At 45.7% G+C, this 122,461-nt stretch overlaps 6 protein-coding genes and 1 pseudogene across 20 annotated transcripts; 4 read left to right on the top strand and 3 right to left on the bottom strand.

The window, feature by feature from the left end:
• Positions 1–1,539: 1,539 nt before the first annotated feature.
• On the top strand, positions 1,540–5,244 carry LOC118929413 (tudor domain-containing protein 3-like; annotated as a pseudogene).
• A 4,079-nt stretch (positions 5,245–9,323) lies between these two features.
• On the top strand, positions 9,324–15,780 carry TLCD3B (TLC domain containing 3B). 2 transcript variants are annotated; one of them, XM_036919490.2, is made up of 6 exons: positions 9,986–10,100; positions 10,680–10,791; positions 10,999–11,082; positions 13,704–13,938; positions 14,356–14,451; positions 14,736–15,780. In XM_036919490.2, exons 2-6 carry the CDS (start codon positions 10,787–10,789, stop codon positions 15,021–15,023), a joined length of 708 nt encoding a protein of 235 aa, XP_036775385.2. In that variant the 5' UTR covers positions 9,986–10,100; positions 10,680–10,786; the 3' UTR covers positions 15,024–15,780. The 2 variants fall into 2 exon arrangements, with proteins under 2 accessions (XP_036775384.2, XP_036775385.2); XM_036919489.2 differs by lacking the exon at positions 10,680–10,791 and having other exon boundaries at positions 9,324–10,100.
• Positions 15,781–21,802: 6,022 nt separating this feature from the next.
• On the top strand, positions 21,803–33,791 carry DOC2A (double C2 domain alpha). 3 transcript variants are annotated; one of them, XM_036919464.2, is made up of 12 exons: positions 21,806–22,059; positions 22,364–22,475; positions 23,151–23,428; positions 23,765–23,844; positions 24,065–24,139; positions 24,263–24,372; positions 25,902–26,028; positions 26,110–26,169; positions 26,246–26,409; positions 26,537–26,618; positions 26,700–26,796; positions 26,891–27,474. In XM_036919464.2, exons 1-12 carry the CDS (start codon positions 22,044–22,046, stop codon positions 27,034–27,036), a joined length of 1,347 nt encoding a protein of 448 aa, XP_036775359.2. In that variant the 5' UTR covers positions 21,806–22,043; the 3' UTR covers positions 27,037–27,474. The 3 variants fall into 3 exon arrangements, with proteins under 3 accessions (XP_036775362.2, XP_057343108.1, XP_036775359.2); XM_036919467.2 differs by lacking the exons at positions 26,700–26,796; positions 26,891–27,474 and adding an exon at positions 33,244–33,791 and having other exon boundaries at positions 21,803–22,059; XM_057487125.1 differs by having other exon boundaries at positions 21,805–22,059; positions 26,537–26,796.
• INO80E (INO80 complex subunit E) lies at positions 27,424–35,412 on the bottom strand. 3 transcript variants are annotated; one of them, XM_036919474.2, is made up of 8 exons: positions 35,116–35,412; positions 34,893–34,963; positions 34,629–34,681; positions 32,091–32,169; positions 31,854–31,965; positions 31,358–31,474; positions 28,575–28,667; positions 27,820–28,005 (listed from the first exon to the last, which is right to left on the bottom strand). In XM_036919474.2, the coding sequence occupies exons 1-7, from the start codon at positions 35,194–35,196 to the stop codon at positions 28,596–28,598; spliced, it is 585 nt and encodes a 194-aa protein (XP_036775369.2). In that variant the 5' UTR covers positions 35,197–35,412; the 3' UTR covers positions 27,820–28,005; positions 28,575–28,595. The 3 variants fall into 3 exon arrangements, with proteins under 3 accessions (XP_036775367.2, XP_036775368.1, XP_036775369.2); XM_036919472.2 differs by lacking the exon at positions 28,575–28,667 and having other exon boundaries at positions 27,424–28,005; XM_036919473.2 differs by lacking the exons at positions 28,575–28,667; positions 31,358–31,474 and having other exon boundaries at positions 27,424–28,005.
• Positions 35,413–35,799: 387 nt separating this feature from the next.
• Positions 35,800–39,006, top strand: HIRIP3 (HIRA interacting protein 3). Of its 3 annotated transcripts, none has more exons than XM_036919460.2 (7): positions 35,800–35,974; positions 36,052–36,172; positions 36,279–36,393; positions 36,631–37,643; positions 37,717–37,912; positions 37,979–38,077; positions 38,153–39,002. In XM_036919460.2, the coding sequence occupies exons 1-7, from the start codon at positions 35,910–35,912 to the stop codon at positions 38,314–38,316; spliced, it is 1,773 nt and encodes a 590-aa protein (XP_036775355.2). In that variant the 5' UTR covers positions 35,800–35,909; the 3' UTR covers positions 38,317–39,002. The 3 variants fall into 3 exon arrangements, with proteins under 3 accessions (XP_036775355.2, XP_036775356.2, XP_036775358.2); XM_036919461.2 differs by having other exon boundaries at positions 37,744–37,912; positions 38,153–38,999; XM_036919463.2 differs by lacking the exon at positions 36,279–36,393 and having other exon boundaries at positions 36,549–37,643; positions 38,153–39,006.
• Positions 39,007–39,272: 266 nt separating this feature from the next.
• On the bottom strand, positions 39,273–53,556 carry TAOK2 (TAO kinase 2). 5 transcript variants are annotated; one of them, XM_057487124.1, is made up of 18 exons: positions 53,400–53,556; positions 53,149–53,220; positions 52,955–53,056; positions 52,416–52,461; positions 52,186–52,282; positions 51,923–52,036; positions 51,725–51,816; positions 49,638–49,731; positions 49,458–49,539; positions 48,515–48,682; positions 48,070–48,339; positions 47,736–47,894; positions 45,883–46,248; positions 45,593–45,796; positions 45,026–45,265; positions 41,700–41,912; positions 40,582–40,764; positions 39,273–40,504 (listed from the first exon to the last, which is right to left on the bottom strand). In XM_057487124.1, exons 1-18 carry the CDS (start codon positions 53,529–53,531, stop codon positions 39,986–39,988), a joined length of 3,153 nt encoding a protein of 1,050 aa, XP_057343107.1. In that variant the 5' UTR covers positions 53,532–53,556; the 3' UTR covers positions 39,273–39,985. The 5 variants fall into 5 exon arrangements, with proteins under 5 accessions (XP_057343107.1, XP_057343106.1, XP_036775354.2 ...); XM_057487123.1 differs by having other exon boundaries at positions 48,070–48,357; XM_036919459.2 differs by having other exon boundaries at positions 48,070–48,360.
• Positions 53,430–66,703, bottom strand: TMEM219 (transmembrane protein 219). 4 transcript variants are annotated; one of them, XM_036919470.2, is made up of 6 exons: positions 66,539–66,702; positions 65,317–65,518; positions 65,041–65,230; positions 60,966–61,195; positions 59,398–59,567; positions 58,033–58,372 (listed from the first exon to the last, which is right to left on the bottom strand). In XM_036919470.2, exons 2-5 carry the CDS (start codon positions 65,479–65,481, stop codon positions 59,430–59,432), a joined length of 723 nt encoding a protein of 240 aa, XP_036775365.1. In that variant the 5' UTR covers positions 65,482–65,518; positions 66,539–66,702; the 3' UTR covers positions 58,033–58,372; positions 59,398–59,429. The 4 variants fall into 4 exon arrangements, with proteins under 4 accessions (XP_036775363.1, XP_036775365.1, XP_036775364.1 ...); XM_036919469.2 differs by having other exon boundaries at positions 65,317–65,515; positions 66,539–66,700; XM_036919468.2 differs by lacking the exons at positions 58,033–58,372; positions 66,539–66,702 and adding an exon at positions 53,430–53,566 and having other exon boundaries at positions 65,317–65,533.
• Positions 66,704–122,461: the final 55,758 nt, after the last annotated feature.

The raw sequence follows: 122,461 nt of genomic DNA on the forward strand, positions 1-122,461 counted from the left end.
TCTGCTCTAAACAGAAAGAACTAGATAAGGAAAGAAAGAAATGTAGGACAGAGTCCAGATTCCAATGAAACTAGTGCCTGACCTTTATCAGCTTAAGGTCCAGATTCTTCCCTTCCCCTTCTATATTCCCAGGTAAGCCACAGGGACAGAGGAAAGTGACTGTCCCTCAGCACCAGAGGGGAGAATGCCTCCCACTTTGCTGCCTCTGTCATTCCTTCCTCTGCCTCCCCCTTTCCTCCTCTCCCCTCTTCTCCTAGCTTGGAAGGCAGAGTCATGTTGACCCAAGTCTAAGTCCTAGCTCTACCATTTACTCTGCAACCCTGGGGCAAGTCATTTAACTTCTCCAGCCTAGTTTTCTCAGCTGGAGAACTGGGGAGGTTATTCATAAGGTTGTAGTGAAGCTTAAATGAGAGAATGTATAGAAAGTGTGTTAGTGTTTCGGCATCGGTGTGTTGTGGATGCTCATAATAAGCCAACAGGTCGTGAACCCTGTGCACAGTAGTTTCTATACCTTATCTCTTTTTAATCCTCGAAATAAGTTTACACAGTAGCTGGGAAAGTAACAGGGAGAATCTAGGCAGGCTGCTTGCTTTCAAACTTTAGTCTGGTATCTTTTCATATGCTTAAGAGCCATCCATATTTCTTTCTTGGGACTACACTGTCTCCTTTTAAGAAAGGGGTTCCTTGTAACCACACAGAATGATTTCTTCTTATGTTATATAGCTGGACCTCTAACTGCAAGAGAGGCCAGGAAATACATTTTTTCAGAAGGCACATTTCAGTCCCCAACAAAACAAGGAAGATGGGGGGGAATGGCTGCTGGTTAGGTAGCCAAAGGTCCCATCTTCAACAAAATTCTTATCTTGCTGTTGGTTGAAACTTTAATTTTCAGAGGCCTATCCAGAGGGGAAAAAATAAGGTAGCTAAAAAAGCAAGACCTATTAATAGAGATAAGCTCTGATAATGTGACTGGTGTGTCTAAATTGCATGCAATTATGCTTTGTTTCTTTTTCTAATCTTTTAGTTCCTTTAGGAAAACGAGTTTATGAGTCTTCTATATTGGCTTAACATTGAGAACAATATATTTAGATAATAATATTGAAAAAAATCCTACCTCATTCACTTCCTGACTGTGTAATCTTGGACAAGGTACCAAAGCTTTCCATGCCTCTGTTTTCTCATCTGTAAAATGGGTTCAATAATAATTCCTACCACAAAGCTGTTTTGAGGAAATAACTAGATGTTTTTTAAACACTCAGATCTTACAATGTCTGGTACATAGTAAATGCTGTCTAAATAGCATTTAATGAGCTGGCATTACTGTTATCCCAACTTCACAGATGAAGACTCGAGGCCTACAGAGATTGGCCCACCATCATTTAGGGAATGAAAAAGCCTAAAAGTGTTTAGCATTTAAAAAATTTCAGCTTAGTTTTTTTACTTTTCTTTTCTTTCTGTTTTTTTTTATTTGGTCTCAAGTAGGAGGCCTCCCCGTCCCCCTATCCCAGCCCCCCACTACCCCCAGCCTAAGCAGCTACTATGGCCAAAGTCTCCAGTACAGTGTTGTCCCAGGTGGGTTGGTATCTCTCAGATGAAGGCATTGAAGCTTGCACAAGTTCTCCTGACAAACTCAATATAAATGACATCATCCTGATTGCTCTCAATACAGACTTGAGAACAACTGGCAAAAAATTCCTCCCCAGTGACATCAATGGTGGAAAAGTAGAAAAGCTTGAAGGTCCCTGTGTTTTGCAAATTCAAAAATTCCACAATGTTTCTGCACCAAAGGATAATGAAGAATCTCAGGCTGCACCAAGAATGCTGTGTTTGCAAATGATTGATGATCACATAAGTTTCACAGCAGTAGAACATAATCATATATCAAAAATAAGTCTGAACATACCACCTGGAACTAAAGTTAAGCTCTCAGGCATTGTAGACATAAATAATGGATTCCTGCTCTTGAATGACACTAACACCACAGTTCTTGGCAGTGAAGTGGAACACCTTATTGAGAAATGGGAGTTACAAAGAAGCTTGTCAAAACACAATAGAAGCAATATTGGAACTGAAGGTGGACCACCTCCTTCTGTGCCTTTTGGACAGAAGTGTATATCTTATGTCCAAGTGGATAGCAGAGATCTTGATCGACGAAAGACACTGCAAGTTACAATGCCTGTCAAACCTACAAGTGATAATGATGACTTTGAAAAGCAAAGGACTGCTGCTATTGCAGAAGTTGCAAAGAGGGAAGAAACCAAGACATTTGGAGGAGGTGGTGGTGGTGCTAGAAGTAATCTCATCATGAGTGCTACTGGTAACTGAAATAGGGAAATTTTACAGAAAGAAAAGTCAGCCAAATTAGAGAGAAAATATGAAGGTGTCTATAGAGAACTGGTTGATGAGAAGGCCCTGAAGCACATAACAGAAATGGGCTCCAGTAAGGAAGCATCGAGGCAAGCTCTTGTGGATATTGGCAACAATTTAGAAGCAGCACTGAATGTACTTCTTAATAGCAATAAATAGAAACCTGTTACAGGTCCACCTCTGAGAGGTAAAGGAAAAGGCAGGGGGTGAATAAGATCTGAAGATGAAGAGGAACTGGGAAATGCAAGGCCGTCAGCACCAAGCACATTATTTGATTTCTTGGAGTCTAAAACAGGGACTTTGAGTGTGAAAGAACCTAAGTCCCAGCTGCAGCAGCTTCATCAGGGACAGCATAGATTGTCAAACACTGAGCAAAATAGAGTGAAATATAATAATCAGCCAAGATATCTTCCTCGAAATGATACCAGACAGCCAAGAAATGAAAAACCTCCTCGTTTTCAAAGAGACACTCAAAATTCAAAGTGAATTTTAGAAGGCAGTGGATTACCTAGAAACAGAGGTTCTGAAAAACCAAGTACTTCTTCAGGATCTGAAGTGTGGGCTGAAGAGAGAATCAAGTGTGATAGACCATGTTCTAGATATGATAAAACTAAAGATACTTCATACTCTTTAAGTTCTCAGTACAATGACGGTGCTTTTAAAAAAAGGGATAACTCTATGCAAAGCAGATCAGGAAAAGGTCCATCCTATGGAGAGGCAAAAGAAAATCCACTTCCTCAAGAATCTGTAGATTATAATAACCAAAAACATGGAAAAAGAGAAAACCAAACAGCAAGTCCTGATCATTTTTATGACAGGAAACTACGAACAATAAATAATGAAGCTTTGTAAAAATGGAAGAACATTTCCATATAAATACTGATTACCAGAACGCTGTCCGAACTAATAGTTTCATTGGTGTTCCAAATGGGGTGACAGAAATGCCACTGAAGGAAAGGTGAGTAGGACCTATTAAGCCAGAAGGACCCATCACAGCTACACTCTATGATAAAGTATTTTACAATAGTGGGCCCAAAAGAAGAAGATCTGGAGGGAAACAAAACCAAAAATGAACAAGTGGAACTATATCAAGCTGAAAAGCTTCTGTACAGCAAAGGACACCATCAATAGAACAAAAAGGCATCCTACCGTATGGGAGAATATATTCATAAGTGACAGATCCGATAAAGGGTTGTCATCCAAAATATATAAAGAGCTCATGCACCTCAACAAAAAGCGAGCAATCCAATTAAAAAATGGGCAGAGGAGCTGAACAGACATTTCTCCAAAGAAGAAATTCAGATGGCCAACAGATACATGAAAAGATGTTCCACATCGCTAGTCATCAGAGAAATGCAAATTAAAACCACAATGAGATATCACCTCAAACCAGTAAGGATCGCCACCATCCGAAAGACAAACAACAACAAATGTTGGCGAGGTTGTGGAGAAAGGGGAACCCTCCTGCACTGCTGGTGGGAATGTAAATTAGTTCAACCATTGTGGAAAGCAGTATGGAGGCTCCTCAAAAAGCTCAAAATAGAAATACCATTTGATCCAGGAATCCCACTTCTAGGAATTTACCCTAAGAATGCAGCAGCCCAATTTGAAAAAGACAGATGCACCCCTATGTTTATCGCAGGACTATTTACAACAGTCAAGAAATGGAAGCAACCTAAGTGTCCATCAGTAGACGAATGGATAAAGAAGAGGTGGTATATACACACAATGGAATATTATTCAGCCATAAGAAGAAAACAAATCCTACCATTTGCAACAACATGGGTGGAGCTAGAGGGTATTATGCTCAGTGAAATAAGCCAGGCAGAGAAAGACAAGTACCAAATGATTTAACTCTTATGTGGAATATAAGAACAAAGGAAAAACTGAAGGAACAAAACAGCAGTAGAATCACAGAACCCATGAAAGGACTAAGAGTTACCAAAGGGAAAGGGACTGGGGAGGACGCGTGGGAAGGGAGGGAGAAGCAGGGGAAGAAGAAAGGGGGCCTTATGATTAGCATGTATAATGTGGGTGGGGCACAGGGAGGGCTGTGCAACACAGAGAAGACAAGTAGTGATTTTACAGCATCTTACTACGCTGATGGACAGTGACTAGTGGGGTATGTGGGAGGGACTTGGTGAAGGGGGGATTCTAGTAAACATAATATTCCTCATGTAATTGTAGATTAATGATACCAAAATAAAATAAATAAAATAAATAAAAAATAAAAAATGGAAAAAATAAACAAAATAAAAGCACTGAAAAGTTAAAAAAAAAAAGATCTGGGCCAATTAAACCAGAAAAAGTACTAGACTCTATTCCTATGGAGTACTCAAAACTGTGGAAAACTGGAGATGAATGCTTTGCACTTTATTGGGAAGACAACAAGTTTTACCAAGCAGAAGCTGAAGCTCTCCATTCTTCATGTATGACAGCAGTTGTTAAATTCATTGATTATGGAAACTATGAAGAGGTGCTTCTAAGCAACATCAGGCCCATTCAAACAGAGGCATGGGAGGATGAAGACACCTATGACCAAACCCTGGAGTTCCGCAGAGGTGATGGCCAGCCAAGAAGCTCCACTCGGCCAACCTGGCAGTTCTACCAACCTCCCCACACTCAGTACTAATGCCAGAAGAGTCTTTGTGAAGAAAAGAGCCCTTGACTGCAACATCCTGGTCAAAACCTGTTGATAGACCTCCTACTTCCCCTTCAAAATAAGACACAACCATGGTGGATATTATTTGGAGAACAAAAAAGCAGATTTTAGGGTGAAAAAGAATTCAGCCCACACAAAGAATGGGAAAAAGTACTGAGTTAACTAAAGCAAATACCTTTTACATGTGAAAGAATTTTTTCTTCTGCCATCAATAAAATTAGTGCTCTATTACATATATACATATATATATATATAAAATCCAGCTTAAATAAAATGCACAATTTTAAGAATATGCCTTGACAACGTGTACTTATGGTTACACCTGCGAGCAAATAAGGGCATTCCCAACACCTTAGAATGCTCCCTGGGGTATTCACTTAGTTGATTCTCTCCCCGCAAATTAAATGCTGTTATGATTTTTCGCCAAAGATATTTTGTCTGCGTGGAATTTCATCCAAATGGAGCCATACTACATGTCTATTTTGTTATCTGTGCAGTCTGAATTTGAAGCCCAGATGGTCCCACCATTGACTGCCATCTTAACCATTACCCTATCCTGACTTTTAAAGCAGCCACTGTTCAGGCTTTTCTTGTTTTCCCAGCACTCCTCTTCCTTTCCTCTCTTTCAACCCCACCCCTGAAATGTAACTGTCCGTCAAGCCATCGACGAATTCTAATTGGTCAGTTCTGCAGTAGACACCTCTCCACATACTCTCCACCCTGGGGCAGGACCGCCAGGAAGCACGTGTCAAGAGGTGGGCCACTGGAAGGATGGCATATTCCAAACCGTCCACCCGTCCACCAATGGGAGAATGATGTTCCTAACTGCCTCAGCAGAGCTCCCTCAGCGTCACGCCATTGCAGTTTGACACCTTCCTTGTGTTCTGAGAAGGTCCCTTCAAAGCTGCTTAAGAGATGCACGATGGCAAACCCCAACTCCCTACATCCCTCCTGCGCCTTCCTCACTCCTCCCGTCCCTGGAGTGGACGGGAGAGGAGGCTTTTCCAGACAAAAATAACATATATGTAAATACATGTTTTCAGGGGTTCTCCTATTCTTTTTTTTTTTTAATAGCTTAATACTTTGTTTTTCCTTTTTAAAGAAATATTATTTTAAAATTTCAAATCTCGTTACAGTTTGAACACACACACACCCACCCACTCACCCCTTCTTTTTTCTGTGTTCTGGATGCTAATGAGAATTACCAGCCTCCCTCCCTAGCCTCCACCTTGCCCCTCAGAGGTAAGGACTAGGAGCAGGGAGAGATAACATGAGGAGCTTGAGGCACAGAGGATGGGATGGGAGGAGCTAAGAAAGAGCGGGCACATCACTAAGGTTGAAGGAGAAAGAGAAGGAATTTTAAGGTGTGAGATGGATGGGGAGGTATAGACCAGCTTCAGGGATTACAGGAAAAATGAATGAAATTGTTGGAATCGTATTGATAACAAAAAAATTAGGATGTTCAATTGCTGGATGAGGGATATTTAAAAGGCAATAGGATCCTAAAGAGATTAGGGAAGAGCTATGCCTGGTGGCTTTTGATGGCCACAGATTAATGGACCACTGAGTTACTGGCTGAAGGCAGTCTCTGTACCTGAAAGGACACTGTGCTGAGACATTCTCATGGCCATCTTTTCTTACTTTCTGTACTCCAGACAGGCATGCCCTTGCTGTTTGTACTGGGCTGCATTTTCTTCCCATTGAGCTTTGCTTTCCTCTGCTGGGGCCTGCAGAACCACCCCAACCTGCGGATGGAGAGACCAGAGGCTGTTTTGGTGGCATCCAAGTAAGAGGATGGGATGAGGGCATACCTCCTGGGGTCAGGGCTGAAGGAAGAGTTAGTGGTGAGAGAAGAAGCAGAGTATGTGTGTATGTGTAGGGAGGGATTAAGAGCCAAAGACACTGGCTCTTTTTAAGTGTCTTTTGTAAAGTCATTTAAACCCTCAGAATTTGAGAGTCCTCATTTATAAATAGGTGTAATAAGAATACCCACTTCCCATTCTTCATGGAAATGTTGTGTGCGGGTCAGGTGAATTCATGCCTATAAAGTTAAGGGCTTACAAACTCCTGCAGGTAACATGAGGGATGGAGGCTTTGTGGGCACGCTGTGAGCTGGAGGACTCAATGTTCATCCCATCTCATGGGGGCAGCATCTGCTCAGCTCCAGCCAAACATTATGGAGTTAGGATGTGGGCCCAATGTTTCCTGATCTTTTGATTCTTTCTTAAAAGATGTTGAGCTTTTATGCAAAATCTCCTAATCTTTAAACATTGACACATAACTTGGAATTTAAGGAAATACTATACTGGCAGCACCATACGGTCCAAACAAACTTGTTTATGGGCTGGATTGCGCCCTTGTGCTGCAGATTTGTAACCTATTTGACAAAGCTTAACCTACATATGAGCTATCATTAAACCTTGGGTAGGAGAGGGAGCAGGCAGAAGACAGAATCTACTTGGGTGTCTAAGTGAGTTCCTGGAACACAAAAACCTGTCTCTGCCTGCTTTACTCCACAGCATCCAAAGGAAAACCATATCTCCATGGCCAGGCGTGCACGCCTCAATCCCATAGTCGTGGTGACCTGCCATTGCCCACCTTTCCCCCAACTCAGCAGCTTTTTGTAACTTTGCTCACCGTTGGCTTTAGAGTTATGCAGACATGGGTTTGAAATCCAGCTTTTCCAAATTCTCCTAGCTCTGTTATCTTGGGCAAGATTTTTGTCTTTTTTTTTTTTTTTTTTTAATCTCTAGGTCTGTTTCTTGTCTATAAAACAAAGATACTGGGAAGTTTAAATAAGAATGAACACAAATCACCTCCCCCCGTGCCCAGCATGTAGTAAACACTCAGGAAGTAGAGTTCCTTTTCCCTTTAAGTGAAGCCCTAATGCAGGAAGCTCGTCCACTAGTGTCTCTGAAATTGTCCCAAACTCTTGCCTAAGACGAGACCTCGCAGAACCTGTTCCAGCAGACGCCACTAGGAGGCAGCACGAAACGGCAAATCCCAGCCCTTTGCTTCTCTTTTGGGGAGATTGCAAAGGCAAATTATAGGGTTGCTTACTGAGGTGGATTTTACCGCAGGCCTGGAAGCTCAAACACAGTTTGGGTAGCAGAACCCACAGCATGCGGAAGGCCATAGCACAGGTGGGTTCAGGACGGGAAGGCTCAGTTCCAGGGAGGCAACATGAAAAGGTGAGATGCAGCTCCAAGGCCAGTCTGGTTCTAGCAGTCTTCTGACCTGCAGTGGAACCCTGGCCAAGTCACTGGGCTTGGTTTTCTTGTGGGTTGAATGAGGGGCTTGAATCAGCCAATCCCTCAGGTCCTTTCCCACTTGGGAAGGCTGTTCTGTGAAATCGCAGACAGGGAGCCATGAGCACAATAAACCCGGAGAAAAGGAGAGCGAACGGTGCTTAGCTGAGGCCAGGAGAGGCCAGGCTGCCTGAAGGACAAGGGCAGGGGCATCCTCTACTCGAGGTGGGTTTTCAGAGAGACACCATTTCCCCACCCCTTTCAAACCCTGCAGCCCCTCTGACACCCAGTAGGAGAGGGTTCCTGCCTCTTCTTAACAATGTGACCTTGGGGAGGGTCACTGAAGGCCTGGGAACCCTTCTTGACCTGTAAAAAGAGGACAAGTGCTGTTACCTCAGTGCTGTTACAATAGTTAGACGAGATCACGGACAGTCATGCAGCAAAGCTGAGACCTAGAGGCACATTACATATACCTTCAGCTTCCCTTCATCCCATTGGTGTGAAGAACATTGTGTGTGGGGTGTTTCTGAGCCTGAAGGACTCTGTGTTGAGGTGTTTTAATTCCCATCCATTCCTTAAAGTCATCCTTCACAGACAGCAAGATGCACCACTTTCTCCCATGCTCTCCTCCAGGGACTTCTGTCTCTTTGCTGGAATGGGTGCCCCTAAGCTGGGACCCCCGCGGGCCTCTGAGGGACACATGTCGGGCGGTGCTGGCAGAGGAAGAAATGGCAGGCATTTGCAGAGTGCTGGTGGAAAACGGGCTCAGACCCATCAGAAGGCTCAGAGCTGCGTCCCAGCTGGCCAAGAGGTGCCTGGTCACCTTCCTCCCCAGGAGGAGAGCCTCCCCTCCCAGAGCCCTTGTCCCCAGCAGTCCCCTGTGGCGCAGCTTCTGTCTCTTTAAGGGCCTACCCCTCCCTCTGTCTCTGCTCCCCCAATCTCTGTCGCAGCCGCTGCTGTGGCTCAGAGCTGCATGGAGAGACGCTGCTGCAGGTCTAGTTTTTTGGTGTCTGGTTGGTGCCATCACCTCCCCACCCCTCCCCCCCGCCCTCCCCAAGCTGCTGACTTCCCCTCCCCCTCCCCCTCTACACCGAGGGGGTAGGGGGCTGGGCACAGACGATCTACAATGCCCTGTGCAGCTTCTGTGCTGGGCAGCAAGGACTGTGGCGGCAGCAAGAGGTGGGAGAGCAGTGCTGACTGCTGACCACTTGCCTGGCTGCTTCGCCGGCTTCCTCCCTCCCTCCTTCCTGCCTCTCCAGGGCAGGCACCACAGTCCCACCCCCCACCCCGCCTTCTTGGCCCTCCCAGCTTCTCCACGTAAGCCCCCTCCCCACCTGCCTTTTCTCGCCCTCCCCTCCCCCAGCCGCATCCTCCTCCTCCCTCCCGTACTCTCTTTCTCTGTCCTCTCATCAAGTCCACCCCTCTGCCTCTCTCCCATCCCTCTGGCTGCCTTTCTCCAGCTTCCTTTCCCAGATCCTCCCTCTCCCCAGTCTCTCCCCATTTCCCCAGCCTCATCCAACTCCTTTCTCCCTTCCTCTGGTCTGACTCTCCTGCCCCATCCCATCCCCGCCCTGTCCCTTTGTGCCCCTTCCTCTTTTTCTCCGTCTCTGCCTTGGCGTCCCTCCTCTACCTCCCACTCCCTTCAGCTCGGCGTCCCATTCCCTCTACGTCGCCTCCCTGCCCGAGGCCTGAGCCACCATGCTGACCCCAATGGTGGCTGGGGGGGTGGTGTTCCCCGGACTCTTCCTCCTCTCCAAGAACGCGCTGCAGCGGCTGCCCCAGCTGCGCTGGGAGGAGGCCGACGCGGTCACTGTCTCAGCCAGGTAAACTGCGTCCCTTCCCCTCAGCCCCTTCCCGCTTCTCAGGCTTTACAGGGGGTGGACTGGACCCTAGCCCTTTCCCGGACCCTTGGTCCAGTGGGGACCGGGAGCCTCCGTAGGGCTCGGCGGGCTTTCCTGCTGAGCTCTCTTCCCTCCTCACTGCCTCACTCACTGTCCCAGGAGGCCGCGTCCAGACCCAGACGTCCGGTCTACTTGTGTTCAGACTGCTTTTCTTTTTTTCCCCATTCACCCTCCCACCCTCCAAAACAGGGCCAGCATGTGAATAAAACATTTCTATTAGATATTAAAGAACAAGGCAAGGGGCAGAGAGCCATGTATTATCCAGGGCATGTGTTTGGGAGGATGAGGGAGAGAGGCATGAACACAGAACTCTGTACAACCCTGGAATAAGGGCCAGAGTTGGAGAGGGAAGCATGGTGGCAGTCAAGGAGTGAGGGGGAATTTGGGGTCACTGAGGGGCTAGCTGATGACCAATATGATGGCAGGGTGGCTGAGTGTGCAATAACAGGTTCAGGGGTTCCCCTTGCCATTCCGTGCTGTCCCCTCTATGCCCCTCCCCAGGAAGGGGCCTTGTTACCAGCTACACATTCTCAGCATTGCCCCACCTCATGACAACCTCCCTGGTGTCCTCCTGAGAGGAAGGCGACTCAGTGTCCCAGCAGTGAGGAATGAGGTGAACTGAGGAGGGGCAGCTGGGCAAGTCTGGGAGCCTGAGGTGGTGGTGGTGGGGCCAACCCTGGGCAAGCCGGGCTTGGCAAAAGGTGAGCAGGGAGTGGCAAGAGAGGTGACTGAGTCTGAAGCACAGTAACTAGACAGCAAAGAGGAGAAACCAAAGGTGGTGTGTCTTCACCCTCTACCACTGCTCCTTCTTCCTCCCTAGGCTAGTGTCTTCTGTCCAAGCTGTCATGGCCTCCACAGCTGGCTACATCGTCTCCACCTCCTGCAAACACATCATTGATGACCAGTAAGTGCCATGAGACCACCTTTGCCTATTTCAGCAGCCTGTGTGTATGTGTGATCCTTGAGCATCCCAGATATTCTAGGGGAGCTCTCTTAGTGGTCCCCAAGCCCTTCACTTGGGCCTGAGCAAGTTAACTGCAATGCAACTCAACACCCAGGGATAAATTTATCCACGTCCTGTCCTTAAAGGGCAGAACCAGGAGGAGGAGTGGGAATCAAAAAAGATTCTCAAAGCAGCTCCTAGGCTTCCTGGTCTCTTGTATCCTAATAAGTTCTGAGTGTCATTTCCTTCCTTACCTCCTCCCACCCTTACACCCCCTCAGACCCCATTTCCAACCATTACCCAATGGGGTGAGCCATGCCAGGCTCACCCCTCACCTCCCAGAACCCAGGTGTACAGCCCCAGCTCCATGCACAAGAGGAAGACAAGGGGAAAGAGATGATACAAACGAGGCCACTAACAGGCAGTGGGGGGAGTTGAAGGGGAGGGTGAAGAGGCCAAAATTTGGCACTGGCAGCTGCTGCAGTGCCTGCTGTGTGCCAGAAAAGCCCAAGCTGAAGAGGTGGCGTCAGAGGAGGAAGGAAAGGGGCCCTGTCCATGGTGCTGCCAGGCCAAGCTCTAGGTGACCCTTGGGCTGCTGCAGAGTTGCCTGAGAGGGTGCTGAGGATGCCCCATGCTTAACTTCCAGCCCTGCTCCCTTTCGTTGGTGGCCACGGAGCTTTAGGGAAATTGTCTGGATGACCCTGACCTAGAGGCACCCCCTCTTTCCATGCACATTGAGTTCACTCATTTGTGGAGTGAGGTCCATCCCTTCCTGGAAGGGCCACCGTGGGGAGGACTGTTATCAAATGCCTCACACACAGTAGATGCCAAACTCTTTCTTCAGATCCTGCCTGGTGACTTGGCCGCCTCCTGCCCCTCTCCCTCTGCCCCACCTCTGGGTCCAAGATGAGCCTGGATCTCCCATGTGCTTGTTGCTCTCATCTTCTTGCACAGAGGTCACCTTTCTGCTCTTTCGTTTCCTTCCCTCACCTCCCCACCAGGTTTGTTCTTGTCCCTTTCCCCTTAATCCTCAGGTTGGGTGGGGAGGATCAGGTTAATCCAGGGGCAACAGCTGTTGCTACTTCTCAGCACCTGATTGCTGAGCGGGTGGAGATGGGTTTAACCATCCATGTTGCAGCTCAGGGCCTGGTGGGTGGTCCTGGGCCTCCCCAAACCAGTGGGCCCACCACGTCAGCTGGGGCTGGCTCTCAGGCCACTCTTGCCCTAACTTTCCTTGGGCCATTGGACCACCTTTCTGCTCTGGCTCCCCACACTTTCTTGCCTGCATAACTGACCTGGGCTGCTGCTCCCACTCCTCTTTCTCTCCCTCCTGGTCACACACTCCAGCATGGGTCTCAGGGTCTCTTCCTAAAGTCGGCCCTGCTAGGTGGGCTGTGGCTCCCTTCCAGGCCAGCCTTCAGGGCTTGGGTTCTGTTTCTATCTCGCCTGTGCCTCAGCTGGCCTCGCATGGGTCTCACTCCCTTCAGAAGCTCCTCATACTTGGTCTCAGCTCTTTCTCTGTGTTACTTCTGGCTGCCTTTGTTTCCATCCCTCCACTTAGCTGGGTGATTTCCCTGGGCCTACCCCTGTGCCTCCCCTTCCCCACTTCAGACCTGTCACAGGACCACAGAATTGAAGAGAAAGTGCTCACTGTACTGACTCAAGAAGGAAGATGCAATGCTGCATATTCATGCACTTTTCTATTTTGTTTACTCTCAAAGTACATGGAACTTTCTCTGTTCTTGGCTCCTTTTGCTCAGCGTTTTCTCCTTAATGCCTGGCTGTACCTGCAAAAACAAGATTGGACCACATTCAAGGGGCACAAGGAGCACTGCAGTGCCACTAGTCCCCAGCAGGTCCTGTATGCGACACCTGTTTCAGATTTCCTAAGGACAGTGGGGCTGCAGTAAGGGCTGTGGAGCCAGATTTCTCATGCTTGTTCTCTGGCCAGGTTACCTAGCCTCAGCTTCCTCATCTGTAAAACGGGGTGATAACCATATACATTTTATAGGGTTTTTGTGGGATGTGAATAGTTTATGCCTATGAAAGATTTAGCATATTAGAATAGTGCCTGCCTGTAGCAATAGCCAACTGATGCCAGCCGACATGGTCTTTCCCATCACTGTTCTGTCTCCGGGCTGTTATCTGTCCCGGCCTCAACTGTATCTCACATCTCAGATGAACTTGTTTTTTCACTTCATTTATGGTCTGTGGCTATCTTTTGGTCTCTCTTCCTTTTTCTCTCACTATGTTACAGAGAGGGATTGAGAGAGAATACAAATGAATGGATGAAGGAATGAATGAATATGAAAAATGGGTGGGTTCTAAAGTCAGAGGGTCTGGGTTTGAATCCCAGCACACTTACCAGTCATGTGACAGCGTGACCTTGAGCAGGTTTCTTGCCCTCTACCCTTGGGTTCCATCAGGTAACTCAAGAGTCCACTTCTTAGGGTTGTTGTGAATGTCTCTTGAGATCTGACTCGGGGGCACGTCCAGTACCAACTCCGGTGCCCAACAGCTGCTCTGTCATCCCCTTTCCACCTTGATCCCTCCTCCTCTCTCTCTCTCTCTCTGCCCGACAGACATTGGCTTTCCTCTGCCTACACTCAATTTGCAGTGCCCTACTTCATCTATGACATCTACGCCATGTTCCTCTGTCACTGGCACAAGCACCAGGTCAAGGGACATGGAGGGGACGAAGGGGGGGCCAGAGCCCCAGGCAACACCTGGGCTGTGGCTCGTGGCTACCTGCACAAGGAGTTCCTCATGGTGCTCCACCACGCTGTCATGGTACTCGTGTGCTTCCCGCTGTCAGTGGTGAGTTGGGTTGCAGAAAACCGGGCCCCTGTACCACTCATGCCAGCATCACAGGAGCCTGGGATGCCCAGGGTCCGGGTCCCAGCAGCAGGACAGGCCCAGGATGGAGGGTCCCCATAGAGGGTTTACTGGGCACCAGACCAGCCCCAGACAACAAGGGGGCCTGGCTGAGCCTGGCTTATCTGCAGTGTGGTGCTCTGGAGCTGCCACTGCATGTGAGCCTCAGCTTTATCATCTCTAACATAAGGCATACAGTCTTTCCGATGGCACTGCTGGAGGGACACAGTAAGATAATGCTCCAGCTTTGCTCCTGGACATGTGTGTTCAGACTTCCAGAGTGAAGCATCTCCAAAAGTTACTGAGAGGAGCGGGGGACCACCAGGGTGAGGCCAGGCTGCTTCCTTTCTCTCCTTACAGGTGTGGCGTCAGGGCAAGGGAGATTTCTTTCTAGGCTCCTTGCTGATGGCGGAGGTCAGCACCCCCTTCGTCTGCCTTGGCAAGATTCTCATCCAGGTGAGAGGGTACCTGAGGGTATATGAGCCTGACGGGCATATGGGCAGGCACTTTCAGAGACCTCCAGGGATGGTTTAAGGTCAGGCAAAGGGTCAGGTCTGGGGAGGGTTGTAGCCTCGGGTAGTGAGCAGGGAGTGAGGGGAGGCCTTGAAGCAGCCCCATCTGGGGAGGAGAAGGCAGGAAGATGGGTGGAGGCGGGGTGTCTCTGGCTGAGCAGGGGTGAGGGCAGTGGGCCGAGGCAGTCCCTCTGCCCCTCACCCCGCCCCCACCTGGTCTGCCTTCAGTACAAGCAGCAGCACACGCTGCTGCACAAGGTGAATGGGGCGCTGATGCTGCTCACCTTCCTCTGCTGCCGGGTGCTGCTCTTCCCCTACCTGTACTGGGCCTATGGGCGGCATGCTGGCCTGCCCCTTCTTGCTGTGCCCCTCTCCATCCCAGCCCACATCAACCTGGGCGCCGCCCTGCTGCTCGCCCCCCAGCTCTACTGGTTCTTCCTCATCTGCCGCGGGGCTTGCCGCCTCTTCTGGCCCCGGGGCTCCCCACAGCCCTCTCCTTGTCAGACCCAGGACTGAAGCTGGGGCCCCGGGGGACCCTCCCCACCCTGCGAGGATGGGGCTCTGGGGCTGCTGTATGGGGCTGGGGAGCCAAGGGGCTTCTGATTGATAGCCCCAGGACTGGAAGATGGACTCCCAAGGGGTGGGGAATCTGCCCTCAGGGGCTGAAGGGCAGGGACAGGGTGAGACGGCTGGAAGGGAGAGGGGACCACTTCTCCCCACAGTGCCTGAGCTGAGGGGAGTCAGCCCCTTCCTGCACAACCTCTTCTTTGATCACATCTCTGGGACCCTGGAGAAGCAAAGGATGGAGGAAGGGCTGCCACTTCCCAGAGACTCAAGGGGACCAGGACTCTGAGAATGTAGGGGAGGCCCTGCTGCCAAGGCCATCCCAGCCCCCCTGCTGCAAACTCTTCTCAGCTCCCTGTCATCTGGGAGGGAGGGGACACCCAAACTAATGCCCATGAGCCTCCTCTTCAAGGGAGGCTAGCCAGCCTGAGAAATCTTATTTATTTTATTTATTTGCCCAAATTCAAACTAGTTTGTTGGGGGTTGGGGCAGGGAGGTTGCTGCTGCCCCCAGCCTTCCCAGTGCTGAGCAACCCCAGGGATAAGTGAGGGGGCACCTGGCCTCTTCCCCATTAGGCTGCACATCTTGCCCTCGGGCCCCAGCATGTCCCTGGTGCTACAGACCTCTCAAGGCTTCCTCCAGTCTGGGGTCAGGGGACCCTGGGAGGTGCTTTACAGACCGCAAATAAAGACGATCTGCGTGAACGCCATCAAGGCACTCTTCACCCAGTTCTTTGGGGCTTTGAAGGGTGGGGAGGCCTGAGGATAGAAAGCATGGATGACCCAGGACAGGGCAGGGCCCCCTGGTTGGTCAGTGAGCAGTCAGGGGACTGAAAAGCAAGGCCTTTTATTCATCAGCAGAAGAGGAGGTGGGTTTGAGCATGCAGGAGAGTCCAAGGCCCTGGTCCAGGTCCTTAGGATTCTTTCCGACAGCTTCTAGGGGTGTGGAGAGCAGAGGTTGGGGATCACATGCTGCCTCCCTAGGCTTTTGGGCTCTTCAGCTTCTCCCAAGGAAGGCTGAGGCAGGTAGACCTGGGGCTGGGGGAGCCTTACGTGTGTGTGCAGAACTGGAAAAGGAGGAAGAAGGCAGCCACAGCCAGAGCACCCACCAGGATGTGATGGAATAACCTGGAGTTGGGACCTGCTAGACAAAGAGGGGAGATGGGGCCCTTGGACTCACCACCAACTGATGGGACAAGGGCAGCTCTCCTCAAGGCCCTGGCAAGGAGGGAGGCCCCTTCTTGAGCTGGTTCATACCTGAGTCAACAAAAATGACAGGTGTCTCTCCAATAAACTGGGCCAGGGCCAGGAGCCTGGCTTGGTCTGAATCTGGGTAATCAAAGAAGTCAGGTCTGTCTATGAAGACTGGAGATTCTGCCTCCAGGTCCGAGGTCTTAGCACTTTCCAGGTTGGGCGCTGGGGTCCCAGAGCAAAGTCTATGACAAGATTCAAGCAGACCCCTGCCCCCCACCCAAAGAGGCTGAGGCCAACCTAGGGTCCTGCCAGGCCACACAGCCTTAGTGGCTATGGAGGAGCTTGCTTTTGTCCCAGGAACTTCTCAAGGATCAACTGAGCTCTCCACAAGAAGGCCCATGCTGGATGGGAAGATGGGAGAAAATTGTGGAGGGCAAAGAGAAAGCCCCGAAGCCCCAGTTGACCGTTTCCTCCCAAGCAATCTTCCTTGCTGCTGCTCCCCGAGACAGCTTCCTACCTGTTTCTATGGCCTCCAGCCCGACCAGCCACACCCACACCTGCTCCCACTGCCACAGCCTCATGGCTCTTCCACTGCTGGGAAGCGGTGGGGTGGGGGCTCTGTGATGTCACAGCCTGGAGTCTTTCTGATGTGAGAGGACAGGGAAAGTGCTGGGAGCTGGGACCCTTCCCCCAAATCCCTCAGAAGAGGACAGTTGGGACACACAGCACCTTCATGCCTTGGGATGAGACTGGTAATAAAACAGTAACAGTGGCAGCCCCAGAATTTATAAACAGGGGGAACTTAGGGAGTTTTGCTGAAGGCTGGGACTAGGAAAAGCTGCATTTGTATGGCAGGCTCAGTTTTACTGGGGAGGGCCTGGCCTAACACCCTCAGTTAACCCCCTGGCCAACCACAGGTAGCACTTACTGAGCTCTTATTACTATGCCAACTACTTTACCACCTAGACTGACTCACTGAACTATCACAACACCCATCACACAGAAGATGGAACCAAGGCACAGAGGAGCAAAGTAATGTGGGCGATACACACTTCCCGGGGGTGTGCATTTTCCTCCCTGAGACACTAACTTGCCTTGTATCCCCAAATTCGGGGGCACAAGGGAGTCCCCCGCCCCACAAACCAGGTCTCAGTGCTCCGCAGAGGACCACCCTGGTTGAGGAACCAAGAGAAGTAACAGACTTTTCCCACTAGGTGGCGGCAGTGCCCACAACTGCTTACTTGCCTGCCTGCCTGGTCCTGGCTTCCCATATCGGGGAAGGCAGAGCTCCAGGCAACCAGACCCTCCTGCCTCTTCCCACGGGTTGCACCAGGTGTTTCAGGGAAAGGTATTGCTGAGGAGTGGCAGGCATGGTTGTCAGAGGAAGTCCTCTGATCCATCCGGAGTCAGGTCTCTGATCATTCACAGGCTCCTCTCTCTCAGTAGGCTCCCCGAGGGGCTATCCCATTTTCCCTTTAGTCACTGCCTTTTTGGGTTTGTCACTTCCCAACAGCTTCTTTCACTACTGCAGGCCCTCAGCTTCCAACAGTTAGTTCCCCTCTGATTAGCAGGTAGGCCTGTCTGTCACAGATGTGTCCTGCCCCACCCAAGCCCAAGAACACTTCAGGGTCTCCATGGTTTGACTATGCAGATATGTGTTCAGTAGCCTGTGACAGTCCCTGTTCCATGACTTCCCCCAAGCCAGGCATGTGTCTGTGGCATGTGTAGGGTCCTTTGCCCTCGGGTGGAGTCTCCCTTCTCCACAGGATCCCCCCCATCTTTCCTGCCCTTAGATACCACCCACCCATTCTCCTCACAGCAGCCCTGGGAGGTACTTGCCCTGGTCAGCTTCAATTTCCTAAAACAAAGAGCCCAGAGAGAAAAAAAATGCAGAGGAAAGGAGGCAGAGTAGCATCTATGGGGTCTCTTGAGGACTGGGTCATGTGACTCTTTCCCCTACTCTTATCTTTCTGAGAAAGAGGTAGAGAAAGTCACAGGCTTGGGCAGGACAATGAGACTCAAAACAGCCTGTTTCCTGGCTCTGCGCCAGGGCTTCTGCTTCACACCTGCATACAGTTGCTCTTTGGGTTTAGCTGGGAAAAAACGTTTGGAGACTTTAGCCTTTGGAGTGGATTTTGCAGTGTCCTAAGTTGCCTCAAAAGAATACAGCTGCCCTCTCCACTAGAAAAGACCCTTCTGACACCAGCAGTGAATTATCCATTCATTTATTCATCCAGCCATTAAATACATATATCAGGCTCCTTGTATGTGCTGGGCTCCATTTATGGCTTGGATAGCAATCACCAGGACATGGTCTCTGCCCTCGAGGATCACAGGGAGAGAACTCCTGGATCCACATTATTAGCATCTAGACGGGCAACCCCAAAGGGTTGTCTACACTTGCTGTCTCTGCACAAAACTTCACTGCATTTTTCAACCGCTGTGGACCTGACTTCTTCCCCACTACTCTGCTGAAGCCACTTTTGCCAAGTGCATCAGTGACCTCTTAACTTGCCAAACCCAGCGGGTACTGCTCTGTTTGTTCTGTCTCTGAGCAGAGTGCACACATTCTTGCCTCCAGGCTCGGGAGCCAGCTCACCAGTTTTCAGGACTTCTCTAAACAGTTCAGCCTTGGACCTTCTCTTTTCTGTCTGTACTCTTTCTCCCAAGGTGATCTCATCCATTTTCATGGCTTTAAATACTATATATATGCTGATGACTCACAAATGTATATTTCCAACCCAGCCCTCTCCTCCAAGCTCTAGACTTCTCTACCCAACTTCCTGCTTCATGTCTCTGTATGTACAAAAACATCTCAAACTCAATAATCCCAAATGGAGCTCTTGATTCTCCTATCCTGAACCTATCAATCCAGCAAATGGTCTTACACTCCTCTAGATGTTCTGATCAACACAAAAACTAAGGAATCATCTGAAATCCCTCCTGATCTCTCTCCTGACAAGCCCATATTCAAGCCATGTTGGCTCAATTTCTAACATATATCTGAAATCCATCCACTTCCCTCCCTCTTCAGTGCTGCCCCCTCATTCAAGCCAACCTCATGTCTTAACTGGCTTATTGCAACAGCCTGTGGGCCTGATGATCTCTATTTGCACTTCCCTCAGTGAGAACAAACCAGAACACTCAGATCCACTACTTAAAACCCTCCAATGGTTTCTCATGGCTCCTGTATGAATTCTGAACTTCTTACCCTGAACTACAAGACTCTTACCCAGCCCTGTCCACCTACCCACCTCCGCCCGGCCCACACTCTCCCTCAGCACACTCCAGCCTTTTACACACTTCTGCCCAGGACACTCTTGTGCCCACACTTGAACTGGCTAACTCCTCCTCAGCTTCCAGTTCTCAACTGAGGCAACACTTGCTGTGGGAAGCAAACCTGAACTCCCGTGGCCTTCTGTCCATCCCCTGTCACCGCAGCAATCTCACTGCATTGGAACTTTCTACTTGTCTATCCTACAGGGCTGTCAAGCTGGAGATGTTGATCCTGGTCATAGTTACAGCACCATGGTATATAGTAGGTATTCAGTGACTTAGTAGGTGGATGAAAAGCCTTTCCAGCTCTGGCCAAGCCAAGCTCAGCACTGTCTGCCATTTCCCCTGCCACTGGCTCAAGCTCCAGCTTCATCCTCGCCTTCCTGCAACAAATCTTTCTAGAGGTGCTGCTGGGCCTGAGCTAAGCATCGTGAGAACAACAGTGGAGGAGGCAGGAAGAAGGCTTCTGGCCCACCCTGCCCCTCTCTGAGGGCCCAGCTCTGCCCTTGGCCAAACCCACCAGCTCTGGTCCTAGATGTGCCTCCATTGGTATTGCCTCCTCCTCATCCTGGAGAACCCCAATGAAATCTAATGGTTGCCTTTACTTGAAAAATATATTATTTTAATGTATTATTTTCAATAGGTAACATAAGCACATGGTACAAAATTCAAAAAGTTCAAAAGGATGGAAAATAAGTCCTTCCAGTTCCTGCCCTACCCTGTCTCATAGCAACCTGATTAGAGGTCACCAGAGGTCACTTTCTTGTGCAGCCTTCCAGAAATAATTCACACAAATATGAACAAACATAAAAACTCTTTTTTTCCCCCCACTTAAATGGCAGATTCCATACATGCCACTCTGCACCTTACTTTTCTAAGATGACCTGAGACTGTGAAGATGATTCTGTTCAGGTACATGCAGGGCCTCTTTCATGGCTGCATACTATTTCATTGTTAAAATTGTGTCATAACTGGTTGAACTGGTTTCCTACTCTGGGACATTTAGGTTGTTTGTCACTGCAAACATGCTCCACTTGAGCTTTTATTTTGCTCATGGGCCAGGATATTTATAGGATTAAATCCTAGAAGTGGAATTTCTGGGTAAAGAGTCTGTATTTGTCATCTTGGTATCCTCTGGCCTCAACAGAGGTGGTGTACATCTACCCAAAACCTTGCCAACACTGTGTGTTAACAAATACTTTGAATTTTACCATTTGATAGGTGACAAGAGCTATCTTAGTATAGTTGGATTTTGCATTTACTTTTTTAAAAATTGTTAAATATTTTAAAAATACACATAACAATATTTGTATCTCCACCATTTTCAAGCATACAGTTCAGTAGTGTTAAGTCTGTTAACATTGTTGTACAATCACATTTCTTTCACTTAAAATTCCAATATTTAGTTATGCCACTTAGTGCCAGGCCCAGCTTGGGACAGCCTCTGCCTGCCATGGCACTCCTTGGTGGTGGGGGAGACAGAAACATAAACAGGCATGACAAACCAACCCAATGTCACCAGAACAACCTGTAATAGCACTGTTGGGGGTGGGAGAACTGCTCCAGAAAGGCTCCTAATAAGAGGTGGCCCAGGGTGACCCCTGAAGGAAGGGAAGGCCTTCCAGGAAGAGAAGCTTGTATGAACAAAGGTCCAGAGACCTGAGACACCCAGGTGCATCCTAGGAACTGCAGATACCCATTCCTGCAAGGCAGCCAGGGAAGTGAGGGTGATGAGATCAGAGAAATCAGCATCTAGGGCTGAAGGGCCTTGAAGGCCACTGTGAGGACTGTCTTTGGAAGATGGCAAGTTTGGAGCAAAAGAGGGCAACGATCAAAGGCTGGAGTTTGATGGGCAGGTGCCAGAGCCTTCAGGGGAGAATGGCAGACTGATGAAGAACCAGATGTCCCTCCACACCTGAAGGACAGGGGGTGGGGTGAGGGAGGGTGGATTCCCAAAGGAGACGCTATCTCTTTGGGGACACAGGCCCATGGAGGCTGGGTTGCGTCCAAGGAGAGCCGCCTTAGCAGCCCAAAGGAGGAGGCCTGCGGGAAGCCACAGCGTCGGTCTTCTGTCTCCTCCCTCAGACTGTGAGCTTCCACACCCGGTGCGGGGACCCCCAAGTTCCCACGCCAGCGAGCACAGGCGGATCAGACCCTCTTTCCCTACTCAATGAGGCTCTCTAAGCCCCGCCCCTCAGGTCCTGCCCCCACGGATTTGGGGAGGGCGGGCTAGAAGCCCTCCTTCGAGCTCTCTGCGGGGGAGGGGCGTGAGGATACACTGGGCGGGGAGGCGGGGGGAGGTAGGTAAGCGGTCGTCGCCATGGCAACGAGGCCGGCGGTCGGGCCCTGGAGACCCACGAGCCAAGGAAGGAGCCCGCGAGGGAGGAGGCACCGTGAGCTCGGCGCGGGGGCCCGAGGCCCCGAGAGGAGCTAGAGAACATGGGGCAGTTGTCACTGTTGGTTCCGGGTGGCGCAGGGACCCCCTGTGTTTGCCAGTGTGTGTATGCGAAGTTCTCCGGGTGAGTGTGCCCGCGCGTGTCTGGTTGGTGCATGTGTGCGAGTGTGCACACGTGGGCACAGGCGTGTGCGCGGGAGTGCCCGTGAGAGGTGCGTGTACCAGACCGCGTGCCCGCGACTGCGTGTGTGCCTCGGGTGTGCCCCTAAGTGTGCCCTGCTGCGCGGCGGGAGAGTCCCGCCCCTCCCCAGCCACCGGCCGGCCCACCCCGCCCCCGCCTCCTGCGCCGGCTGCGTCCTCGCCTCCACCTCGCTCACCCCCTCCCTCCCGCCCTTTCTCCGGTTCTCCCTCCCTATCGCCTTACACAGCCGGACTCCCAGCTCTTCTCGTCGGCCGCCCTGGGAATCACCGGCCGCCACCGCCCAGCCTGCACCCGGCGGACCCCCAGTGCTTGGGCACCTGTTGGAGGCACAGAGACAGGTGCAGGGGGCTGGGCCGCCGGGGCGTGAGGGTGAGGGTGAGTGTGTGTGTTAGCCTGTGTGTGCCTATGGGGGTGTTTAGCTCTCCGGAGGCTGCCGTTTCTGGCTCCTCCGGAAGGCCATTCTCAGTGGGAGGCATGTGAAGCAGGCGTCCCCCACCTTGGGCGGCTGGGTAGTGGAGGACCAGTCAGGCAGGTGGGCAGATCCTGGACCCGAATGAAGACTGGGCAGTGAAAGTCTAAAGGGGTGGGTGACACAGGACCAGACAAGTGCCTGGTGCAGAAGAATGGAGGTAGCCTCAGAGAGACAGAGGAGGGGGACTTTCGGGGTAGGCAGGGCCCAAAGCAGACAGAAGCCCAGAATGAGGAGCAGGAGCTGGGACGATGACAAAGGGACAATCCAGAGGTAAGTGGGAAATCTGAGGTGGAGCCAGGACCTATTTGGAGGGAGTGGGCCAGCAGCCCAGCCCCTACAGAGCAAAGCCTGGGGTCTGGAATGCCCAGGCCTCCTGCCTGCCCATCAGCTGGCACAGTCTGCCTTCTCCCTTGACACCTAGGAAGGGAGGCCAGTGAGGGCCCCACAGACCGAGGAACTTGCCGCCTGGCCCTCAGCCAGCAGATGGTAGGTATGAGGAGTCAGCCTTGGGCTCGTACTCACTCGCAGCTCCCTCCCCCAGATCAGGGTGCTGCATGAGGGGCCGCAGGGGTGACCGCATGACCATCAACATCCAGGAGCACATGGCCATCAACGTGTGCCCTGGGCCCATCAGGCCCATCCGCCAGATCTCGGACTACTTCCCCCGCCGGGGACCAGGACCTGAAGGGAGTGGTGGGAGCTTCGGGGAGGCCCCTGCTCGTCTGGCCCCGCTGGCCCTGGCCCCTCCGGCAGCTCTCCTTGGGGTCACCACACCTGAGGATGGAGCTGAGATGGACAGCTATGACTCAGATGATACCAGTGAGTCTGGGGGCTGGAGGGGCCCAGGGCAAGAATGGAGGCCTCCAGACTTGTGGGAAGTGAGTGTGTGGGGGGAAGGCAGCAGGCAGTGCTGCCATAGCTGCAGTCGGTGTGGAGATTACAGCTCTAGCAAGGCTCAATATTCAATATTTCTGCTAAGACACTCAACCACCCACACAGCCCCAGTGGCAGCCCTGCCAGGGACGCAGACACATGCACACTCACAGGCTGACAGACCAGACACATGCACACACCTTCACAGCTGACACAGCCAGCCTGCCTAATGGTTTCTCACACACACCTGTCTACTCACGCTGCCTCTTCCCTCTTCTCCAGCTGCTCTGGGCACACTGGAGTTTGACCTTCTCTACGACCAGGCCTCCTGCACTCTGCACTGTAGTATCCTCAAGGCTAAGGTGGGCACTCATTGCCTCCCAATCCCTGGCCCTGTTCGTCTCCTACCTGGAAGGGGTGGGTTCCCATTTTCCCTCCCCTTCCCCAGGCTGGACCCCTGCTTCTCCTCTCTCACCTCCTACCCCCACTTAGCACCCTTCTTGGCTCTGTGCACCCCAAGGATCCACTCTGCAGAGGGTGGGTGGATGGGAGCTCAGCCCTCTTCTCCCCACTCTTCTCCAGGGCCTCAAGCCCATGGGCTTCAATGGCCTGGCTGACCCCTACGTCAAGCTGCACCTGCTGCCGGGAGCCTGCAAGGTAATGGCCTCCTTGGCCACCCAAGGTGTCCCAGCCTGTGGGTCCATCCCTAACCTTCCTTTGCCTTCAGCTTCTCTGGGTCTGGAGGACTTGAATTGAGAACACTTCATCCCCACACCTCAGGCCAATAAGCTAAAAACCAAGACTCAGAGGAACACATTGAATCCCGTGTGGAATGAGGACCTGACGTACAGTGGAATCACGGATGATGACATCACCCACAAGGTGCTCAGGTGAGGGCTCCCTCCCTTTTAGTAGGGATTCCAGCTTAGCCCTTCCTCTGGGACAGCTGTCATTGGCACCTTCTTTGGTTGATCTGTTTCCCATTAAGCCCCTCTCAGATGTTCAAGCAATCAGTGGCTCCCCAGCAGCCCCTTTAGCAGCTGGCCAAAATATTTCCCAGGCATTCCTGCCTCCACCCCAGTATCTCCTACTGCTTCTCCAACAGAGGGCTGCCCCCTTCAGATCAGTCAGATTCATTACTCCTGATCTTTGCCTGTTGTCTCTTCTGTGGGGAAGGTGCTCCTCTCTGCCAACATAAATCCCACTTGCTATTTGAGACTCTGCCTCCTGGAAGTTTCCCTGGTTACTGAGACCCTTTCTCAGAGCCCCCAACCTAAGTCAGACATCTGTCTGTTCTGTTGCCTATGTCCCCCTAACATCTCTAAGTAAGGAGTGAAGTCTTCAGGGACAGGTAACTTGCTCCGTCATCCCAGGAGTTGGAGCTGTGGGGAGAGTAGTCCCTGGTGGGGAATGAAGGGCAGCAGAACCCAGGCTTGTGAGACCTTTTCCTTTGTTCTTGGCAATAGGGAGTCATGGAAGGGTTTGCACTGGGATAGGGGCACCATCAGGGTGTTTTAGGATCACTTTGGTATTGGGTAGACTGGAAAGGACCAGAGGCAGAGAAAGCAGGAAGGCTGGAACCAATTTTCAGAAGAGAAATGAGGCCTAAGTTAATGAGGGCTTACTAGTGCCCAACCCTGGGCTACTGATTCTTAATTTTATTTCACTTGATCCTATTAGCTTTAGGAGGTGGGAACTCATTATCTCCCTTTTATAGATGGGAATTGAGGCTTAGGAAGGTTAAGGCTTGCCCAAGGTCACACAGGCAGCTGGTAAGTGGCAGATCTTGAATCTGAACACCTCTACATGACCCATCTGCTCCAGAGTGTCACAGCAGAAGGAAGCACGGGGGCAACAGTAGGGTCTGGACAGAAATAAAGGCAATCGTTTCTTAATTGCTGGGCTCACGTGTTTCTCCCAGGCTGGTTCCCTGTTCCACGCAGGAGGAGGTGTGGGATCCTCATCTGATTGTCCAAGGCTCCTCAGGCCCTTCTAGCTCTTACATCCTGAATCTGTGACCCACCCCACCAATGCATGCCCCACCCCACCAATGCATGCCCTGTGCACGTTTAGTTGGGTCCCATCCCCAGGCAGAGTGGAGGCAGTAGAGGGGGTGGTCCTCAAGATTTGGGAAGGCTCCCTGAAGCAGATGAGGTCTCAAGGGGCCAGGAACAGCCTGGACAGCTGGAAGAGGAGGGGCAGAGGAACCGAGCAAATCAAAGCATTCTTCTCAAGCTCCTGGCCTAGTGCTCACCACAAAGCCCATGAAACAGCCTGTTTTACTGGTGAGGTGCAGGGTATTTAGGGCAGAGCTGAGATTGGCCTCTGGTGCTCTGCATTCGGTTGGAGGACCTTTCTCCCATGTTTTGAGTGGGGCTCAGGTACCCCAGGGGGCCTTGACCCTGCAGTTCCCCACCAGGATCTCTGTCTGTGATGAGGACAAGCTGAGCCACAATGAGTTCATCGGGGAGATCCGAGTACCCCTCCGCCGCCTCAAGCCTTCACAGAAGAAGCACTTTAACATCTGCCTTGAGCGCCAAGTCCCGGTCTGTGAGGGGCTGTGGGATGCCAGGGGGAGGGGTTCCTGAGGAGGCCAGGTTTCCAGAACTTTCTCTTTGTCCCCTCAGCTGGCTTCACCCTCTTCCATGTCTGCGGCACTGAGGGGCATCTCCTGTTACCTGAAGGAGGTGAGGTGCCCCACAGGGACCATGTCTGGGTGAGAGGTGGTGAAGATGCAGGCTGACCCCTGCATCTGCCCCACAGCTGGAACAGGCAGAACAGGGGCCTGGGCTGCTGGAAGAGCGTGGACGCATCCTGCTGGGCCTCAGCTACAGCTCTCAGCGCCAGGGACTACTGGTGGGCATTGTGCGCTGTGCCCACTTGGCTGCCATGGATGTCAATGGCTACTCTGACCCCTACGTCAAGACGTGAGCCCTTGCCCTCCCTGAGGCCCACCCTCCCCTCCCCAGGGAGCCTAACCCTGCCCCATCCTCTCAGGGCCTGGCCTGTTGCTGACCACCCTCCTCCCCTAACCCTGCCCACCATCCATGGCAGGTACCTGAGGCCCGACGTGGACAAGAAATCCAAGCATAAAACATGTGTGAAGAAGAAGACTCTCAACCCAGAATTTAATGAGGTAAACAGGGAAGGGACTAACCAGAAATCGAGGGGGCCTGAGGGCAGTGCCTCAGGAAGGTGTGGCTTTGCATTGTCCCAGGAGTTTTTCTATGAGATGGAGCTCTCCACTCTGGCCACCAAGACTCTAGAAGTCACAGTCTGGGACTATGACATTGGCAAATCCAATGACTTCATAGGTAAGGGAGGAACCTGCTGGGTGGTGCTGATGGATGGAGGGCATCCTGGCAGTGAGCTGGGTCCTGACTTTGCCTGCATCTACCTGCTCCCCAGGTGGTGTGTCCCTGGGGCCAGGTGCCCGAGGAGAGGCCCAGAGGCACTGGAGCGACTGTCTGCAACAGCCAGACATAGTCCTGGAGCGCTGGCACACCTTGACCAGCGAGTTGCCCCCAGCGGCTGGGGCTCTGCCCTCAGCCTGAGTGGGACAACAGCTGCCCAGCAGAAGCCCCTTGGGCCAAGTCCAGTACCCAACCTCCGCACGAGTGTTTTGCACATTTACACGGGGTGGATGCCCTGCCCCCCACTACCTGTCTTATTTCCTGAGAGTCTCCGTGACTGTGGAGATCTGTATTCACATATGCAAACTTCCTTCTGCCTGATTTGCCACACATGCAAATATGCAAACCACCCATCCTGTGCACACTGCAGGGGGAGTCCTGTTAATGCCCCTTGCTGAGGCCCTGCTGCTCCTCTCTCCTCTGTCCTACCTCTCCAGGCTGCCCGGTCCCCCTCTACCCACAGGGAGGAGGTCGGATTAGGGGGGGTTTGGAGGAGGAGAATGTTCCCAACAAAGAAAAGGACGAAAAGGCAAAAAAGAGCCACTACTTTAATACAGAATCATTAAAAAATGAAAACACCTAGCCCTGTACAGCTGCCCTTTTAAATGAGGGGTCCACTGCAGGATCTCTGCTTCTCTGAGAGGTGGCAGATTCTCCCGGCCACTCATTTAAATAAGTCTCCTGGATGGGGCCAGGATGTAAGGGCAGAACCTCTGCCCTCTCTGATAAGGCCCACTTCCAGGGGACATTTGTGCATGTTTACGCCTTTTCTGATTGTGTCAGTAGCCGCAGCATGGCAACTGGATGTCAATAAACGTATCCATGGAAGCTGGGGGCTTATGTGTGCTGGCACAGAGGGCCCTGGGTAAGGGCTCACCCAGAGGGGGGTCACTCCGGGATGTCGATCACCAGGTCATCATCCCCGTCCAGAGCATCATCCCCGCTGCCTGCGTCGCTGAACATCTGCCGAGGGACGGCGCTCAGGATGGTGGGGGTGGGCATCTTGGGAGGGGGCAGTGGGGCCAGTGCTGCCCCTACCCCAGCCCCAGAACCCTGGCCTGGGAAGGTCAGCGGCCCTCCCACAGCACAGTCGGGGGGGCCCACCGCCATCTGCAGCAGGAAGGAAGAAACAGGAAGGCTGTGTCAGGGAGGTACTGGGACCTTCAGGAGGCTCTCACTGCCCCTTAAGGTAGCTCTGGGGGATGGGGAAGGGGACAAAGGCTCACTCAAGAGGCAGTGGACATAGCCGGGCCAGCCAATGCTGCAAGCAGGGTGCCTGCCCCACCTCAGCCCCTTAAAGTCTCAAACCAGCCAAATGCTGGGCATAACAGGTGGTGATGGAGGTGGTGATGGGGGGGAGGGAGGGATCTTACAGGAAACCAGGAGGGAAAGGGCAGGCCCTGCCCTCACCAGGGAAACACCGCGGCTGCCCCTGTGATAGCAGTTAGAGACAGAGTCAGCCTGGAGTGACTGCCTGCTTGCCCACCTCCAGCACTTCAGATACCACTTTCTACCACTGGCTGCCTCTCCCTCCTACCATGGGACTCACTGGTTTGATGGAGGGTGTCTAGGTCTTTGCCCCCCCACTAGGTGAGGTTTCTACCTCTTCTATCTTGGATGGGCCCTTCCTTAGCATCCCCACAGCCAATGGCCTAGGCCAGGCCTTCCTTTCAGCTCACCTGGGCTATGGTACCAGCCTCCTAACTGGACTCCCTGCCTTCAGCCTCTCCCAGATCCAGCTCCTCCTCCACACTGCAGCCAGAGTTAGCTCTCTAAAACATAAACCTGAGCACATCATTTCTCCACTTGAGGGCCTCAGGCTCCTCACTCCCCTTGGCACAGGCAGTGTGGTGGGCCTGAGAACAGGCCAGTCCCTGCACCTGGAGTGTCCTTTTCTATTTATCAAAAGCCCTGGTTGGTCCTCTGAGGCTGGGAAGGAGCTTCTGTCCTGCCCAATCCTCCAGCCCCACCCCTGCTAGGTCCTTACAAATCCTCCCCAGAGAGCTCTGTGGGCCTCATGCTTTGCCTGTTGGCACAAATTGAACACCTACTGTGTGCCAGGTGATTTCTGTTGACATTGCTGACCCATTCCAACCACCGTGGAAGGGAGGAGAGGTCATCAGCCAGAGGAGGAAACAGAAATGGAGGTTTTGTGGAATAAGCCTGCCCATTGGGCAGCGTCCAAACTAACCCTACCCTCTGCTTCTCAGAGAGTTAAATAACAGCCCAAAGGTCACTGAGTATGTGGAGGAGCTGGGATTCAAACCAGCCAAGTCTGGTTGATGCCCAGGCTCTTAACTGACCTCATTCACTCTTCACAGACTTCCCTCCTCTCTTCAGACTACTTCCTGAATGCTCACACTAAGCCACCAAGAAATTTTGCTGACTGCCGCACCCCCTTTGCAGAACATCTGAGTCTCGGTGTCCAAGCCTTTGTGATGCCGCCCCAACCTTTCTTTCCCATGTCGTTTTCTCCTCTTACATCTGCTCCAGCCCAAGCAATGCTTTTGCTGTGTCTCTATCTTCCTTCCACTCTTGCCTCAGCCTGGAATATCCAAATCTCGCCCTGGGCTCAAATGCTACCTCTTGGAGACCTTCCCGCCCCCCCAGCCCACATAGCAATTGATTTGGGCCCCTCTCTCAACCAATATTTTCTCTCCTGTATGTTCAGAACTTAGCTCCCCATCACTCTTCTACTTTATGACCCAGCACTTCAGAAAGTTCACACCACGCCTCTACCCATGCTCCAGGATTCACTGACCCTTGCCTACTCTACCATCCTGCCCTACACAACATAAGCACACCCTGCTAAGTTAGGCAAAAGGACAGCATGTATTGTCCATCATCTACCCATTTTTTCAGGCTCATGGGCCAAGGTCACATAGTAAGGTGGGCCAAGGTCACATAGTAAGTGGCAGAGCTGGGATCTGAACTCCAGAACCCACATTCCTAACCACAAGCATTACCTCTCAAATGGCTCCATGCTCCACAGCCTGTAGTCCACCATCCACCCAACTTGAGAGCTGCCTAGCCTGGATCCTATTCCACTTTGATTTAGAGCTGGAGGGCACTGTGCCTTCTGTGTCCTCATTTCTCCTGGGGCTCAGTGCCCAGGCCTCTTCTCCACTCACCTCAATGCTAAAGACTTCCAAATCTGCCCCATGGGCCTCAGGCTCACGTTATCCAGTTGTTTCGTTGGCATTTCCAGGCAGTATCTCAACCTGTCCAAAACCAACCTCCACATCTTCCCTCCCCAACCTGCTCCACCAAGCCCTCCCCATCTCAGAAAGAGGCTGCTCCACTTCTTCAGCTGCTTAGGCCCCACACTGGACCATCCTTGGCTCCTCTAGCTCATAGCCCTCATTGGTCTTCGTGGGGTTCATGCTTTGAAATAGATACATGATCCACTCTCCACCTTCTCTACTTGGTTTGCTGCAGGAGCCTCCTCATAGCTCCCTGCTTCCTTCCTGACATAACTCCTCCCCAGTCCATTCTCCACATGGTGGCAGCATGCAAATCAGATGCGATTCTCCTTCTGTGCAACCTGCTGCAATGGCTTCCCATTTCATTCCCAGTTCAAGGCCACACTCTTTACAACACTTGTAAGGCCCTCCATAGCCTTGCTCCTCAGCGACTTTTCTGGCCTGCTCACTTTCCTCTGACCACACTGGCCTTGTTCCTGGTCCTTGAACAAACCAAACACATACCCTGCTCAGGGCCTTTGCATTGGTTGTTCTCTCTGAAAGACAATCTCCCAGGGAGCCACATGGCATGTTCTCATTTCCTTAAGTCTCTGACCAAGGAACATCCCAGATGACCCAACTGTAAGTATTAGCCCCTATCTACTCTGGTGCTTTCCATGCTCTCTACGTGACCCCATTTTCCTGCATTAGTATCAATTTATGTTATTTTCTGCCTATCTTGCTAGAATGTGAGCTCCATGAAGGCAGAGATTTCTGTCTGTTTTGTTCACTACTACATCTGTAGCACGTAGAACAGTGCCTGGTACATAGTAGGCACTCCATCAACACTTTTTCCTTACACCTAGTCTCACCACAGCTTTTCAGATGCAGAATCTGAGTCCTAGAGTGTCAAAGAGATCTGCTCAAGGTCACATGGTTTTTAACTGGGGAGCCTTGACTTGATTCTAGATCCTACAACTGCACCCCTCCATTGGGGTTGCCTGGATTGGCCAGGCCCACACTGCAGCAGTCCAAGGGCAGGGCCTTAGGTGTCTGCACTCCAAGTACCCCAAGGCTGGTTCCACCCCATTTGTCTCCACAATAGCCTGTGGGCCTGGACTTCTCTGACCTACCCCTCAGTGCCTAGCCCTGGGCTTGGCCCCCCAGTTTCCAAATGAAACCTTCAAAGTTCTTCAGTCCAAAGCCCTTGTCTCGAGCCTCCCTCAGATGGCTGTCCTTCTGCCGTCTGGCCCCTCCCTATCATCCCCAAGTCAGGGTACCTTGAGTTTCCGGGGCAGGCGGGGCCGTTTCTCCCGCTTGGACCTCAGGGGGCTGGGCTCGGGCAGCTGCAGGGCCAGGTAGTCAGAAGGGAATGGGGGGTAGGGAGGGGAAGCCAGCTGCAGGTGTGAGTGGGGGATGGAGATGGGAAATGGAGTGAATGGGGTAGGGGGTAAAGGGAAGAAATGCAAACAGGAGGAAGAATGGAAAAACAAGAGATGGTGATGAGTGTGGCTCCTGAGAACAGAAGGGGAGGGACAGCAGCAGGACTTTGTCCTGGGGTCTGCTCTCCTTATCATGTCTGTTCCCCATTCCTGCACCAGAGACAAGTAGGCAGTTCCAACTCACACCCCTCCAAGGGACACTTGCTGGCCACACCCACACAGATGTCTCCAGAGCTGGGTTGTCTTCACCACAGGCTGCCCCCTCTGCCCAAACGACGCCCACCTTATTCCCAGGCATTTCAGTTACCTCTTCCCACCCCTGAGCCCAACTCACCGAGCTCAGGTATGGAGAGGGGGTCCCAGAGGCCTGAAGGGGAAACCCTGTTGAAGGAGGCAGGGAGAGGCTGGAGGGAGAGGGAGCACCCCCCAGTGGAGGGCTTCTCTTCCTGGAGAAAGTACAGGGGAAGGGGAAAGGGTCAGAGGCAGCCAGAAGCCTCCTCACCCATCACCCAGGAGCCTCCTCCCAGGTGCCTCCTCACCCCACCCCCAGAGAATAATGGCTTCTTCTCACCTCTTGGGGGCTGGTGTGTCTGACAACTTGGGCGTCCCTTCTGTCTCACTGTTATCTGAAGATGCAGTGGCATCTGAGTCTGTGAGGCAGAGTGCTGGTCAGTGGGAGTGGGATGTAAGGCCCTCAGTCTACTTCAGAGGGTTCAACTCTATGAAAGGGCTCAGGGGAATCTGACTCCCCAGTTGGCGCACATATGCTATTTTGGGGAGGCCCACAGCTTGTCCAGCTTTTTACAATGTCCTTTACAGCTGACTTCCTGCCCAGGCTCCTCCATGACAACACATTTGTCTAGTACTCAGGACATGCCAGGCTCTGAACAGGCACTATACATTCACCACCAATCTTCGTCTTCATAGGTGAGAGCAATATACCTCCACTTTCCAGATGAGGTCACTGAGGCTCAGAGAGTATGCTGTGGGGCTGGGACTTGAACACAGGCCTCTTGACTCCTTGACCATTTGATCCCACTCTATTCATCTCTTAAGCTGCCTTCAGCTCCTATCTCTGTCCCACTGCCCACATCCATGGTCCTGTTAATTGAATCTCTCCTATTTTTATCTACTCCCCATTACAATTGCCACAAGGCCAGGCCACCACCATGTAGGTGAAAATCACCTGCTAAGCAATCTCCTGCCATCCACTTCCATTCAACTCTAGAATGACCTGAAATGTAAACCTGATCACATCCTTCCCGATAATGTCCCCTACTGAGAGCATTCAAAGTGCTTCTTAATCTGGCCACAACCTACCTTTCTAGTCTTCCAAACAAACTGTACTCTTCACAACACACCCATCTAGTTCATCAAAAAAGAAATGTTTCCCACTTCTGTGTCTCTACCTAGAAGGGGTCCATCATTCATTTAACAACCAACCAATATTCTTTCCAATTTCTCTGCTTAAATAGATCAGTTAAGAAGTAGATTAAATGTCACCTCTCTGAGAAGTCTTCCAGAATCCCTTAGGCCCAGTTAATTACTGGCTCTCCCAGAACTCTGCTCTCATGTCATGGCCCTCCTCACACTGTGCTAACGTGTCATGTGTGGATTTCTCCCTGACCACACTGTGGGCTTCTCCAGGATGAGTAGTGGCTTATGTCTCTGGCTTTCCCTGCTCAGATTTATCCCTCTGACCATGAACATGCTATTTTTCTCAGGCCTCCTATTCTGAAATCCCCCTCGAACAGCAAGTTAATGGAAAGATCCCAGGGAAGGAACAGCTGGCAATGAGAAGCTAGAATAAAAGCCAAACATTTAGCCATGACCTGGCTCCTACCTACTTCTCTAATCTCATCTATTACCTACTGTCCTCTTACAAAACGGTAACAAATGGGTGTTTTGTGTTCCAATAAAACATTATTTACAAAAACACGCAGGCTGGATGGCTGTTTGCTGACCCCCTGCTCCAGACCAGTGTTTGAAAGCATGATGAGAAGTGATTGTATGTGACGTGGCTTATGAGGACCCCGCTCTGGCATAGGACCACAAATGCCCACTTCACTGCTTTTTCAAACTGGGAGTCTCAACCCAATAGGGTCATGAAGTGAATTTATTGATTTGCAACCAGCATTAAATGGAAAAGAAAAAAAAAGAAAACCAGTCTAAGAAGTATCAGAATAAATTGTACATAGCAGTCTTAACACTGTTTCATTACATTTTGTGTTATAAGTAAGAATGTATGTGGGGATTTGCTCCTGATGTAAGAGACATTATTGATTATAAATAGTACTAAAAAAAAGTTTGAAAATACTGCTTTATATTGCTTTGCTCTTCTGCTGCTCTTCAGACAACTTGGTCCATTCTTACATCAGGGCATCTTCATCTGTTATTCTCTCTGCTTGGAAATCTCTCACTCCTAGTTTCACAAGATTGGTTTCTTCTTATCTAGGTTTCACTCAAACACTTCATCATGAAAAAGGCCTTTTCTTGAGTACTGTATTGAGATTGCCTGCCACCTAGTTTTATACGGTCTGTAAACTAAAACTGGTTTTTTAAATGGAAGAAAAAAATTAAAAGAAAAATAGTATTTCATGACATGAAAATTATATGAAATCCAATTATCAGTGTCCATAAATAAAGTTTTATTGAAACACAGCCATGTTCATTTATTTTCACATATAGCTACTTTTGCACTACAAGGCAGAGCTGAGTAGCTGCAACAAAGACTGCATGCTCTGCAAAGCCTAAAATATTCATTATCTGGCAATTTACAGAAAAAAAATGTTTAACCCCTGCTCTATTCCAATCACTACCACATAAACCTGATTTGATTCCTTTCAAATCTAAAATTCTAGGTTTTTTGCTTACTTATTACCCCCAACTAGATTACCACTGTATCCCCTGTGCAAAGCACAGTGCCTGAAACACAGTAAATAGTAAATATTTGAGTGAAGGAATGAAAGGTAGAGGTGGAGGGCAAACAACTAGTCTTAAGAACTACTGGAGGCTCCACCAGCCGCCAAAGCCTAAAAAGAGGGGCCCAGGAAGCTTGTTGAAGTGCCAGGAGCCATGTCCTCCACCAATTTTTCATGACCTTGCTCACCAGAAGAGTCTTCATCCACGTTTTCGTACTGCAGAAGTCTATCTAGGAGAAAACTGAGGGAAGAGGCAGGGAGAACAAATGTTTATTTCCATCTCAGCAATGTTCCTGGGGCCCTTGTCCCTTCTAGCTGGCCTGCTGGATCCTCACAACAGCCTCAAGGCAGGCACCATGCATTGTGGCCGCACTCCATGATGGGGTCCGAAGGTAGATCCACAGGAGCCACAACTCCCGCTGGCCTCCCCCTTTCTCCACAACGTGTCTCACCTCTTGTCTCGGGACACCTTCAGCAATTTCCTCTGCGCCTTCCTCAGTTCCTCCTGGAAGCACTCGTGTTCCTATATCACAGGCAAGGTGGACGCTGGGCCAACAGCCGTGGTTCGAAAACTGGCAACAGCTCACCCAACTCCCTTTGCACATGGGTAAACTTACTGAGGTCCTACCAGAGCCAGGCCTTACCCCGCCACAACCACAATATCCCAGCACTCACATAAATGAGGAACTTGAGCTTCCGCTTCAGATTCCGGTATTTCTTCTTGTAGTCCACTTCGCCGTCCGCCGGCCCGTTCATGACCGGCCCCGAGAGCACGGTCCTAACACTAGCCGGAGTTCCGCTACTCCGAGCCAGTTCGGCTCGGCCTCCCACGCCTCCACTTCCGGAGATTTAGGAAAGTTGTCTACCTGGACTACAATTCCCGGCGTACCCCGCGCCCAGGAGTCATGACCTCATGGCTGTCCTCTTAGGGAATACCGGGAAAGGAACGTTCTTTCCCGGACTACGCTAAAGATGGCGTCGCAGCAACGCAATGATGTCACAAAAATGGTGGACGCTGGAGTGTTTCCTCAGTGGTTCTAAATGTGCTTAGCGATTGGAGGCCACAAGACTTTCCACAGGGAGTCCTAGTCGCCAAGGCGGGGAAGTACTTTTCCTTCTGTCTTCCGAAATCACAGCGGTCTAGCTGGTGCCCATGACCACCGACAGAGGCAGCGTTGCGGGGTTGATTACGTTACCCGCACAACTTGCCAGCGCCGAATAGGTTTCTAACGAGAACTTTAAAAAGATTGGTTTTAAGAAAAGGAAGAAGCCGTGAGACCCTCCAACTGCCCGGGGAAAGCAAGTTTTGTCTGGCAAAGTTCTCGGTCCAAACCGCCCGGGCCAGACACCCAAACAGTCCTAACCCCTCTCGGCGCCACGACACTGCGCGTGCGTAAACTCCTGTCAAACGAGAAGACGGAGGCCGAAAAGAAAAAAAGGCGGGAGTCACCAATCCCAGGTGGGGCAAAATGGCGTGGGAGGACAAGATGCAAGAGTTCACCCGCAGCTTATTCCGAGGCCGCCCGGACCTCAGGTGCGCAGGAGGCTAGGGTTGGCGTTGGGAAGGGCAGGGAAGGGCCGGGGACTCTGTCTTGACGCATGTCTCCGCAGCACGCTTACGCACTCCATCGTGCGGCGGAGATTCTTGGCACACGTGGGCCGAGACCACTTGGAAACGGAGGAGAAGCAGGCTCTGAAACGGCTAGTGGAGGAGGAGCTGCTAAAGATGCAGGTCTGTGTGCGAGCCTGGGCCACGGGAGGCGGGGAGGCAGCGCCTGACAGGGGGTGTAGGAGAAGACAATCTTGGCACATATTTTGCCGTCTTGATGCACACGCAGGTGGATGAAGCAGGTGCCAGAAAAGAGAGGCTAGATCTTGCCAAGAGAGCGAAGAGGCCTTCCACCCCCGGCAGTGACCCAAAGAGAAAAAGGTTCCGTTTTAATTCAGAGTCAGGTTAGTGCCTTCTGCACAGGTGGTTTATTTCTTTTAAGTATTGTGAATGTATATCCTGAGGCATTAGACGAGGGCTCTAGGCTAGTGAGTCAGGAACCAGGAACAGGGTGGACTGAACTGTGTTTCCTACTGTCCTTCCCTCCTCCCTGTGACAGAGTAGGGTCCGAAACAACCTATTCGAAGTGGAGAAAGAAGGGACAAAGGAACCTGTCCTTACCTCTTCTCTCCACATCCCAGAGCCAAGTTCTGCAGCCTCCAGTCCAGACTGCTTTGGCCCGCAAGCAAAGAATGGGATGGCAGCAGACATCAGTCCAGCTGAAGAGAAGAGTTCAAAGCAAGCCTCAGAGAAAGCAACTGAGGAGAGCAGTGATGCAGAACAGCAGCAGCAGGACCTGACTGCAAAGACTGGATTGGAAAAGGAGGTGGTGAAGGAGAGCAGTGAGGAGGAGGAAGAGGGTTCTGCCAGAAGAAGTAAGGTCTGGAAGGAAGAGAGCAGTGAGGAGGAAGTTGAGAAAAAGTTAGAGTTGGAAAAGGAATCCAAAAGCAGGACTGGGAAGAAACCTGTGACAACGAGCAAGCAGGCATTAGAGAGGACCTCAGCCCATAGGAAGCAGGCCAGGGAGGAGAGTGAGGACAGTGAGGTGGAATCTGCCCAGAGGACAGGAAAGAAGGCAGAGGGAATGAAAGGAGCTAAGGTCCACCAGGAAAACGAAAAGGAGAGTGAGGAGGAGACCCAAGCTAAAAAGAAACAGAACAGAGAGGAAGAGGAGGATTGGAAACCCAAAGGCCATAGCAATGGAGGGAAAAAGTCAGCTTGGGAGGAGAGGAGCTGTAAGCAGAAAAGCAGGGCAGTGAGACTGCTGGGAGACTGGAGGTATGAAGAGGAAGAGAAGGAAAGAGCAGCAGCAAGCAGTAGGGATAACAGTGAAGGAGATGAAGAGCTGCCAGTGCAGAGGAAGAGCAAGGACAGGACCCAGTGGATGAGTGGGAAAAGGCAAGTTGGAAGCAGCAAGGAGGGAGAAGACAGCAGGAGGGGGGTGAAACTAACTACTAAAGGCACTGGAAAGACAGCCAAAGAGGGCCGTACCAATAGTGAGGCCACTGACTCAGAGAGGGAGGTGAGCAACAGAGAGGCAGGGGGTAGACCCAAGAGGGAGAACCGCTCTTCCAGGAAGAGCTCCAAGAAAGGCAGGATACGAAGTTCCTCCTCCTCTTCCACAGATGGCAGTCCAAAACCCAAAGGCAGGAAGGTGAGGGTGAGGATGGAGTGGGCAGCCACCGTTATGGGTGAGGGAGACCCTGACTCAAGCCCAGAAGGTTTAGCATTTAGCTGCTGTCCTTTCTTGCCAGGACGGCTCTGGTCGCTGTGATGAAGACCACCCAGCTGTGATGAGGCTAAAGCGTTACATTCGGGCCTGTGGTGCTCATCGCAACTACAAGAAACTCCTGGGCTCCTGCCGCTCACACAAGGAGCGCCTGAGTGTCCTCCGGGCAGAGCTGGAAGCCCTGGGCTTGAAAGGTGAGGGATGCAGGAGGGGCCTTTGACTGCTAGGGAGGAGAGGATCACTAGCCTCTTCTGCTCCAGGTAACCCTTCTTTAGAGAAGTGTCGAGCCCTGAAGGAGCAGCGAGAGGAGGCAGCTGAGGTGGCCTCCTTGGACATTACCAACATCATCAGTGGTTCAGGTGAGGGGTTTTGCCCCACTCCACCGCAGATGGGGCTTGGACTTTCTCAGACTAATCTGCTCCTCCTTCCTCCAGGCCGGCTACGCAGACGCACAGCCTGGGACCCTTCAGGAGAAGCAGCTCTCTCTGGGGAGCAGTACCGCCGGACCCTGGATTCAGAGGAAGAGAAGCCCCATCCCCAGCCTCCAGACTGGTCACATATGCGTGGCATCATCAGCAGTGATGGCGAGAGTACCTGAGCTCCCCCAGGAGGGACTCTGCACTTGTAGAAAGCTGATGTAGCACATCCCCCTTCTACTCTCAATTCTGGGCCTGCACAAGCAGCAGCAGTTTTCTTTAGACTTGTAGCCCCCAGGGACACAAGTTGTTGGGATCCTACTTCTCAGCTTCATGTTCTGTTTAAGGTGTTTACAGGGATTTATTTTTTATAACTCAATAAAGGAATGTTTGAAGTACCTCATCAAAACTGGTCCCCCACTCTCACCCCCTGTACTTGGGCCAAAAAGTTGAATAGCAGCCAGTCCCTTGTATCTGGTTCCTTCATTTTCTCCAGGTTCTCCAAAGAAACCCCAGTCTCCAGACCCTGCCATCCAGTCTGCCACTAGGCTCTGTCAGAATGGTGGTTCCTATCCTCATTCTTCCACCTGACCAGCAGGCCCATGATCACACAGCTTTTGGCTGTGCCTGATAACCTAATGCCTAGTTGGAAGGAGCATCTGAATAACTGGCCTTAAGAATGTGAAGCACAAAATGAAATGACTTGGGGACACCTGGTGTTTATGCCTTCCTTCCCCCTTCCTGAACAAGCCACCTAGTCACAGGCTGGCTTTTCAGCTCTAAAGGGGTGGGTATAGCAGGACCTAGACCTGATAAATCAGTGCACCCTCAGACCTCTGGCTACAGATCAAGCCAATGAAGTTGCTTCAGGACTTTGATGGAATTTTTGCTGTTGAGATTGCTGGTCCGATGTAAACTTGGAGCTGCCCGGGGTCTGTGCATGATGCAAGTCTTCTGAAAAAATCTTTGAAGCCAGAGAGACTGGTGGACCCTCTTTGAGGGTCTGGATCCAGTCATTAAAATCATTGAAATTTTTAGTTAACAGCCCAGTAAATTATCTTACTTCAAAATAGAATTAACACTACTACTTGCCATTTACAGTCCTTAATACACACCTTAGACAGAGACAGTCCTAGGGTCTGTTAGAATAACCAACAGTTTATTAAAAGCTTGCTGTGGGGCTCTGTGCCAGCCCCGTAGCTGGTAGGGGCTCCATGACTGCTCCCAAGCCCGGGAGCAGCCCCTTCCAAGGTCCTTCCCTTGTTCCCTGCCCTAGCTCTGATCTCAATTAAAAAAAAAAAAAAGATAAAGGACAAGATGGCACAGGACGTCAAGACAGCAATGGGGGAATGGAGAGACCAGGCATCCTGACCCCAAGACCCTGTCCTGATCCTTCTCTCCTAGAAGTCCTTTTCCTTCCATTCTCTCCACCCCAGGCCTTAGACCTGTTCTGCCATATCCCAGGTTTGGGGGACCTGGCATCTCCAATCCATGGCCCCATTGCAGGGGGTAGTATAGTTCTCTTTAATATATTGTCTAGACCCACCCTTCCGCTCCCCAAGGGGACTAGATGAATATTTGACACGCACATTTCCCTCCTTTCCCAAGGCTGCAATGGAGGGAGACCCTGGCACCATGGTGGGGAGGCAGGGGTACCTGCCAGGCTTGAGGCACCTATGCCCAAGCTGGCCCTGGGTCACTGGTCAGCCCAAGAATCTCATGAGATGAGGTCTGAGGGGAGCTGGAGCCAACATCCTGTCGCCCACCCTCAGGTGGGCCTTAAGCTCACAGCCTTCCAGGATCAGGCTCCACCCACCCCTGCCCCATTCATCTGCTCATCCACCTTGCACTTCAGGAATAGAAGTGAGAAGAACCATTGAGTATGTGGGAAGCAACACTGGTGCTGCGGCTCAGAGGCCCAGGCACTGCAGCAGCAGGTGGGCCCACATCACTGCCACTTCCCCCAGAGGCTGCCCGCCGCAGGGGCTGGGGGCTGTTTCTTAGTAGCAGCAAGGCTCCCCCACGAGGTGTCCCACTCTGTGCTGGGGGCCCCAGCCAGTTTGGGGGACCTGGGGGAACCAGCAGAGAGGGTTGACGCCAGGCTGGGGGTGGCATGCCTGGAGGAGGAGGGCCATGGCTCCAGTGTGCTCCTGAACGGGGAACAGGACGGGAGGGCCAGGCAGGGGCAGGGGGTGGAGCAGGGTAGCCCTGGGCGGCAGCCTCAGCTGGGATACCCCCCAGAGCCATACTGGAGAAGCCCAGCCTCATACTCTCTGCATCGAAAGCCTCAATCTCACGGGCCTGCCGCTCAAGCAAACTCCGGATTCGCTCAGAGCACCCCGTTTGCAGGGCCAGCAACTCTTCTTCCACCTGGGGCACCCAAAACAGAGGTTAGAGAATTGGGGGGCTACCCTCCCCACCCTGTGCTGGAGGCCAAGCCCTCTTACCCGCTGCTCCAGCAGTGCCCGCCTCAGAGCCACTCTCTGCTCCAGCTCCCGGAGCTCCCTCTCGTGTTGACTCTCTGTGCGGATCTTGATCTTGCTCTGGTAAGCATTGAGCAACTCCAGCTCCTGTTGCAGCTGCTGCCGAAGGGCCTGGAACTCTGCTTCCTGGGTCTCATCAAGCCGCAGCTGGAGAACAGAACTAGTTTTAAGGGGCCTCCTCCCTACCGCATGATCCTCCCCTGCCCCAGCTAGTCCTGGGCCCTAAGGTTCAAGCAGCAGCCAGTCTCAACATCTATTGAAATGAAAGATTGTCATACCCTGTGACAGCAATTACACTTCCAGGAATTTATCCCCAGGTATACTTGCCCATGTGCTTGAAGGTGTTCACCGAAGCGTTGTAATAGCAAAATAATGGAAACGTAAATGTCCAGCAATAAGGGATGGGTTAAATAAATAATGGTATGTCCATACCATGGAAAATTCTATACTGTTTAAAAAATGAATTATGCGTGCTGACATGGAAAGATGTCCAAGGAATATCAGGTGAAAAAAGAAGTTAGAGAACATCAGGTAATATATTCCATTTTTTGTTAAAAATTTTTATATAATTTTCCAAATATGTTTAGGAAAAAAATCTAAAATACAATTAATGATTAGTCAGTTAGCTCTCAGAGATGGGACTGGTTGGGTGAAAGGATGACAGTGAATAGGTGCACTTTTACTTTTTATACCATGTGTATATTTTAAGTGGCCCATTCCAGTGTCACATGTGATCACTTTTAGAACAGCAACCTTCACAATCCTCCAGAAGTTTGAGTAAATTGGACTGAGGGCCACAACAATTTTTATCTCCCTGTTCACACATTAAATAAATCAGGCCCAGGAAAAAATTATAGCCACTCTTCCCTTGGTGATTCTTGATAGAATAGGCAGGCTGGCTTTGTCAAGACCTTAAGAAAATACTAGAGAGGTAGTAAGACTATTGCAAAGAACATTACTGGGAGTTACCTGAATTTCCCAAGAACAAAAGCCCCATTTCTGTCCACACCCACTGCCCCTAACTAAGCAAGAAATACAGAGGCCAACCTCCACCACACTCCCTCCCCGGACCCAGGCCTCACCGCCTGTGAGCTGAGCATCTCTGAGATGGACTGGTCATACTGCTCAGCTAGAATTGCCAGCTTGCGGGTCTGTTCTTCCTTGAGCCGCTTAAGGAGGCTCTTGTGTTGAGCTTTGGGCGTGGTCTCCAACAAGTGTGCCCGAAGAGCCTTGTACTGCCGAGTCTGGATCTTACAGGTCTCCTGGAACTGCTTCTTGATCTGCAGCTCCTTAGACTATGCAGTGGATGGACCAAGGGGAGATGGGGGCAGGGAAGAGGAAGAAGAGGAGGAGGAGGAGGAGAAACAACCAGGGGAGAAGAGAGAGAGGAGAGGAGGAGACAGAAGCAGAGACAGGGAGAGGGAGAGAAACAGAAAACATGTTAGACAGAGGGGGCGGGGAGAGCTGTATACAGACACGGAGAGATGGGATTGTGTTGAGAGAGATCAGGAATTCTCAATGGGCAAGAGATGCAAAGAAAACAAGACAGGTTCCAAGAGCATGTTCACAGAGTTGGGAAGGAAACTCACAAGAAACAGCAGGAAAGTTCATGGACAGAAGACTGGGAATCTTTAGAATACTGAATGCACACAAGAAGCTCTGACCATGCAAACAGGGAGAAAAGAGGACCTAGACTAGATTAGAAGCATGTGAGCAGATACAGAATGTGCATAAAAATAAGTGAGAAAACCAAGTCACACAACACCCATGGAAGAGAGCAGCACAGCTAAGGAAAGACAGAGGGAGCCCCAGGTTCAGCACCTCAGGATGGGAAGAAGAGACGGAGGATAAGCACCGAGCTGAGAAATGGGTAAGAAGGGGTGGCCCCATCTCAGGCCACAGAGGGAAAAGGGGCAAAGGAGATGGCCAGAAAGGGCCCGACAAGTTCAATGGGCCAGCAGCTGCCACCCTGACCAGAACTACACATTTCAGCCCAGCCCCTTAACACACTTAGCTCCCACTGCAAGCCCACAACCAATCCCATTTCCACAATGCCCACACTCTCTGCCTGGCCCCCCAAACTCACCACTCCCTACCATGGAGGGTTTTGCAGTCCCATCCCCCAGCCTTATAGGGTAATGTCTGATACCAGTAAAGAAATTTGGCTCCCACACAGAAGGGAACCACATAGGGAATGGGTTGGGAAAAACGGCAAGGGATGAAGACAAAAGGACCCAGAATCAAAGGACTCTCTGGAAAGCATCCACAAATGGGAACTGTGGGACCCAGAAGTTCTGTGGAAGCTCAAAAGGGGCCTAGACCCCTGAGCTGGTGATGGTCATGGTATAACAAAGCTATGAAGGCAAAGAGGATGAGGTTGAGGAGTGAAAGGGGGTAAGATAATGTAGATGGGGGTGAAGAGGTTATGAATTGGGGGCCACGGGTCCAGACAGTGGGCATACCGGGGAGGCTAGGCGGCAGGACAAAGCAGACAGAGGCAGCCTGGGCCAAAAGTACAGTTCCGCTCAGATATTTTATTTATGTTTATCTTTTTCTTTTTTTTGGTGGGGGAAAGGGGACAGGTTGGAAGGGAGACAGAAAAACAAAATCAAAGAGAGAAAAAAAAACATGACTCTTCCCACCCACCACCACCCCTGGCCCCAGGCCTGAGTCGATGAGGGTGAGGATGAACACACACACAGCAGGAGAACAGCAATAACTTAGGGTGGGGGAAGAGCGTCAGGAGAACACAAAGTGTGACTTCCAGACTCTGTGGTAGGGGAGACTGCCTGTTTAGAGGTCTTAAGGGCTGGGGTGAGGTGGGGATGCATACTGAGGAAGGAGGGGTGAAAGGGAGGAAAGGACTGGGACTGGATAAACTTCACTGAGTAGTGGAAGATAAAGTGCTCAATGTTCTAGATTCTGGATGGGGAAGAGCTAGAGTTGGTCACCTCCAGGGAGGCAGGGCCCGGGACTGGCGAGTTTGGGATCGCCGCCCAGCCAGAGTCCCTGTTGGTGGTTGGCGGGAGGCAGGGAGCCCTAGCTGGCGCTGGCTGCGTGGTAGCAGCCGAGGGATCCGGCTGGGCCGTTCACCATGAAACAGGCCCCAGCTGGCCAATGTATGAATGGCCCAGGGAGGCAAGCAGGAGGCTAACCCTTGGCCGGCCCGTGCCAGACGCCAGTTCCAGCCCTTGCACAGGGCCCAAAACTTTGCCAACAAGGCTAGTGGGTGTCGGGCAGTGTGGGGATTACTACGCCGGGGCCCAGGGACAGGCAGACGGCTGCGGAAGCCATCTTTATTGGTCTTGGGGTAGAGTGCAAACAGGCCCCGGTCCCCCATGGCCCCACAGCCCTGTAGGGCCCAGAAGGCCATGGGTGATAGGCGCAGCAGAGCCCGCAACCAGAGTCGAGAAATGCCTCGGCGCATCCGGGGGCCCTGCTGCCGCACCCATTTGCCCCCAGCTGCCATAGCTGCCAGAGGTAGAGCCAGGGCTGGCCAGGCTAGGAGCCAGGCAGCCCCAAGGCCCAGAGGGACACCCATAAGACCTCGACGCCAGCTCAGACCCAGGACAGCCCCCAGTGCAGTGCCCTGGGCCAGGAGTAGGAACAGACTGGGTGGCAGGTGCAGAGCTGTACAAAGGAGTAGGTAGGAGGCCCCCAGGCCCACCAGCCCCACCTCAAGGGCCAGCAATGCTGCCTGCAGGCCACCCCCACCCTGGGCTGCGAGCAGTGGGAGCAGCAACAGAAGTAGGAGGGGCAAGAGGCCAGAGGAGGATCCCACTGCAAAGGACAGGCTAGCCAGCAGGCCATGGGACAGGAGTCCAGAGAGCTGGCTAGCAGGGCCAGGCCTCAGATGTGTCGGAGGGGGCTCAGGGGGGATGTCTGGTGAAGGACAGCCATCTCCAGGATCCCTCAGGGTCCTAATTGAAGCCCCCTCCTCATCTTCCTCCTCCTCCTCAGGAACTGGGGTCAATGCCTGGCCCTGGACCCAGCCAAGCTCAAACTCCTCATCCAGGACACCCCCATTCTCCTTCTCCCACAACCTCCATGCCTCGGTGGTCTCCTGGCCCACAATGCTCCTCTCCTGAGGTGCCAAGGCTGGGACTATAAGCTCCTTTATCTCATCAGGTAGACCCCAAAATTCCTCATCAACCAAACTCCTATGTTTTGGTGGACTAGAACTAGGGGTTCCTGATTCTTCCCCCAATATCCTCTGATCTTCTGGTTCTAAAGCGGCCCCTTCCTTTCCCAGAATCCTTCTCTCTGGAACTGCTTCCTCCTCCTCTCCCAGAATTCTTTGGTCCAGGACTGCCTCCTGGCCAGATGAGCAGGGCTGCTCTTCTCTAGGGGTGCCTGTGCTGGGTGGTCTCAGAGCCCCAGGAATGGGGGGCGGGAAGCCTGCACGTACTTTGAGGCTCTTGGGCTGCTGGCGAACCTGGGCTGCGTGCTTCTGCCGCAACTCTTGCTCACGCCGCTTGTTGTACTCCAGCTGGTTGCCCAGCTCCGTCTGGTGCTGCAGGCGGGTGAGCTCAGCCCGTGTGCGCTGTACAGCCTGGAGCTGCCGTAGCTCCAGCTCCCGTGTGGCCTCATGCTGCCGCAGCAGCAACGCACACTCCAAGTCCTTCTGAGTCTGCTTCTTATTCAAGTCCTGAGGCAGAAAGGAGGCAAGGCCCAGAGCCCAGTCAGTGGGCCTTGTTGGTGTCAAGGAAGTGAGAGAGCCCCAGGACCCCATGGCAGAGGAAGCTGAGGGTGCAGATGAGAGGTATAAAGGAACCAAGCTCCTGGCTGGCCTGGGAATAGAAGCCTTAGGGAACTCTAGCAGGGTCTGATGGGCATGAGAAGCAAAAGCGGTGTTGAAGAGAAGCTGAGCCATAACATGAATGAGGGCAGAAGGAGAAGATGACCACAAGTGAGGTAAACGGAAAAGAGGAAATGCTGGGGATGCAGGAAGGGAATGAGGGATGGGGTAACCTACCTCTCGCAGCAGGTCCTGGTCCAGGCTGTGACGAGCTAACAGCATCTTACGCTTGTACTGGCGACACTGCAGCTCAAAGTACTGGCGCTGCCGCCGCAGCAGCCCTGCCTCCTCCTCTGCCTGGCACTGCTGTAGCTGCTCCTTCTGTCGCAATAGCCACTCAGCCTTCTCTCGCTTGGGTGTGCTGGGGTTCTCCTGGAGCTCCTGGGTAAGGGCAGTGGGGAGCAGGGAGGTCAGGGCCTGCCTCAGCCCCCAATGGCTTGGCCCACTGCTGCAGCCCTACTGCACACCTCCTTCAGTTGCTCCTTCCGAAGTTTGTAGGTTCGCTTCTGTGCCTCCAGCAGGGCAGCCAGCTCCTTCTTCTGCTGCCCAAGGATATGCTGCTGGAACTTACGCTCCTCGGCTTGGGCAGCTCGTGCCTCTTTCTCACCGATGGCCTGGTGCCGCCGTGAGAGCTTTTCTGCCTCAGCCCCAAAGCCAGCCCGCTGAGCCTCAAGTTCTCGTTGTAGCCGTGCACTATGCTCCTCACGCTCCCCCCTAAGCCTGGACTCCAAGGCAAGCAGCTGTTTCTGGTGCTGTCGTCGCATCCGCTTATAGCCACTCAGCTGCTCCCGCAGGGCTGAGTCCTGCTCATGCTCCTGGATCTGACGGCTGACCTGGGATAGGAGAAAGGAAGAGAAGTGGGTCTCAGCCCTGACCCCCATTTTATCAATACACGCAGTCTTTGTGCTCTACTGTGGAAGAACATGGGTTTTAGACTCATGCGTTTAATTTTCATTTGGTACCTTCCTCACACTTAAACTCTCTGAGCCCGCCACCTCAACTCGATGATGGAGACATAACCTACTTCACAGATCAGTGTGATTGAACGAGATGATAAAAGGTGCCAAGCACAAGGCCTGGCATAAAAGTAGAAACAATTCAAGTTAGTTAAAAAGAATAAAGAAATGAAACAGACCTGGGCCCAAATCCTAGCTCTGCCACTTACTAACCACATGACCTCAAGCAAGTTAATGTTGCTAAGCTCAGTTCCCACATCTGTTATGTGGGGTGGGGCAATAATACCTCCTTGTAGAGGGCTATGGAGATTAGGTTTGATATATACATAGTAGTGTTTAGAACATTCTGAACCAATAAATGTTGGTTTCCTTCTCCTTCAGCAGACATTGAGGACCCATTATAGCCCAGGAATTGCAGCTGGGATCTGGGCCATGAGATGTTGGAATAACAAGAACATTGGGACACGATGCTCCTGTCTGAGGTTTGAACTCAGGTCCCACTGTAAAGGGGTTATGTTAGTGGGCCCAAACTAGTCCAGGTGGCCAAGGCCCTGGAAGTCACAGACCTTTCTGCACAGCACTTCAAAGCACCAAGATCCCAGGATCTGTGGAACTGTCCCAGCAGAACAGTCACAGGCAGAGGTCACAGAACACACTGGACTGGCCAGTGGCCTCTGCGGGTTTTGTTGGTGCTTGTACCTATGCAGGAAGATAATCTAATAAAGACTTATTAGAAGTTGAACAGAACTGTTTTATGAAAAGTCTACCTGTTTTTTGAACTGAGAAAAACATTCTCATGACTTGATTTTAGAAGAGGACCAAAGTCCTGCTTACAGAATTTGAGAGCTCCCATTGGTGCTTGGGCAAGTAGCACGCTTGAGTCACAGCTGTCTCATCTCTCAAATGGGATCATATAGTCTCTCCAGAGAAGCTAGAAGAATTTAAATACAGGCACATGTGTGAGCCTGAGAGCCAGTCACTTGTAGGCAGAACCCTGAACACCATCCCTGCCTTCCAGGGGCACAGCATCCAGCAAACCTGTCAAAATGGTGTTAGGAGCCCCATCACACTGGGTATGAAGTACCTGGCTGGCCAGGAGCCTGGGAAGGCATCCTAGGAGATGCTATTTAAGCCCAGACATGAAAATGCAGAAATGAGTTTGCTAAGCTAAGAACACCTAGTGTGCCCAGAACAGTCACTAGGGAGGAAAGGGAAGAGGGGAGGGTCCAGGTAAGGAGAAGGCAAGAGATGGCAACAAAAAGTGAGGGTGGCATCTGGATTTATTATGAGACACTGACAAATTCATTTCTGGACTTAAAAAGACAGTTTGGGGTACCCAGGCCAAAGGATGGTGTTGCACTTACCAGGGAGGCAGTACGGATAGTAGCAAAGTGGTCCCGGTTGCGGCAGTAGGCCCGGCGGCGGGCAGAGGTGGTAGAGGGCGGAGCCGGGGCTGCAGGTGGCTGGAGGGGGCTTGGGGTCATCTCTGGCTGGTAAGGGTCATCATACAGATTGTCAGAGCCCTAGAGGAAGGAAAGGTGAAAGGGATGACAAAGGTTCAGAGGCCACTGGGCCCAAAGGGAGACCTGGTCAGACTTAGAGGAGAAGTCATGCTTGAGAGGGAGAGCAGGGACCCCAGGTGACTCCTGAGCATGAAAGCTGTGGCTTGGCCTTGCTACTGTCATGCCTACTGCATACCGGCAGCCGGTGGATGATGGAGCTATGGGAGGTGACTGTGTGCTCCCCCTCCTGCATCATGGCCATCTCTCTGGTTTCAGGGCCTTCCTCTTCCTCTTCCTCCTCTTCCTCCTCTTCCTCCTCCTCCTCCTCCTCTTCATTGTCCGAGGCATCTGCTAGGCTGTTGACTGAGCTGCTCTGGCTGGAGGCGCTGATGGACATGCTTGGCACTGAGTGGCTGCTCTCTAAACTGGTCAGCGTCCCGGCCCGATGCATGTAGGGCTCTGCCTCCTGTGGATAGGGCGGAGGCTGCTGGGCATGGAAGGGGAAGGACAAGGGTGTGGACATGGGGGTAGCACAAAGAGACAGAAGGTATGCAGAGGAGTGGGGAAGTAGGGGGGGCCAAGCATCTGCTTGGACGCAAGCACAACATGGTGGTAAAGGGTGGAAGGGCAAAGTGGGTCACCTCCTCCTCCTCTGGGGCCTCAGCACCAGGGCCATTGGGTGCCTCTTGGAATAGTATTTTTTTCATCTTGCGGTACTGCAGGTTGTCCAACTCCCGCACGGCATCCTTGGTCCTCTGAATTAGGTCCATGATGACTGTGGGTGGCCGTTCCCGGAGCACAAAGCGGTGCTGGGGGAAGAGAACACTAAGGCCTGCTGCCAAGCCCTCCCCTGCCCCCTGACATCCCATGGGTCTTGGTATTCCTTCTGGCCTGAGGGACTACCCCTAGGGCCCTTGTCCACTATGGGTTTATGCTGGCCTTGTCCCAACCCCTCCTCCCACATTAATTTTCATCACCTAATCTCTTTTTTTCCTCCAGGTATGGCTGACAGGCAAGAACACCCAAGATACTGAATTCTAGTCCAGGTCCTCTATCAAAGTGCTGTGTGGCCCTGGACATGTCATGAGGCCTCTCTGGGTCTCATAAGGTATCCCACAATTATAAAACAAGTAGGTCAAATTAGATTATCTACATCAGTTCCCAACTAGGACTCCTTAGGCCACCATGGATCTGTGAAGGGAATGGGGGTCCCTCTACTTTTAGTAACTCAAAAAACATCTAAGGGAAATCATACATTTACCCATGACAAGGCTACACAGGCTTTTGGCTTGAATTACATCAGATCAGTGTGGTAACCCTGGTTATCGCATGCTGACCAGAAGGTCTGGCTGGCAATTACATACATCTTTGATTAATAAAAGATGGGAAAACAAATTATTACTTAATAAATAAAGGCAGTCTGGTAGATAAAATCTTATGAAACAGAGTCCACTGGCACTGGAGATGGGGGTGGGAATTCATAAATGAAGTTCTTGGTGAAGGAAGAATTGGGAATCACCAATTTCATAGAGGGGTTTCTGCGGCTCTAACAAACAGGAGAATGCTAGGCCAGTGAGTTCTCACCTTCAGCAGAACTTCTGAGGTTGGTCTGTCTTGAGGGATTTTCTGAAGGCAGGAGTCGACAAAATTCCGGAAGTATTCAGACCTAGAGTTATAGGAGAGTGAGGCAGGGATGGGAAGAGCACGAGCCAGGCAGTCTCACCCTACTGCCTCACCCCTGGGCCCAGGAATCCCAGCCCTCACCAGTGTCCTGACTGGAGCACGGGGGACTCGTTCTGTGCAATGTGGTATAAGGCACTCATCGCATTCATGTTAAACAATGGTGGTTTCCGTTCCGCTACAGAGAGAGATCAAGGGAGAAAAGGTGAGAGTTGGCAAGTGGGCAGAGGAGACTGGAATGGAAATCAGAAGACTTGGTTCATACCCCAGCTCCCTGACTTTTTTTGCTGCATGACCCTGAACAATTCCCATAATCTTAATTAATTCCCTCTATAAAATGCAATACCCATCCTCTCCCCTGAGCACAGTGGAACAGGGATCAAAGAAAATAATATTTGCAAAAGCACCAAAAAAGACAGAAGGAAGCACATTATTGGCTCAACTAATATTTATTAGGTGCCAAATAAAAGCAATAAGTTTGCTAAATGTTATGGGGAAGATAAAGAAAAACAAGACAGGCCCTGTCCTTGAGGAACTTCCAGTCTAACAAGGAAGATTAAATAGGACTGAACAAGTGACATCAAGTTCAAAATGTCAATTGGCACAAGAGGTAAATGACTGGGAAGGTGAGTATGTGGTGGACCTTCAAGCTGGTACACCTGCAGAGGATTCAGGATTCTAAGGACTATATTGGCACTACACCTTAGGTTAGAAGTTGCAAGCCAGGAGTTCCTTGTGGCCGAGACAGATGTTTTGTGTTGTTTCTGGCCTGAACAGTGGTTTTTAAATTCCAACAAACAAATATTAGATCTGTGCAGTGTGGTACAATACCATAAAAAATTAGATCTGGCGAAACAGAGCCTACATTCCTGCATAACAATGGGCTGGAGCTGAGCAACAGTAATCTCCGGTTTGCTTCACCACACTGCTTCTCTGGTACTGTCAGTTGCCATTCATAATCAGGATTGATGAATTCTTTTCAACAAAAGAGAAATATTTCTCTGTATCCAGTTTTTACCAAAAACTAGGAATATACTGGGCAACTCTAGATTTTTCTTATACCTGGCCTGCTTCACATATCTGTATCACCCATCTGGCCTTAGCCTCAAATGGGAAATGTAGACATGTGAAGACAGACAGAAAGGGCATGTCAAGTATCTGACCTCGGGCAAAGGACACAATACAAACCAAGGCAAGAAAGTGAAAAGGTTAATGGCACACTCCGGGGTAGAGGTCATGAAGGGGAGAGCTAGCCTTAGGAAGGAGAACCTTTAGCTTGGTGTATGGAAGGATAAGGATGGCTTCAGTCCTGAAAGCCATGGGGAGCCACCGATGTCTCTGAAACAACAGCACTGAGCTTGGGCAGCTCTCCCTGACATGAGAGACTGGAAGGAAAAAGAGCCCGGTGGTAGGAAAGATCACTGCAGGTTGTTGGTACCAGTAGCTAACAGCGTCTCTTTCTTGGTCAACTTTTCTGTGCCTGGCACTGTGTTGGACTTACAAACCGCTTCAATAGTGTAGACTGGCAGAGATGAGAACCTTGACATGGCTTCAAGGTCTCATGAACTCACTTAAGCCTAACTCTCAGGCCTTACTTCTCACTGCTCTTTGCACTACATTACATGCAATATGACAAACAAATGAAGCTAGTTTCAGCTCTCTATGCCTGCTCTTACTGTCTGGAATGCTCGTCCCTACAGTCCTCAAACAGCTGTATTTGTCTTAAGGTTCTGTTTAGACATCTCTGGTACAAGGAGACCTTTCTCAGGCCCTGAATTAGGTCAAGTCCCTTTTTTGGCGATTGTATTACACCTGTAACTTTTCCATTCAGCTTTTATCACATTGAGAGAAAATATGCTTGTTTCTTCAACTTGAATGTTAAGTTCCATGAGGACAGGAACCTCATTCACTGCTGTATTCCCAGAACCTACTAGTATAGCACAAGACACTTAGCGGGCACTCAAAAAAGATTTACAACTAGAGTAGTGGACAGAAGAGATAAATGTTACAAAATCTTTAGGTCTAAAAACTTGCAAGATTTGACAGCAGCCTTAATTGGATGAAGGGTAGAATCAAAATGGAAAGGAGCTTGGAGGCCTTGGAGGATGGATGAGATGGGGATAGTAAGTGAAACAGAAAAGAGTGGAGAGAAAAGAGGATGATGCCCTTACCCAATTCGATGCAGGTTATCCCCAAGGACCAGACATCCACCTTGCCATCATACTGCCCTTCATCCATCGCCAGGATCACTTCTGGAGCCATCCTTGGAGAATGGTCAAGAGAAAAAGGTTAATCACCTGCCCAGACCCTGCCAACTCCTGCTCCTGATATCCTGGGAGCTCTCTCCACTCACCACCACTCCCACTCACCAGTACGGGGTGCCCACGAAGGAGTTGGCGGGTGCCATGATAGATGCAGAGCCGAAGTCCCCCAGCTTCACCAAGCCTGGCTCTGAAAGCAGGATGTTTCCAGCCTTCACATCCCTGCCAGACACAAAGCAAAGGGATAAGACAAGAGTCACAGGAAGGCTGGGCAGGGGCTTTAGCACAAAGTTGCCAAGAAGGCTGTAGCCCAGATGAATGAGGAGTGGGGTAGAAAGCACCCTCCCAGCCCTCGTCAGTGCTGCTTGTACCTATGGATCATGTTGTGGGAGTGCAGATAAGCCAGGCCCTGAAGGGCCCCATGTGTCACAGCTGCAATCTCCACCTCCTGAAGGGGCTTCTTGTGCACTGAGGAGTGATGGAAAAACACTAAACTGACGGAGAGACCAATGGTGGGATGGGAAAAAGCTCCCTTGAACCCTTCCTCTAGGCTTCTCTGCTCTTCTCCCTTCTCTCAGTTACTGGCCAAAGAGTCACTTACCTTCTAGAAGGTCAGAAGCTGAGCCCAGGCAATACTCCATCACCAGCTAAGGAAAGGTCAAGGGTCAGAGATCAGCAGATCTGGCCACCCCTGGCCCATTTTCCTTGGGCAGAGATACAAAGCAGAGAGCTTTCTTGCTTCAGGAAATGCCCCAGGGGTAATGGTAGGGAGGAAGGGCAACTGAGTAAACCAGGTGGACGGTGGGAGAATCCCGAGATTCAGGACCTACCCTAGAAAGAGTCCAAGACTCCACCACTCCCATCTGAATCCCTTCATAGCCCAATTCAATCTCCATCTCCTCCAACCCCTATGTTCCTTTCCAACTGCTAACAATCTATGTACGACTCCTAACCAGCCTCTGCTTCTGGACAGATGCTACTGCTCATGAGTTTGAGGACTAAAAAGGTTAGGAAAGACCTTCTCCTTCCCAAGATCCCCAAAACAGCACCCTGAACAGGGCCCACCCAAGAGACTAGACCAGGATAAGGATGGGCCTGAGTGGGGACAAAGATCAGGCCAGAGTCAGGGGGCCAGCTCACCCAAGCTGTGTGCTCCCTCAGGTAACAGCCCCGGTACTGAATGGTATTGGGATGTCGGAGTTTCTGTAGGAACCGCACCTCCTTGATGATGTCCTGCCACTTCTGGGAGGTCAGGGGAGGAGAGAGGCTTACTCAACTTGCATCTTGAGACTGTAGTCCCCTGCCCCCACCTGGTCTTGTCAAGCCTGACCCACCTCATTTGACTGCTTCCCACTGTACGACATCTTCTTGATGGCCACCACCTCACTATTCCGGACATCCCGGGCCTAGAGGACCAGAAGGTGGTAAAGGTCTCCGGTAAGAAATGGGCAGTGGAAAGACTTACTGGCCCAGTAGGAAACAGCAGGAAAGGCTGGTGTGGCAAGAGTAGTTTAGAGGGCTGTTTGTGGAGGTCCATGGGGGGAAGAATACAGTCTCCATCCCACCCTCCCAATCCCCAACTCACAAAGTACACGGCTCCAAAGCTGCCATGGCCAATTTCCCGGAGGTCAGAGAAGAGCTTTTCAGGGTCATCCTTAAAGAAGAGCTCAGCCACATCAGGGTCCTTCAGGCTCCCAGCCCGGCCCCCAGCTGGCATGGTGGCCCCTGGGGGCCCTGAGAGTGGGGCCTGACCTGGAGAATGAAGATGAAACCCTTAGAGCAAGGATGGGGCTCTCAGAGAAAGGAAGAGGCTCCTCAAGTATCTACTTTCTCCTCCCCTAGTTACCTGATGAGGGGAGGCACTGCTGAGGAAGGGCCAGGGGAGATTAAGAACAACATCAAAGCTCCAAAAAAATGAAGTTACCCTGGTAACCAGAGCACAGGGGCCAGGTCCCTGAAGTCCCTAAAACTGCTAGGAAGCTTGAGAGCTAAGCATCCATCCTCACCATCCCCCTCAGCCCTCAAGAAGTTCCATTTCCCTACAACATTTACTTCTTTTCCAGGAATAAAAGAATCTACCTTTCAGCCAGAACCCAGATCCCCAACAGTCCTGTCCCACAAGTCCCATACCCCAAATATAACCAGGCACCTTCCTGTTCCCCTTGGCGTCGAGGCCCCCTCCTCCCTCAACCTCTCACACCCTGTAAGAGAGCAGGAAATGGCCAGGCGAGGCAGTGGAAATCCGGCCATTGTTAGAAGTGGGTACTGGCCCAGAGGGGCCAGAAGACTTGCTCTCAAATAGGGCTTGGGATACAGTGGAAGGGAGGAGACCTAGAAGGGGAAGGACAGGAATAGAAATGGTATCTGGCTTTGGAGGCCTCTCCGTGACCTAGGCTGTCTTACTTGTCCAGTCCAATTGCATACGTGGCATGCGTAGGTACAGGACATTTGTGACATACAAATATCATTTACTGAGTATATATAGAAAGCACCTCATATGCATTCTCTCTCATTAAATGCTCACCACAAACTTAGGAAGTTACTATTACTCTTATTTTGCAGATGAAGAAATAGGCTCAGAAAAGTTAAGTGACTTGCCCAAAGCTGGTCCTCTACTACTATGCTTTCAAATCAGCCCAATGAAATAAGCAGGGCAGGATCATGATCACCAATTTACAGATGAAGTCACTGAGGCACAGAAGGGAAGCTCCAATCAGGCCTCTGTGTTCATTACTCTCTCAGCAACTCACCCCAAGCTCAAATCCCTCCTGCAGAAAGCCTCTCCTGATTACACCAGCACTTGGGAAGAGCTCCTAGAGCACCAGCCAAACACCCAGAGAAAGCTCCCGCAGTACATCTGAGCCAAGAACCCAAGGGGATTCCAGGCCAGGCTAAGCACTTGTTGGAATTTAGCACAAAGGAACCTTCAACCAAGCTGGACTCCCAAGGCAGAGTTCTAGCTCCTTAAAAGCACCTAACAATTTAGCATGTAATTACATTCTGTTATGCACTGTTTCCTGTTGTGTTGTTAGTTTTGTCTCCTCAGTCCAACTGGAAACTGAAGGGCAAGGAGCAGGCCTGATTCTCCAGTGGGCCCGAAGAGTGCAGAGGGCTCAGAATAGCCTGGGAGAGTGATTGATTGCCATCAGCAGCTCCCAGGCTCTCAAAGCAGGCCCTTTTCTTCATTCTGCTGCCAGCAACTCTGCCAAGCACCCCTCACCTCTACCACATACCCACACACAAGGGCAGGTGCTCACAACTTGCCAAAGGAATCCTCTTGACCTCTTTAGCAGCACAAAGCAAGAATGCCAACCAAGAACAGGAGGCCACATATAAAACAGCGAACATCTGAGCAATTACCAAGGTCTGTGCTAAATAATAACCATCTTCTAAAACGGACATGTTATTTCCATTCTGCAGATAAGGAAACCCAAGTTTATCTGTCCCTAAGCTGCATTACCAGCACAGTTCATCTGCAATGGTCAGTAACAGGGCTTTGAGTTCTTTATACTTGGTCTTCTCTTTGGTACAGTGGGTTATAGCATAGGGCTGTTATGAGATTTTAATGAGATCTCATACTTAGGAACACTATGCAGACACTCAGCATACGGAGTTTTCCTTCTCTGCCTCCAGGGTCGCCACAGCAAGGATTTAATACTTTGAGCATCATCCCACCCCAGCAACTTTGCTTTAACTGTTAAGGGACACCACCACTATGGCTATCATCTGTCAGAAGTTAGAGCCCCTCTTTAGGAACCCAGGCTAAAGACTGGGATCAGGGTAAAGATGAAGGTCACAGTAAAGAGAAAAATCCATGAAGCAGAAGGCAACAGTCAGAGCCTCCCATCAGGAAAAGCTTCTGAGTATAGCCCTCCTAAAAAGGAAGCTCTTCTCCCTTCCATTCTTAAATCTCACCCCAACTCATTCTCCTCTGGACCCCTGGCCAAACCCAGGTACAGAATGAGATAGCAAGAGCCTATGGCCATACCACCCTGAATGCACCCTATCTCATCTGATCTTGGAAGCTAAGCAGGGTCAGGCCTCATTAGTACTTGGATGGGAGAATGAGATGGCAAGAAACATGTGTAGTGCAGAGGCAAAACTTGATCCAGGGCCTGGGTTCAAATCCTGATTCTGCCACTGTGTGACCTTGGTCAACCTCTCTGGGCCTCAATACTCTCAACTGTAAAATGGGAAGACAACAGTAAAAGAGCCCCCCACAGGGTGAATGGGGTGAGGAAAGGAGAGGTCTCATGAGAGAATGGATATAAAGTACTTTGTAATACAATAACAGATCACTTGACAAATGTATGAAATTATTTATACCATTGCTCCAAGAGATTAGAAGGTAACTATGTAGCTGGGTGAAAATACTGCCAGACAGCCCCAGACACAGATGCATACACACAACACACACATACCCATTTCCTTGAAAGGACAGAAAAACCTAACCAGACCATGCCTAAAAAAACAGAAAAGCAGACCCACGAAGGGCAGAAGAAGAGGTATGGAAATCACTTCAAAGCCATCAGGAGAAAGGTGTATAATCATAGAGATGAGATAGCTGTGTAGTGCAAAGTTAACAGGGGAGAAGACCAGAAGGGTGCAAACTCATCTGATTAGTTCAAGCACCCTAGGATGTGACCCCTGGTGATATCAACGACACTATCATCTGAGGTCCCCCATCAAACAAACATAATGAAGGGAAAAGAAAGGGGAAGAGGGTGGCAGCAGAAGGCAAGGCTAGCCGGGCGGACCACTGGCCCAGCTGGGCTTCCCCATCCTAAGGAGGCCTAAACAGGACGTTTCTCAGAAAGGCGCACCCATTCTTTTAATTGCTGGACACAGGGACCCGCGCCTCTGCACCCCGTGTCTCACCTGGTAGGGCTCACTACGGTGCCCCAGCGCCTCCGCCTCCTCCTGGGGTCCTCCAGCGACTCTGCCAAGCAGGGAGAGGGGCAAGGAGACCTTTCCCCTTGCCACCTCTTCCTCGGCTTTTGCCCTTCCTGAGGGGCGGGCCCGGGAAGCCTCCCCTGGAGGGGAGTGGGTGACAACCTGATCTGACTTCGCGGTCCAGTCCTCCTCCTCCTCGAGGGCGACAGTTGCTGAATCCCGGATTTCTGATTGTGGGGTGTGAACCCCAGATATTTGGACGGGGGGAGGCTGAACTTGATATTTGAACGCGTGGGGTATGAACCCCGGATATCTGAAATCCTATGAAACAGAGCCCCAGGTCTAAAGAGGTTGGGACCCACGTCCTGTATATCTGGATTCTGAATGGCCGATATCCGGGTATTTGAGAAGCGAGGGGTCAAGCCCGGAAATTTGGGACCGAAGGGCCTGAGCTCCAGGTGTTTGGGCACCGATAGGGGGCCCACCCGGAGGACGTCCGGCCGCACGGCCCCTCTCACGCCGGGTCCGAGAATGACAGCCCCCACTCCCGCCCCGGCCTCCTCCTTTGCCCCTTTTCTCTCCTAACGGTAGCTGAAAGACTGTAGCTAACGGAGGTCCCCACGCTCGCTCTCCCTCTTTTTCTCAGCCTGTCTCTCTCCGCACGACAGCGCGCGTCTCGTCCCGATCTCCCTCTCCCTCTTCCTCCCAATTCCAAGATGGAGACCGGGTTGGGGAGGGAGCGCAAGCGCGGTAGGGACGCCAGGCCAAGAGGGCGGAGCCCCAAAATGAAGTAGCCCCGCCCCCCTCTCCTTACTGCCGGGGCCAGGGAGGTGGGAAGCCAACGAGCCAGAGTGCGCGCGCGCCGCTCCGCGCCACGCGGACCCTTGGTGGGAGGCGGCAGGGAGAAGGGCTAGGCTTGGAGTGGGAGGAGTCCGGCGCTCAGTCCGACAACTGGCGGTGGACAGGGCTGCGGCGCATGCGCTCTCCCCGCCTTAGCGCTGAGCCCGAGCTTGTTGCTAGGGGAAGCTTTCGTGGGGCGCGAGTGGAAGGAAAGCAGCAGCCGCGATTTGCGCCTGCGTGAATGATAGAGGTTGGGAGGGGTAAGGGAAAGCTGCTGCTGGGCGCGGAAAAGGCGGGAAAATGGACTGCCCTAGTTAGTAACCATACCGTGTGGATGGCGACTATCACGTTTGACGAATCTGCTGGGAAAAATCAATCTGTCAAATCCCTTCAGGGAACTGGGGCCTTTGGCTAGTTTGACCTGCCCAAGGTCACACTGCATTTACCTTAAAGCATTCCCATGACCATTGCCACCTGACTCTCAATTAGTTGTAATTAATCGATTTTATTTCATAGAAGAAAACAAAGTGGCACAGGTGGGATCAAAACCAGGTGTTTTCCAAAGCCAAGTCACAAGTGTGGGAAGGGTTGGCAGTAACCCATGCCCCATGCCAACCTGTGTACCAAACTAAAGAGTTAAGAAGGAAACGTTCCCCAAACCTCCTGAGCCTGTCTACTCTAAAATTCCCAGCTCAATCCAATCCTCAGTAAACGCCCTGGGCAACACTGGGCAGAAAGCCTTTTATTTTCCCCCACATTCCAGCTCTCCACTTTTTGCAACATCTTGTCCAACTCAGAACCAAGGCCCCAGGAGTTGATTCACACCTGGAAAGAAAGAAAATTAGAAAACAGGGCAGGTCAGAGGGCCCTTGTGGTTAGCTCTGGGATGGCTGCAGAAATTGAGGAAGGAGCAGAGGAAGTGAAACTAGAGATAAGTATGGGCGTTTGTCCCCATTAGTATGGCTTCAGTACTCCAAGATCTGCCAGGGGCCAGAAGGCCTTCCTTTCCCAGTCCACTCAGATCTAAGAAAGGCTGAGAGCATTCCACCATTTTCTGTCCCAAGTAGGTGGTTGGAGCAGTCAGACCTAGCTTTAACCAAAATAAGCAAAGTTGATCTTGAGCATGTAGTTCTCTGGTCAGTGCCCTTCCCTGTGCCTGGGCTGTTTCCACTGCTCCCACAGTTATTTCCAAGGACACAGCAGCCAGCTGAAGCTGAGAACTGTTTAAAAGCTGGAGCGCAATATATGGCTCTCAAATTATATGAGACCCACCTGGTAGGGTGAGAATTTTTTACAGAAATATTTTTTCCCCTTAACAAGCTGCCCCACAAACTAAATAGGTCCTCTACCAACTGCTGTGTGAGGCTGTTCCTCCAAAGATCCTGTTTACAGAATCAACTTTTTCTAAATGCAATGATGGCTAATGGAAAAGGGAAGGTGCGTGTAAAGTGCATGGGTACATAGTACATGCCCAGTAAACAGGCATCACCAATCAATTCTTCTGAGCTGTTCAAGGTGAGTTTTACAAAATTTGCATCATAAAACTGGGTATCAGAATTTCAGGACAAAAGCAAGACAACCATGATTCATATCAAAGCCACATCATCATATTTGAATCCTCTTAACTCACCACTGTTGCCAAAAAGCTTGGATGTGAACTACAGCTATGGATGAACCTTAGAATGTTAAGGTAAAGAAGTCAGTCACAAAAGAATATGTATGATTCTATCTATACAAAGTTCAAAGTAACTAAAACCAAACCATATTGTTTAGGAATGACTCCATCTCAGTTACAATTGTCATCCCCACTCCATCCCCTAGTCTGACAGGACTGGGGCAAATAACCTTACCTGAGAACATGACAGGAACTAGGCCAGTGCTCTCAGAGCCGGGTTCTAGACCAGTGGGATTCCCGGCGTGGGTGAAAGCACACAGCAGTGAGACAGCAGAGAAGGCCACAGAAGAGAAGCAGGAAGGAGCCCAAAATCAGAAGCCTGGAGCCACACAGAGCCAGCTCCTCCTAGGAGTGGGAACAGGGAGGGAAGGAGGAAGCAATGAGAGAGGAAGGGTGGAGAATCTTCCTTTGGGAAAAAGACAGCTTACCACAGCCCAAGAGCCTCCATGGGGGAGAGAGCTCTCCACATCCAGGGAGCAACTAAAGGGAAAATGTTATTTTTTAACAAGCTAATTGTCTCAATGGTCTACAAACCACTTTCCTGTCCCAAAATCAAACTGAACCCCCATTATGACTCCATGAGATAGGAGAGTTCACTAATCTTCACATTTTAGAGATGTGCAAGCAGAGTCAGATCTGGAAACCAGTATTTTCTCTGATTTCAAGCTCCAAGGTGATGCTCCTCACCAGGGTCTTTGCAAATGTGAGGAAAGAATATGCAGCAGTCTCCTAAATAGTCTCTCTCCTCCACTAGACCAATCTCTTCCACCTGGCCTACAGTGTCAAGTTGTAGCATCTTAGCCTGACATCATGGTGCCTCACAATCAGGCCCTGTATCTCTCCTGATTTCCTCCTAAGTAATTACTAAGCTCCTCACTGTGGAGTGCCCCTGAATACTGAACACTTTTCAATCTTTAAGCCTATGCTCATGCTGTTTCTTTGGCCTCTCTGAAGCCTCTCCTGAACCTGCTGTACTGCACTCTCTGCCCAAATTTCTCTCACTCTTCACGGATCATCCTGATAGGGCAGAACAAGCCTGGGACATAGAATCAGAAGGCAGAAGGCACAGGTTGCAATCCTAAGTCTGCCACTTAACCAGTTGTGTGGCCATGGGTAATTTACTCCCTCTCTCTAAGCCTGTTTCCTCATCTGTAAAATGGGATACTAACAGCTACCTCAAAAGGTTATTTTAAGATCAAATGAGATAATGAACCTGAAAGCACTTTGTACATTATAAAGTATTGTACACAAGTCCCTTTCTTAAATTCTCTGTGAAGCACTCTCCATAAATGTTCAAGTTAGGTTTAACTACTCCTTATTCTAATAATGTTTGAGTAACACTTTGCTCACATCTCTACGATAGCAATGAACTCATTTTGTCTCTTATTATAGCTTCTGAATTCCTTTGTGGTGGAGATCATGTTTTATTATATTTAAAGACAATAGTTCATAGTAATAGCTGTCATTTACCCAATTTCCAGTAAGTACCAGGCATTGTACCGGACACTTCACATTCACTCTCATTTATCTTTTTTGTTGGAATTAAGAGATAGTATGTTTCCCATTTTACAGATGAGGAGGCTGAGGCTCAGAAAGGCTGGTATTTGTTCAAGGTCTCACACAGCCTCTGAAGTCGAATTACAAAGCCTGTGTTTTTTCTACTAGGTAAATGGCCTTCAGGAGCCTCAAGACACCCCATTTAGTATAGCATTCTATGAAACCCCAACAACCGGAGGCTCTTACCGAGGTGAGCAGCTTGGTAAGCACAAGGCCTTCGTGGCTCCAGACTCTGATACATTCCTCAGCCATCCTAGGGCTCAAGGTGGCATTTCCTGCTCCCTCCTCTGAGCAGGATATGGGTGGTTGGCTTGACGGCAGGATTCCTAGAACAGAACTAAAATATAGACAGGTTCCTGGGGTCTTTTCTGTGGTCACCCTGGCTGTAATAAGGACCAGCTCTCCTGCAGGAGATCCTATGAGAGGAATAGGAGAGTGATGGAAGAAAATTAAGGGTGGGTTGGGAGCCATTCATCTTTAGACTTCTATTCATTTCTAAGGCTTCCTACAGTACCAAGTGTTTTGGCATTGATTCTACTTAATAAAGTACTCTACACACAATCATTTACATCACTGAGAAATGAAAATAACTGTTTACTGCTATAAACACAAATTAATTTAAGTTAGCTTACAATCAATAACAATTACACCATACTTGCAAGGCTGGAGTGAAACTGGAGCAGATACACATTGCCAATATCAGTTTGTATAAACTAGTTTGTCCTTTTAAGAAAGCAGTTTTCCACAAGGTACCAAAATCCATTAAAAGGTTCACACCCCATTTCAAATTAGTGGGGAAAGGATGGCCTGCCTATTCAGTCAATGACCTTGGGACAATTTCCATTTGGAAAAAAAAAGTTAGATTCTTATCTCACACCATAAAATAAAGCCCAGATATATTAAACACCTACATGAAAAAACAAAACCAAACAAAAACCAAACAAAGGAAATACAGAAGAATATTTTCTAATTTTAAAATGGGGAAGGCCTTCCTAAAAAAGATACAAAACCTAAAAGCCTGAGTAAAAAGGACAACAGCAATAAAGTTAACCTCAGGAAAATTAAAGGATGAAATGTCACAATGAAAGATAAGTCAAAAAGAAAGTAACAGATTAGTTGAAAATACCTGTAATATATTTAATTGACAACAAGGTGTCCACAATGTATAAAAATCTAAAAATAAAGAAGATAAAAGCAAATAACTTAAAAGAAAAATGAGCACAGGGTATGAATAGGAAATTTGCAAGAGGCATGAAAATGGCCAATAAGATGTTCAACCTCACTAGAAATCAGGTTTAAGTAAATTAAGACAGTCAAGTAATTCCCTTACAATTAAATTGATAAAAATTTAGAAGATTGATAATAATAAGAGTTGTTGAAGATGTAGGGAAATAGGCACTCTTAATTGGTGACACCTTTTAGAAGACAATTTGGCTGTATCTGTAGCAATTTTAAATAGGAACAGAGAAGGATAAGAGGATGCCCATCAAACTGTGCACTCTTCAGGGGAGGTAAAGAGGACTTTTACATTTGTTTTGTATATTTCTATGTGGTCTGAATGTACAACAAAGTGAATCTGTCTATTAAAAAAATCCACACCCTTGGACTCAGTATACCACTTGTAGAAACTAATCCTAAGGAAAAGCTTCAAAAGAAAAAATCAAGGATATCATTAAAAATACCAAATATTGGAAACAATATAGACGTTTAACAATAGGGAAAGCATTAACAAATGATGGCCTAGCAATGCATTGCCTTATATCCATTAAGATAATAACTTCAGACCATGTAGTAATACAAAAAACATGACGTTATAAGTGAAAAAAGAGAAATACAAATAATTTGTAAGTATTAAATAATTAAAACTGAGGAACATACATATAAAACTGTAAGAGAACTCCCCTCACTTCTAAGTTCCCCAGATCACATCAGTCACCAAGTCCTGTCAACCCACACTTCCAACATCTCAATCAGTCTCCTTCTATTCAAGCATTGTCTTAACTCATTTTTCCTCATTTTTTTATTGCAACCACCTCCTAACTGGTCTTCCTGCAACTGGATGTATTTCTTTCAGGAAGTCAGCCAACAGAGTGTGATCTTTTTAAAAGAACAACAACAAAATACTACTCTCTTCCTAATTAAAATATTTGAGTTTGCCTAATGTACTGGCTAAAGTACAACTACCTTGGCTTGGCACATGAGACCTCCATGCAATTCTGCCTGCTTCCTCAGGTCCATCTCCTGCCACTCACTCAACACTCCTTCCTGTACACCAGTCAAACCGACCCCCTTGATGTTCCAAAACATGCCATTATGGTCCCAAGCTGCATACCTTTGCATATGCTTTTCCCTCTAGCTAGAAGGGCACAATCCTAAACCTCCCTCAAGGCACAACATCCTTAGAAAAGTCTATCTTGTCTTTGCCATCCCTGCTTGACAGACTTCTGAGTACTCCCACTGTACCTTGTGTTCTATTTTACACATTAAAAGGTATTTAATTCTGTTCACATCTGTATCCTTGCTAGACTGTGAGCAACATGAGGTGAGGCCATGTTTTACAGATCTCTATTTACCATGCTTGGTACATAGTAGATGCTCAATAATTATCACTTAAATAACGCAGTCATACACGATTATTTTCTATTTTGTTTCTAACCATTATAAAAAGAACAGAGCTTACTTGCAGAAGCAGAAATCAACAAGCTAAAAATATGATCCTAAAGATAATGGAAATTCAAGGGATCAAACAATCTTAAAAAAGAACAAAAGTGAAGAATTCACATTTTCTGATTTCAAAACTTAACAAAGCTACAGCAATAAAAACAATGTTGTACTAGCATAAAGAGATCAACGGACTAGAACTGAGAGTCCAGACATAAACCTAAATATCCATGGTCAACTGATTTTCAATTAGGATGCCAAGACTATTCTATTAGGAAAGAATAATCTTTTCTATAAAATGTGCTGGGACAACCTGCAAACTAAGGAAGTTGGACCCCTCACATTATATTAAAATATTAACAAAAATGGATCATAGACCTAAATGTATGAGCTAAAACTATAAAATTCTTAGAAGAAAGTAGAGGAGTAATCTTGACGACCATGGGTTTGGTAGAGTCTTCTTAGTTATGACATTAAAAGCACAGGCAATAATAGAAAAAAATAGATAAATTTGACTTCATCAAAATTAAACACTTGTGTTATGAACAATACCATCAATAAAGTGAAGGGACAACCAGTGAATGGGAGAAAGTATCTGCAAATCATACATCAGATAAGTGATTTTTACCTAGAAAATAAAAGAACTCTTACAATTCATAATTAAAAGACAAGTTACCCCATTTAAAAAATGTGCAGATGCTAAATATACATTTCTCCAAAGAAGACACTACAAATGGACAATAAACACATGAAAAAATGTTCAATATCATTAGCTACCTGGAAAATACAAATCAGAACCTCAATGAGATACTACTTCACACTCACTAGAATGGCTATAATGAAAAGCACAGATAATAACAAATGGTGAGCATGTGGAGAAATTGGAACCTTTACACACTGATCATGGGAATATAAACTCATACAACCACTTTGGAGAACAGTGGCAGTTCCTCAAAAGATTAAACATACAGTTATAGTACAATCCTGATATTCCACTCCTAAGTATATACCTAAGACAAATGAAAACATCTGATCACACAAAAACTTGTACATGAGTGTTCAAAGCAGTATCATTCATAATAGCCAAAAAGTAGAAACAATCCAAATGTCCATCAACTGACAAATGGATAAATAAAATGTGGGATATTCATATAATGAATGTTATTCAGCAATAAAAAAGGAATGAAGTATTGATACATGCCACAACATGGATGAATCTTGCTAAGCAGCTAGCAGGCACTCAAGACAACTTACTTAGAACATGCTTCTCTGATATCCCTGAGGAAAAAAATAAGGTGCCTCAAAGAAGAAAAGGCTGTAGGGATAAAGAGGCATGAAAGAGAATAGTAGGTCAAATCTAGCCCATCTCATCACACCTCTAAGGATAGAATCAAAGAAACTCAAGAGTTGGAAGGGGAGACAGAAAACATTTATAGAGAACCTACACAATGACTGTCCTGTTTGCAGACAAAAACTCGTCCTTTTAACAGCAGGGTATAAGGCTCAGGGATATGCCCAAGGTCACCAAGTTGGTGAGGTCAGAGGCAGAGCCCACCCTTACTGCTCTGATGTCTAAGCCCACAGTCCTCCTTGAGCTCACCTTTCAATCCCATCTGACTACCCAGGACCATGGCTTGGAATGTCTGGGTCTTATTCCTGTCTGGACCATCTCCGAAGTTCAAGGTGGTCAGTAAGCCCACGACGTGAGACCCATGCCACTTCCCTGTGACTGTCCCATTCACGGGGCAGAGGGTCAGCTGGCCAAAAGATCTCAAGAAGGAGACCCAATCCTGTGTACAAAGAAGGTAGGAAAGAGGTGAGAGGAGATTAGTAGCACAAGCAAGCCTGCATGGGAAGGATGAGGAGAGTAGTTTACCTGGGGGATGTCAGGGCTGCGCAGGCCAGTCCTGTGGGTGAGGAGGAAGCCACCAAGGCCCAGGCCAGAAAAGCCAAGCAGCAGCAGGATCAAAGTGGCACAGACCAGAGGTGGGTGGTGGGCCAGACAGAGATGCAGGTTGTGCCCTGCCTGGCCGCTGCCCATGGAGAGCAGCAGGATCTGGGCCTCCACGGAGAGTCTGCTGGAGGACAGGGAGGAGGAAATGGACAAGAGCCTGTGGGTCAAAAGGCACTTACCCATTTTATTCAAAAGGAAGCTAAAGTACCAAGAAGACAAGGGACTTGACCAAGGATACACAGCTAGTTAGTGGCAGAAGACAAGAATCCAAAGCTCTTGGCTCTGAGTGTTCACCTCCCTGTACCACTCAATGTTTCAAACATTTCATTTCTAAAGTAATCAAGGCAGAAGAGCATGCTGTGCTGAAAAAAGGAACCCGAGAAGAACTCTCAAGGAGAAATTCAGAAAGCCGCTGTTTTGGGGCTAGGGTTTGGCTGAACAGTTCCAGCCACTAACGTAGACTAAGGAAGTGTCTGACGAGAATCCCACTTTAGAGATAAACTCTTCAGTTTGAATCCTCTTCTGCCACTCACTGATTATACGAGAAAAATCAGTTAACTTTTGGGAGGTTAAGAATCTGTGAAATGAGAGTTGTAAAAACACCAAGTAATGAGGAAATAAAGGTGGCAGGCAGATAAATCCCATAGTAGCTGGATTTGCAGGAACTCAGCAAATGTCCATTTGTTTTCTATTTCTCTGTGTCATACTTATCTTCAAAACCAGGTGAGGCAAAGGAAAAATGCTGTGGGGGTAATTAAGGCTCAGGGACTTTAACAGAGATGTGGTAGGGCCAAGGTCTGAAACCCGCCTCCTGCTTCCAAGTAGAGGGCTCTTTTCCCTCGCGAGAAGGGATAACCTGATGAAAAGTAACATCTGTAAGGCGAGATAAACGCATGGGGTAGGGGGAGAAGGAGGGCTCCAGGGAAATGCAAGGGTCACAGATGCTCAGCCCCTGCCCTGTCTTCCGTCCCCGCACATTTGGAAAGAGAAAAAGCAGGAAGAGGGAGCGCAGAGCCTGACGGTTAGCGGCTGGCTGGGGCCCTTTGCCTCCCCTCCCCTCCGAAGCCCCTCCTGCAGGAACTCAGCACCCGCAATATCCCTTCCCACTGTTGCAGCGCCGAGTCCGCCCGCCGCTCGCTCTCACCGTTCAGAGCCGGGCGGAGGCCAGCGCCTCCCGCGACGTCACGCGTGGGGCCGAAAAGGGGCGGGGTCCGTTCTCCCCCCACTCAAACCCTCCCCCAAGCGCCCTTGACGACGGGGATTCGCGTGCGCAATGGCCACGCGGGCGGCCGCCTTGCCGCTCATGTCAGGGTGGGGGCGTACCAAGAAGAAGCCAATGAAGGGGCAAAGAGGAGAAATAATTATGCGGGAGGTGAATAAAAGTGAGAGAGGCAACTGAGCTAATTCTAGAGATGTTAGAACTGTAAACTCTCCTTCCGGCGACCACGTGGGGGCATTTCAATAAGAATAGCGTCGCAGGCATTTTTCTGTTGCTCGTCCCCACCCGCACCAATCGCACAGCCCAGCCGCGCCCAGGTTCCGGGTGAGGCTCTGGGGTACGCCCAGGGGCGGTGCTCCAGCCCTCGGACTCTGGCCACCTGGCCTGGGGTTCGTACCAGCGGTCATTGTTCTCTATAAGGCTAATGTTTTTCACTTCACGCTTAGCCCCCCCGCTTTTAGCTATCTCTTGATGCATAGGGACCTACAGCTACAAGGCTGCTCAATAGCGACCATCTCATTTCACTTCTCACATTTAAAAAAAATCAATTTATTTTTATTAAGGTATCATTGATATACAATCTTATGAAGGCTTCACAAGAAAAACAATGTGATTACTACATTCACCCTTGATTATTGAGTCCCCCCACCATGCTCACATTTTCGAGGTAGGAAAACTGAGGTCCATCTTACCTGAAATAGCAGGGCAGGACACATGGAGCCAGGGAACTTGGGTTTGAATATGAACTGCCCCTGCAATTGCATAAACCGTAACTGTGTTCTTCTGGGAGACTTTGAGTTTGCTCTTCTGTTAAAAGGAATCATCCTACCTATCTCACTGGATGGGAAGCTTAAGGGGCAAAGTATGGGAAAACATGAGCCCAGTGCCCACTGAGCACACAACTAGCAATGGACAAATGCTGTTTGAGACAGAATCTGGAATATTCAATTCTGAGGCTTCCCTAGTAGGGCAGAGCCCATATCATTTCTGTACTACACCAACCCCAGATTTTATAGAATAAAACCCTCTCATATATGACCAAATGATATTCAACAAGGGTGCCAAGACCATTCAATAAGGAAAAGCTAGTCTGTTCAACAAACTGTGCTGGCAAAACTGGATATCCAATTTTAAAATCAAGTAATTTTCCTTATTGGGCACCATTCAATAAGGAAAAGCTAGTCTGTTCAACAAACTGTGCTGGGAAAACTGGATATCCGCATGCTAAAAGTTAATTCAAAATGCAGCAAAGAACTAAATGTAAGAGCGGATGTTCTAAAAATCTTAGAAGAAAACATCGAGGAAAAGCTCCATGACATTGCTTTTGGCAATGATTTCTTGGATGGCATCAAAAGCATAAGCAACAAAAGAAAAAAAAATAGGAAAGTTAGACTATATCAAAGTTTAAAACTTACCTATATCAAAGAATACAATCAACAGAGTGAAAAGACAATCCATGGAATGGGAGGTAGTATCTGCAAATCATGTATCTGCTAAGGAGTTAATAGCTAGAATATATAAAGAATTATAACTCAGCAACAACAAAAAACCAACCTGATTAAAAAATGAGAAAAAAATTTCTCCAAAGAAGATATACAAATGATCAACAACACAAGAAAAACTTCTCAATATCACTAATCGTTAGGGAAATACAAACCAAAACCACAATTAGATACTACCTCACACCTGTTAGGATGTCTACTATTTAAAAAAAGATGGGGGATAATAAATGTTGGCAAGGCTGTGGAGAAATTGGAACCCTTTTGCACTGTGGTAGGAATGTCAAATGGTATAGCCACTGTGGAAAACAGAATGGTGGCTCTTGGAAAAATTTTAAAAAGAAATACCATATGACCCAGCAATTGCATTTTGAGTATATACCCCCAGAGAATTGAAAGCAAGATCTCTAAGATAATTTGTTTACCCGTGTTCACAGTATTATTCACAAGAGCTAAAGGGTGGAAGCAGCCCAAGTCTCCATTGACAGATGAATGAATAAACAAAATACAGTATATACATACAGTGGAATATGATTCGGCATTTAAAAGGAAGAAAATCCTGACATACATGGCAATGTAGATGAACCTTGAGAACAGCTTGTACTTATTGGTGATAAATCTGGAGGTATTTAAATTTAAATTGGTTGTTGGGCTTCTGAGCAAAAGTTGTGTCATTTATGATGCCAGCTGAGGTTAGAGACAAATTTTAGATCCCCCACTTCCAGCAGTGTTCTCTCTCTCCAGGAAGTGGAGCTCATATAGAATGCATGATAAAGGCGTCCTTGCAGAAATCAGTCATACAAGTTTATCTAGGATCTGAAGTCATTTCAAATGCATGAGGCACTTAACTCAAAAGGAGCTAACTTGTGTGTCCTGGAGGGAACTGGTCTTATTCTATCACGGGAAATGGCAAACCTCTGGGTTTCTGAAAGTTTTGATAAAAATGAAATTTCGAATTCATTTAGTTCTTTTTATTTTTCCTGAAGATAGTGGATGACATGGTGTATTTTATGAGTAAAATGAATCTTAAAAAATAATGGTACCAATGAAATATGTATCTACATTATTAGAGAGATAAGTTGAGACACCCCTACCCACCAACATTTGGAATTTTAAAATCAAGTAATTTTTCTCCACCAGTATGTTCATACTTCTCCAGCAAGAAAAGCCTCGATCCATCCTGAGAATAAACAGAAATAACCAGAACATACTCATAGTTTTTCAAGATATTCACAAAGCCTGGAAACCCTTGCTCCTGTCCATGTCCTACTTTTATAGTCTTTCCAGAACATGTCATTGGCAGATAGGGCATGCATTGGCAACATCTTTAAAATCACCCCTGCCAGTTGGTTCAATAATGTTAATTTATCTCTGCTACAGAGGGCAATCTCAAGAAACATTCTTGCTAAACTCCATTTTGACTATGGCTACCTCCTTAGATAGAGCAAAGCTTCTAAATGTTTTAAATTTGCTGTTTATTTTATAGGGAGATGCCAGGGAATCTGATTTTTTTTCATCATTAATCTACAATTACATGAAGAACATTATGTTTACTAGGCTCCCCCCTTCACCAAGTCCCCCCAACAAACCCCATTACAGTCACTGTCCATCAGCATAGTAAGATGCTATAGAATCACTACTCATCTTCTCTGTGCTGTACAGCCCTCCCCGTGCCCCCCCCACTACACATGCTAATCGTAATGCCCCCTTTCTTCTTCCCCGCCCTTATCCCTCCCTTCCTACCCATCCTCCTCAGTCCCTTTCCCTTTGGTAACTCTTAGTTCATTCTTGGGTTCTGTGATTGTGCTGCTATTTTGTTCCTTCAGTTTTTCTTTGCTCTTATACACCATGTATGAGTGAAATCATTTGATACTTGTCTTTCTCCACCTGGCTTATTTCACTGAGCATAAAACCCTCTAGCTCCATCCATGTTGTTGCAAATGGTAGGATTTGTTTACTTCTTATGGCTGAATAATATTCCACTGTGTATATGTACCACATCTTCTTTATCCATTCATCTACTGATGGACACTTAGGTTGCTTCCATTTCTTGGCTATTGTAAATAGTGCTGCAATAAACATAGGGGTGCATCTGTCTTTTTCAAACTGGGCTGCTGCATTCTTAGGGTAAATTCCTCGAAGTGGAATTCTTGGGTCAAATGGTATTTCTATTTTGAGCATTTTGAAGAATCTCCATACTGCTTTCCACAATGGTTGAAGTAATTTACATTCCCACCAGCAGTGTACGAGGGTTCCCCTTTCTCCACATCCTTGCCAACATTTGTTGTTGTTTGTCTTTTGGATGGTGCCGATCCTTACTGGTGTGAAGTGATATCTCATTGCGGTTTTAATTTGCATTTTTCTGATGACAAGTGATGTGGAGCATCTTTTCATGTGTCTGTTGACCATCTGGATTTCTTCTTTGGAGAACTGTCTATTCAGCTCCTCTGCCCATTTTTTAATTGGATTATTTGCTTTTTTGTTTGTTGAGGTATGTGAGCTCTTTATATATTTTGGATGTCAGCCCTTTATTGGATCTGTCATTTATGAATATATTCTCCCATACTGTAGGGTACCTTTTTGTTCTATTGATGGTGTCCTTTACTGTACAGAAGCTTTTCAGCTTGATATAGTCCCAGTTGTTCATTTTTGCTTTTGGTTCCCTTGCCTGGGGAGATATGTTCATGAAGAAATCGCTCATGTTTATGTCAAAGAGATTTTTGCCTGTGTTTTTTTCTAAGAGTTTTATGGTTTCATGACTTACATTCAAGTCTTTGACCCATTTTGAATTTACTTTTGTGTATGGGGTTAGACAGTGATCCAGTTTCATTCTCTTACATGTAGCTGTCCAGTTTTGCCACCACCATCTGTTGAAGAGACTGTCATTTCCCCATTGTTTGTCCATGGCTCCTTTATCGAATATTAATTCACCATATGTTTGGGTTAATGTCTGGAGTCTCTATTCTGTTTCACTGGTCTGTGGCTCTGTTCTTGTGCCAGTACCAAATTGTCTTGATTACTGTGGCTTTGTAGTAGAGCTTGAAGTTGGGGAGCGAGATCTCCACACTTTATTCTTCCTTCTCAGGATTTCTTTGGCTCTTTGGGGTCTTTTGTGGTTCCATATGAATTTTAAAACTATTTGTTCCAGTTCGTTGAAGAATGCTGTTGGTAATTTGATAGGGATTGCATCGAATCTGTATATTGCTTTAGGCAGGATGGCTATTTTGATTATACTAATTCTTACTAGCCAAGAGCATGGGATGAGTTTCCATTTGATAGTGGCCTCTTTAATTTCTCTTAAAACTGTCTTATGGTTTTCAGTGCATAGGTCGTTCACTTCTGTGGATAGGTTTATTCCTAGGTATTTTATTCTTTCTGATGCTATTGTGAATGGAATTGTTTTCCTGATTTCTCTTTCTGTTAGTTCATTGTTAGTGTATAGGAAAGCCACAGATTTCTGTGTATTAATTTTGTATCCTGCAACTTTGCTGAATTCCGATACTAGTTCTACTAGTTTTGGTGTGGACTCTTTAGGGTTTTTTATGTACAATATTATGTCATCTGCAAATAGTGACAGTTTATCTTCTTCTTTACCAATATGAATGCCTTGTATTTCTTTGTTTTGTCTAATTGCCATGGCTAGGACCTCCAGTACTATGTTGAATAACAGTGGGGAGAGTGGGCATCCCTGTCTTGTTCCCTATCACAGAGGAAAAGCTTTCAGTTTCTTGCTGTTCAGTGTGATGTTGGCTGTGGGTTTTTCATATATGGCCTTTATTATGTTGAGGTACTTGTCCTCTATACCCATTTTGTTGAGAATTTTTGTCACGAATGGATGTTGAATTTTGTCGAATGCTTTTTCAGTGTCTATGGAGATGATTATGTGGGTTTTGTCCTTCTTTTTGTTTATATGGTGGATGATGTTGATGGATTGTTGAATGTTGTACCATCCTTGCATCCCTGGGATGAATCCCACTTGGTCATGGTGTATGATCCTTTTGATGTATTTTTGAATTCGGTTTGCTAATATTTTGTTGAGTATTTTTGCATCTACATTCATCAGGGATATTGGTCTGTAGTTTTCTTTTTCGGTGGGGTCTTTGCCTGGTTTTGGTATTAGGGTGATGTTGGCTTCATAGAATGAGTTTGGGAGTATTCCCTCCTCTTCTATTTTTTGGAAAACTTTAAGAATGGGTATTATGTCTTCTCTGTACATCTGATAAAATTCCGAGGTAAATCCATCTGGCCTGGGGGTTTTGTTCTTGGGTAGTTTTTTTATTACCGCTTCAATTTCTCTGCTGGTAATTGGTTTGTTTAGATTTTGTGTTTCTTCCTTGGTCAGTCTTGGAAGGTTGTATTTTTCTAGGAAGTTGCCATTTCTTCTATGTTTTCCAGCTTGTTAGCATATAGGTTTTCAAAGTATTCTCTAATAATTCTTTGTATTTCTGTGGGGCCCGTCGTGGTTTTTCCTTTCTTGTTTCTGATACTGTTGATGTGTGTTGATTCTCTTTTTCTCTTAATAAGCCTGGCTAGAGGCTTATCTATTTTGTTTATTTTCTCAAAGAACCAGCTGTTGGTTTCATTGATTTTTTTTCTATTGTTTTATTCTTCTCAATTTTATTTATTTTTTTCTCTGATCTTTATTATGTCCCTCCTTCTGCTGACTTTAGGCCTCATTTGTTCTTCTTTATCCAATTTCATAATTGTGATGTTAGACTATTCATTTGGGATTGTTCTTCCTTCTTTATATACTTTCCTCTTAAGACTGCTTTCACTGTGTCCCACAGTAGTTGGGGCTTTGTGTTGTTGTTGTCATTTGTTTCCATATGTTGCTTGATCTCTATTTTAATTTGGTCGTTGATCCATTGATTATTTAGGAGCATGTTGTTAAGCCTCCATGTGTTTGTGAGCCTTTTGCTTTCTTTGTACAATTTATTTCTAGTTTTATTCCTTTGTGGTCTGAAAAGTTGGTTGGTAGGATTTCAATCTTTTTTAATTTATTGAGGTTATTTTTGTCACCTAGGATGTGATCTATTCTGGAGAATGTTCCATGTGCACTTGAGAAGAATGTGTATCCTGTTGCTTTTGGATATAGAGTTCTATAGATGTCTATTAGGTCCATCTGTTCTACTGTGCTGTTCAGTGCCTCTGTGTCCTTACTTATTTTCTGTCTGGTGGATCTGTCCTTTGGAGTGAGTGGTGTGTTGAAGTCTCCCAAAATGAGTGCATGGCCTTCTATTTCCTCCTTTAATTCTGTTAGTATTTGTTTCACATATGCTGTGCTCTTGTATTGGGTGCATATATATTTATAATGGTTATATTCTCTTGTTGGACTGATCCCTTTATCATTATGTAATGTCCTTCTTTATCTCTTGTTACTTTCTTTGTATTGAAGTCCATTTTTTCTGATACTAGTACTTCAACACCTGCTTTTTTCTCCCTGTTGTTTGCATGAAATATGTTTTTCCATCCCTTGACTTTTAGTCTGTGCATGTCTTTGGGTTTGAGGTGAGTCTCTTGTAAGCAGCATAGAGATGGGTCTTGCTTTTTTATCCATTCTATTACTCTGTGTCTTTTGATTGGTGCATTCAGTCCATTTACATTTAGGGTGATTATTGTAAGATATGTACTTATTGCCATTGCAGGCTTTAGGTTTGTGTTTACCAAAGGTTCAAGGTTAGCTTCTTTACTATCTTAATGTCTAACTTAACTTGCTTATTGAGCTATTATAAACACTGTCTGGTGATTCTTTATTTCTTTCCCTTCTTATTTCTCCTCTCCCATTTTTCATATGTTGGGTGTTTTGTTCTGTGCTCTTTTGTGTTCCCTTAACTGCTTTTGTGGGTAGTTGATTTTATTTTTTGTCTTTTGTTAGTGTTTGGTTAGTGTACTTTCTTTGCTGTGATTTTATTTTCTCTGGTGACATCTATTTAGCCTTAGGAGTGCTCCCATGTAGAGCAGTCCCTCTAAAATACCCTGTAGAGGTGGTTTGTGGGAGGCAAATTCCCTCAACTTTTGCTTGTCTGGGAATTGTTTAATCCCTCCTTAATATTTAAATGATAATCATGCTGTATACAGTATTCTTGGTTCAAGGCCCTTCTGTTTCATTGCATTAAATATATCATGCCATTCTCTTCTGGCCTGTAAGGTTTCTGTTGAGAAGTCTGATGATAGCCTGATGGGTTTTCCTTTGTAGGTGACCTTTTTACTCTCTCTGGCTGCCTTTAATACTCTGTCCTTGTCCTTGATCTTTGCCATTTTAGTTATTATGTGTCTTGGTGTCCTCTTTGGGTCCCTTCTGTTGGTAGTTCTGTGTGCTTCCATGGTCTGAGAGGCCATTTCCTCCCCCAGTTTGGGGAAGTTTTCAGCAATTATTTCTTCAAAGACACCTTCCATCCCTTTTTCTCTCTTTTTCTTCTTCTGGTACCCCTATAATGTGAATATTGTTCTGTTTGGATAGGTCACACAGTTCTCTTAATATTGTTTCATTCCTAGAGATCCTTTTATCTCTCTCTGCGTCAGCTTCTCTCCATTCCTGTTCTCTGATTTCTATTCCATTATCAGCCTCTTGCACTTCATCCAGTCTGCTCTTAAGTCCTTCCAGAGATTGTTTCATTTCTGTAATCTCCCTCCAGACTTCATCCCTTAGCTTTTGCATATTTCTCTGAAGGTCCGTCAGCATGGTTATGCCCTTTATTTTGAATTCTTTTTCAGGGAGATTGGTTAGGTCTATCTCCCCCGGCCCTCTCTCAGGGGTTGTCTGGACTAGTTTGGACTGGGCTAAATTCTTCTGCCTTTTCATGGTGATAGAGGTAGCTGTAGGCTGGTAGCATGTGTGTCAGCTGGAAGAACAAAGTTCTTTCCTGTTTGCTGGATGCCTTGCCCTTGTCCGCTGCCTGTGTTGGTTACCCACACTCTTGGAGCAGCTTCCAGGTTAATCCCCCAAGCTGCTGTGGGCGGGGTCTCCGTCAGTGTAGTGCAGAGCCCTGTGGGGAGTGGCAGGTGCACCAGGTGCACTCTCCTGCAAAAGCGGCACCCCTGCTGGGCAGCTGTGTTCCAACAGTGGCCTTTGAGTCTGGCCTGGGCAGCTGTGCACCGGGCTGAGTGGCGGCTGAGAGCGCAGCTGCTCCTGGGCTGCTCTGCTGCCACCACTGGCTCCCACGGGCTGCTCCCAGGCCCCTCTGGTGCTGCTACGAGCTCACACAGGCCTCTGTCCGGCCCCTCCGGCGCTGCCACCATCGGCGTGCGCGGGCTGCTCCCAGGCCACTCAGTCGCCGCTGCCGTGGGCTCACACAGGCCGCTCCCGGCCCCCTCCAGCATTGCCACCGCCGGCTGGTGTGGGCCACTCTGTCGCCTCCGCTGCCGGCCCATGCAGGCCGGTCCTGGGCCACTCAGGTGCCACTGATTTTTTAATGTTGTATTTTAATGTTGTAAAAATGGTACAGAAAAAGCATACCATGTACCCAGTTTCTCCCAATGATAGCATCTCACATAATTATAGTATAGTATCAAAACCAGGACAATTGACATTGATATAATCCAAATATCCTATTCCTATTTCAGTACTTTTACATGTATTTGTGTGTGTGTGTGTGTATAGTTCTATGCACACATAAGTTTTATGATGTGTAGATTTTTGTGACCACCACCACAATCAAGATGCAGAGCTTTTGCATCACCACAAAGATTTTGTATTATTCCTTTATAGTCACGCTTATCCCCATCTCCCTACCAAACCCCTATCTTAACCTTTCACAACCACTAATCTCTTCTCCATCTCAATAATTTTGTCATTTCTAATATGTTATATAATCAATCATACTGTATGGAACATTTTAAGATTAGCTTTTTCCATTAGTATAAATCCCTTGAAATCCAACCGAGTTGTTGCATATATCAATAGTTTGTTCCTTTTTATTTCTGAGTAGTATGGTAACCAACAGCTGAGAAGCCTAACAGTAGATAGTGAGGCAACCTGGAAATTAACAATAGCAGAAAGCTTTTACCACTCTTAGAACAGGTGAAACAATGAGTTAGTGTTACCAAATCCCAGGGCTCAGATGCACCTGTAGAAGCTGGAATCATGGCCAGTCTCTCCTCTGGGAGTTGGACCCATGAGAGAACTACAGCCATCATGGGGGGTGTTAACTATTGGGATGAAGTCGGGGTTAAGGAGGTGCTGGCAGAGAAATATACTGGCTTCTCCCTTTCTCCCACTTTCCATCCTCCCTCCATTGCCTTCCATTGGTTGAACCCAGCTGGAAGCCAGTTGACATGGCTGCCTGAGATGGGTAGCCTGCAGCGGGTCAGCCTGCCACAAAACTGAGCACATCAGGAGACATGAAGTGGGTCTGAGGGCAAACAAGCCAGGACCTGCACAGTAGTATATGTGAGTGTTCAGTTTTACAAGATAATGCTGTACTATTTTTCTAAGTTGGAATTTTTGTTTCTAGTGCATTTCAAAGTCATGAATTATAACCTATCAGTTTTTTAAAAATTGTTTTATTATCTGTTGTCAGTTTTCAGGTCTGGTGAAGGTATTTACCATGCAAGCTCATTTAGTATTTGGGGCAAGATTGTGACAACATAGGCAGCTTGGGAATTTTGTGGTTTTCTTTCTTTTTAAAAATTCTTAATTGTGGTAAAATAAATCTTACTTTATGGCTTAACACCTTAGCCACGTTTGAGTGTACAGTTCAATACTGTTAAGTACATCCACCTTTTTGTGCAGCCATCACCACCATCCACCTCCAGAACTCTTTTTCATCTTGTAAAACTGAAACTCTGTACCCATTAAATTATAACTTCCACTCCCCTCTCCCTCCTACCCCTGGCAACCACCATTCTATTTTCTGTTTCTATTAATCTGACTATTGTAGGTTCCTTATATAAGTGGAATCATACAGTATTTGCCTTTTGTGACCAGCTAATTTCAGTTAGCATAATGTTCTCAGAGTTTATCCATGTTGTGGTATGTGTCAGAATTTCCTTCCTTTTAAAGGCTTATAGTCTATTATGTGTATATAAGCAAATTTTGTTTATCCATTCACCTGTTGATGGGCACTTGGATTTATTAACCTTGAAAATAAAACAGCCACTTATTTTACAAGCAAAATGGGATTATGTGGGAATTACAGAGAATTGCCTTTCAGGGCATGCAAATACAGCAAAATCATAGGCTAATCTGAGAAGAAAGGAGAGGAATGCTTTTTTTTATTATTATAATTTTTTTAATTAAGGTATTACTGATATACACTCTTATGAAGGTTTTACATGAAAAACAATGTGGTTACTACATTCACCTATATTATCAAGTCCTCACCCCATACCCCATTGCAGTCACTGTCCATCAGTGTAGTAAGATTCCATAGAGTCACTTCTTGTCTTCTCTGATCTATACTGTCTTCCCCATGATCCCCCCCACACTACGTGTCCTAATCATAACACCCCACAATCCTCTTCTCCCTCCCTCCCCACCCACCCATCCCCACCCCTCCCCTTTGGTAACCGCTTGTGCCTACTTGGAGTTTGTGAGTCTGCTGCTATTTTGTTCCTTCAGTTTTGCTTTGTTGTTATACTCCACAAATGAGGGAAATCATTTGGTACTTGTCTTTCTCTGCCTGGCTTATTTCACTGAGCATAATACCCTCCAGCTCCATCCATGTTGTTGCAAATGGTAGGATTTGTTTTCTTCTTATGGCTGAATAATATTCCATTGTGTATATGTACCACAGAAGGGAATGCCTTTTTATAGAGGAAAAGAAGGAGTTAGCAGTGGCTGCTATAAACAAAAAGCCCATGGAAGTAAGCCAGGAGTCCAAAGTGCAACAACTTTTCACTAGCTGAGTTGTGAGAGTCTCGCATTGGCTGGGCTGTTGACAGGAAAGAAGAAAATCTTACTTCCTCTTACTGGAATAGTAAAGTTTCTTCTTGTTGAGAATGCAAGATATGGGATTGCAAAGAGCTGCAATGATAGGTAGGGTATGAAAGCTCCCTGTTCTGGATTCCTAACTCCATTTTAATGGGTCTTCCTGTGTTCGGTTTCACAGGTTGCTTCCACTTTTTGGTTCTTGTGAATATGCTGCTATGAACATAGGTATACACGTGCCACAAAACTGAGCACATCAGGAGACATGAGTGCTTTCAATTCTTTTGGGTATATATCCAGAAGTGTAATTTCTGGATCATGTGTTAGCTCTATTTTTAATTTTTCAAAGAAAGCATATTTTCCATAATGGAGGCACCAATTTACCTTCTCAACAGTGCACAAGGGTTCCAATTTCTCCACATCCTTGCCAATACTGTTGCTTTCTTTTCTTTTTATAGTAGCCATCCTAATAGGTATAAAGTGGTATCTAATTGTAGTTTTGATTTGCGTTCCCCTAATGATTAGTGATGTTGAGCATCTTCTCATGTGTTGTTGGTTATTTGTGTATATCTCCTTTGGAGAATGTCTATTCAAGTCCTTTGTCTGTTTTTTAAGGTGGTTCATCTGTTGTTGTTGAGTTTTAGTAGTTGTTTATATATTCTAGATATCAACTATTTAGCAGATACTTGGTTTGCAAGTATTCCTCCCATTCCATTAAGTTCTTCAAAGCCTGTAAATTTAAAATTTTTATGTTGTCCTATTTATCTATTTCTTTTTCCATCTGTGCTTTTGGTGTCATATTCAAGAAACCATTGCCAAATCTAATGTCATGAAATTTTCCCCATTTTCTTCTAAGAGTTTATAATTTCACCTTTTACATTTAGTTTTTTACACTTTCTTTTTGCAGTTTTATGATTTTATTAGCACAAATACAACATACACATAAGCTTTCTATCTGTTTTCTTCACCGCTGCGTAGCCTTGCATCTATGCATTTTGAATTAACTTTTATATATGGTGTCAGGTAATAGTTTAACTTCATTTTTTCTGCATGTAGATATCCAGTTTCCCTAACACCATTTGTTGAAAAGACTAGTTTTCCTAGTGAACGGTCTTGGCACCCTTGTTGAAAATCATTTGATATATATTTAAGGGTTTATTTCTGGACTTTCTATTGTAATCCATTCCTCTATATGTCTATTTTACAATAGTATAACACTATTTTTATTACAACAGCTTTGTAATCAATTTTGAAATAAGAAAGTGTGAGATCTCCAGCTTTTTTTTCTCAAAAATTGTGCCTAATTCCTAAGTGTCCATCAGTAGATGAAGATGTGGTACATATACACAATGGAATATTATTCAGCCATAAGAAGAAAACAAATCCTACCATTTGCAACAACATGGATGGAGCTAGAGGGTATTATGCTCAGTGAAATAAGCCAGGTGGAGAAAGACAAGTACCAAATGATTTCACTCATCTGTGGAGCATAAGAACAAAGCCAAAGCTGAAGGAACAAAACAGCAGCAGACTCACAGAACCCAAGAATGGACTAACAGTTACCAAAGGGGAAGGGGTTGGGGAGAGTGGGTGGGAAGGGAGGGATAAGAGGATTCAGGGGCACTATGATTAGCACACATAATATAGGGGGTGCATGGGGAAGGAAGTATGGCACAGAGAAGACAAGTAGTGACTCTATAGCATCTTACTATGCTCATGGACAGTGACTGTAATGGGGTATATGGTGGGGACTTGATAACAGGGGGAATATAGTAACCACAATTTTGCTCATGTGAAACCTGAGTGTAAGATTGTATATCAATGATACCTTAATAAAAAAAAATTGTGACTAATTGTGGCCCACTAAGATTCCATATGAATTTTAGGATGGATTTTTCTGTTTCTGCATAAAACATCACTGGAATTTTGATAGGGATTGCATATCTATTGATCAATATGTGTAGTATTGACATCTTAACAATATTGTCTTGCAATTCAAGAACACAGATGTCTTTCTATTTATTTGGGTATTCTTTATTTTCTTTTAGCAATGTTTTGTAGTTTTCAATGTGCAAGTCTTTCATCTCCTTGACTAAGCTTATTCCTAAGCATTTTATTCTTTTTGATGCTATTGTAAATGGAATTGTTTCCTTAATTTTGTTTTTAGATTGTTCATTGTTAGTATATAGATACACAACTGATTTTAGTGTGTTCCTGTAACTTTGCTAAATTTATTAGCCCTAACTTGGTTTTTGTGGAATCTTTAGAGCTTTCTACATATAATACCATGTTATCTGTGAACAAAGATAATTTTACCTTTCTATTCAATTTGTATGATTTTTAATTTTTTCCTGCCTAATTGTGCTGGCTAGAAATTCCAGTATTATGTTAAATAGAAGTGGCAGAAAGTCATTCTTACCTTTTTCCTTATCTTAGAGGAAAAGCTTTCAGTCTTTCACCATTGAGTATGATGTTAGCTGTTAGGTTGGAGGAAGGAAAAACAAGGACATGCAAACAGAACAGAGATGCCATAGGAGGAGAACAGACCAGACCCCAAAGTCTGTGCCTTATATGGAAAGGGGACAGCTCTTCCTGAATTCCATCCTTCTGATGTGCCAACTAAGACCCAGATGTCAGCCTCCTCCCTCTTGGAAGGAAAAAAGTTTCTAGTTGTCTATTATGTCACCTTTAGCCAATCATACCTCTCCACACCCTCTAGGATAGCTTGCCCACTCCTACCCCTCCTAATCCCCTATAAGCCCCCAAAGACTGGGTGTGACTTCCCTGGCCTGTAGTACCCAGACCACGGAACATTGCCTGGGAGTGGCATTCAAATTAACTACCTGGCCCTTTGTTGCCTCTCTTCGCCTGCTTATTTTGGCTAAAATTTATCTTACATTTGGTGCCGAAAAACCCAGGAAAGAGTGTGAGTGCGGAGCCCCGACCGGCCACTGGTGGCTCCACCCCCTCCTTCCCCAACCCGGGACCTCAGACTACTCTCTGCTACACGGACTATTTTCTAGTGAGTCCCTCAGTTTCCCCCAGTCTGTTTCCCTCCCTAACTCCGTTTCACCTGGTCCGTTAGAAATCATACGTATATCCAGATGGTCCACCCTCTGCAGGCATCCGGCTTGCCCCTGGCCCTGCAGTATGGGAGACGTCCCTACCCCAGGCCCCAGGAGGTCTGTGGGCATCTGGCCCACCCCTGGCCCTGTGGTGGGGGAGATGTCCCTCACCCAGGCTCCCAGGATGTCTCCCCTGACTTGGCACGCTTGGGATGCTGGGCGCTCCTCTCAGCAGGATTAGTTGGGGAGTGGCGCAGATATGGGGAACCAGCCCTCAAAAGCAGAGGCTCAGACCCCACTATGGTGTCTCATTTCTAATCTGGCTACTCTATATTTGTCCCAGGAAGTTTGCAAATAGAAGCTAGTCTTTCTTTGCTCTGAGGCCAGGCCTCAGTATCCCTTGGAAAATCAATCTCACAGGCCCCCTGAGGGAACTTTCAATTTTAGCCTCCTCACCACCTTGATTAATTATTGCCACTGGAGCGGAGAGTAGAGTGAAATCCCATATGTGCAGGCTTTTTGGACTTTGCACTCCCATCCAGACCTTTATGTTAAGTGTTCTATGAATCAGGTTCTCCTGGCCCAATCTCCAGTTAAAGATTGTCAGCCTCTTACTCTGCTCAGTCCTTCCTCTTCAGATCTACCAGAAAACCTCAGTCACCCGCCTCCCTCAGCTCACAATCCCCTCCCCCTCCCTCCACCACCATCTTTAAGTCCTTTGTCTTCACACGTGTAGCCACCATCTTAAAGTCCTACATTCTCAACCATGCCATTGTCCTGCTCTCCTCTTCCAGTGGCTGCACCACACCCCTCCCCCTCTCCTTCCACCTTCACCACCCTCTTCCCCAACCAGAACATGCCCCTCCCGCCCTCTGGTTCCAGAAGCCACGGACTAGAAGCTAAAGAGAGGGAAGGCAATTAGACATCAGTGACTCAAGTCTTTATATTGGTTTGTCTGTCTGTGTATATGTTTTTGTGTGTGGGGTGTTGCTGACTGTAGTGGTTGTATCTCAGTTTATGCGTTTGTGGGTCTAAGTGTATAGATGAAAAATATTTTATTTAAAAACAAGCGCTTGTGAAAATTGGGCATTCTAAAACTTCCAGAAAATCTGATAAAAGTGTTAAGCATCAATGCAAATTTGAGTTTGGCTGAGGCAGGCATGTCCTTGTTGTTATCAGCTGCCTAAGTTTACCTAAGGTCATTTAAGTCGATGTTATCTCTAAATCTTTTCAGGATAAAATGCTTAAAGGCTTGACTTTGTCTAATATTCAGTAAAGGTTTTGTAAGTAATCTAGCATAGTTGCTAAAAATAAGTAAACAAGCCTAGCAAATAAATATCTTAATAATAATATTGTATTAATGTATAACAGTGTATATATATGCAAACAGCCTGAAAATTTCTGTAGTAACCAAAATTCTTAAAGTTTGCTAAATTATATAGATATATTTTGTGCCTAATAAGAAATTGTGCTATAAAGCACATTTCCAAAAATAATAATATACGTTCATAGATTGTAAAGGAATGCAGGAAACACCCTAGAGCGAGAGCCACCCAGTTTCCGTACCCTAAGGGGAACAAAACTCGTGACAAAACGTTAAGGAATGCTCGTACAAAGGTCAGGCAAGCGGCGGGTACCCGTTTCAACTTTATTGGTTAAAGTATGGGATGTGTTTAAAATTCATTGGTTGTGGTAATGTGTGGGCTTTGGTGCAACGGCTGTGGAAATCCTATATAATCTATACCTAAAGTTGCTTGGGGGTCGACAGCTCGGACTCGACCTGCGTGTCAGGGGAGGTGCTGTTGGCCCCAGCTAGCTGGCTGAATAAAGACTTTGCTTGGATTTACATCTCCGTGCCTGTGTGGTTTGTTCTCTGGAGAAACCCCGGAGTCCCAAACCCTAACATTTTGGGGGCTCATCCGGGATCCGAGCGACTTCCCGAAGAACAAGGGATGGCTGGAGGCAAGGTCTGATTGTCCGGAAGGGGCAGTGTAATTCGAGGTTCGCCCCCTCGTGTCTGCATAAATCCAGTATAAAGCGGGAGTCGCCATCCCGTGTCTGGTCTCGGGTTAGTGATCCCGAGTAAGGAAGTCCGGGTTGGTAGTTCCGGCCCCCAGGCTAGTGACCCTAGGTGAAGCTCAGGTAACCAATCCTGGCCCTAAGGTCCGAGTGATTCGGCCTTAGGAAGGGAAGTCCGATCGGCAGGAACCTGGCGCCCAAGGAGGAAAGGATTGAGCTCGTCACCCTGCGGCAGTCCGAGTGGACGCCTTTCGGTGGAATCTCCAGAGTTTTTGTGGATCCTGAAAGTGGTGAGTGTGGTGCGCACCAGAGTGAGAGAAGGACCGGTCCGAGTGAGTGCGATCAAATGTGGTGTGTGTGTTTGGTGTTATTGTTGATTGTTTTATTGTGTATTGGTTTATATTTCTTTTTGTGCTTTTCCCTTTAAGTTTCTCTTACTCTGAGGCTCTCCTGTTCCTGTTCTCTCCGTTCCTCCTTTCTGCCACTAAATCATTCCCCTGCGGGCACGGGTCAGGCAATTAAGAGCCATTAGGGCGCCCACCGCTGGAAGACTCCTGTGACAGGATAAGGGGGTCACAGCCACGAATCCCAGATAAATTCGCGTCCCCCGCAGAAGAAAAACTGTGCAACGACAGGCACCCGTCCACAAGCACATACACCAGTCATCATCTTGTTTAAAGTGGCACTTCTACTTTTCACCTTTTGCCTTCCTTGCATTATTCACCATGGGCCAGACTCAGGCTACTCCTAAAGGTCTGATCCTTTCCCACTTTCTGAAGGTCAAGGAACAGGCCCTAAACATGAGTCTTAGTATCAAGAAAAGTAAGCTTGATACCTTTTGTTCAGCCGAGTGGCCCTCCTTAGGAGTAGGCTGGCCTACCCAGGGGTCTCTTTCCCTGGACCTTATTGGCAAGGTCAAAGCTGTCATCTCCCGGCCAGACCCTGAGGGCCACCCTGACCAGCTTCCCTATATTCTTGTCTGGGAAAATTTGGCCAAGAATCCCCCTTCCTGGCTGAGGCCTTTTTTGGTGGGGAAATTTCACACTGACCCACTAAAAACCTCCGTCTTAGTTGCCCAGGAAGATCTAAAACCCCCTGATCATAGGGCCAGAAACCCTGTGCGCCCAAGTGCGCTGCCTGTTCTCCCTGACAGTTCCCCCCTCTACCCCCCACTCTGCCGATTGAGCGGCCACCCCCGTATGCAGGAGAAGGGGGTGAAGCTGCCGAAGGGATAGAGAACGAGGTTGGAGAGCCCAGCAGGGATCTGGCGGCCACAGCTTCCCCAGACTCTTCAGCATGAGAAGGCAGGAGGCCGGAAAGAGCTTCCTCATGCTCTCCCACCCTGGCTCCACGCTGGGCGCCAGGTAGAGCGGGAGGAATGCAGTTGAGGCCTCGAGGGGTGAGGGAGCAAGAAGGGGAGGTCCCCTCCTCCACCTCAGAAGAAGCAGTGCCGGTTCTGCCCGTGCGTGCCATCGGTGCAGGCGGTCCGGGCGGAGCTCAGCAATATCAGTATTGGCCCTTTTCATCTAGTGACCTTTATAATTGGAGGACTCAGAACCCTCCCTTCTCGGAAGACCCCAAGTGTCTTATAGGTCTGGTAGAGTCCATTATGTTCACCCATTGTCCCAAATGGGACGACTGCCAGCAGTTGCTCCGCACCCTCTTCACAACGGAAGAGCGAGAGCGCATCCTCAATGAAGCCAGGAAAAATGTCCTCGGAGAAAATGGAAGACCTACTACCCTCCAGCCCATCATTGATGAGGCGTTTCCACTTACACGCCCAAACTGGGACTTTAGGACTGCAGAAGGTAGGGAGCGTCTCCGGGTCTACCGCCAGATTCTGATGATTGGTCTCCAGGTGGCTGCCAGATGGCCCACTAACCTAGCTAAGGTAAAAACTATTGTTCAGGAGAAAAGGAAAGCCCGGCCACATATCTGGAGAGGCTGTTTGATGCTTACAGGCAATATACTCCCATAAACCCAGAGGCAGAGGAACACAGATCAGCTGTAGGCCTCTCATTCGTCAACCAGGCAGCCCCCGATATCCAGAGGAAACTCCACAAGCGGGATGACTTAGGAGAGATCTGTATTAGAGAAATGCTGCAGCAAGCGGAGAAAGTCTTCAATGCTAGAGAGACTCCGGAAGATAGGGAAGAAAGGCTGAAGAAAGAGAAATGGGAAGTACAGGAGAAAAATAGGAAAGAAGACAGAGAATTTCAGAAGAGGGAGAACAAGAAGCAGAGAGAGGAGATGGCTAGGATATTCTTAGCTGGAGTAGAGGGGAGCCCTCGATCTCCTCGAAGAAAGGGACCCCACCCATCCCGGCTAGGACGAGATCAGTGCGCCCTGTGTAAGGGATATGGGCACTGGAAAAGAGAGTGCCCCAAAAGGAAGGAACAAGGAGGAGGGAACCCTGTTAAGACCCTGCACCTAGGAGAGGAGAATTGACAGGGACGGGACTTGGCACCCCTCCCCGAGTCCTGGGTAACCGTGTGTATGGAGGGGACTCCTATTGGGTTCATGGTAGATACAGGGGCACAGTATTCAGTTCTCAACCAAGCCCATGGTCCCCTAAACCCAAGATGCACAAGTGTAGTCCAGGGAGTAACAGGGTCCAAGAAATGTGCCTGGACTACTAATAGAAAAGTGGACCTAGGAAGACATCAGGTCTCTCACTCATTCCTGGTTGTACCCGAAAGCCCCGCACCGTTACTGGGCAGAGACTTATTGACCAAGGTCGGGGCGTGCATTCATTTTGAACCCGAAGGGATAAAGATCATGGACAAAGAAGGGCAGTCCCTATAACCGGTGCATGTGCTAACCCTATCCCTAGCCGACGAGCATCGCCTGTTTCAGGCAGATCAAGAAAAGGGGGGCCAGGGAGAAAAAGACTCTTGGTTGCAGAAGTTCCCTTCTGCATGGGCCGAAACTGGAGGAATTGGTCTCGCCAAACATCTGCCCCCAGTTGTTGTTCAGCTCAAAGCCGCGGCCCTGCCCATCCGAGTCTGGCAGTATCCAATACCGGAAGAGGCTAGGAAAGGGATAGCACCCCATATCCACAGACTGTTAGAGGCTGGAGTCCTTAAATCCTGCCAATCTGCATGGAATACGCCCCTGCTTCCAGTAAGGAAGCCTGGCGGCAGAGAATACCGACCGGTGCAAGACTTGCGAAGGGTTAATGAAAAGATCGAGGACATCCACCCCACAGTGCCCAACCCTTACACCTTGCTCAGCCACCTGCCACCCTCACATGTGTGGTATACTACTCTGGACCTGAAAGATGCCTTCTTCAGTATCCCCCTTTCTGAAGTTAGTCAGCCTTTGTTTGCCTTTGAGTGGCAGGAACCAGGGGGAGGAAGAAATGGGCAGCTTACCTGGACTAGACTGCCACAGGGTTTCAAAAACTCTCCCACTCTATTCAACGAAGCCCTAAGCCAGGACCTGGAGCCCTTTCGCAGGAGCCACCCCCGCGTGACATTGCTGCAGTATGTGGATGACTTGTTGCTGGCCACAGAAAAACGTGAGGAGTGCGAAGAAGCCACAGGGAACTTGTTGGCTGAACTAGGCGAACTGGGATATCGAGCCAGTGCCAAGAAAGCCCACATCTGTCAAAGGTCAGTGATCTACCTGGGATACAAAATATCTAACGGAGCCAGGTGGCTAACGCAGGCCATGAAACGAACTATTCTGACTATCCCCGCCCCTTTCTCACCCCGGGGAGTGAGGGAATTTCTTGTCTCAGCCGGGTTCTGCAGGCTCTGGATTCCAGGGTACGCAGAAATAGCCCGACCTCTATATGAGGTGACCAAAGAAGGGCGGGGCTGGCAATGGACTCAAGAACAACAAGAGGCTTTTGACAGACTAAAAGAAGCTCTCCTCTGGGCCCCCGCCTTATCTTTGCCAGACCCAGAAAAACCCTTCATCCTGTTTGTAGATGAAAAGAAAGGAGTGGCTAAAGGAGTCTTGGCTCAGCAGCTAGGCCCATGGAAAAGACCAGTGGCCTATTTGTCCAAGCGACTAGACCCCGTGGCCTCCGGATGGCCACCTTGTCTGCGTATCCTAGCAGCCATTGCTCTACTGGTAAAAGAGGCAGACAAGCTCACTTTTGGCCAGAACTTGAGGGTAACAGCCCCACATACTGTGGAGGGGATCCTCAGGCATCCTCCAGGAAAATGGATGATGAATACAAGACTCACCCACTACCAAGGGCTCCTACTAGATTCCCCACGAATTGCCTTCTCCGACCCTGTGACCTTAAATCCTGCCACCCTTCTGCCAGACCCGGATCTGTCGACCCCCATCCATGACTGTAGAGACATCCTCTCTGGAATTATCCAGATGCGAGCAGACTTGAAGGACACACCATTACCGAACTGTGAGCTAAATTGGTACACAGATGGGAGCAGCTTTGTGCAGGAGGGAGTCAGGAGAGCAGGGGCAGCGGTGGTGACCCACGAGGTGGGGGTAGTCTGGAGCGCAGCCCTGCCCCCTGGCACCTCAGCACAGAAGGCGGAACTTATTGCTCTTGCTGAGGCCCTGGAGAGAGCAGAAGGCAAGCGGGCCAACATCTACACAGATAGCAGATATGCCTTTGGCACTGTCCACGTCCACGGTGCCATTTACCGGGAAAGAGGATTCTGCTCCGCAGAAGGAAAGGAGCTGAGGAATCTACAAGAAATCCAAAGATTACTAGCTGCTATCGAAAAACCGAAGGCAGTAGCAGTTATACATGTACCAGGCCACCAATCAAAGAAGACGCCTGAGGCTATCGGCAACAAACATGCTGATGCGGAAGCTAGGAGGGCGGCCCTCTCGGACTCCCTTGTACTTGTAGCCCTCGAGGTACCCATACCTGAACTGCCCGCCTTGCCACCCAAACCTGAGTATTCCCCTCAGGATCTTGAGTGGATTAGGAAACAAGTCTCGGGTAGAGTGTTTGAGGAGAGAAATCGGAGTAGGGACCAAGAAGGTAGATTGATTCTGCCAGAAGCATTAGGACAGTACATGCTTGCTAATCTGCATAAGTCCACCCATCTAGGCTGGAAAAAAGTGCTCAGCCTTTTCCAGTCTGCACAGTTGGTGTTTCCCCACCAGAATGAGGCAGCTCGTCAGATCACGAGAGAATGCAGCAGCTGTGCAATGCTGAAACCAGCCCCAAGAGGGCCCCACCCGACAGGTACTCGGGAGGAGCTGGGAAATAGACTTCACTGAAGTAAAACCAGGGAAGTATGGGTACAAGTATTTGCTAGTTATGGTAGATACCTTCTCAGGGTGGGTGGAGGCTTTTCCAACCAAGCATGAGACAAACCAGGTAGTAGCAAAAAGATTAATTGAAGAAATTAGCTCCCGATATGGAGTTCCTGAAGCCATAGGTTCAGATAATGGCCCGGCTTTCATTAGCAAGATCCTGCAGGGACTGGCCCAGGCTTTGGGGGTAGATTGGAAGTTACATTGTGCTTATAACCCACAAAGCTCTGGGCAGGTAGAGAGAATGAATCGGACCTTGAAGGAGACCCTTTCTAAATTAGTATTAGAGACTGGCAGGGACTGGGTGACCCTCCTTCCCTTAGCCATCTTCCGTGCTCGAAACTCCCCCTATGTACATGGTTTAACTCCATTTGAGATAATGTATGGAGCTCCTCCACCCATAACTCGGCGAGTACAGCTTTCCGGGGCAGGGGACCCGGCCCCTGACTACCTGAATGTGTTGCAAGCTCTCGCTAAAGTGCAACAGGAAATCTGGCCCCTGATTAGAGCATATTATGAGGGCGGGAAGATTCCGAGCCCGGAACATGGCATAGTCCCAGGGGACATGGTGTGGGTCAAGAGACACCTAGTGAGGACACTCGAGCCCAGGTGGAAGGGACCTTATGTTGTATTGTTTACCACCCCCACTGCCCTCAAGGTAGATGGCATCGCTCCCTGGGTGCATCACACCCACGTTTGGAAGGTCCTGCCTCATAAGGATCCAGGGGCCCGTGAGGAAGAGTGGAAGGTGCAGCAGCATCCTGCGAATCCTCTAAAACTACACCTAAGCCGAAGATGAAGGGGATCCTGCTGACAAGTGCCTTAATATGGACTTTCGAGGGAACCACATCTGTGAAGCTGATTCCAGAACCCGCAGGAAGACCGGGTTTGGGTCCATCCGGGTTAGATAACCCCTTGTGGGAGATGGTGTAGGCAGTAGCAGAAACTCTGAACCACACCACTCCCTCCTTCACTGATCCCTGTTGGTTATGCTACCCAGGTTCACCCCCTTTCTATGAGGCAGTCGGGATAAATGGCTCCTACACCATCAACGACTCCTATCCCACTCCTTGGGACAGGGGACCAAGGGGACTTACGATTGCTCAGGTCTCAATCGCTGGTACATGTGTGGGCACAGTCCCTACGGCCCAGAGTCAGTTATGCTCCTCCTATAATAACACCACGTGGGAGCCGGGAAAGTGGGTTATACCCTCCTTGGGTTGGTGGCTCTGTTCAAAGACAGACCTCACCCTGGCCCTATCCACCCTTGTGTTCAATGCTAGCAGTGAGTTTTGTGTGCTTGTGGCCATTCTACCTTGCCTAATATATCGTTCTCATGAATCCCTCCTTTCTTTTTGGGAAGAAGTGCCAAGCCCCCACCAGAGAAAGAGGGAGCCTGTTACTGCCCTGACAATTGGGGCCCTCTTCTCCCTAGGGATAGCAGGGGCAGGCACTGGGTTCACAGCCCTTGTAACTCGGGAACAGGGGCTCACAGCCCTGAGGCTGGCAATTGATAGGGACCTAGAACAACTCCGACAGACAACGTCAGACCTGGAGCAATCCCTCACTTCCTTGTCGAAGGTGGTTCTACAGAACCGAAGAGGCCTGGACCTCCTGTTCTTAAGAGAAGGTGGGCTGTGCGCAGCCTTAAAGGAAGAATGTTGTTTCTGTGTAGACAAAACAGGTGCAGTAAGAGACTCCCTGGCCAAACTGAAGAAAGATCTAGAGAAGAGACATAGAGAATATGAAAGTAGCGAAGGATGGTTTGAGTCTTGGTTCAAATACAAACCTTGGTTCGCTACCCTCCTCTTGGCCATTGCAGGGCCACTGGTCATCCTGCTGTTGCTGCTTAAGATTGGCCCATGCATAATTAACCGGCTTGTTAGGTTTGTGCGGGAAAGGATTGACACTGTCCAACTTTTAGTCCTTCGTCAAAGGTATTAGGCCCTAGATGCCGCTGTGGAAGATTCCTCAGTTTAGTCAAGAAAATGGGGGAATGTAAAGGAATGCAGGAAACACCCTAGAGCAAGAGCCACCCAGTTTCCATACCCTAAGGGGGACGAAACTCGTGACAAGACATTAAGGAATGCTCGTACAAAGGTCAGGCAAGCGGCAGGTCCCTGTTTCAACTTTATTGGTTAAAGTATGGGATGTGTTTAAAATTCATTGGTTGTGGTAATGTGTGGGCTTTGGTGCAACGGCTGTGGAAATCCTATGTAATCTATACCTAAAGTTGCTTGGGGGTCGACAGCTCGGACTCGACCTGCGTGTCAGGGGAGGTGCTGTTGGCCCCAGCTAGCTGGCTGAATAAAGACTGCTTGGATTTACATCTCCGTGCCTGTGTGGTTTGTTCTCTGGAGAAGCCCCGGAGTCCCGAACCCTAACAAGATGTATCAATCTGAAGAATGCTAGTGTAACAGTTTACAGTAGCCTATTTTTCAGTGTTCACTGAAGGTTAAAGTAATAATTTTAAGTTGTAATCAAACTACTTAAAGTAGTAAGGAAAACATTTCTGCATGCTAAAACATATGTCTTTTGATGAAAGAAAGTTGTAAAAAGTTTGTAGAAGAATTTAATATGGTCATGCTATATAAAATTAAAGCAAATGAGTCTCAGTATCAAGTACACAGCAAAATTAGAATTTTGTTTTCAGTTAAAAAGACAAAGTTTTCTTAACTGTTAGTCTGCTCTTAATATTGAAAGATTGCAGAGAGTTCTAATTGTTTTATCAAAGCAGTTTCTTATGCTTAAAGTCTCAGTGAGTTCGGAGTCTTTAAGAAAATGAGATCTTAATATTAAAAGGACTAAAAGCTAAACTTTGCTAACAACTGTGTAACTTTCTTTATTTGCCTTTGAAGTACTTTATTATCATTCTAGTTAATTGGATAAGTATTGCTTCATGGCAACCTATAATCCTATTTAAGCAAGTGCCAAAGAAACTTTCTTCTGAAAACTTCCCAAAATCAAATTCAAAAAGGTACTTTTACCTCTAGTTAACTCTGATATTTTCCAGAGGGCCCCTGGAACATGTCAGAAGAACTTTTTCTTATTGGAGAAAGTATTTGGCTAATTTAACTTATTTATCTGATATATAATTACCTGCTTAATTACCTAGAAAGCACTGTCAAAAAGAATAATGCTAAACTTTGTTACTGAATGTTTTGTGTTACAGAAATATCAGAATTTCCTTATGTCAACTGTCTTACAGTAAGCTCTCATCAGATCTTTAACCATTGTCATTTGTAAGTCTTTTGTCATTTATAGTCACTGTTTTATTACCCCTAAACTAGTAAAGAACTAGATTTAAGCAGAACAGGTATTGGTTACACAAGATTAAGTAAACTAAGGAAGGAGATTTTGTGGCTTTTTGTTTCAAATGTTGATAAAGTGTTTTAAGCTTTTTCTCTTAAGCTGACAACAGTTTAGTAAATGACCATACCTTTATAAGCAGAATTGAAACATTTATTTTTCTCTCTACCTGATCCCTCCAGAATTTAAAAACTCTCAATGAGTATTTTTACATTTCATGGCAGTAATTGCATAAGTTCAGTAAGAATCTGCTTTCCTTGTAAGAGGACCAATTAAAGACACAGATTATACTACCAAGGCTTTGACTGGAATGTCATACCTGAGAGACACGTGCATAAAGGTCAGATATGAACAGCTTTAAGGAACTAAGGTTGACTTTATATAGCCAACAAAGCCCCTTGGAAGAACTGGCCTGGTACATTGCTTACAGGGTTCCCAGCAGCCTTACCAAGTGAGTAAGGAAAGTCACTTCCTGGCACATGCAGGAACCTCAGGATGTCTTGGGGACCTCGAGAAGAGAGGAATTCACCCAAATCTACAGGTACTGCAGGTAAAACCCGATGGCAAGTCTTACTTGGCTTTCTGGCCTTGAGAGGGCTTTAAAAGTTCAATCTGAAATTCCTTACAAAAAATTCCAGCAAAGCACATTTAAAAGAGCCTATGTAATTACTTGCTCTTCTTGCTGCACTTATGCAAATAATAGAGCCAAGTATTAATTATTTTCTTAATCTGGCGACTTCTTGTAAAAATAAAGGTGATTTTAGAGAAAACTATTGTTTCAATAATGCAGTCTTATCTATACTAAATCCTAATACTAGTCATTGAGATGTAAACTTGATCCAGAATTCCAGTTCCCCATAATGGCCTGGATAATGCCCCTACTGGGCCCCTTAATAACAGTTTGTGGTTTACTCTTAGTTACCCCTTGTGTCCTCAGGTTCCTCCAACAGCGGCTAACCCAGATAACCCGGGTCGCCACCAACCAGATGTTACTTCACCGTTACACACCTCTTCCCACTGAATCCCCTCCTTTGGCCTAATACCAGCCTCAAACCCCCACAATGCCCCTTGTTAGCCAGAAGTAGCCAGATTGGGTCATCGCCCATTATGACCAAAAGGCCGGAACGTTAGGTTGGAGGAAGGAAAAAAAAGGACATGCAAACAGAACAGAGATGCCACAGGGGGAGAACAGACCAGACCCCAAAGTCCGTGCCTTATATGGAAACGGGACAGCTCTTCCTGAATTCCATCCTTCTGATGTGCCAACTAAGACCCAGATGTCAGCCTCCTCCCTCTTGGAAGGAAAAAAGTTTCTAGTTGTCTATTATGTCACCTTTAGCCAATAATACCTCTCCACACCCCCTAGGATAGCTTGCCCACTCCTCCCCCTCCTAATCCCTTATAAGCCCCCACCTCCCTGACCGGGTGTGACTTCCCTGGCCTGTAGTACCCAGACCATGGAACATCACCTGGGAGTGACATTTCAAATAAATTACCTGGCCCTTTGTTGCCTCTCTTCGCCTACTTATTTCAGCTAAAATTTATCTTACATTAGCTATTGGTGTTTTTTTTTAAGTAATGTGGGCTTAACGGGTTTAATGTATAAATCAAGTAATATAGAAATCAAATGTATGAAGATATGTGACTTGATTGTCTCTCCTACGACCTCTGATGTTTGACCAAGGACAAAAGGATTAAAGCCATAAAAAGTTCCTACAGCTCGTGACCACCCTCACATGGTTTTGGTGTCCTTGAGGAGTGTCCTGCCATTGGTCTGGACTCAAGGATAGATAATGGTCATGTGCTGAACCCCCTACTCAGATTTCTTCAGACATTCATTTACTCAATAAACATGAGGAGTGCCTTCTTGGCATCACTCTTGAGCCATTACACCTTGAGTCCCCTGGCTGCTCCGTTCAGGTCTTCGATATCTCATCGCATCACCTTCTTAATCTGCGGGTTGGAGACAGGGAGGAGGCCGACAAGTGGTGCCCAAACAGGGACCTGAAAGACCGTCAAAACTCAGAGCGGGGAACCTCTGCTTCAGGTGAACCTTGAAACTCAGAGCAGGGAAGCTCCAAAGATCATGGATCCAGTAAGACTCCCGGGAAAACATACCCAGGAAAGTAGGGACAGGATTGAGACGTCAGGGACACTATAATGGGCCAACATGAAACTAAAGCATATAAACCAGAGGATTACTTAAAATTACTCCATGCCCTCCTGAAAACACCAGGAGTGAAAACTTTAAAAAGAACTTTGCTCAACCTCATAAATATATTAAAAAGTATTGTTATCAGTTGCCTCCACAGGGAACGCTCAGACAAGCTGATGGGAGTAATGCATTAAGAGATTTCAAAGAGGCTCACAGACAGGGAAGCATTATCCCTGTGCCTGTCTGGGTGGATCAATAGCCCCTTAATAAAGAAAAGGTGGCATCCTTACACAAGTTAAAGAACAGTTTCAGCTAGATTGATTAGAATTTTCCACGAGCCTGTGGAATTCCCCTGTATTTGTTATAAAAAAGAAGTCAGGAATAGAGACTCTTACATGACTTAAGGCAAATTAATGCGGTTCTTAAACCTATGGGACCTTTACAACAAGGCCTCCCTTTTCCGGCTATGATTCCAAAAGACTGGAATATGGCTGTCATTGACCTTAAAGATTGCTTTTTTACAATCTTTTTGCCATAACACATAGTGGAAAATTTGCTTTTACTGTCCCTTCTTTAAACTTACAGGGCCCCTTCAGAAAGGTTTCAATAGAAAGTGCTTCCTCAAGGAATGCTAAAGAACCCCACAATTTGCCAAATTATGTGCACAGAGCCCTTCAGCCTATACATGAGAAATGGCCCTCAGCTTATATCATTCATAATGTGGATGATATTCACATAACTCTACATAAACATCTATATCTTACTACTATTCTCAATGAGACCTAAGTAGAATTAAAACAATGGGGCTTATAAATAGCTCCCGATAAAACACAAATACAATACCCAATGAATTCCTTTGGGAATGGAATTCAAGTAAATCAATAATCCCTCAGAAAATTCAGATGAGAGATCATCTTAAAACTTTACATGATTTTCAAAAATTATTAAGAGATAGCAATTGGATCCAACCGTTACTAAGTATTCCTACTTATAAATTGCAATGTCTCTTCAATACTTTGAAAAGACCCTCAGATCTTAATAGTCCTAGAGACTTTACCTTAAAAGCTGAAGAAGGACTCAAGTAGGTAGAACAACACACTCAAAAGGCTCAATTATCAAAAATTGATTTACACAAACCTTTACTCTTATTAATTTACCTTGCTCCCCCTTCAAAGCAGTCCTCTTAGGCCTGCGCTACTTTCTCCCATGTAATATAAATAGAGCCTATAAAGCAATCAAGCTGAACCCTCAGACCAACATGTAAATAGCTCTATTCTATTGATTCCTTTCCTTAGAGGCAGTCGTCCTGGAGCTAGGCATTTCCTTGCCTGCAGCCCCAGGGAAGCAAAACAAGCCTGTGACTCAGATCAAGACTCTAGCAGTGAAAATTCACACAGTCCCTGCACTTATCAGACAGGCAGGGGCCTCTCTAAGAATGACTACAGCTCAGGCAGAAAAAACTAAGAAAACGAACTGAGAGCAATTCGATCCCTAAATTCTAAAAAAGAAGTGTCTTATCTTCTGCACACAAACCTGGCCCCAGTACAAACTCTCTGATTAGAGAGGCTTGGCCCCTGAAAGAAGTATGCAATATAATGTTATGCAACTAAATATATTTTGCCACAGGGAAAGAAAATAGTCAAAAGTCACGTGAACTACTACAATATGGAACTAGTTTTCTAAAGTTCTTTTAGTGAAAATCTATTCTACTTATTAAGTTCATCATTAACTTTGAAAATTGAGAGGTCTTAAACTAGACTCCCTGAGACAGAAGAAATTTATCTTCTGCAATACAGCCTGGCTTTAAATGACTGGAGCTAGAATTGTACTTTCATTTCATTTCCAGCCCCCTGGACACACACAGTCCCTATCAGTTCAGAGCCTTCATGGACCCTGTTAGTATGGTGCCATCTAAACCTTAACCCAGTTATGTAAACTGCTCGCCCTTAGAATGTATTCCTGAAAACTGAAGTACTTTTAATCAAGTAAGCTAAAAAGAAAGAAAGCAATTAAATACCAGTAACTCAAATCTTTGTATCAGTTTGTCTGTCTGTGTGTATGTTTTTACATGAAAAGTGTTAACTGTAGTCATTACGTCTCAATTTGTATGTTTGTGTGTCTAAGTGTGTAAATGAAAAATATTTCCTACCTCCGGATGGTATTAATAAAAATTGATTTAAAGACAAACACTTGTGAAAATTGGACATTCTAAAACTTCCAGAAAATCTAATAAAAAATATTAAGCATTAATGCTAATTTAAGTTTAACAGAAATGGACATGTCCTTATAGTTATCAGCTGCCAAAGTTTACTTAAAGTCATTTAAGTTGATGTTACCTGTTAAACATTTCAAGAGGATGCTTAAAGAAAAGCTTGACTTTGTCTAATGTTTGGTAAAAGTTTTGTAAGTAATCTAGCATGGTTGCTAAAAATAAGTAAACAAGTGTAGCAAATAAACATCTTAATAATAATACTGTATTAATGTATAACAGTGTATATATATGCAAACAACCTGAGAATTTTTGTGGCAACCAAAATTCTTAAAGTCTGCTAAGTTATATAGACATATATAGACATATTTTGTGCCTAATGAGAAATTGTGCTGTAAAGCACATTTCCAAAAATGGTAATATACATTCATAGATGTATCAATCTGAAGAATGCTAGTGTAACAGTTTATAGTGGCCTATTATTCAGTGTTCACTGAAAGTTAAAGTATCAAATGGTTTTAAGTTCTAATGAAAACTATTTAATATAATAAGGAAAATATTTCTGTATGCTAAAGATGTTTTTTATTTTTTTTATTTTTATTTTTTTTATTTTTATTTTTTTTATTGAAGGGTAGTTGACAACAGCATTGCATTACATTAGTTTCAGGTGTACAACACAGCGACTCAACATTTATATACATGATATTTCTAGGTACCAGGTATCACCATACCAAGTTGTTACAATATCTTGACTATATTCCTTATGCTATACATTACATCCCGGTTACTTATTTATTTTACAATTGGAAGTGTGTTTATATATATATATATATATGTATATATATATATATATATATATATATATTGTGAGGGCATCTCTCATATTTATTGATCAAATAGTTGTTAACCACAACAAATCTCTGTATAGGGGGGTCAATACTCAATGCACAATCATTAATCCACCCCAAGCCCAATTTTTGTCAGTCTCCAATCTTCTGATGCATAACGAACAAGTTCTTACATGGAGTACAAATTCTTACATAGTGAATAAGTTACATGGTGAACAGTGCAAGGGCAGTCATCACAGAAGCTTTCGGTTTTGTTAATGCCTTATGAACTATACACAGTCAGTTCAAATATGAATATTCATTTGATTTTTGAACCTGATTTATATGTGGATACCACATTTCTCTATTATTATTATTTTTAATAAAATGCTGAAGTGGTAGGTAGATACGAGATAAAGGTAGAAAACATAGTTTAGTGTTGTAAGAGAGCAAATGTAGATGATCAGGTGTGTGCCTGTAGACTATGTGTTAATCCAAGCTAGACAAGGGCAATGAAACATTAACGTATGCAGAAGATTTCTCTCAGAACAGGGGGGGTGAGGTTCTAAGCCTCACCTCTGCTGCTCCCCAATTTCTCACCTGATGGCCCCCCTGTGACTGTGCCTGTCTTAGGTTGTTCCTCCCTTGAGGAATCTTACCCGTCTCTGGCTAACCAGTCAAAAAGATGTGTGTTTTAATAAGAGAAAGTATAAAGAATGGAAATTTGTTTTGTTGAGGGTAAAAGAAGGTAATTGTTCTAAAGTACAGCTATTTATTTAAAGTGGGAGAACACTGAATGTAAAAAGAAAGTTGTAGAAAGCTTGCGGAAAAATTGATATAGTCATGCTATGTGAAATTAAAGCAAGTGAGTCAATATCAAATACACAGCAAAATTAGAATTTTGTTCTCAGTTAAAAAGACAAAGTTTTCTTAAACTGTTAGTCTGCTCTTAATGTTGAAACATTGCAAAAGGCTTTCTAATTGTTTTATCAAAATAGTTTCTCATGATTAAAGTCTCAATGAACTGTCTGAATATTTAAGAAAATGAGATTCTAATATCAAAGGATTAAAGTTAAACTTTGCTAACTGTGTAAACTTCTGTATCTGCCTTTGAAGTATTTTGTTGTCATTCTAGTTAAATAGATAAGTATTGCTTCATGGCAACCTATAATCTTATTTAAGCAAATGCCAAAGAAACTTTCTTTTTTTTTTTTTTTTTTTAACAGCTTATCACTTAAAACTTTTAATTAAAAACTTTTAAATTATTATTATTATTATTATTTTTTTTTAGATAATTATTTTTTATTGAAGGGTAGTTGACACACAGTATTACATTACATTAGTTTCAGGTGTACAACACAGTGATTCAACATTTATATACATGATAATTCTAAGTACCAGCTATCACCATACCAAGTTGTTACAATATTTTGACTATATTCCTTATGCTATACATTACATCCCGGTTGCTTATTTATTTTACAATTGGAAGTGTGTACTTTTTCTTGGTTGTTGTTGTTAGGGCATCTCTCATATTTATTGATCAAATGGTTGTTAACAACAATAAAATTCTGTATAGGGGAGTCAATGCTCAATGCAGAATCATTAATCCACCCCAAGCCTAATTTTCATCAGTCTCCAATCTTCTGAAGCATAACGAACAAGTTCTTACATGGAGAACAAATTCTTACATAGTGACTAAGTTACATGGTGAACAGTACAAGGGCAGTCATCACAGAAACTTTTAGTTTTGCTCATGCATTATGAACTATAAACAGTCAGTTCAAATATGAATACACATTTGATTTTTATACTTGATTTATATGTGGATACCACATTTCTCTCTTTATTATTTTTAATAAAATGCTGAAGTGGTAGGTAGATACAACATAAAGGTAGAAAACATAGTTTAGTGTTGTAAGAGAGCAAATGTAGATGATCAGGTGTGTGCCTGTAGACTATGTGTTAATCCAAGCTAGACAAGGGCAATAAAACATCCACATATGCAGAAGATTTCTCTCAGAACAGGGAGGGTGAGGTTCTAAGCCTCACCTCTGTTGATCCCCAATTTCTCACCTGATGACCCCCCTGCGACTGTGCCTGTCTTAGGTTGTTCCTCCCTTGAGGAATCTTACCCGTCTCTGGCTAACCAGTCATCTTCCGGGGCCATACAGGGAAATGTTAAGTTGGTAAGTGAGAGAGAAGCCTTATTGTTTGAAATGGTTAGCTTTTTATTTCTTTGCATATTTATGCCCTGTGGCTTCTATGCCCAGCATTTGTCTTGAGGTATCTTTACCACTTGGAGGAGTTATGATACTCGGTAAATTTGATATGAGGCACGAATTCTATTTAAGAATTCGTTGTAATTAGGAAGGAAGAAGAAAAGCTATAGAAGTAACAGGCGGGAGAAAACATGGGAAGATTGATTATTTCTTTGACATATCTTCTTGTAGAGTAACTTCAGCATGTATAGATTTTAAGCTACTACTTAAATTGCGCACACACATTAACATAATAGGAGTATAGTTACATAACCAAAGCATACCTGTAATTACCAGCCATCTCCAGTGAAACCAAGGAAACCAGTTAGGCATCCTAGGCATTTGTGAAAACTTATCAATGATATGATGGTTATTATCTAACTGAATTTGAATAGTTTGAGAAAAATCAGACAAATTAAAACAACCCATTCCTGGGCACTGTTCACATCCCATATGTTCTTTTAACAGTAAATAGTCTGTAGTTGTAAGATTTTGGAGCGCTACAATTTGCACTTCTCCTAATTCTTGGTTGAGTTCCAACAGTATAGATCCAGTCAAATTTGTTGTTTTACTGTATGCACAGGCCAGCTTAGATATCTCCTTCATTCCCATGGCAAGTCCAGGAGCTGGTGGGATGAGTGCATCTACAGCTGTAGCAGTGCGTGGATCTTTGTTGGGGTTTTTTGATGATCATCTTCTGGCATGAGTCTTCCCGAGAGTGCTGATGTTGGAAGTTCTCTTTCATATCGTTTCTTCAAAGAAACTTTCTTTTGACAACTTTCCAAAATCAAATTTTAAAAGGTGCTTTTATCTCTAGTTAACTCTGGTATTATCCAGAGGGCTCCTGGAACATGTCAGAAGAATTTGTTCTCCTCATCGAGAAAAATATTTGGCTAATTTGGCTTATTTATCTGATATATATTTACCTAGAAAGCACTGTCAAAAGGAATGTTGCTAAACTTTGTTACTGAATATTTTGTATTACAGAAATATCCAAATTTTCTTTCTTTCTTTCTTTCTTTCTTTCTTTCTTTCTTTCTTTCTTTCTTTCTTTCTTTCTTTCTTTCTTTCTTTCTTTCTTTCTTTCTTTCTTTCTTTCTTTTTCTTTCTTTCTTTCTTTCTTTCTTTCCTTCTTTCCTTCTTTCCTTCTTTCCTTCTTTCCTTCTTTCTTTCTTTCTTTCTTTCTTTCTTTCTTTCTTTCTTTCTTTCTTTCTTTCTTTCTTTCTTTCTTTCTTTCTTTCTTTCTTTCTTTCTTTCTTTCTTTCTTTCTCTCTCTCTTTCTTTCTTTCTGCTATCATTAATCTACAATTACATTAAGAATAGTATGTTTACCAGGCTCCCCCCCTCAAGAAGTCCCCCCAACACCCCCACTACAGTCACTGTCCATCAGCGTAGCAAGATGCTGTATAATCACCACCTGTCTTCTCTGTGTTGTACAGCCCTCCTCGTACCCCCCACAACACTATACATGTTAATCATAATGCTCCCTTTCTTTTTCCCCTCCCTTATCCCTCCCTTCCCACCCATCATCCCCAGTTCCTTTTCCTTTGGTAACTGTTAGTCCATTCTTGGGTTCTGTGATTCTGCTGCTGTTTTGTTCCTTCAGTTTTTCTTTGTTCCTTCAGTTTTTCTTTGTTCTTATACTCCACATATGAGTGAAATCATTTGGTACTTGTCTTTCTCTGCCTGGCTTATTTCACTGAGCATAATACCCTCCAGCTCCATCCATGTTGTTGCAAATGGTAGGATTTGTTTTCTTCTTATGGCTGAATAATATTCCATTGTGTATATGTACCACATCTTCTTTATCCATTCATCTACTGATGGACACTTAGGTTGCTTCCATTTCTTGGCTATTGTAAATAGTGCTGCGATAAACATAGGGGTGCATCTGTCTTTTTCAAACTGGGCTGCTGCATTCTTAGGGTAAATTCCTAGAAGTGGAATTCGTGTGTCAAATGGTATTTCTATTTTGAGCATTTTGAGGGATCTCCATACTGCTTTCCAGAATGGTTGAACTAATTTACATTCCCACCAGCAGTGTAGGAGGGTTCCCCTTTCTCCACAACTTCACCAACATTTGTTGTTGTTTGTCTTTTGGATGGCAGCCATCCTAACTGGTGTGAGGTGATATCTCATTGTGGTTTTAATTTGCATTTCTCTGATGGCAAGCAATGTGGAGCATCTTTTCATGTGTCTGTTGGCCATCTGAATTTCTTTTTTGGAGAACTGTCTATTCAGCTACTCTGCCCATTTTTTAATTGGATTATTTGTTTTTTGTTTGTTCAGGTGTGTGATCTCCTTATATATTTTGGATGTCAGCCCTTTATCGGATCTGTCATTTATGAATATATTTTCCCATACTGTAGGATACCTTTTTGCTCTATTGATGGTGTCCTTTGCTATACAGAAGCTTTTCAGCTTGACATAGTCCCACTTGTTCATTTTTGCTTTTGTTTCCCTTGCCCGGGGAGATATGTTCAAGAAGAGGTCACTCATGTTTATGTTTAAGAGATTTTTGCCTATGTTTTTTTTTTGTTGTTGTTGTTGTTTTTTGAGAGGGCATCTCTTATATTTATTGATCAAATGGTTGTTAACAACAATAAAATTCTGTATAGGGGACTTAATGCACAATCATTAATCAACCCCAAGCCTAATTCTCAACAGTCTCCAATCTTCTGAAGCATAACGAACAAGTTCTTACATGGTGAACAAGTTCCTACATAGTGAATAAGTTCTTACATGGTGAACAGTGCAAGGGCAGTCATATCACAGAAACTTTCAGTTTTTATCACGCATCATGAACTATAAACAATCAAGTCAGATATGATTATTCGTTTGATTTTTATACTTGATTTATATGTGAATCCCACATTTCTCCATTATTATTATTATTATTATTATTATTATTATTTTTAGATAATTATTTTTTATTGAAGGGTAGTTGACACACAGTATTACATTAGTTTCAGGTGTACAACACAGTGATTCAACATTTATATACATGATAATTCTACGTACCAGCTATCACCATACCAAGTTGTTACAATATTTTGACTATATTCTTTATGCTATACATTACATCCTAGTTACTTATTTATTTTACAATTGCAAGTGTATATATATATATATATATATATATATATATTTTTTTTTTGTGAGGGCATCTCTCATATTTATTGATCAAATGGTTGTTAACAACAATAAAATTCTGTATAGGGGGGTCAATGCTCAATGCACAATCATTAATCCACCCAAAGCCTAATTTTTGTCAGTCTCCAATCTTCTGAAGCATAACAAACAAGTTCTTACATGGAGTACAAATTCTTACATAGTGAATAAGTTACATGGTGAACATTACAAGGACAGTCATCACAGAAGCTTTCGGTTTTGCTCATGCATTATGAACTCTATACAGTCAGTTCAAATATGAATATTCATTTAATTTTTATACTTGATTTATATGTGGATACCACATTTCTCTCTTTGTTATTATTATTTTTAATAAAATGCTGAAGTGGTAGGTAGATACAAGATAAAGGTAGAAAACATAGTTTAGTGTTGTAAGAGAGCAAATGTAGATGATCAGGTGTGTGCCTGTAGACTATGTGTTAATCCAAGCTAGACAAGGGCAATAAAACATCTACATATGCAGAAGATTTCTCTCAGAACGGGGGGGGTTCTAAGCCTCACATCTGTTGATCCCCATTTTCTCACCTGATGGCCCCTCTGCGACTGCCTGTCTTAGGTTGTTCCTCCCTTGAGGAATCTTACCCGTCTCTGGCTAACCAGTCATTTTCTGGGGCCATACAGGGAAATGTAAAGTTGGTAAGTGAGAGAGAAGCCTTATTGTTTGAAAAGGTTAGCTTTTTACTTTGCATATTTATGCCCTGTGGCTTCTATGCCCAGCATTTGTCTTTACCACTTGGAAGAATTATGATACTCAGTAAATTCGATATGTGGCATGAATTCTATTTAAGGGTTGTAATTAGGAAGGAAGAAGAAAAGCTACAGAAGTAGCAGGCGGAAGAAAACATGGGAAGATTGATTATTTCTTTGACATATCTTCTTGTAGAGTAACTTCAGCATGTATAGGTTTTAAACTACTAATTAAATTGTGCACACACATTAACATAATAGGAGTACAGTTACGTAACCAAAGCATACCTGTAATTACCAGCCATCTCCAGTGAAACCAAGAAAACCAGTTAGGCACCTTAGGCATTTGTGAAAACTTATCTATGATATGGTGGATATTGTCCAACTGAACTTGAACAGTCTGAGAGAAATCAGACAAATTAAAACAACCCATTCCTGGGGACTGTTCACATCCCATATATTCTTTTAACAGTAAATAGTCTGTAGTTGTAAGATTTTTGCACTTCTCCTAATTCTTGGTTGAGTTCCAACAGTATAGATCCAGTCAAATTTGTTGTTTTACTGTATACACAGGCCAGCTTAGATATCTCCTTCTTCATTCCCATGGCAAGTCCAGGAACTGGTGGGATGAATGCATCTACACCTGTAGCAGTGTGTGGATCTTTGTTGGGGTTTTTTGATGATCATCTTCTGGCATGAGTCTTCCCGAGAGTGCTGATGTTGGAAGTTCTTTTTCATATCGTATCTTAGTTCATTTTTGGGGTAGCCAAATTAGGCTTTGATCCTCTGTATAAACACAAACAGACCCTTTGCTACACTTTTATATGCCCTTTATATCATTGTGTAGAACTCATTGGAGGTCACCACACAGGAACTGCTTTTTTTTTTCTTTTTAATCATTAATTTACACTTACATGACGAATATTTTGTTTACTAGGCTCTCCCCTATACCAGGTCCCCCCTATATGCCCCTTTACAGTCACTGTCCATCAGCGTAGCAAAATGTTGTAGAATCACTACTTGTCTTCTCTGTGTTGTACAGCCCTCCCCTTTCTCCCACCCCCCCATGCATGCTAATATCATTATTATTTTTTAATAAAATGATGAAGTGGTAGGTGGATGGAAGATAAAGGTAGAAAACATAATTTAGTGCTGTAAGAGGGCAAATGTAGATGATCAGGTGTGTGCCTATAGACTAAGTATTAATCCAAGCTAGACAAGGGCAACAAAACATCCACGGATGCAGAAGATTTCTCTCAAAACAGTGGGGGTGAGGTTCTAAGCCTCACCTCTGTTGATCCCCAATTTCTCACCTGATGATCCCCCTGTGACTGTGCCTGTCTTAGGTTGTTCCTCCCTTGAGGAATCTTACCCGTCTCTGGCTAACCAGTCATCTTCTGGGGCCACACAGAGAAACGTAAAGTTGCTAAGTGAGAGAGAAGCAATATTCTTTGAAAAGGTTAGCTTTTTTCTTCTTTGCAGGTTTATGCCCTGTGGCTTCTATGCTCAGCATTTGTGTTGAGGTATCTTTACCACTTGGAAGAATTATGATACTCGGTAATTTTCAATATAAGGCACGAATTCTACTAAAGGGTTGTAATTAGGAAGGAAGAAACAAAGCTATAGAAGTAGCAGATGGAAGAAAACATGGGAAGATTGATTATTTATTTGACATATCTTCTTGTCGAGTAACATAAGCATATATAGGTTTTGAACTACTAATTAAATTGCATACACACATTAACATAACAGGAATACAGCTACATAACAAAAGCAGACCTACAATTACCAGACATCTCCAGTGAAACCAAGAAAACCAGTTTGGTACCCTAGGCATTTGTGAAAACTTATCAATGATATGATGGATATTGTCTAACTGAATTTGAATAGTTTGAGAAAAATCAGACAAATTAAAACAACACGTTCCAGGGAACTGTTCACTTCCCATATGTTCTTTTAACAGTAGATAGTCTGTAGTCGCACGATTTTGGAGCACTGCATCTTGCACTTCTCCTAATTCTTGGTTGAGTTCCAACAGTATAGATCCAGTCAAATTTATTGTTTCATTGTATGCACATATCTCCTTCTTCATTCCAATGGCAAGTCCAGGAACCGGTGGGATGAATGCAGCTACAACTGCAACAGCGCCAGGATCTTTGTTGAAGATTTTTTATGATCATCTTCTGGAGTGACTTTTCCAGAGGATGTTGATGTTGGAAGTTCTTCTTCATATTGTATCTTAATTCATTTTCTGGGTAGCCAAATTAGGCTTTGATCCTCTGTATAAACACAAACAAACCTTTTGCCCACACTTTGATATGACCTTTATACCATTGTGAAGAACCCATTGGAGATCACCACACAGGAACTGCTTTTTTTTTTTTTAAGAGAAAGGAATGTTATCAGAAAAATGTACTTCTATAGCTGATCATCTGACATCCTTCAAAAGATCAAAATTAAGGATATGTAAAGCATGCATTAATCGTTGATTTGCAGTTAGTTTTATCCTATCAGGGAGTAATCCCCCTTTCCTTTCTCTTTTTTTTGTTATCATTAATCTACAATTACATGAAGAATATTATGTTTACTAGGCTCTCCCCTATACCAAGTTCCCCCCACAAACCCCATTAAAGTCACTGTTCATCAGCATAGCAAAATGTTGTAGAATCACTTTGTCTTCTCTGTGTTGTACAGCCCTCCCTTTTCTCCCACCCCCCCATTATGCATGCTAATCATAATACCCCCTTTCTTCTTCCCCCCCTAATTCCTCCCTACACACCCATCCTTGTTCCTTCAGTTTTTGCTTTGTTCTTATACTCCACAGATGAGTGAAATCATTTGATACCTGTCTTTCTCCACCTGGCTTATTTCACTGAGCATAATACCCTCTAGCTCCATCCATGTTGTTGCAAATGGTGGGATTTGTTTTCTTCTTATGGTTGAATAATATTCCATTGTGTATATGTACCACATCTTCTTTATCCATTCATCTACTGATGGGCACTTAGGTTGCTTCCATTTCTTGGCTATTGTAAGTAGTGCTGCGATAAACATAGGGGTGCATCTGTCTTTTTCAGACTGGAGTGCTGCATTCTTAGGGTAAATTCCTAGGAGTGCAATTCCTGGATCAAATGGTAAGTCTATTTTGAGCATTTTGAGGAACCTCCATACTGCTTTCCACAATGGTTGAACTAATTTACATACCCACCAGCAGTGTAGGAGGGTTCCCCTTTCTCCACAACCTCTCCAACATTTGTTGTTGTTTGTCTTTTGGATGGTGGCGATCCTTACTGGTTTGAGGTGATATCTCATTGTGGTTTTAATTTGCATTTCTCTGATAATTAGAGATGTGGAGCATCTTTTCATGTGTCTGTTGGCCATCTGACTTTCTTCTTTGGAGAACTGTCTGTTCAGTTCCTCTGCCCATTTTTTAATTGGATTATTTTATTTCTGTTTGTTGAGGTGTGTGAGCTCTTTATATATTTTGGATGTCAAGTCTTTATTGGATCTGTCATTTTCAAATATATTCTCCCATACTGTGGGGTACCTTTTTGTTCTATTGATGGTGTCTTTTGCTGAACAGAACCTTTTCAGCTTAATATAGTCCCACTTATTCATTTTTGCTTTTGTTTTCCTTGCCCAGGGAGATATGTTCAAGAAGAGGTCACTCATGTTTATGTCTAAGAGATTTTTGCCTATGTTTTTTTCTATGAGTTTTATGGTTTCATGACTTACATTCAGGTCTTTGATCCATTTGGAGTTTACTTTTGTGTATGGGGTTAAACAATGATCCTGTTTCATTCTCTTACATGTTGCTGTCCAGTTTTGCCAGCACCATCTGTTGAAGAGACTGTCATTTCCCCATTGTATGTCCATGGCCCCTTTATCAAATATTAATTGGCCATATATGTTTGGGTTAATGTTTGGAGTCTCTATTCTGTCCCATTGGTCTGTGGCTCTGTTCTTGTGCCAGTACAAAATTGTTTTGATTACTGTGGCTTTGTAGTAGAACTTGAAGTTAGGGAGTGAGATCCCCCCCCCCACTTTATTCTTCCTTCTCAGGATTGCTTTAGCTATTCAGGGTGTTTGGTGTTTCCATATGAATTTTTGAACTATTTGTTCCAGTTAATTAAAGAGTACTGTTGGTAATTTGATAGGGATTGCATCGAATCTGTATATTGCTTTGGGCAGGATGGCCGTTTTGACAATATTAATTCTTCCTAGCCAGGAGCATGGGATGAGTTTCCATTTGTTAGTGACCTCTTTAATTTCTCTTAAGAATGTCTTATAGTTTTCAGGGTATAGGTCTTTCACTTCCTTGGTTAGGTTTATTCCTAAGTATTTTATTGTTTTTGATGCTATTTTGAATGGAATTGTTTTCCTGATTTCTCTTTCTATTTTTATTATATAGGAAAGCCACAGATTTCTGTGTGTTAATTTTGTATCCTGCAACTTTGCTGAATTCTGATATTAGTTCTACTAGTTTTGGAGTGGAGTCTTTAGGGTCTTTTATGTACAATATAATGCCATCTGCAAATACTGACAGTTTAACTTCTTCTTTACCAATCTGGATTCCTTGTATTTCTTTGTTTTGTCTGATTGCTGTGGCTAGGACCTCCAGTACTATGTTGAATAACAGTGGGGAGAGTGGGCATCCCTGTCTTGTTCCCAATCTCAGAGGAAAAGCTTTCAGTTTCTTGCTGCTCAGTATGATGTTGGCTGTGGGTTTATCATATATGGCCTTTATTATGTTGAGGTACTTGTCCTCTATGCTCATTTTGTTGAGAATTTTTGTGATGAATGGATGTTGAATTTTGTCGAATGTTTTTTCAGCATCTATGGAGATGATCATGTGTTTTTTGTCCTTCTTTTTGTTGATGTGGTGGATGATGTTGATGGATTTTCGAATGTTGTACCATCCTTGCATCCCTGGGATGAATCCCACTTGCTCATGGTGAATGAGCTTTTGGTATGTTTTTGAATTTGGTTTGCTAATATTTTGTTGAGTATTTTTGCATCTACATTCATCAGGGATATTGGTCTGTAGTTTTCTTTTTTGGTGGGGTCTTTGCCTGGTTTTGATATTAGGGTGATGTTGGCTTCATAGAATGAGTTTGGGAGTATTCCCTCCTCTTCTATTTTTTGGAAAACTTTAAGGAGAATGGGTATTATGCCTTCTCTGTATGTCTGATAACATTGTGAGGTAAATCCATCTGGCCCGGGGGTTTTGTTCTTGCGTAGTTTTTTAATTACCACTTCAATTTCTTTGCTGGTAATTGGTTTGTTTAGATTTTGTGTTTCTTCCTTGGTCAGTCTTGGAAGGTTGTATTTTTTATGGAAGTTGTCCATTTCTTCCAGGTTTTCCAGCTTGTTAGCATATAGGTTTTCTCAGTATTCTCTAATAATTCTTTGTATTTCTGTGGGATCTGCATAATTTTTCCTTTCTCATTTCTGATTCTGTTAATGTGTGTTGATTCTCTTATTCTCTTAATAAGTCTGGCTAGAGGCTTATCTATTTTGTTTATTCTCTCAAAGAAACAGCTCTTGGTTTCATTGATTTTTTTCTATTGGTTTATTCTTTTCAATTTTAATTATTTCTTCTCTGATCTTTTTATGTCCCTCCTTTTGCTGACTTTGTGCTTCATTTGTTCTTCTTTTTCCATTTTCAATAATTGTAACTCTAGACTATTCATTTGGGAGTGTTCTTCCTTCTTTAAATAGGCCTGGATTGCTATATACTTTCCTCTTAGAACTGCCTTCACTGCGTCCCACAGAAGTTGGGGCTTTCTGCTGTTGTCATTTGTCTTCATAAATTGCTTTATCTCTGTTTTAATTTGGTCATTGATCCATTGATTATTTAGGAACATGTTGTTAATCCCCCATGTGTTTGTGAGCCTTTTGCTTTCTTTGTACAATTTATTTCTAGTTTTATACCTTTGTGGTCTGAAAAGTTGGTTGGTAGGATTTCAATCTTTTGGAATTTACTGAGGCTCTTTTTGTGGCCTGGTATGTCATCTATTCTGGAGACTGTTCCATGTGCACTTGAGAAGAATGTGTATGCTGTTGCTTTTGTATGTAGAGTTCTATAGATGTCTATTAAGTCTATCTATTCTAGTGTGTTGTTCAGTGCCTCTGTGTCCTTACTTATTTTCTGTCTGGTGGATTCGTCCTTTGGAGTGAGTGGTGTGTTGAAGTTTCCCAAAATAAATGCATTGCATTTTATATCCTCCTTTAATTCTGTTAATATTTGTTTCACATATGTTGGTGCTCCTGTATTGGGTACATATACATTTATATTGATTATATCCTCTTGTTGGACTGAGCCCTTTATCACTATGTGATGTCCTTCTTTTTCTCTTTTTACTTTCTTTGTTTTGAAGTCCATTTTTTCAGATACTAGTACTTCAACACCTGCTTTTTTCTCCCTGTTGTTTGCATGAAATATGTTTTTCCATCCCTTGACTTTTAATCTGTGCATGTCTTTGGGTTTGAGGTGAGTCTCTTGTAAGCAACATATAGATGGGTCTTGCTTTTTTATCCATTCTATTACTCTTTGTCTTTTGATTGGTGCATTCAGTCCATTTACATTTAGGGTGATTATTGAAAGATATATACTTATTGCCATTGCAGCGTTTAAGTTTGTGGTTACCAAAGGTTCAAGTTTAGCTTCTTTACTATCTTACCGTCTAACTTATCTCGCTTATTGAGCTATTATAAACACTGTCTGACGATTCTTTATTTCTCTCCTGTCTTATTCTTCCTCCTCCATTCTTAATACGTTGGGTGTTTTGTTCTGTGCTCTTTTTAGGAGTGCTCCCATCTAGAGCAGTCCCTCTAAAATACCCTGTAGAGGTGGTTTGTGGGAGGCAAATTCCCTCAACTTTTGATTGTCTGGGAAGTGTTTAATCCCTCCTTCATATTTAAATGATAATCATGCTGGATCCAGTATTCTTGGTTCAAGGCCCTTCTGTTTCATTGCATTAAATGTATGATGACATTCTCTTCTGGCCTGTAAGGTTTCTGTTGAGAAGTCTGTCGATAGCCTGATGGGTTTTCCTTTGTATGTGAGTTTTTTTTTCTCTCTGGCTGCCTTTAAAACTCTGTCCTTGTCTTTGATCTTTGCCATTTTAATTATTATGCAAGGAAGGTGTTGCCTTCCTTAGGTCCTTTGTTATGGGAGTTCTGTGTTCCTCTTGGTCTGAGAGGCCATTTCCTCCCCCAGTTTGGGGAAGTTCTCAGCAATTATTTCTTCAAAGACACTTTCTATCCCTTTTTCTCTCTCTTCTTCTTCTGGTACTCCTATAATTTGAATATTGTTCCATTTGGATTGGTCACACAGTTCTCTTAGTATTCTTTCACTCATGGAGATCCTTTTATCTCTGCATCAGCTTCTCTGCATTCCTGTTCTCTGATTTCTAGTCCATTAATGGTCTCTTGCATCTCGTCCATTCTGCTTTGAAGTTCTTCCAGAGATTGTTTTATTTCTGTATTCTCCCTCCTTAGTTCTTGCATATTTCTCTGCAAGTCCATCAGCATGGTTATGACTTTTGTTTTGAATTCTTTTTCAGGAAGATTGGTTAAATCTATCTCCCCAGATTCCTTCTCAGGGAAGGATGTGGAAGATGTCTGGGTTAGTCTGGTCTGGATCAAAGTTTTCTGCCTTTTCATGTTGTTAGATGCAGTGGTATGCTGTTGCCTTGTCTATCAGGTGGGAGAACTAAGACCCTTTCCACTTGCTCCTGGCCTTTCTTTACTGGGACAATGGTGACCCCTAGTGGCTTGTGTTGGGCAGTTGCACGTAGACTGAGTCTCTGTTTCTTGCCCTGCCGCTGTGGAGGAAGCTCCCTTGCTGTGGGCATGGCCAGCCTCAGGCTGCTGCTCTGCTATGGCAGGGCTGAGCCAGAGGGGGAACAGGCGGGGGGCTGTTTATTGGTGAGGGTTCCCCGAGCTGTACTGTTGCCTAGGGGCTTAGGGTGCCCGGAGTTCCTGGGGATTCCCAGCTTCTGGGCTATGTGTCCCAGGATGCTTCTGTCCAGCTGTGGGGGTCCCTGTCCCTTTAAGACTTTCAAAAAGCACTTGCTTTTCTTTGTCCTGGGATGCTGGCTGCAGGGACCCGCTTGCAGGTTTTACTGTCCCATTTCACTAGTTTCCCTGCACTCCTCGCACTGTGTGTCTGTGCTCTGGGTGTGTATGGCTAAGACTGGCTATTTAGCAGTCCTGGGCTCCCTCTCCCTCCCCACTCCGACTCCTCTCCTCCTGTGAGGTTCTGGGGTGAGGGGCGCTCGTGTTCCGCCAGGCCAGGGCTTGTATCTTATTCCCTCCATGAGGCACTGGGTTCTCATGGGTGTGGATGTAGTCTGGCTGTTGTCCTGTATCTTCTGGTCTCTCTTTTTGGGATAGTTGTATTTTCAAAATATATGTGTTTTTGGGAGGAGATTCCCACTGTCCTATTCACGCTGCAATCTTGGCTCCACCCTCTGTATTCCAAATTTTCTTACATCAACTATCTTATGTAAGATCTCTTCAAGTCTTTAACCATTGTCTTTTGTAAGCTTTTTGTCATTTAAAGTCACTATTTTATTAATCCTAAGGTAGTAAAGAACTAGATTTCAGCAGAACAAGTATTAGTTACATAGGATTAAGTAAACTAAGGAAGATGATTTTGTAGTTTTTTGTTTCAAATGTTGCTGACAAAATGTTTTAAGCTTTTTCTCTTAAGCTGACTGACAATGCTCCAGTTTACCTCTCCTCTATGCCAAAAAGAATTTTTTTCAGCTATATAATATTACTCATAAAACAGGTGTTTCATACAATTCTACAGGTCAAGCTCTAATTGAACATCGCCATCTTACTCCTAAGCATTATTTATTAAAACAAAAAGGGGGATTACTGCCCGACATGATAAAATTAACTGCAAGTCAACAATTAATACATGTTTTACATATCCTTAATTTTGGCCTTTTAAAGGGTGACAGGCAATGAGCTATGGAAGTGCATTATTCTGACAATATTTCTTTTTCTAAAACAACAGCAGTTCTGGTATGGTGGTCTCCAATAGGTTCTTCACAATGGTATAAAGGTCATATTAAGGTGTGGGGCAAAGGGTTTGTTTGTGTCATTACAGAGGATCAACGTTTGATCTGGCTGCCTAGAAAGCAGATCAAGATACACTATAAAGAGGAACTCCCAGAAACATTGCCATCTGAGACGGCTGTCCCAGGTGATGTCCCTCAACCGGTTCTGTCACTGGAGTGAGGATCCCTACATGATAATGAAGTTTTTGATTCTAATCTCTATACACATATACATAAAACCTAGGCCTGTACTATTACTGCTAGTATTAGCAGTCGTTCGTTCTTCGGCCAGAGAGTAGTACTTCATTGTATCTCCACTTGTTCAACTCCTGTAGGCCCAGTGATTTGGAAAAAGGATGGTAATGAAATATATAGACAGAAATATAGAGGAAAACTTGGTTGGGATAATGCTACTGATCAATCTAAAAGAGACAATACCCACTATGATATTTATAAAACAGTTTTAACCCGGAATGATATTGGCAATTATTCTTGTGAAAAATTCCAGAAGGGAAGCTCTGATCAAATAAATATATAAAAGTAGTTATGTTTATTTGGATATTTCACTAACCCCAGAGAGTGAGTATTCTTCACCCAATATGTGGTTGCAATTGGCTAATCAAGGGCTTAACAAGACATCTTTTTGTATAGCAGGTGATTCCTCTATTAGTGGAATCTTAAAGAAGAATTTGATAGGTATAGGACTCCCTTTCTCAGTGTTTACTAATATTTCTGGAATAAATATTACTTTAGCCCCCAAGATTCTTACTCGAGAAATTCAATTGAATTTACCAGTTAGCACCACTATAGTTTCTAGTTGTATATGTATCAATTGTACTAATATACCTTCTTACTGTAATTCTACTATCCATGTAAAATGGCCATATGGATATAGACTCCCAAATGGCTGGGTGTTTTTGTGTGATAACAAAACCTATCAAGCCTTTTCCTCACATTATCAAGGCATTTGTGGTATAGGACGTATTCTACCAGCCCTTATAGATCATCCTGGATTTAAACACTGAAGAGTGACCTGAGCCTTGCCTCCAGATTGTGACGACAGCTTGAAATTGTTGGTCCCTGTTGCTGTTGCAGTTGCAGCTGCGTTTGTATTGCCTGTACCAGGACTCGTTCTAAGAATGCAGAAGGAAATGTCTAAGCTGGTCTGTGCCTACAGCAAAACTACAAATCTGACTGCTTCCATACTGTCAGAACTTAATCAGGAACTGGGAAAAGTTTGAGTAGCAGCCCTCCAGAATCGTGCTACCATAGACTATTTGTTGCTGAAAGAACATTTGGGCTGTGAACAATTTCCTGGAATGTGTTGTTTTAATATATCTCGTTTTTCACAGACAATTCAAAACCAGTTGGATGATATTCACCATATTATTGATAAGTTTTCACAAATGCCTGGATTATCACACTGTTTTTCTTGGTTTCATTGGATGTGGCCAATACTTCTATTATGCATTTGTCTTCCTGTTCTTATAATGTAGGCACGTCATTTCATTACCAGTCTATTGAAGCCTATTCATGCTTATGCTATTTTTCAAGAAATAATGCCTAAAGAATGATTGTTCATGAGAGTCCCTGCAATGAATTTTTGTACTTTATGATTTTTATGATTGTAGCTAGGCGCAGAAATATGAGAAGAACATCAATCTACTTCAAATGCCTCTTTTTCCCATATACTATCTCCCTGTATGGCCCTGGCGGATGGCTGGTTAGCCAGAGACGGGTAAGATTCCTCATGGGAGGAACAACCTAAGACAGGCACAGTTGCAGGGGCCAACAGGTGAAAGCAAGGGGGCCAACTGAGGCGAGGCTTAGAACCTCATCCCCCCGTTTATGTGAGGCATTCTCTACTGCTTTAGCCTAGCTAAGTTGATACCAAGATCTAAAAACGGACTTCTTGCTTATATTGCACCTACTGTTTTGGTGTTCTTTAATTAAAAAATAAGGGGGAAATGTGGGATTAATGGGCTTAATATATAAATCAAGTAATATAGAAACCAAATGTATGAAGATATGTGACTTGATTGTCTCTCCTACGACCTCTGATGTTTGGTCAAGGACAGAAGGATTACAGCCATAAAAAGTTCCTACAGCTTGTGACCGCCTTCACATGGTTTCGGTGTCCTTGAGGAGTGTCCCACCCTTGGGCTGGACTCAAGGATAGATAATGGTCATGTGCTGAACCCCCTACTCAGATTTCTTCAGATGTTCATTTACTCAATAAATATGAGGAGTACCTTCTTGGCATCACTCTTGAGCTGTTATGCCTTGAGTCCCCTGGCTGGTACATTCAGGTCTTTGATATCTCATCGTGTCACCTCCTTAATCTGCGGGTCAGAGACAGGGAAGAGGCCGACAAAGTAAGAATAATCAACAAACATAATTAAATCAGGTATGTACAAGGGAATCTGTAGAAGGTTTATGTAGGATTTGATATTTTCCTAACAGGACAATAAAATGTTCCTTCTTCTTCATGTAAGTAAAGTGTGTGGCTGTGTTTACAGGGTTGCAATGATGGACAATGAAGTGCAAAAAGAAAAAAATATTTCTTAGGCAGATAGGCCACTAGCCAAGAAGAGTTGAGTGCTTTCTGTCAATAGATTAATCTTTAGAATGGGGGAGCATTATAATTACTAGAAATTCTAGGACTAAATGAAGGGAAGATTTCACACATTCTGCTATTTTGCTATAGCTTTTAGGTGAGGTAGATATTCCTTGGCTACTGGATTAATGAAAAACTGAAATAAGCAATAGACCTCTAATGGTCCCCATGTAATTGAGCAACACTCCTAATGCTTGTTCAGGCTTTTCATTAACAATAAGGAAGACGCTTGTGAATCTAAAATTCTGGAAACAGATATTTTTTTGTGTAGTTATTATACCAATCTTTGTGCTTAAATATGATCTTTTTAACATGCAAAATATATAATGATATTTACATTAACATACTTTACTCATGTAAATAACTTAAGCAGACAGCGTATCTTTTCAATTTATTAGCTTTTTAAAAAATTATGAGTTTAGAAGACAAAGATCTCTCACAATGGCTTTGAATAAATTAAAATTTGGAGAATTCCATATAAATATGATTATTCCTATTGCTCCTCATTTTATAGAATAAATGAGCAGATATTTGTGTTACCTAATGGTCATTTCAGGAAACCCAAAGGCATTTAGGCATAAAAAATATACTAATAGTTTTATTAGTCTAAATTTGGGCCTGAATTTTGGAAAGGCAAAATCAAGAACAGTCATAGAGAATACAATGTATATAAGTAATAAATATCTAAAGGAAGGAAATATTTATAGGCAATGTTGTACAAACATCACAATGAACAACAAAGATTATTAGGAACTTAATTTTTAAAAAGGCTCTTTTCAAAAATGACATGAGTATGTCAAAAAGTACCAAGAGTTAACAGAGTATTTTAGTGACAAAAGGAACCTCTACTATTTTTGACATAAAATAACTTAATCATTTTACAGGGGAAAAAAGCCCTCATTTCCCCCCTTTTATATATTATTCATGTAATGATTTTCAGTAAATAATTTATTAATATAACTTTATATATATATGAGTTTAGGCATGCACAGATATATAAATATACAAATAGGTAATAAACTGAAAGTTTTATAATAAATAAAACAGGTTATCAGTATATTAAATAAAACAAGATACATATTAAATTATCATCATGGTAAATTAAACAAAAAATAAGTAAAAATGATAACCATTATTTTGTGTATATACTTATTTTGTATTATTCTTCTGTAATTATTGTACCTAATATAGTTAACCATTTATATTAATTATCATCTTTAACCAAAGTAACTGATATTTTTTTCCAGACACAGGGGAAAACTAAAGGACAGGAAACAAAGAATTGTTGAGCTATTTTTTTCTATGAGCATTTGCAATACTGCTTTAACAAATTTATGGGTGGTAAAAATTAAAATATTCACAGTATCATCTAAATACATTTGCCTATTTTATGAATCTATTGCCATTTTTAAGAAACAAGGGTAAAGTTATTTTTCAGTGACCAATGTTTGGTATTAGTTTCTTATGTAGAAACTGTCCAGGCATCTAAAGATTATTTATTAATTAACTTAGTCATTCCTCTAAGGTCCTAATGTTAATTAAGGATCTGAAAATTGCAATTTTTGCTAGCACACTAAATCGTTATAATTTGTAACATTGCAAATATTTCACAGCCTTTTAACATATTTTTTAAAGCCATCCATTATTATCTTTAGTTGAATACAACTATATTTTTCTTTAATTTAAATAATATAGTCTACCAAAACTTAAAAAAGAATTAATACCAATCCTCAAACTTTTTCAAAGACTTAGAAGAGGAGGGAACACTTCCAAACTCATGTCATTACCCTGACACCAAAAATAGACAAGGACACTACAGTAAAATAATATTATAGACCAGTATCTCTGACAAACATAGATGCAAAAATCTTCAACAAAATATCAGCAAACTGAATTCAATAATTTATTAAAGGATCATAACCATGATCAAGTGTGATTTATTCCAGAGATGCAAGGATGTTTCAATTAATCAATATGTTTGTGATATAATGAGTTATAAGAAATACATGTTTGCTCATTCAGATTACCAAATATATATTTCCTAGGTATATTTAATCTTAATCCACAGTTCCTGAAAACATTGAGTCTTAAAGGTGAAATGAGTGTCTTGTCATGTTAATGAGAGACTTTTCGGGCTGGAGGTTGAATCAACCATTGGCCAATGTTTTAGTCAATTATGACTATGCAAGCAAACCTTTGTAAAAACCCAAGAAGAGGGTATCACTCTCTAGGATCCTGCTTCTCTGTGGGAGAGAGCTTCTACCTGGGGAATCAGAAAGCTTCCACATGGCACCTAGCCAGGATCCAAGCTCCATGAGGATAGAAAGTCCTTTATTTGGGACCTTGCCCTACTTATGTTTCTCTTCCTCTGGCTGTTAACTTGTATACTTCACAGTATCCTTTATTAAATGGTAAACATAAATGTTTTTCTGAGTTCTGTGAACTGCTCTAGCAAATTAATCAAAGGGGAGGTTGTTAGAACCTCCAATGTGTATCCAGTTGATCAGAAGCACAGGAAACTGCCTGGGACTTGCAACTGGCATCTGGAGTTGCAGGTAGAGGACAATCTTGTAGGAAGGAGCCCTTAACCTCCAGAGAATCTGGTGCTGTCTCTGGGCAGATAGCATCAGAACTGAGTTGAGTTCTCAGACACCCTGCTGGTGTCTGAGAACTGCTTGGTGTTCTGCATGGAAAGGCCCCCTCACACACACACACACACACACACACACACACACACACACACACACACACACGTGTATGCACGCACATGCACTGAAATTGGGTCCAGGAACCTGAAAGGAGTTACATTACTGCTGTGTAATACTACTGCTGTGTAATACACAATGATCAACCACATTAACAAAATGAAGGACAAAAATCATATCTCAACAGATTGCAGAAAAAGCATATGACAAAATTCAACATCCATTCATGATGAAAGCTCTCTATAAACTGGTATAAAGGGAATGTACCTCAACATAACAAAGGCCATATACAGCAAGCCCACAGCTAACATCATATCTAACAGTAAACAGCTGAAAGCTTTTCTTCTCAGATGAGGAACAAGACAAGAATGCCCACTCTTGCCATTTTTATTCAACATTTCACTGAAAGTCCTAGCCAGAGCAATTAGGAAAGAAAAAGAAATAATGGGCATCCAAATTGATAGGGAAGAAGTAAAACTGTCACCATTTGGAGATAACATATCATATACAGGAAACCCTAAAGACTCCACCCAAAAACTGTTAGGATAAATGAATTCAGTGAAGTTACAAGGTATAAAACCAAAATACAAAAATGAGTTGCATTTCTATACATTAACAACAAATTATCAGAAATAGAAAACAATCCCACTTACAACTGCATCAAAAAGGATAAAATAAATACCTAGGAATAAATTTAACCAAGGAGGTGAAAGATCTGTACACTGAAACCTGTTAAGAGATTGATGAAAGAAACTGAAGACACAAATAAACAGAAAGATATTCTGGGATCATGGATTGCAGGAATTAATATAGTTAACATGCCCATATTATCCATGCAATCTACAGTTCAATACAATCCCTATAAAAATTCCAATGGCATTTTTCACAGAATAGAACAAATACTATAATTTGTATGGTACCACAAAAGATCCCAAATAGCCAAAGCTATTTTGAGAAAGAACAAAATTGGAGACATCACAGTTCCTGATTTAAAACTATATGACAAGGCTGTTGTAATTAAAACAGTATGGTTTTGGCATAAGAAACACATATATGAGATTAGATCTTTAAAGTTCTCATCACAAGAAAAACAATTTGTTAACTATGTATGGGGATGCATGTTAACTAGACTTATTTCAGTGATCATTTTGCAGTATATAAAAATATTGAATCATTATGTTGAACACCTGAAACAACATACTATTATATGTAAACTATACCTCAATTTTTTTAAACTAGAGGGAAAAAAGACACATAGGTCAATGGAAGAGAATAGAGAACCCAGAAGTAAACTCACACATATATAGTTAATTAATTTACAACAAAGGAGCCAAGAACATTAAATGGGGAAAGGACAGTCTCTTCAATAGTGTTGGGAAAATTGGACAGTTACATGCAAAAGAATGAAACTGGACCACTATGTTACACCATACACAAAAATCAATTTGAAATAGATTAAAGACTGGAGCATAAGACCTGAAACTATAAACTCCTAGAAGAAAAGATAGGGGGTAAGCTCCTTGATGTCAGTCTTGACAATGGTTTTCTTTAGATTTGACACCAAAAAAAAGACAACAAAAGCAAAAATCAATGAGTGGAATTACATCACACTAAAAAGGTTTTGCACAGAAAAGGAAACCATCATCAACAAAATGAAAAGGCAACCAACAGAATAGGAGAAAATATTTGCAAATCATATACCTGATAAGGGCTTAATATCCAAAATATATAAAGATCTTGTACAACTCAAGAGAAAAAAAAAAAAAGTCCAAACAATCCAATTAAAAAATGGGCAGAGGGACTAAATAGACATTTTTCCAAAGAGGACATACAAATGGCCAACAGGTACAAGAAAAGGTGTTCAACATCACGAATCATCAGGGAAATGCAAATCAAAACCACAATGAGGTATCACCTCATACCTGTTAAGCCATCAACAAAAAGACAAGAGGAAACAAGTGTTGGCAAAGATGTGGAAAAAAGGAAATCCTGTGTGCATTGTTGGTGAGAATGGAAATTAGTGCAGCCACTGTGGAAAACTATGGAAGTTCTTCAAAAATTAAAAGCAAAATATTACATGAACCAGTAATTCCACTTCTGGATGTATAGCCAAAGGAACTGAAATCATTACCTCAAGAAGTATCTACACCTCCATATTCATCACAGCATTATTTTAAATAGCCAAGACATGGAAACAGCCTATGTGCCTATTGACAGATGAATGGATAAAGAAAATTTGATACACACACACATATATACAAATAAATATGGTGCATTAATTTTCAGCCATAAAAAAGAAAAATTCTGCCATTGGTGACAACATGGATGTACCTTGAAGGCATTATACTAAGAAAAATAAGTCAAAAGACAAATACTATATGATATCATTTATATGTGGAATCTAAAAAAATTGAATTCATAAAAACACAGAACAAATTGGTGGCTGGCTGCCAGAAGCAGGGGTAGATGGTGGAAGAAATGGATGAAGGTGGTCAGGAGGTACAAAATTCCAATTATAAGCTAAATAAGTTCTAGGGATATAATGTACAGCATGGTTACTATTTTAAAAAGAAAATAATTAAAGATAAATAATATTTTAAAACTATAATTTACTTAAAATATAAAATCAATATAAAAATGAAGAAGGCTTACACACCCTCCTTAAAGTTTTCCAAAAAGTAGAAGAGGAGGGGATACTTCCAAACTCATTCTACAAGGCCAGCATCACTCTAATACCAAAACCAGGCAAAGACACAACAAAAAAAAGAAAATTACAGACCAATATCCCTAATGAACATAGATGCAAAAATACTCGACAACTTAACAAATTGATTTCAAAAACACATCAAAAATATACCCCACAGGGGTCCCCAGACCATATTTTGAGAACCTCTGGGTTACAGTCAATGACATGGTTTGTGTGACCTATATGAGGCTTTGAAAAAAACAGGCTAGCATTTAAAAATTGGGAGATTCCCTATAAAATCCAGGTTTCTCCAGATTCCCTTAAAAAATTGGAAGGTCTGACAACAGTATGCTGACTTCCAGCCGGGCAACAATCAGCCGTCTCTGGGGAACACCTGCCTCCTTTGGATGGGCGCGGGCCCTATGGGCCTCCTCTGTCCCCCACTTGCCTTCATTATTTCTCTCACAACTACTTCGTGGGCATGACTCCCCAGCTCCTGTAAGCACTTGAGGTTCAACCCCTGAGTTAAAGGAATCTCATTAGAGTACGAGCGTATTTTTATAAAGGAAATGCTCTCTCCGCCCCTCCCCTCTTGTAAGTGTGATACACACTTCGGGGTTACTATGACATTCTCTGGAGAATACGGCCCAGCCCAGTAGGGAGTTAAACAGATGCAACAGGCTACTGGGAATATTCCCTCCCTAGCATCGGTGAGCCAGCAGCTGCCACCGCCAGGGCTCCACCGCTGTCTTGCTCCTCATCCCCTCCCCCATCCAACTTGGATAGTTTATCGTCTGTGTTCAGCACAGTCTCACCTCCTCTGAAGAGTCTGTCTTTCTGCTACCAACAGGCACATTCTTGCCTATGTCTCTCATCACTCATGCAATTCCCACTTCCCGGAATACCTTCTTTCTGGTCACTTTACCAAATCCAGTACACTATTTAAGGTTTTCCTCACAGCTCAGCTTTCCCTTACAGCCTTCCTTTGTTGGTATTGGCCACCCCAAGTCCCTCCATGCTCCCATGACACTCAGGATGTCAGTGGGAGATCAGCTAGGAATTTTTTGGGAGGTTAAATTGTAGATTTATTTTCCTCATGTAACAAGAAATCTGGGAGTAGCTGTGACTGGCAATTAGCTATGGCTCAAGATACCAGTACCAACACATTTGTGTTTCCCTTGGACTCTTCCTCATGGTTGTAAGGTGGCTGCTGAAGCTCCAGCCATCATAATATTTATAGCAGGGAAAAGGAAAGAAGGGAAGGGGCAGTGCCAGCAGATGTTCACTTGGTTCTCAGTTACCCATGGCCACCTAGTCAAGGAATTCTCTTTTCTTCTATGGTAGATGCAGGCAAGAAAAAGGCTTAGAAGGGGTGTGTCTTCTTCCATCCTGTACCCATGGAAGACAGTGCTAACTGATCACTGCCCTCTTTTCTGCAGAGCCCAGACACAGCCTCAGAATCATTCTCATCACGGTATCCCAGGCAGGCTACTGCCAGTTGGTGAAGAGCTGACATGGGAAATTAAATCCATTTGACATGAGGCCTTTAAAATGTTTCGCTGCACAGGCTCTCTTGAATGAATGTTTCATTTTGTTTAATTTTTAGTTAAACAAACACTCTATACTCTTTTTTAAAGCCTTTAAGACATTCCTGGAAAGGCCAAGTCCTCTTGACCATCCTATCCCCAAACCCTGGCCCTCTGGGGCTGTAGTCAAGTTGTTCCATGCCTTATATTTCCATTCTGGCCCCTGCTGGCACCTAGATGTTATCCTAAAAGCCAGTGTCCCCTTCAGGGTGGCAGTCCCCAGGCTCCTGGAAAATCGCTGGAGAGTGGGAGCGGAGGGGCCAGGGCTGACTGTAATGCTCTGTGCCCCCGCCAGGAGCCTTAATGAACTTCGAGTGTTCCTGCTGGAGGCCAGTCGCCACTTCCCAGGGCCCGGGAGGGACCTGAGCTGCGAGGTTCACAAGGCCAAGTGGCGGATCAAGGAGCAAAAACTCAAGGATGACATCTGGGCCTGCGTGAAAAGCTGACCGGGCTGGTACATGGGGTAGGGGTGGCTGGGGATGGAGAATGCCAGGGTGGGCTGGGCTACCTGCTGTCAAGCCATGGGGACTGGTGACCTCATGGAGCCACCCCCAGGGACAGCCACATCACAGTGAGAGTTCAAAACCCCCTAGAACCACAAGCAGGGCCAGCAATGTAGCTGGTGGGGCCACAAGCAGCCCTTTGCAGGTATCGTGGCTGGCTTGGTGATGCCATTTTAAGGAAGACTTCCTAGAAATCCAGCCTGTCCTGAGGTGGCATTTGAGCTCCCCCTCCAGGGACATAATCAGCCAGAAAGCAGCTCCTCGTTTGGGGTCCTGCAGTGGGGATTCACGCATCAGTTTCAGGAAGGCACCTTGAGAGCCTCCCCTAGCCCTGAGGTT

Source organism: Manis pentadactyla, chromosome 10 (assembly GCF_030020395.1).
Source record: "Manis pentadactyla isolate mManPen7 chromosome 10, mManPen7.hap1, whole genome shotgun sequence".
Classification (NCBI taxonomy): Eukaryota; Metazoa; Chordata; class Mammalia; order Pholidota; family Manidae; genus Manis; species Manis pentadactyla.

Bases quoted from the DNA above. Each gene is read 5' to 3' on its own strand.
- TLCD3B (XM_036919489.2), top strand. From the start codon at position 9,976: ATGCTGACCCCAATGGTGGCTGGGGGGGTGGTGTTCCCCGGACTCTTC. The intron at 11,083-13,703 runs GTAAGTGCCATG...TCTGCCCGACAG, and splicing joins AAACACATCATTGATGACCA to ACATTGGCTTTCCTCTGCCT. The intron at 14,452-14,735 runs GTGAGAGGGTAC...GTCTGCCTTCAG, and splicing joins TTGGCAAGATTCTCATCCAG to TACAAGCAGCAGCACACGCT.
- DOC2A (XM_057487125.1), top strand. The intron at 23,429-23,764 runs GTGAGTCTGGGG...CCTCTTCTCCAG, and splicing joins CTATGACTCAGATGATACCA to CTGCTCTGGGCACACTGGAG. The intron at 26,797-26,890 runs GTAAGGGAGGAA...CCTGCTCCCCAG, and splicing joins CAAATCCAATGACTTCATAG to GTGGTGTGTCCCTGGGGCCA.
- INO80E (XM_036919472.2), bottom strand. From the start codon at position 35,196: ATGAACGGGCCGGCGGACGGCGAAGTGGACTACAAGAAGAAATACCGG. The intron at 34,964-35,115 runs GTGAGTGCTGGG...CCTGTGATATAG, and splicing joins AGCTCAAGTTCCTCATTTAT to GAACACGAGTGCTTCCAGGA. The intron at 34,682-34,892 runs GTGAGACACGTT...CTCTTCCCTCAG, and splicing joins AAGGTGTCCCGAGACAAGAG to TTTTCTCCTAGATAGACTTC.
- HIRIP3 (XM_036919460.2), top strand. From the start codon at position 35,910: ATGGCGTGGGAGGACAAGATGCAAGAGTTCACCCGCAGCTTATTCCGA. The intron at 36,173-36,278 runs GTCTGTGTGCGA...ATGCACACGCAG, and splicing joins AGGAGCTGCTAAAGATGCAG to GTGGATGAAGCAGGTGCCAG. The intron at 37,913-37,978 runs GTGAGGGATGCA...CTTCTGCTCCAG, and splicing joins GGAAGCCCTGGGCTTGAAAG to GTAACCCTTCTTTAGAGAAG.
- TAOK2 (XM_057487121.1), bottom strand. From the start codon at position 53,531: ATGCCAGCTGGGGGCCGGGCTGGGAGCCTGAAGGACCCTGATGTGGCT. The intron at 52,283-52,415 runs GTAAGTGACTCT...ATCACTCCTCAG, and splicing joins AGCTTCTGACCTTCTAGAAG to TGCACAAGAAGCCCCTTCAG. The intron at 46,249-47,735 runs GTAAGTGCAACA...CTCCTATCCCAG, and splicing joins CTATCCGTACTGCCTCCCTG to GTCAGCCGTCAGATCCAGGA.
- TMEM219 (XM_036919468.2), bottom strand. From the start codon at position 65,481: ATGGGCAGCGGCCAGGCAGGGCACAACCTGCATCTCTGTCTGGCCCAC. The intron at 65,231-65,316 runs GTAAACTACTCT...CTTTGTACACAG, and splicing joins GCAGCCCTGACATCCCCCAG to GATTGGGTCTCCTTCTTGAG. The intron at 59,568-60,965 runs GTAAGAGCCTCC...TCCCACTCCTAG, and splicing joins TTACCAAGCTGCTCACCTCG to GAGGAGCTGGCTCTGTGTGG.